Below are 116,424 nucleotides of genomic sequence, written 5' to 3' on the forward strand. Positions count from 1 at the left end.
CTTCGATGTTACTTGGGCTCTTCACTTGAGAAGTCTCTCCCTGCCCCTGATGCTGGGAAATACAGCTGCTTCCCTCCTCTGGAGAGTGTGGGGTAACTGGGTATTTCCAAAGTGCTTTGAGATCTTGTGCAAAGAAGTGTTGCTGCAGGAACCACAGGTGCTGCTGACAGATTTCCTGCTGTCAGCCCTGAAATCCTGGTGCTGTCCCTGGAGGCTGGGGAAGGTCTTTACATTGGAAGGATTACCCCATCCTCAGGGATGAAGGATCCTTACCCTGGAAGGATTGCCCCATCCCTGTGTGTGCTTGCCTGAGGTTCCCTCCAGACAAAGGAAGAAACAGAGTCCTCCTCTTCCTCCACACCAGTCTGCCCAGGTTTTACCTCAAGTGTTCCAGCTTCATGCATTAATTTTCTGGCTGGGGGGATGCACTAAGCAGTTGTAGGGAGTTAAGGGGGTTAAGCCCACCTGGCCAGCACCTCCCCATGCTGTGTGTGCCTTCCTTTGGAGATCATAAGGAATTCCCGCTACTCTCAGAGCTGTAGGTGGTCAAACTACTCTACCACATGTTGATTTTTCAGCTCTGGCTCACAGCACTGTCTCCATTTGCAAGCACTGCTGGAGGTGGCAGGAGCTGTGGGGTGAAATTTGGATCCAGCAGCTCCTGCAGCATCCAGGAATATCCTTGCCAGTGAGCAGCTCCTGTTGTATCACAGGCGCCACCACCTGTGAAGGGCTGCCAGGGGTGTGTTGGAAGTGAGTTTTGCCAAGTCAGGTTGTGATCAGGAAGAGTTTCAGGTTAAAGCTGCACAGAAAAGCCCAAGAGACAAATGTGAGGTTTGTGGGTGGGGATGGAACACTGAGATGTGCGGGGCAGGGATCTTTATTTCAGTCAAGGCTCTCTCTGCAGCCATAGCAGGTATTACTCACCTGTCTGCTCTCTGGAGTGAGTCAGTTCCAAGAGACTGGAACCAGTATTTCAGCCCCCTCCTTGCTCAAGGGCTGGCCCCGTGCCTCCGAGAGAGGCTCCAGTGGGACATGAAGTGCCCCACGTCACGGGGAGCAGGAGCAGGGACTCGGACCTGCCCGTGGTGGCTGCTGGATCTCACACTTCAGGGTACAAACGGACCAGGATCCCTCCCTGCTGGCTCCTCCCAGCCCACCTGCCATTTCCTACACAGCTCCTATGGTTTCTGGATGCTGGAACAAAAGGTACCAGCTTGGCTTCATTTATGAGCTCAGCAAATCCTGTCCTTCTAAACTTTTCCTTTCCCCTGCTCAAGTTGTGTCTCCTCCTCCTCCTTTTCCATGTCCTTTGCTCTGTGAGGGCTGGGCTCTGGCTGGGACACACTGGCTCTTCCCATGGCTGCAATAATATTCTGTGTTTTGGCATATCCCTCTGGAATGTGGAGGCAGTGGGAGGGGTTGTCCTGGGGCCTCCTTCCATCTCATCTAGCATGTATCTCCATGGAGCTTGGTGGGCTCCTCAGGGGCTTTGGCAAGTGTGTAGGGAGAATATGTGGTGGAAAATCCATGGGGAGAATGCTCTGTGCTGGAGCTGGTCAGTAATTTGGCATCTGTGCTCCAGAATAACCTGCTTAATGGGCACCACAGGGCATGGAAGTGCCTGGTTGTCAGCCCCAGGTTCTTCCACCCTCACAAGCATCCCCCTGCTCCCTCCTCAGCTCAGGTACATGCTATAGGTCCTGCTGCTCTCAACTCAGCCCCCAAACCAGCAAATAAGATGGCTTTGAAATCTGTGTCCCCCATTCTCTGTCCCTGCAGTGAGGGGATGATAAATCCAGTGTTTCAAATGACATTATCTCACTGGGAAAGGGAAGTACAACACAGCACATGACAGTGATGGTGAAAACATTTTAAAGCAGTCAAAAGGTGCTGTGAGGCAAATGAGGGACATCCAGGCCTACACATGAAGTTTGTGACTTCCTCACAGTCATCCTTGCATGTCCCTGCCATGGAGCTGGCAGCTCTTATGCCAAACCTCTGCTCCTGCACAGGGCTCCCAAGGGGAACAGAACTTTTTGACAACTACCCTGTCCTGTGTGGGTGGCTGGAAGTGCCCTTTGCTCTTCCCAGAGGGATGGAATTTGCCTTGACATCCTTCCAAGATGTCCCAAATGTGGTGGGAGACATTGTGTGTTCCCCACTTCCTTCCCAGGTGCAACCATCTTTTGTGAAGTGCCCCCAAAGTGCTCAGAAGAGCCTGGGGCAGGGATGGGAGGGTCAGGGGTCAGTAACTGGAGGGCCCCACAGGAAACACGGAGGGGGATGACTGACATCCCTCCTGGGTATGGAATCATTGGCCCCACAGCACCCAGCAGATCCAGGGGGACACCTCACCTGGGCAGCCCCAAAGAGGGGAAACAGGGATGTCTCTCATTCTGAAACCACCCTCGTATCCCCTGCCTGGTGCCTGCACTGTCCCCTTTGCCAATGCCTGGCAAGCACCGCTGGGTTTTGCAGAGTCATCAGACCCCGTGTTTAAAAGGAGAAGTGAGGGAGGGACATGTTGAAATCAGGTTTTTGACTATTTGCCCATTTCCATCCAAGAGATAAGAGTGAGGCCAGGCTGCGGCTTCAGGACCAAGACAAGAGGTAGGAGATAAACCACTGTTAGTGCTGGTGTAGGGTACCTTCCTAGCAGGTTTTCCTTTAAGGGGAAGATGATTCCCTATAAAGAAGGTGATGATGTTTTCTCTTTGGAGATCTGTTTTCTCAGCAGCACCTATAACTCCATTCACAAGTGAACTGTGGGCTTCATTTATACTGGGAACAGGTATAAAAGGTTTTCCTTTAGAATTACTTGTTTTTAAAATGAATGTAAGGCTTCATTCCATGTTGTGCATGTAAATGTTGGTTATTTTGGGAGAGAGACTGACAGCGTGGGAAGCAGGGGCTATTTTGGGGAATGCTAACCACTACCTTTGGAAAGTCCTGCCTTGGATGTCTGGGATGTTTTGCTAGTTGTCTGCCAGTGTAGGGAACAGAGTTTATTAGGATTGTGTCTACTAACCAGAAATCCTTGCTCATTCTGGAGCTGCTTTTAGGGCTTCTCTTACTGTTTCCTGCACAAGGAGTAATTAGAGTTGCAAATACTGAAGGTCAGTGATTTTTATCACTGGTATTTTGTGGAACAGGTGGCTGCTGGTAAAACCCAGGATAAAAAAGGATATTTGCTGCTTTTGAGACCTGATCAATAAACAGCTCTCCCATGGCACACACAGAGGCTCAAATCCATGTGATCCCCGCACAAAGTCCTTCCCAAGGACCTTGCTGGCCTCTGATGGGAGCTGTGTGCTCCCACCCTGCTGGGCTGAGCCTGAGCATTTCCAGTGAGCATTTCCAAACCAGTGCAGTGGCCAGCTGGGGAACTGCTGGGGAAACTGCTTTTAAACAGACATTTCCATGCTGCAGCTGAACTTGTGCTTTCTAAAGCCTGCACAGCCCCAGGCCAGCCACCAGCTCCTGGCTGGAGGGTCACTGCCTGATATTTAGCAATTAGTTATGATTGGATTTTATTTCTTCAGTGTTACAAGGAGGAGAGAAGTGGATTTGAGGATTGACTAAAGGCTTTCAGCTGTTCTCTCTGTGCTGCTTGAGGTAAGAGACATCCTGACTGCTGCTATTTTTTGTTGGCAAGGAGTAGTGAAAAGTGTGAGCAGCTCAAGGATCCTGAGTCCGTGTCCTGCCTTTACCTCTGGGGTTGCTCTTTGCTGGGCCAGATTTTGCTTTTGCAATCAAAGCTAACAGCAAAGATGACAGCAATGGTTTCCAAAGGCCATTATGCACTTTTCTCTAGTTCCTACTGACAGTATTTTGCAAGGGAGCACAGAGCTACATCCCAGATCAATAAACTCCCTTTGTGCTTGTCATGGGACAGGAACTGACTTCTCCACCACATCCCCCTCCATCAGCGAGGGAGGAGATGCTTTTAAGCTGCTTGCCCAAGGTGAGCCAGTGGAAAAAGGCTGGATAAAGCCAAGGCTGAGGCTGGCAGGGCTGGGTAAGCACCTCTGAGCATCTCTGACAGCAAAGGGAATGGGCCTCCTCACCAAGTTTGGCTCCAGTGCCAAACTGGGGCGTGCACAAGAAGGGGTTCTGAAGCCTCGGGGCACCCAATTCCTGGAGTTGCCAGAGCCCTACTGACAGGGGAGAGAGCAGAAATGTAACAAGCAGCTTTTTTCAGACCTCGGGGGACAAGGCTGAAAAATCTCAGGAGTGCATTTCAGTTTTTTGGTGTCTAACTGTATCTCTGGATTTTTGTTCTGTAGATTGTCTTGGCATCCCCCTACTCCTGGAAATTCAGGAGTAAAAACTGCACAGTTTTTATGCTGTGCAGCCCCTCTTGGCCCCAGTCCTATGCTGGATAAAGAAAATCTGCCCTGACATCAACACCCTGCCTCTGCTCTCAGCCCTTTTTCTATCTCCTGGTCCCACAACTTCAAGGAACCCCTTTTGCCCTTATAATCTGCTCTTACAGGGTTCCAGGGCAAAGGGAGGATGTGTCTCTTGAAGCAATTAAAACAGTGCAACCTGCCTCAATTAAAGGACTGGATGAGTGCAAGGCTGGAAGGGACTGGCTGCCTGCCCTCCCTCTCTCACAGGGATGCTGCTGCCAGTGCTGGATGAGTTGCCATCCTCCTGCAGCCCTGCTTGGAGCCAGCATGCTGTGGGGCTCTGTGCTGATGACTCTGATTCCTTCACTGGTACTAGGGAGACAAATTTTCCAGTGCAGTTTCCATGGTCATGGTTTCCTGTTTGGGTTCAGCACAAATCCCAGAGTGCCTGCCCAGTACCACTGATCCCAGTGTGGAGCCACTGCCACCCGTGTTATATCTGAAGCATCTTTTTTTTTTTTTTTTTATGGTTTCTGGACCATCCAGGGGCCAGAAAGGTGTGGGGAGGACAAAACCTCCCCTTGGGAAGTCACTGCCCTGCTGCACAGGGCCTGTGGCTCCTGAGCAGCCCCAGCAGTGACACCAAACCCCAGCAGTGGCACTGAGCACGGGCTGGTGTCCTTGTCCTTCCCCGGGTCTGGCCGCTGAGCAGCAAATGCTTGTGCAGCTCAACAGCTCCTCCAAAGCCCAGGCTGCTCTCAGCTGTGCCTGTAGACACAACAGACACCCAGGAGCAGACTGCCTCTTTCCCCGGCCAGCTCCTCATGCCCAGCCAAGCCTTCCCCCACCCAGTTTATCAGTGAGAGCATCCTGATAGGGATCTGCCAGGGGAGGGGAAACTGCCTGACAAGCTGCAGTCGGATAAAGTGTTTACAAGAATGAAAGCTGACGGTAAAGAACGAGTTTTCAAAGTCATTTCTTTCTGCTTTTTTTCTCAGTAACCAGCTCTTTCTGGACAGCCCGTTTGGGGGAAAGGTCACAGGCCCTTTCTCAGTGCTGTTCTTGGCTCTTTACTGCATCTGTTCTCAGCCCAACCTTGTGCAACTCTCCTGGGTGTTGCAAGAGCTTCTCATCCTGCAGCTTTTGCGTGGGGTTTCAAATCCCCTCCATCCCCCAGGGCTGAAGACCCTGCTTTCTGCGAGGTCCCTGCCCCTGCTCTCAGAGCAGGATGGATCCTGAAGACACATCAGAGCCCAGATCCTTAGTGTTTCATCCACTAATCCTCTCCATCACCCCCTTCCCCTGCTGGGCTTTGCCTTCTCAGGACTATTTCTCTCCACTTGCTCCCAATTCCTTGCTCGTAAGTGACAGCAGGGACCGGCCGTGACACCCTCCTTTTGCCCCCATGCCCTGTGTGCCCCGCAGTCCCCAGGGCTGAGGGGATGCTGGGGAGCAGGTTTGGGGTGCCTGCGTGCCCGGGGTGCTCTGGAGGGAGCCCTGAGCGCGTTTCCGCTTTGCTAAAATGGCCACGCTCCGATAAGGGCTGTGGTTTCCTCCTCTGAGCAAGCCAGGCAGTGGGGGAGGCTGCACTTGCAGGCACAGCTGCAGCCCTGCCCCACACTCAGCTCCCCCTGAGATGGATCCTGCTGCTGAGAGCCCCCCGGGGACCCTCCCCGGGGAGGAGAGCCCCGAGGTAGGTGGCTTTGGGCTCAGGGGGGCTGGGGACGGTGTTTGGGGTGTGATGGCACCAGGCAGGGGCAGGGTGGCTGTGCCCAGAGGACCCTGGGGCAGTGCTGGGGGCTGAGGCTGTAAAAGGGGAATGACAGAAAAGGGACCAAGGCCTGGGTGTGACTGAGAGATGGGGGGACCGTGCCCATGTAAATGGGCACCCCGGGGTGAGTACGGGGTCAGCTGCAGCTCTGTGCCCCCACTGAAGGTCCCCTCTGAGCTTGGCTACAGCTTCCCAGCACCTCCCAGCCCCTCTGGGCTCTCTGCTGCTGGCAGCTCCCCCAGAACCCTGCTCTAGGCCATCCCAGTCTGACTGACTTCCTCTGGGTCCCTGTGTCTGTCCCCGTGAGATGGGACCCACAGCTCTGCCCAGTGCTGCTGGGAGCACCAGGGCACAATGCCAGGTGCTGGACTCCTGGGATGGTCTGTCCTGGACTCCTGGGATGGTCTGTCCTGGTGGTGTCCCCTGCTCAGGGACTTGTCCTCCCTCCCAAGTGCCCCTGTCCCCCCTGCCTCCCTGCTGCTGCAGCTGCTGGGGTGGGCTGATGCTGGTGGCTGTATCCAGACCTGGATTTAAGCAACACTCCTGGGTTTGAGCTGGGCTCTTGGCACGAGGATTAGCAGCAGTAAACACATCCTGGTGGCTCAGCTCAGCTTTAGCTTAACCAGTCCCGTGTGCACATGGGAGAACGGATCAGATCCTGCAGCTGCCGTGTCCGGGGCAGAACGGAACAGCAGGGAACTGTCCCCAAAACCAGCGGGGATTCCTCCCCCTGCTCTCCTGTGCTACCCCACTGTTGGGCAAGGAACAGATGCTTGTGTCTTGCTGATAAATAACAGCAGCAGAAAAATAAAGTCCTTTCTCTTTCCCCTTTGGGCTTGTGACCTTGCAATGGGTCACAATTGCTGACTGTGGGATGCTGAAAGATTTGGGATGGGGCCATGCCCCCCGTGCCTTGGCATGGGCAGGACAGTGCCAGCAGCAGCAGAAGGTGCATGGAACCTGGGTAAGGGCAGGCTGGGACCCTCCTCAGTGCAACAAGTCCCCTTTTCACAGAGGGCTATCGAGCCACCAGAGCCCCCAGCAGCCACCAGTGGGTACAAGAAGGGATGTGGAGGCAGGTGGGAGAGAAGCAGCACAAGAGTTAAACTTGCTGGGGCTGGAAGGGTTGAATTCAGTCCAGATGGCCAAGGGATTATGCCAGCCCTAGATTTGCCATAAGCAAATGTTAATGTTCAAGCTCAGGGTTGGTTTATTTTTTTTCTGTTAGGGGTTCCTAAGGTCACTTTGGGGCCTGGGCTGACCCACGGGTAGGATTTGTTAGTCGGTCCATCCATCCATCCATCCATCCATCCATCCATCCATCCATCCATCCATCCATCCATCCCCACCAGTCCTGAATAGGCAGGTGCTGGGGACCATGCTCTGCAAATGCCCCTCAGCCCAGAAAATCCCAAACTCATTTTAAAAACTTCTTTTGCATTTTTGGGTGTCACCCCCTTGTACTCCCAGGGGCTCCAGTGCCAGGACCAGTAACAGATGGCACAGGGACCCTGGTCCCCTTCCTCTGGTGGTGTCACTGCTTGGATTTCATTCTTGTTTGGGAAGTCAGTGCTGCTGCTGCTGGTCATCCTTCAAGAGATGAATGAGCAGTGCACCCTTGCAGCTTTTCAGAGATTTATAGCAGTGCACCAAATCCTGGTGGCTTTTGGCATCTCCTTGTCCAGCTTGGAGCTCCTCACGGAGCTCTGGTCCCCCTGCCCTGTCCCTCAGGTGCTTTGCTCTCCAGTCTGGTGCTGCTGGACTGAGTGGCTCTGGGGGTGAAAGGTGGGTGGTTGCTTTTAAAAGGGTCACCCCAAGCTGCTGTTCCACCCTCGCAGCCCCCTTCTCAATTAATGGGGCTTGAGGGTGAAGCCCCCCGTGCTGCCCTGCTGGTGGGTGATGTGGGACATGGTCCCTCGGGCGTGTGGCGTCTGTGGGGTGTCACAGCATTCTTTGGGACGTGCCACCCTCATGTGCTGTGGGTGATGCCACCCCATCCTGGCTGCCCTGCCCTGTCCGGCCACGATTTCCTCCTCTTGATGGGAAACCTCTCTGCTTCTCTTCTCTCCCCAGATGGATCTGTCCCACCGGTTCTCCAAGGAAGAGGTACGAGTGTGGCCCCACTGTGCTCTCCCTTGGTGGCACTGGAGGGGGTGGCAGTGCTGCAGGGGCTTGGGGACGTGGCTCAGTGCCTGGAGATGCTGCCCAGGGACAGCGGGTGGGGCAGGCAGGGCTGGGTGCAGGGGGTGGCAGGGCCTGGCACGGAGCTTGGGGAGCTGTGAGGAGGAAATCCTGCTGATCCTGGGGGATGCATGGAGCAGGTCCCTGCTGCTGTCCCCCATGAGGTGTCAGCACTGTCCCCCCACAGCTGGCCCTGCTCTATGAGGAGGTTCTCTACACCATCCTGCACCGCCTGGGCAAGCCCGAGCAGCAGCACGTCGGGGATTCCCAGGAGCTCTACTCCTACGTGCAGAAGGTGTGTCCCTCCTTGACAGGGTCCCCAAAACCTGTCCCCTGATATGTCCATCCTCCCAGCTACAGGGGATGCGAGGGGTCTCTTATGCCCCAGGCTCACTCAGACGGTTTCTAAAGAGGCTTTGATTTACTGTGGTGATTCACGGGAGACCACAAAATTCTCAGGAGGCTGAATAACAAACTTTCACTTGTAAACTTGAGAATATTAATGTTGAATAAGGTTAGGCTTTCCATGTGCCAGAGGCTTGGACTGGACCAGAGGCTCCAGGGGCCAGGATGTGGAAGTGCCCCATCCCACCTATGCAGAACTTGCCCTGACCCCCACCACAGACAATTTCTCTCTGGTTGTTTGGAGCCAATAATCATTCCTCTGGCCCCCTACAGGGTCAGTCAGAGGGAGCTTTCCACAAGCACCATGAAAGATGTAGCAGCAGCATCCAGCTGGAGGGCTGGGAGCATCCTGTGCTGGGAAATATTAGCCCTGGAGAGGAGTGTTTATCTTAGGCTGGGGATGGTGGGAAGAAGGCTCTCCTTCAAGAGCTTTCAGCTGGTTCCCAGCCTTCCTGCTGGACTCTACCACTCTCCTCTCCCTTTGGGCTACTCCCAGGGAGCAGAAGGAAGCCCCTGGCTGCTCTCCAGCCCTTGTTAACAGAGCAGCATCCATCACCAACCCCAATATCCACACAGGCTTTTGGCATGGATGCAGAGGAGCACAGTGTCATCATGCAGCAGGTCATGGAGCTGGAGGTACAGTGTCCCCAGTGTGCAGCTGGGGTGGAGCTGGGGGTTGCAGTGCCTCTGAGCCCCTGGGATTGGGATTTGGGGTGCCCTGGGGTTGTCACTGCTTGGGTGGGAGCTGATGGTAGGGTCCTGTGCCAGCCTCATCCTTCCTTGCAGGGTCGATCTTTCCTCACAGGGTTGGTGACCCCGCACATTAACAGCTGTTTTTTCATTTTTCCAGAGCCCCATTTACTGCCTGAAAGCCACTGTGAAGGAAGCCAAGGGAATTTTGGGTAAAGATGTCAGTGGTAAGTGGAGACGGGTGGGTGTCCCTTGGGAAGAGGGGCAGCTGCTGCTCCCGAGTGGAATTCCCACACCTCCACCCTGGCAGGGCTCAGTGACCCATACTGCCTGCTGGGCATCGAGGCCAGGAGCCAGGAACCAGCCCACCCTGACCACAGGAAGAGGATGAAGGCTGTGGTCAAAGACCTCATCCCTGAAGACCAAATCCATCGCACCCAAGTCATGAACCAGACCCTCAGCCCAGTGTGGAACGAGACGTTCATCCTGTAATGCACCCCCAGCCCTTGGCTCTGCTCTCTGGGGGGATGCAGGGTGTGAGCAGGGCTCTTGGCTGTGGATGGGGGCTCACTGCAAGTATGTTATGAGTAACAATGTCCCCTGGTGCCTTGCAGGGAGTTTAAGGATGTGGAGACAGCCAGCTTCCACCTGGACATGTGGTGAGTGACAGCATCCCAGTGACCCCAGGACCCTCCTCCAGGGGGTCCTGCCTCCTCGGATTCAATCTGCAACTTTTTTAAAGGCCCAGAAGCAATTTGGGAACCCTTTTGCCCATCAGTTTCTGTGGAGCACTGCTCAATGCAGGATGTGACCTGTCCCAGCAGAGAGAGCCCAGGCTGGCTGTGCCCAGGGCTGTGCAGGGCTGGTCCTAAACCTGGTTTAATTCATGGAGCTAAACCACGTGCTCACAGATTTGGGCTAGGTTTGGGGTTGACCTCAGTCCTGACACTTCCCTGGTCCTGTACTTTCCCTCTCCACCGTCATTACAACTCCCTGCTGGGTTTTCCCATCACCTGGATTTCCCCCTTTCCCGTTTTGCCTCACAGGGACTCGGACGTGGTGGAGTCGATGCGGCACAAGCTGGGGGAGCTGACAGACCTGCACGGCCTCAAAAGGTTGGTGCTAATGTGGCCCCAAGACTGCTGAGGAAAGAGGGGCTGGAAAATCCTTATTAGCCCCCTGGATTTTAAAAATCTCCAGTGGACAGAGGGAGGAAGGGCAGCAGGTCTGTGTCACCCTTCTCCACCCCGAGTCACAGCTGCAGGACACCTTCCCACCCCCTCTGTTGTTTGTGCCTTTCAGGATCTTTAAAGATGCTCGCAAAGACAAAGGGCAGGACGATTTCCTGGGGAACGTGGTCGTTCGCCTGAAGGTGAGCGGTGCCTCCCCTCCTCCGAGGGACTCCTCAAAATCCCAGCCCTGGGTAGCACCTGGCACACCCAGGATCCCCTCTCAGAGCCACAGACTGATGTCAGGTCCCTCATTGTTCCACAGTGATTTCAACACACTCAGTCAATGCACATCCTGCATTTTTAATCCAACACAAGAATCTTCCTGCCGCGTGAAGGCAGTGGGATGGAGATCCCCCGGTCTCTGAATGAGATCCTTCTCCTGGGAAGGGTGCCCAGGGCTTCCCTCTTGTCCCTCTGTGCCTGCAGGACCTGCATTGCTGGAATGACCAGTGGTACCAGCTGGAGCCGCGGACAGAGACGTATCCTGAGCGGGGGCACTGTCACCTGCAGTTCCTACTGACTCACAAGAAGGTGGGATGAGATGTGCAAGGGGTCCTGTCCCGTTGCCTTGGCAGGATGGGACAGCTGCGTGTCCCTTGGAGCTTGGCTGGGGGTCACAGGTGCCTGCCCCAGGAGCAGAGGTGTCAGCACCAAGGGCTGCAGGTGTTGGACCCTCCCCTGAGCTCTGAGCCGGCACCAGGACCCTGCTCCTGGTGCACCTGCAGCCCTTGGCTCTCCAGCCCCTCTTTTTGGGTCCTGTGTCCTCACTGTGACAGCATCCCTTTATGTCCAGGCAGGTGATGGTTCTCTCTGCCTTGTCTCTTTCCAGAGGGCCACCACGAGCAGCCGGACACAGCCGAGCTACACCATCCATCGCCACCTCCTGCAGCAGCTGGTGTCCCACGAGATTCTCCAGCACCAGGTACCACCAGTGCTGCTGGCAGCACCAGGAGCAGCCCTCCAGCAGGTGGGCTGGGGGAGGTTCCTCTGCAGCCCACACCCCAACACAGTGTGTGATGGGAATGAAGGTCAGGGTGATGCCTGGCATCCTTCTGGGGCTCCCACTCCTGCAGATTCCCCATGGTGCCTGTCCCCCTCCTGGCTCATCCTGTCTTGCTCCAGGATTCCATTCCCTTCCCTTTCCCTCCTGACAGGCTGGCAGCACCTCGTGGGACGGGGAGCTGAGTAGCCACGCCAGCACCGTGCTGTACCTGCACGCCACACAGAAGGACCTGTCTGACTTCCACCAGGACATGGCGTGAGTACCCCACACCCAGGGTGTCCCAGTGCAGCACTTGGGGCCCTTCTGGAACCCTCTCACCACAGCTGGTGTGTCCCATGAGCTCAGGTGTTGCCCCCCTGTGACCCCAGCTGTGACTGTGGCTGGCTCCGGGGTGTCCCCCAGCCCCTGGGGGCTCAGCCCAGCCCTCCCTCCTCCCCAGGCAGTGGCTGGCCTACAGCAAACTCTACCAGAGCCTGGAGTTCAACAGCAGCTGCCTCCTCCACCAGATCACCAGCATCGAGTACCGCTGGGTGCAGGAGCGCCTGAAGCCAGAGCAGGTGAGGGGGCTCCAGCTCACCAGGGCAGCCATCAGGGAAGGTGCCCCAGGCACCCTGAGCCTCTCCTCCCAGGTGCCCTAGGGCTGTTTCACTCCCTGTGTTCCAGGAAGGGCAGGAGATTGTGGGGTACAGGGGTGCCCCACATGGAGGCCATTTCCCAGTGGTTTGTTCCCCCTCTCTGTGGAGAACCCCTTACCCTTTACACTGACATCCCCCTCCCCCATCCCTGCCACCAGGTCAATCACAACCCTGTGCAAAACTTAAATATGACCCAATTTCTGCTTCTCCCAGCCTGTTTTCCCAGAGCATCCCTGCACCCTGCTGAGACACTGAATTTTCCATGCATAGCAATGAGGTTTAAGCACAAAGCTCAGTTCGGTCCCTGCAGGGAGAAGCTACCAGAGACATCAGGGGTTTTTTCCCAGCCCTGGAGCAGGCTGGAAAGGAATGGGAGCACCAGCTCCCTCCATTGTGGTGCCATTGTCCTGCCAGCATCTGCCTGTCACTGAGGAGGACAGTGCATGTTTCCTTTCTTCTCCCCAGAAAGCAGAGCTGGCCGAGTCCTTCCAGTCCTTGCTGACCTACGGGGTCTCCCTCATCCGTAGGTTCCGCATCATTTTCCCCCTCTCTGTCCCAAGGTCCACGGACAGGCTCCAGTCCCTGCTCCGGTGAGTTGGACACTGGTGCCAGCTGCAGGTGGGGTCCTGGGGCTGTGATGGATGGACAAGCCTGGGGCTGTGATGGACAAGCCCCTGAGCTTGAGCAGAACTCCACGTGAGCCCTTTCTGCCCCATCTAGGCTGCTGTGATGCTTGTCCTGTCCCATCCCTCATCCTGGGTTCCCTGTGGGGATTGTTGCTGGGAGGGGAAGGCTGTTTGGGCAGGGTCTCTGAGGGGAGAGGTGTTTGTTTCTGATGGCAGCTGCTGGGTTTCACTAGAGGTTCTCACTTTGCAGGGTCCTTGTCCAGATGTGCAAAACAAAAGCTTTCCATGAGCTGTGCACACCCAACCCTGACCTCCCCCAGATGGTCTCCACAGCTCTGAAGGTACTGGGGGTCTCATCCACCCCAACCCCTGCAGGGTGGGACCCTGTGGGTCTCCCGTCCATCCCCTGCCCAATGTCCACACCTCAGCAAATGCACATGGATCACCATGGCATGGGAAATGCCCACACCTTCAACCTGGTGGCCCCAGCCTGTGGTTCCCACCACAGGTTCTCACCTCACCCAGGGGACAGGGAGAGTGAAGGGGGTGACAAAGCTGGCTTTGCTCCTCCTGTTTCCCTGCCATCCCACCAGGACTCCTCTCTTGCAGTCAGGCACAACAGAGTGGTTTCACATGCAAAAGCAGCACCTCAAGCCCATGGTGAAGGTCAGTTCCCATCTCTGTCCCTCTGACATGATAAAGTCACCTCAAGATGTCTCAGTATCCAAAACCAGCTGTTCTTTCCTTTGCAGAGCATAGAGGAGAATAGCAAAGCCTTGTTCAAGCTCCTCCTGGAGGTGATAGAAGATCTAAAGCAGTGCCAAAAGATCTGGAATAAACTGTTCACCACGTAGGTTTCAATACTTGATCTCACCCCCATCCACCTTCCCCGGGATCAAGAGTGACAGGGCACTTTGATGCCCCATTCCTTGACCCTTGAGCTCCACAGGTGGGATTTTTGGTCCCATCTCTGCCCCTGAGAGCTGTACTGTCCTCAGGACATGGCCTGGCAGGGTGTGCCAGGCTGGCTTTGCTGGGCTGAGGTTGGCAGGCTCCTGACTCCACATTTCTCTCCTGCAGCAACCTGAAGTTGAATATCTTCTCCATTGCCTACCTGGAGCTGGAGAGCCTGGTGAGCAAGCCTGGACCCCTCTGCCCTCAGAGGACTAAGGTCTAAAGCCAGGCTGAGGTTTTTGGCCACCCTTCAGGTGACAACTGCTTGTTGCAAGCATGGAAGTGAAGCAAGAGGAACTCCCCTTCTCTCTGTGTGTGCCCAGAGAGTGACCATGGGGACTATTTGACCCAACAAATCTCCTGAAATGCCACCCAAAAGGAAGAGCAGTCCCCTGAGCTGACCTCACTCCAGAAGGAGCCTTCCTGGCTGGACCTCACTGTGTCCCCCCTGCCCTTGCTCCCATCCAGGTTGCAGAACATGTCCAGGAGCAGCTGCACAAGGTTGACAGCAGCATGTCCAGACCCACGGCTGAGAGCCTCTTTGATCTCTACAGGAAGCTGCAGGAGCTCTATCAGATGAAGGACTCCCTCCCAAGCAGGTATCCAACCCCGAGAGAGGAGAGGTGCCAAAGGGAGGGGTCGAGCAGTTAACTGAGAGGATCTCCAGATCCTACCCACTCACCTACATCACTAATTGCACATCAGACAGAAGAGGCTCGTGGTGTCTGGTGTGAATGGGAGCATCACAAAAGGGGTTTGGACTGATGTCTGGGTGGGGTTGGTGTGAGAGCAGGAGGGTTGAGGGTCCTGTGCTGCTGCTGTGCAGTTGGAAAAGTCAGTGCCTTCATTCCTAGGGATGGACCTCTGGCTCTGAGCAATTTCCACCAATGGTTTGAGGAAGCGTTGCCCCTGTGGCTACAGAAGGCCTACACCACCACCCTGGAGAGAGCTCAGAGAGCCATCCAGATGGACCAGGTAACGTGGGGAGCAGAAATCTCCCTCCTCCCTTTGGGGACACTCCAGCTGTCCTCCATGCCTTGCTGCTGTGCCTGGCTCACAGAGCTGAGACCACCACATCAGTGCATCTGGCAGCCCAGGAGCAGCCTGGTTCCTCTCCCAAATGCATAACAAAGTATGTGGTCCCCTTGGCCAGTTGATCCCACCCCCCCTGGCCCCACACAATGTCCCTGTGTCCCTGCCCTCACTGCTCACTGGCAGCCCATGTGATCTGAGGACCCTGCATTTGGGCCATGATGTGAGAATCTCCTTTGCTTCCAACCTCTCTGAAGAGGGAAGGCAGCCACAGGCTGCTCTTCAGTGGGGTCCAGCCACACTGGGTGGGTGTATGGAGGGAAGCAGGGAGCTCGTGCTGCTCCATCCATCCTCATCTCCACTCTCCAAAGTGGTTGTGTGATGACATTGGGACATATGGAGCTGATGATGGGCCAGAGAACCCCAAAGTGAAGGAGCAGCTCTGCTCTCTGGGTTGGCATCTCTCTAAAAGTTGTGTTTGCCTCCTCTGCCCCTCAGCTGAAGCCTTACGGGTATCACAAGCACAGCACATCCACTGTTGACCTGTCCACCTGCTATGCCCAGATCATGACAACCTGGCAGCAGCTCAACTGGCCAGACCCTGAGAAAGCCTTCATGATCATGGTCAATCTCCTGGAGGTTTGTACACCTGGGTAGCAGCACCTGGATTTTCCTCCTCCTGCTCTTGGGGACGTGTCTCCATGGAGGAGCCGGTACCCCCCCAGTGATGTGGTCCTTGTGTTGCCTGGTTCAGTCCCACTGGTTTCCTCTCTGTCCTGCAGGACATGTGCAAGATCTCCCTGATGTACTGCAAGCTCATCAAGGAGAGGGCTGAGGCTCTGTCACTGAGTGAGCAGAACGAGGGCGAGGCGGCCAACAAGGTTGGTATTGGAAGCTGTCCTGGCTGTTCCAGGAAGGGCAGGATTCAACACTGGTTTCTGGACAAAGGGGGAGCTGAGCTGCTGAGAACTGAGCTGACATCCCCAGTTTGGGTTCTACAGGGACCAGTTGGCCTTCAAAAGCCATAATCCTGGAAAATCAGGAGAGAAATGATGTGAGCAGGGGAAGCAGGATGGGGATGGGGACACAGGTGAGGATGAAAATGAGAATGGAGATGGTGATGGAGATGGGACTAGGGATGAGGAAGGGCATGGAGATGTGAATGGGGATAATGATGGAGATTGCATTGGGGATGGAGAAGAGAACATGGGATGCTCCAGGGGGTGTGGACCCTGAAGCTGACCCACCTCCCCCAGCTCTGCATCGTGGTGAACAACATCGAGCAGCTCCGGCTGCTGATGCTGAAGCTGCCATTGCAGCTGGACTGGGCCCAGCTGGAGCAGCGCATGAAGGGCATCATCGACCCACAGCAGATCCAGAATGCTCTGCACAACCAGCTGGACAGCACCGTGGCCTGCCTGGACCACGAGGTCCAGGATGTGGTGCAAGCCCTGGCTACCAAGGTGACCACCTGCCACTGATGCCCCCTTGGCCCTCACCTGGCCCAGAGCAGTTTCCCCCAAAGTGTCCTGAAGCCCATAATGCTCCTGAGATGGAGCCAAGGTAGAGCTGGGCATGGGGAGGTTGGTGCAGAGGGCAAAGTCCAAGTCCCTTCCTGCGTTTCTCCCTGGCAGCTGGAAAAGGGCATCGCCAGACACATCCAGGAGCTCTCATCTACCAGTGACACCCAGAAGCCTGAGGATGTAAGTATCTGCTCCAGGCCCTCCTGGACCATCCTTTTTGGGCAGCCATGGATAGCCTTTGCTTGCTTGGTGGGTGCCTCTGTCACCCTCCATCACTGCTCCCTGCCCACACCTGGGGCACACGACACATTAGTGATGGGGCCCAGACCTCCACAGGCTTCACTTGATGCCCATGTCAGCAGCAGGATCACACCAGGCACAGCCTGCCCATGGGAAGGGGGCTCTGGGATCCTCCCTGGCCTACTGGATACACCCCCCTGCCCTCCCCAATGCCACTCTCCTCTCGCTGCAGTCCATCATCCCACTCATGAAGTTCCTGGAGTCAGAGCTGCAGTACCTCAACGAGCATCTGGTCCAGGAGAACTTCAAAAGGTGACCAAGGCACTTGGGATGCACTGTGGCAGAGGCCAGCAGCATCACCATCCCTGGGGCAGGAGCATCCCCTCAGCTCCATGGGGCTTGGGGCCATCCCTCTTCGGGGCTGGATGAGGCACTTCCTCCTGGGGCTTTGCAAAGCCCTTCAGCTGAAGACCATCCCTCCAGCCCAGTCCCTGGATCCTGCTCACAGCCTCCCATTCCCCTGCAGCCTCCTCACTCTCCTGTGGCACCACACCCTGTCCGTGCTCTCAGCAGCCCGGGGCCCACACGTGCCCTCTGTCCAGCACTGCCAGAGGCTGTTCTGTGCCCTGAAGGTACCAAGGGGAATCAGGGTGTCCCTGGCAAGCACAGGGGTTTGTTTAGTGGTTGACAGCATCCTTGTCCCCAGAGCCTGGAGCTGTGCTTCCATGCTGAGGGCTGTGGGCTGCCACTGGAGACCCTCCACAGTGCAGCCTTCCAGGTATGGAGATGGGGATGGGGAATCCCTGTGGGTTCCTTTGGGAGGAAGGGATGCCAGGGAGGACATCCCTGGGCTGTGGACCTGTCCATGTGCTTGACCATCACCTCTCACCCTCCCCACAGGCACTGGAGACTCACCTGGCTCTTTGCTCCGCCACCAGCCGCAAACTCATCCAGAAATACTTCAGGAACAGGATCCAGCAGCAGGTAGGTGGTTCTCCCAGCCCCATCCCACATCCCACCCTTGCTCACAGGCCCTGCCTGCGGAAATGTGGAATTTCCCCACCACCCTCCCAGTCCTGGGGCTGTTGGGGCAGGTTTTGCCACAGCGTTGAGCAGGAGAGGACTCAATGCATCCCAGAGGATTCCAGCACATCCTGGTACCCCAAAACTCCTTCTGAGCCTCTGCCAGGCCCTGTGCATCCCCTCCATGATGGGGATAAGGGCAGCATCCTTATCCTTGTACCCCACTGCCCAGCTGGACACCAGCTCAGAGAAGTACGGGGCCGTGACCGTCAAAGCTCTGTACCGGCCTTCGGAGCAGAAACTCCGTGTGGAAGTGCTCAACGCCACCAACCTCATCCCTCTGGACTCCAACGGTGGGTGTGGGTGGCCAGGGGAGCCACACTGCCCCAAGGTTCCCTGTCCTTGGTCTCCAGTATGCCCCAGTCAGGAGAGATGCTGGCAGTGCTTGGGCTCTCTCTTGATCTGTGTTTTTATGCAAGGAGGTGGATTTGGGGAAAAAGGGGAGTTATTGCACTGGTTCTGGGTGGTTCAGTGGGATGTGGCAGGCAGGACCATGCAGGACACAGTGCCCACATCCCACTGTTTGTGACACAAGCCAGCAGCTAGGACAGGCGGCTGTTCTTCATCATGCCAAGCAGTCGCAGATAAAATAATACTCTGGAGTGAGCAGCGACCTTCTCCCGGTGCGGCTGTCATTTGGAGAGCTCTCCAGGAGAGGTCACTCCTCCTGCAGCCACCCCTGCTCTGCGGGCAGGGTTAGGGATGCTCCCGCACCCTGCAGGAGCCCGGGCTGGGCTGGGGGCTGTGGTGAGGCTGCCCTGACCCCTCCTGCAGCCACCCCAGTGGATCCGAGCCGCGGTGGGGTTCATCCCGGGGCAGAGGGGCCGGGGAAGGGGGCTGATGTCTGCACCCCACCAGGCTCCAGCGACCCCTTCGTGCAGCTCACCCTGGAGCCCCGGCACGAGTTCCCCGAGGTGGTGGCCCGGACCACCCAGTGCAAGAAGAACGAGCTGCACCCCCTCTTCGACGAAGCCTTCGACTTGTACGTAGGGGCTGGCGCCCACCGGGTCCCCCCAGTCCCCGCAGCCCCCTCAGGCTTCAGCAGAGCCTCTGCCATGGGGCTGCTGCTCCAGGAACTGGCCGTGTCCAGGGATGTCACCCCCTGCACCCCAGTGGGGTCCCCCAAACACCTGGGAGGGCGCGGGGCTGTGCTGGGGCGCTGAGCTTTGAGGGGTTTGGGTCAGCGTGGGGCTGTGGTTCCCCGTGGAGCACGGAAGGCTGTGACTGAGGGACCAAGGGGTGCGATGTGATGATCCCCTGCCTCCCGTGCCCCCGCAGCTTGATCCCCCCCGAGAAGTGCCGGCAGGAGGGGGCCTGTCTGCTGCTGACCGTGTTTGACTACGACGTTCTGGGATCCAACGACCTGGAGGGCGAAGCCTTCTTCCCCCTGTGCCACCTGCCCGGCCTCGACGCCGAGGAGGACGAGGCTGACATGGGACGGGTGCCCCAGACCCGGCTCCCCCTCACCCACCCCAAACCCACGGGTACGTGGGGCCACAGCCGGGCTGCAGAGTGCACAGGGGGCTCTGGGGAGCATCTCCTGCCACCGCTGCCCTCTTCTCTCTGGCAGATGAGATTCTGCAGCTGCTGGAGTCCAGGAAAAAGGATAAAGAAGCTCAGGCCTTCGTTAAGCTCCGCAAGCAACGAGCCAAGCAATCCAAGGAGACAGAGTGAGGGAGGGCCAGGGAGATGGCCCTGAAAGGAGGGGTCCAGCCAGCAGGACTCCGGGACTTGGTGGTGTTGGTGTCAGAACCATCTGCAGGGAGTGTGGGGACTGAGGGGTCCCTGTGCCTGCAGCTCCTGGCACCAGCTCATCCCCATCTTTGGGCATCGACGCTCCCGTGAGCCAGGAAGGGTGGCCGGGTGGATTCAAGGGGATTTCTTTGCTTGCCTGGACTAGTAACACTACACGAGGGATGTGAAAGTGTGGCTGTCCCTGTCCATCCCCCTGGAGTTTGTCCCTCACTGCCAGTGCCACATCTCCTGGCCATGTACCCTCCTGTCTGCAACGTGACTGATTCAGGCTGGGGGCAGCCATGAGCAAACCTGCCTTCTTCTTCTTTTTTTTTTTTTTTTTTTTTTTTTTTTTAGATTTTGAAGTTTCTTTCCCCCCTCATTTTCTTGTGGATAAGCCTCTTATTTTAAATGAAAAGCCACAAAGCTGATGCGTGGGCTGTGTGCTTTGGGGCAGTGGCCCTGTGCTGGGAGCAGCAGCACAGTGGGGTGGGACAAGGCATTTCAGGTTTGGTGGGAGTTGAATTTCTCCTTTTTAAAAATGTGCATAGCTCTTGTGTCTGTTTGGATTTTTTTACTCTATTTTTTTTGTTTTACCACCAATTTTGCCGACCTCCTGGAAGCCTGGGATCTTGCTGGAGCCTGGGCACCAATAAAGATCATCACAACCCTGGAAGCCAAACCAGGAGGCATTTTAGGCAGGTGACAGCCCAGGCATGGGGTGCAGGTCCCTGGCATCACTCCCAGCCTGTGCCAGGGATCTGGGTCCCTCTGGAAGTGGTGGGAAGCTCTGCAGGGTGCATCCATGTGGGATGAAACCCAGTATGACAGCAAAAATGCTGTCATAAAAACCAAGGCAGGTGGTGGTAACAATTTGTTGGTTTTTTTTCCGAGCTTGTTTTCCCTCCAATTTGCAATTTTAAGTACTAATTATACACCTGGAGCTCCCTCTACCTCCACCCTGCACGGGGGTGGCCGTGTTTGAGCTGCAGGTCCCTGGGAGCTGCCAGGGACCAGGGAATTAGAAGCATCCCCCTCCCGGGTGCCTGAGCACCAGCTGCTCCCTCGGTGGGCAGAGCAGCCACTGGGTCAGCTCAGGTCAAATCCTGGATGCGGGGGTGGGAAAAGAAAAAAAGCTCCTTTGGTATCTGTGTGACAGAGCCCACAGCGGGAGGGATTAAGGCTTTGCAGGCTCTCAAGGAAGCCATTTGCTGGCTTAGGCTTCAGTGCAGATAAATAATATTCCAGAGCTGGGCCTGGGATTGTGGGGCTGCTCTCCCAGGGTGTCATTTCAGCCAGGTCCAGCACCCTGTGCCTGCACCCTGCAGCTCATCTGGAGCTGGACCCAGCTGGCAGCCACCTCATGCTTTATTACGAGGTTTGCTACACGAGGCTGGAAGTTTGGGTATGGTCTCAGCTCATTTTTAGTCGTTTTCTTAAAATCACTGTGTTCCACCTTGCCCTGGGCTGCCACCAGCCAGGCATATCCCAGGGAGCAGGTGGAACAGGCTGACCTCTCTTTTGAGGTTGTTTGCACTGGATTATTCAAGGTGTTAAAGATTAATTTTTGCTCAGCTCCAGGCAGCTGTGTGGGTCTTCTCCCACCCTAAAAGAAATCCTGACTTTTACAGAGAAAGACAAATGAACCTTAATCAGTCAGAGCACAACTAACCACACGGAGCAGGAGAACAGCCCAAACATTAAAAAAAAAAAAAGGCTTGAAGCACACAAAAACATCTTCTAGCAATGCAAGAATGCCAAAGAGGAAGAAATCTCCATCATCATCCTCCTAATCCTGGTGAAGAACCCAACACAGGCGGATGGCCAGAACACAAGAGGGAAGGGGCTGGCACTTAGATCTACTGATTTTATTGTGTTATCAATAATCTGCAATACAAATGGGCCCATTCAGATTATTTTTGTGATTGGACTAATGGGAAGTGGTTGATGCATCTTTGAAGCATTAATTAGACCAAAATTAACAGGTAATTCTTGGAACCACATGCTAGGTGTGTTCTTTTGGGTGCCAACACACAAAACACAGTTTGCATCCACTGTGCAGGCACAGCTCACCTCTGCCCAGCCTGGCTCTTCCAGGACGTTAATCTATGTCCAGACAAAGAATCTGGTTGAGAAATTTTTGGATTTGTCACTTCCAAAGGGGTTTCTGCCCCACCTTAACCACACTGCATTGATGTTTCCCCTCCTTCACCACACCTCCATTAGGAAAGTAAATTGCAACACCCCGAAAAAGGGAGGGGAGCTCAGAAATTATTCTTGGTTGTGTGAAAATTGGCCACAGATCTATTGTTTTGAGGGCTCCAAAGCCTAGATTTCTCCACCCTCCCAAGGCCCAGAGCAGAGCCAGGGCTGCACATCCACCTGGGCATGCACACACACACACACACACCGCTTCAGTTTGTATTTTTTTTTCTTAGCAAAAAAATAAAAATTTATTGTCCTCTAAAAAAAAAAAAAATCCATTCTGCCCTTGGAAACTGTGACACAGATTGAGTTCTTTCCAGCCCCACATGCAAATTTCACTCTGCCAAGAAAAGAGTCTAAACCAGGTTTCCGACAGCCAAAACACATATTTACAGAGTACGAGAGAACGACAGCTGAAATCACAGATCTATACATGGAATCAACAACACGTTTTACACCACTGATCACCATTCTGCCAACTTCTACACGGACTAGGGGCACCTCTGCCCAGTGCCCTTCCTCCTGGAGAAAGCAGGGAAGGGACTGGGCAAGAATTGCCACCAGAAATACTGCAGTGTGTATTATTATTATTTTTTTAAAACGTATACTGTATTTTGTTTTAACATTGGAAGCTACGGAGTGGGGAAGCCCCAGAAATCTCTCCAATGCAGTCACTACTTTGCAGGAATACTTCACCTTTAAAATACTAGGTTTTACATCAGTAACATCTATTTTGCTGTTGGCCATCACTCCAAGGATTATAGTAACTCTGGAGGAAAACACTGGTAATATTATTCCTTCTCAGATAGGGGAAAAGGAGGAAGAGAGGAGGTTTGGAGGCTGGTGGAACAGCAAGGGATGACTGAGTCCATTCAGGGTAAGGAATTCTCTTCATTGTTTCAGCTGCACAAGCCTTGCCAGTGGCTCAGGTTCAGCTTCAGAGATGTACAAAAGTGTAAAACCATTCTGCAGGGGATCAGCTGCAGGGACCCCCCCCCCCCCCGGGGTGGGATCTGCTTCAGGAAATGTGCTCCAGCTCCGAGACCTTTCCTGGATCCCTCCCATGCCCCAGCAGGCACATGGCTACAGCACCTAAGGCTGGAGAAGAGCTCAAGGTGGTCCTGTTAGCCCAAAATGCTAAAATCCTTTAGCTCCCAGCTCTCACCTACAGCTCTGACCCTGCTTGGTGCTCTGGATCTACCCAGGCTACTGTTGTCCCACAAGCCACCTACTTCTAGGTTGGTTTCCCATAACAATGTAAAGGTTTATTGACCTTCAGGATGCTGTGGTTTCACAACACAACCACAACTCCCTTCCCCCAGCTCTCAACTCAGAAGTGTCTGACCTGCCCGATTTGTCACCCAGGTCAGCTCTTCTGAAGTTCCCAAAAAATTGGGGAGGAAAATGTCATTATCCACTAAGGAGTCTGTGTGAGGAGGCAGGACCCAGCTATGGTTGGGGCTGTTCAGCTGGGCTGCTCCCCAAGGAACCCTGTGGACCCCACTTTTGTTTTGAAGCCCCTTCAGCTCTGCTGTGTTACTGTTGTCCTGTAAAGGGAGTTCCTGCTTCAGAAGGAAGCCTGACAGTACATGACAGGGGCTGCACTTATTAGCACCAGATTTATTTCAGCTCTTTTTACCATACAAAAGCTGATCGCTGACTCTTAAGCCTCAACTGCAGTGCTGTGATTATGGTTTGTCCTTCCTGCGGGGAGCAAGCAGCAACAACTGCTGGAGTGGGTCAGAAATGCTGCTCCTTTCCCCTGCTCCCACCTCATTTGGTTCAGAAATCGTCATTAAATGGCCCACCAGAACATTCACAAAATATGCAAAGATGAAGCTCTCTTTTCCATCTGATGCTGAAGAAAATAAATTCACATTTCAGTATTTCTCTCCTTTTTTTTTAAAGCAGCAAACAAATTGATAGAAACCTAAATTTAGGAAGTGTTTCTTCAAGAACCAGAGGAAAGTGAGAAAATCTATGTACTTGTGCAAAAGAGAGTGCTGAGAGAAGTTGGGGTGGGGGCAAGGGAAGGGTCTAGTGCTAATTCCTTCAGGCTGCTCTGCCATGAGTGCAGTGTGGCAATGGAAAGTTAACATTTAAGGGCCACAAACAGGTGAAATTCTGAATTCTTTGGTCCTTCAGTGTTAAGTTTGAAAACAGAGAAACTGTTTTACTCAAAAGGGAAAAGCACATTTTCTCTGGCCTGGAATTTTTTCTTGTACCCCAGGGAAACTGGGGACAAACAGCTCTTTCCCCTTAACACCCCCAAGTCCTGCATCACCCCATGACTGGAAGTCCCACCGAGACAGCCCAGGCTGCCCTCAGGGGATGAATTCCATGTGGAGGGATTCCATGTTGGAATCACAGAGCTGGTGCTGGACAGAATCTGGAAAAAGAGGGTTGGCAAAAGGCAGCATCACCCCTGCGCAGCCCCTGGGGAGGCAGAGGAGCAGAGAAACCCCCACGCTCATAAAAAGTGTTACAAACCATAGCCAAAAATGGGCTGATCAGCTCTGCTGCTTATAAATATTAAAGATCTGATTCAAGAGTTTATTTCCTATGATTTAAGTTAGTTACAAAAAAAAATTTAGTAAATTTCTTAATTGGGCTTTTTCCTCCTCCTCCCCTCACCACTTTTTAATTTTTTTTAAATTTTTTATTTTTCCTAAAAAAAGGAGAAATGTTCACGTATTTTAATAAAAGGTCTTTCTTTAAGATCAGACCAAGGCAGATGTGCTGCCCCATGGCACAGACATTCAAAGGCTATAACCAAACAACATAGCCACAATAGTCACTCAACAGTGTCTCTCCATTAAAAAAATTAAAAAACCTGATGCTAGTTACAATAAAATACACATGGAAAAAAAGCATTTTTACCAAAAAACCCAAAAACAAGTTAATGGGAAAACATAAAAAAGAACTACACAGAGCTGCACTTAAGAGATCATCTGGGAATGCATATTAACCCCTTCCAAGGAGAGGAATGGTGGAATTATGGAAACAAACCTAATTATGTGTTTGTATTAAATATGAAGCTTTCTGAGAGGCTCTGGTAAAAATTCAGTTTTCCTACAACAGTGGGCTGCTGGAGGTTCCAGTGCTTTTCCAGGTCACAGAGGGGCAGCACAGGAGCATCCCTGTGCAAAATAAAAATGTTTAATCAACTGAGTGGCCTTCTGGTTGAGATCCCAGCAGGTTACTGCAATCCACCTGATGTAAAAATCCAATGGATACACTGGTAAGGAAAGTCACAGGAAAACTCAGCTGCTGGACAGGTCTGAGCTGGTGGCATTTCTCTGTCCTGCTGGATTATTTCTGTCACCACATATTCTCCAGCATAAGGGTTTCTGGAGCCAGCAATCCACAAACCACCCCTGAGCTGCTGACACAGGCAACAAAAATGTCCTCAGCCTACCTGGAATTGGTTCATGCACTTCAGCAGGACTACAAATCAGCTTCCTGCAGCTAAAACAAAACTAACCTGGTCTGAAACAGTAAAAAGTCTCTAGACATCCACCAGACAAAGGGGTGCCTGGAGAGAACTAACCTCTGCATCCAAATTTCTTTCATAAAGGGCATTGGCTCACCCAAGGGCAATACTTCTAAGGCTGCTCAGACCTGGAATATGTTGGCTGCATCAGCAGTGAACATTGGTCACTGAATTTTGGGGCACGGCTTGCTCTAGATCCAATATAAATTTTTTTTTTCCCTCTTTTCTTCTTTTCATACAAATATACAAAGAGTGTAAAAAAATTTAAAAAGTGAACTTTGCTGATTAAATGACAGACAAAGTTCCTGCACATTCAGAGATGGGCAGTGTGAGGCTCTCCAGGCAGGAGCCTGGCAGAGCTCCCATCAGGGAGGACAGCTTTAACCAAGCTGGGTCAGTGAAAGAGCAGGGGGACCAAAGGCATGAGCAAGTTATTTCATCCACCTCGATCCTCCCCGTGATCTCAACTCTTCCTCTGGAAAGCACGTGGAAGCCCCTCTTGCCCACTCTAAGTCCTTCTGGAAATAGTCAAAAATTTGTTATCACCTAGATAGAAAAGAGGAGAAACACAGACTCTTTGCAAATGGCCCTTTGATCTGTATTAAAAACAGCTCTCAAAGTTCATCAAGAGTTAGAATTAGTGGGGCACGGGTGAGGGGCAGTTTAGATACGGGATGTAAAATATTAAAAAGTGCTCTGCAACTAATTTCTGTTTTCATGTGTGCGTGTGCGTGTGTGTGCACGTCCCTACACGTGCACAGCCACGCCCATCCACACACATATATACATATATATATATACACATACATATATATGTACGTATGTATAAAGTTAAAAAGTTCTATAGGATATGATCAGAACGAGTGTCCTCGGGAGGTCACGACTGCAGAGAGTGGGGCCTGTTGGGGTGGCAGATGGGGCACTCGCCCTCCTCAGCACACGTCTCACACAGCACCGCGTGTTGGCACGGCAGCACCACCCGGTTCTCCTCCTGACACTTAAGGCATTTCACTGACTGCATCTGAAATACTGCCTGCAAGAGAGGGGGACAGGGCACAGCGTCAGCATCACACGCACAGCAAAGGGCTCGGGGGATTGGGGAAGGGCAGGGAGGACTTGCAGCTGTCTACCCTGTTCATCTCCCGAAGTAAAAGTAAAGCAGCACAGTGTGGTGGGTTTCAGGAGCTTTAGGATCAACAGAGCAGCTTTGATTGATTTAAACTGTATTTTAGGCACAGAGAAGATGGAGTTATCTTCCTGTGAGCCAGCTAAAGCTGGCTTTGATTACATCTATGATAGGCTTCTGATTTCTGGGTCTATTAAAGAAAAGGGAAAAAGCTGTGACCTGTAGGAGCAGAGAGGGCAGAGCCCTGCCCTGCCAGGCCCTGGCACTCACCTTGTCCACCTTCTCCAGGTTTGCCCGCAGCTGTTTCTGCAGGGTGTAGAGCGACGAGAGCGAGAGCGTCTCCAGGTCAGAGAAGGAGCGCAGGAACTGCGGGTCCTGGCCGGTGTGGATCCTCTCCAGCTCCTCCTGCAGTTTCTTCACTTGCAGCTCCAAGGCTTCCCTCTGCTCCCGGGCCAGTTCACATTCCATGTTAGCTGTGTTGGCGCGATCATTTGCTTCCTCTGCCTCCTTTTTCCAAGCATCACAAGCCTGCAAGTTCCAACAAAAGAGAGTAAAAGAAGCGGCCTGAAAACTTGGTCTGTCTCCAAAGAGAAATCCGGGCAAAACTTTCCATTTCCATACGCTTCTCACACCAGTTCTGACCAACCTGCCCTGTTCCCAAATTCTGAAACGCATTCGGAGCCTGACTTCAAGGCAATGCTCATTTCACATATCCCATCTGCTTGGGCTGTGGTTCTACTCATCTGGCTCACAGTGTTCGGGGATGAACTTTGCATACTGACAAATTATCATGGATCAAAGCTCTGAGAGACTGTCAAACACTTCAGGGCATCTGTTGTGACATCTGGCCTTACACTTCCAGCATCTGAACACACCAGGCCCAGTGATCTGGTGATTTCCAAGGGAAAGGAAAGAATGCTGAGAACCTGTAAATCCTACAGCTGTCCATCACCTCCATGTCCAGAGTCCTGTGGAAAGGCTGACACCCAATACTCCTCTATACTCTCTAATCCCAGGATTTGACCAAGTACCTGCTTGGCTTGTTTCCAAGACTCTTCCCACTGCTTTATTGTGCCGTTGGCTTCATCCAGTTCTTGTCGCAGCCGTGCCATCTCCGCAGCACCTGGACCTGACAGAAATGCAGGTGAGGTACTGGGCGAAAAACTCCCCGAAGCAAAGTGTTCCCATATGCTGCTGTTCATCCCATTTAAACCTGTTTCACAGGGAAATAGAGAGGGTTATGTCACAGGTGCTGGCAATTTCCCCATTTCCTCCCTAACCCTGTGAAATCCAGGATTCTAAAATGTGTAAATAGGATAAAAAGTTCATCTTAGGAATAAGTTTTGTCCCCATGCCCCCACAGTCCATCATAGAGGGACTTTATAGGGAAATTTCACACCATTAGGCCTCATCTTTAGTGATGCAGGGAGGAACCATGACACTAAGTAGAGGCAACTCTTGAATCAGGCTGTTTTTAGAAGCATCACTTCTACAGAAGAGCTGACTGTCAGCTTGAATCTCCCTTCTTTCAGGAGAACCCCTGACCTGCTTCTACTTTCCCACTTTTCAGTGCAGCACAGCTACCAGAGTTGGTTCACAGACCCCAGGTGGTGCTTCCTCCCACCCTACACCCTGAAAAAATTCTGCTTTTGTCTCCTCAGTGTGGGGCTTAGAAAAGGAGTGTCACTTCCAAACAGTGACACAAAAACGCTCCAAGTCATTACTGGTTCCATACACAAGAAATAGAACTGGAAAATCCTGTTTATAAACAAGTAGAGACAATAGTATCTCTATCTGCTTCATCCTCTGCAGAGTTCTAGCACTGAGGTAGTGAGCAACATCAAAGAAAACTAATCAACCATTTCCCTATTTTAGCTGGTTCAAATAAACTCTCTCTTCAGAAAGAAATTCAAGGCTCAGGAGACAAAGGAGTAGAGTATCAGCTGGAGACAAAACTGACTATTTTTCCAGAGTCCACTGCCTGTGCTCTTTCAACAATTTTCACTTACAACAGGTACCCACACTTTGCATTCAGGGGAAAACTAGCAGTAAAAGGCAATACTGAAACAGAGTGTGGACTCTTACCCACACAGTTTGCTCCAGTTTGATGTGGGAAATTTCATGCAGTGGTGCTCACCACTGGCTGGGAACATTCCTAAATCGAGCTGCAATCAGTAATTCTGATCTCACAGCAGCTAAACTGTGCCTGCAAGTGAACACTGGAGTCAAGAGCCTCTCACTGAGGTCTAGCCCAGCAGCACTGACTTCCCAGCCAAGACACAAACAATTACAAAATACACAGCTGAAAAATAGTAACTTGTCTTCACCAAGGGCTTAGGCACATTAACTCATTCAGCAGAGCAGCAAGGATCTTTGCAGGCTCAGGCCACTTCCCACAGATCCATTTCATCTGCTCTCAAGGGTGCTCAGTTGAAAGCAAGAAGTTTTAATGGAATCCCAACTCACATTTTGTTTTTTAAACCTCAGTTTTCTTGAATGGGAATCTAGCACTAAGCAGGATGCTGGAAAGCCACAAATTCTGCCACAGTGGTGACCAAGCTCATCTTGTAATTTGTTTTAACTCCCTCTTTCCATCTGCTGTTCTCATTTCATATATCAAGCTCCTATGGGCAGGAAAGCCTTTTCTGCACATTTTGCACCTAGCACAGTGGAAACCAGCCCAGAAGCAGGTATTTTTAACTCAATTTCAGTACAAATAACTGGTAACTACACACTTGACATGTTATGTGCATTCACTAAATTAAATGGAACAGATGATTGCCAACTGCTAAGAAACTACTTAAATATCTTCTCAAAACCCCAGCAAAGGCTTTGTTGTGCTTAAGGAAAAATAAATAAATTATTTAAATGCATTTGTGAATTTCCTGCATTTTTTGGCTTTTTATTTGTATAAATACACAGTCAAGATAAACATAACTCGTTTCTTCTGAAACAGCAATTTTTCCTTTCCTTACAAAAACTGGGACCAACAGCCAACCTCAACCTAATTAAGAGCAGAGATGGTCTCTGATGTCTTTTATTACATTAATTGTAAAAGCTGTTAAAACTAAACAAGCAGCAATAGCAAGCATGGAAGCATGGGCTTGGGCTGTGCAAACAAGGGATGCAGTTACAGATAAGTGCATGCAGAAATAGCTTACACAAGCATGTAATCATTTTATTAGGTTAAGCTGAATATTAAAGATTAAAGTGCATCTCAGATTTTAAGAGGCATTTATGTCCAGCATCAATAGAGAGAATTAATATGTTACGAACAGAAATTAGCAGAACTGGTGTCCCTGTAGCCTGGAGGCCAAACAGTTTTAATTTCTCAAGGTAATCTTGTGTCTTGATAATAAAACAGATTTGTCTGCAAAATTCCCTGTTCTTCCTGATACTGCTGAAGCTCAGAAATAATTTCTCTTCTGTCAGTCCCTCATACAGGAGAAAGACCCTCGAGGAGGAGAAGGAGCAAAGGGGACTGAACTGGAACACTGATTTTTTGGAAAGTTCACACTGCAGAACTGGTGCAGAGTATCAAACAGGAGAAAAAGTTCCAGTGGCCCAGGCCTGCTCAATAGCTCCCAGAAGCCAATCTGACCCACAAGCATTCCCAAGGGCAAACTGCAATCCCTACCTAAACTAAGCCAAGATGAGGACCCAGCTCTGAATTTTATATGAAGTCGCAGCAAAGCACGGCTGGCTGGAAAAGGCAGAACTCTTTACCCTGAAATGCATCATCACATCTGCCCCTTTTTCCCAGCCTAGAAACAAGAAAAGTAGAGGGAATTGCTTCCTTGTTCATGAGGTATTAGCTGACTTTTGGTAAAACAGTCCCATTGCTGTTCTCATGGGAAGAAGAGATACATGGCAGCAGTGAAATAACACATTGAAATTAAAGCCAACCGAAAAGAAAATACTTACATGGCACAGACAGGCATGTACATGGGACACACACTGTGCATTTACCTAATGATCCATGAGAAGCTGATGTCCCCAGGAACGTGTTTTCTGACTGGCTTAAGTGTCCCTGGGGCTGATGGAGGAAATGCGATGAGAGGCTGACCGGTGGAGAAGGAGAGGCGGAGTGAAAGGAGGCAGAGCTTCCAAGGGACCCGGGGATATTTACAGGAGCAGAACTTTGCAGCAAACTCCCACCTGGACAAAGAACACACAGAGAGGATGGCTATGTATGACCATGAGGTGTGGGCACAGGCAGGAGTTCAGAGCAGGAGGTGTCGGGTTCCCTTTCTTCTCCCTGAGCCCCTCGGGATTCCCTCCACTTCTCCTGAGGTTTCATTCCCCTCTCAGCCTTTAAGAGGAGCACTGAAGCTGCCATCCCATCACCCACATAGGTTAAGACCCTCCACAATGCAATGGATGGCTCTTTCAGTGGCCAAAGGAACAAAAGGTTTTCTGAGCAGAGCTCGGTCCCTGTTAGTCTGGAGAAGATAAATTTGGTATCTGGTGAAATACTTCGTCATAAAAAATTCACTTCTAAAACATGTGCCTCTGCCTTTAATACTTCCAAACAACCTGTAGTGAGAACACCACCATGCTGGGTGAGCTCATGATCTCAACCACTAAAAAACAGTGAGTAGCTGTAGTTACACATACCTGGATCTATCAGTAATAAAACCCCCAAATAAACAAAAGCCTAACCACAAAAGACATCAACTTCCCTTATGCCAGAGGTTGTTCTGCCTGCCACTCACAGACTTAGGGAGACCTCAGCCTTGCTCTCCCCTCATCCATGTCCCTCCTTAGAAGGTCACCAGGTAACACCCAGGTCTGACGTGAAGAGAGGGAGAAGGGGAGGATCCCTAAGGCAGTGCAGGACTGGAAGCAGACAGGGACAGTAAACCTCTAACAGGCTCTAATCTTTGGCAGAAAAGTAGAAGTTATATTCCTTCCACAGGTCCTTTCCTACCTCAATACATCTCCAGGCAGTGCAGTTCCCTTGGAAACCTTCAGACAACCAGAGTTAGCTCCTGTTCTAACACCTGCTTTACACAGCAAGGATAACCAGAAACTGCAACCATTTCCAACAGTATTAATGAGACATTTCTTTTTACCCATCAGAGACAGGTAGAAGAGGCCTTAGCCCACCTCCATGTATCTAAATGAGACAGACATTACAGAAACCAAATCAGCAGACCATGATGACACTCTGACAGATGGATGGCATTACCAGGTCAGTGAGTTTCCTGTCACAGCTAGGGAGAGTTTTCTGCTTAAGATGCAAATTGTTATATTTTGGCCTGATTTGAAATGCATCAGATGCTTCTAGAGTCCACTTACACACTCAAAAAAAAAAAAAAAAAAAAAAAAAAAAAAAAAAAAAAAAGGAAAAAAATAAGAAAAAAAGAAGGGAAAAAAGGATAAAAAAAAAGGGGGGAAAAAAGCAGGCAAGTCCCATTCAGTCTCAAGAAACATCCCCAAGACACCTGGGCCCAATGGCAACAACTCAGCTCTGCTAGTCAGTAAGGGCAAACTCTCACTTCAGAGATGCTCGGGGTTGCCAGAGTTTTGTTTTGTAGTTGGTGTAATTGCTGTTTTAACCAATGTCATTTTGGGACTGGTTTTAGAGCTTGGTTGGGCTGGCTCCACTGAGGTGACTGGGCAACACTGCTTGGCAGAAGATAAAGAAAGCTCTGTTGCTTTCATGTACCTATCATGATGCCACTCGTGTGGGGCACTGTGCTGCTGTCAAATGTCTTCTCCAGGGCAGCCACTCCGAATTCATTCAGGTCCAGGTCATCCAAGGCAGACTCTGCCAGACACAGAGGTACCAATTATGTTATAAAGGACCAACAACTTCAAGAGATAGGATGGCCCAAAGAGCCTACATGCAGAGGAGCCTGTGCTTGCTACCTCTCAGGACCCTACTCTCCATCCTGTTCTCAGATGGTTTGGCAGAAGTGTCATGGGCAGCTTTTCAGTTCAGGTTCTTTAACCTGACCTGTTTCTTTTTGTCTTAAAGAACTCCCAAATGGTATATGAAAACAAAAATCTGATGAATTAGCAGCAGATCCCATAGGTCTTCCCCAAACTGCTCTTTTAAAGTCTGTTCCTTATACACAGGAACACTGGCTTATAGCATGTCTGGGTCTGGTTTGTGCTTTGTCCCTGCTTTCCTGAAAAGCCACTTGGAAAAGAAATACCAGGAGAAGGGAACACTTGAAAAACATCTCTGAGGTTCACATATTGGGTAAAATAAAGCTTATTAATGCCTGAAACTGTTACATCTATTTGAACATGCCTCATCACTAATGATGATCAATATAATTCCATCCCACACATGCCCACTCATTTCTATTATTATTTTTAACAAATTAATGAGATCACCTCAGAAATGTTATATTTAATTAAAAAAAGGGAAAAAAAGAAAAAAAGGAAGAAGAAAAACAGGTGACCAAAAAGCCTGTGCCTATCTTAGAGTGATGACACTTTCTGGACTCTTCCTGTTTTCCTTTCCCTTACAGCCTCTGTCCTGCACTCTACAAAGGGCAAAGTCCTTACAATCTACCTGGTGGCAGCTCTGGCTATAAAATTGTCATTTAGAACTGAGGGATTGTAACTGTGGAAAACGCCCCTGTGATTTCCTGCCTAGTCCAAGACCTCTTTGTCACTTTGACAAAGCTAAAACTAAGGCCCTTTTACACCATGTGACATTCTGAGTGGCCTTCAGTTGGTCCCGTGGGTGAATTTCATCCAAAAATGACCTGCAGGAAACATCAGATGTGTCACAGTCACAGAACAAGCTTCAGGAATCTGCCAGCACTGACAGACACGGAAAACTGGAGGTCACTGGAACACCCAGGTTATTCCAAGTCTCATACCTGGCAATCCATGGCTGAGGAAACCCTATTTTCATAAGTGAAAAAGGCAAAGTTACCTATGACAGACTCAACGGTGTCACTGGTTGGATAGAAGGGAAGGGCATTGGCATTCATGCCTGGAATGCTGCTGGTGCCGGCGGGGCTTGGGGGGGTTGCAGCCAGACTGGAGGTGATACTAGAGGAGATGCTGGATGTCAGCGGGCTCCCCACTGGGAGAATGCCCAGGATGTCCTGAAACAAGAGTGTGAAAAGCAAAAAGAGGTAGGAAATAAAACATCTTGATAGAACAACCCCTTCAGAAACGTGCAGGAATGAGACAAATGCCAGCAGCAAACCTGTTTCCTGCCTGCTTCCAACCTGACAGATGGCTACTGCTACCACTGGGCTGGGGGTGGGGAGAGATTAACAGCTTTTCTTTAATTTCTGTCGACTGTTCTCCATTCCATGACCCCCATCCCCCTCCCCAGTATTCTAAACATCTTTCAGGCTGCCCCAGAATTAACTCCTGTGACCCACAGGTTGCATGCAATCACAGCCATGGGCCACACAATCACTCACTCAGCCTTAGTTCAGCACATGACTTAGAACCTGATATTAAATTCCCTTTGCCAAATCCTTGAACTTAGATGACTCCAGAGATCCATTCCAGCTCAATTTTCTGTAATTTGAAGACTCTCTCCTGCACAGTCCAGCCCTATGAATCTACCCTGAATTCACTCAGGTCTAACAACTCACAAATAACACCTCCAGCAAATCATCCCATCTTCATAAAGTAATCCTTCCAGCTGAGCATCCCTAATGGCGTCTGGACTGTTATTTACTCACTGTAGAGCTGTCTGGATTCACAGATTTCTGTGGTGCTGGAAGCCCTGAGCTGGGTTCAGAGCCCTGTCAGCAGTTCCATACCTGTTTGGGCTGTAACAAAGGTTGCTCCTGGCTCCTGTGTTCCAGGGAGTGGGACTTCATCTTTGCTTGCTGCAGTAAAGAAACAAAACAAAAGATAAGCAGAGGGATTATTTAGCAAAATTTAAAACGGCTGGCTGTTGGCTTTGGAGAGACCATGGAAAACACAGTCCACTCTTCTTTTGGGCTGCTCAAGGCACTGGAGAATTTGCAGAGAGGAAAAGCACAGCAAACTGAAAACATTCCAAGTAATTTGCTTTCTGTATACCAAGACATCACCCCTAGAGTTATGCAGAGACTTGTCACAGTGACATTTGCCTTTCATGCTGCTGTAAGACCCCTGCTAGCACAAAGCACATCCTAAGAACCTAGATCAAAACCAAATTATTTTGCCTTGCTATAACCAACTCATCAGCACTACTAACATCTAACACCCAGAAAGGGCCAGAAATGGTGGGAGGCACACTGCATTGTTAAATTATGCAAATATTTTTCAGTTTGGGGAAAATAAAAGTATGGTAGATTATGTTTTCCCTCAAGCTTCTCCAGCTCCCAGCTAGGATTGCAAAGTAAAACACAGTGATAACCAACCAATTTTCAAAGAAACATCATCAAACTAACTTTATTTTAAAATCCTCCCCTCATCCATTAATGTAAGAGCTCAAAGGTAGAAAGCATAAGGCTGTTTGGAATTGCAAAACTGCATGAATGCCAATGCACATTTAGAATCCCACTATGCAGGCTAAAAATTCAGCTTAAGGTCCTTCCAGCATTATATCCTTAATGGGTATCAACTGTCTTGCCTTGCAACATCAGTCAGTTCTGCTGGGATCCAGTGGGGAAGTGGCCTCAGGAGCCTGTCAGTGTGTAACAGTCTGTCTGCAGGCCTTGCCCCTTCCCTCCTGTGCTGTGACATGGCACAGGGAGATCAATCTCACCCTCTGGGCACAAAAGGCAGCAAAAAAGTGCTGGGAGTCAGCCCTGCTTTTTTACTCACTCTCCAACCCCCTCAGTGTGAAACACAGACATATTCCAGCCATAAAGCAAGCTTGATTTTTATCCCAGATCCAGGCAGGCACCATCTCTGAAGGAAACAGAGGCACGACGTGCAAAAGCAGCACATGAGGCACCACCCTGAGCTGAAATGATACCCCTTGACTTTTTGGCCTGAACAGTCTCAGGACAAAGATAAAGGAATGCTGGAGAGGGGTGATGTAACCAGACAGGCAAAAGAGCAGCAGAAGAATTCCTCCCCTGGTTTTACTTCATTAAATCATTTTCTCTGCTCAGCTCTATGCCCATGGGCAGACAGAGAGGTCAAAGCTTGGCAGACAGCTGGGAGATGGACACAAAGATCTTTCTGCAGTGGGGACCATTGTCTCACACTTCCTGGAACGTGTTCACAACACAGGAGCCCACGATGGGCTCGCTCTCTGTGCTCTGTGAGTGCCTCTGTGTGTGTCTGATAACACTCCTGCTGCATTATCCAGCACACCCTGCCCCATCTGACACTCATCTGAACACAGAATGTGCTATCTCAGACGTCAGCAGCTGAGGGGAGGGCACACACTCAGCCGTGCCCCCACTGAGAGGCTTCCTGCCAACGTGGGGAGCTGGCTCTGCTGCAGTTCAGTCTTACAGAAAGCACTTTTTTTTCTTTAAGGAGGAGAAAAGTGAACATATTTCCAAGTTAGCCCCAGTTCCCACTGCCTGGAATTCACAGAACACAAGGGAAAAATAGAACAAACAAAATGTCACCACTAAACCGGTCTCCTTTAGCTCTGAATAACATTAGAAAAGGCACACATCGAGACAGACATTGAAAGGACAGGCTGAAATTCTCCAGCTCCCTCTGTTGCAGTCAGGGAAGAGAACAAGGGAAATAAATTATGAGTGAGATTAAATGCTTTCTGACCAGCATGGAACAAACCTGCTGTGTTGTGTATCAAGACTTAGGAACACCTCCTGGTCATGGTATTCAAATCCTTCCAGTGCAGCCAGCATTTTCCAGCTTGCTAAATCTTTTGGGACTTGGGAAAAGTATTTTTAGCTTTAACTGCTGGCTCAGCCTTGCCATAAACTTAAGACAGAAGGTGCATTTTTTGTTCTAATAAGTTAGGAAATATTTGTACTAATTCTACAGGGGAAAAATGACAAGGCCATTGCAGAACTGAGCCAGAGTGTCTCCTATGATGCTATCATGCAGGAGCTGACAAAGTTAAATGACTCATTATTGGTCTAATTTACAGGGTATTTGAGAATCTCTGGTGCCCACTGCAGCCAAAGGGAATTACAGGAGAATTTAAAAATTAAGTAATCATAGATTAAAGTAAAATTAAATCAGGACACTTATGAGACACCTAATTTTGTCTGTAGAAGCCTAGCATAAGACAACTTTGATTACTTCTGTCTATACCTTAATAGCTATTTATTCCTATTTAACACAGGTTTTGCTTAATTAAAGCCACATAATTAAGCAGTTCTGTGAATACTGTATCTTTGTAGCACAGATCTGACTTCAGATACAAATGCCCATCATCTGGCCCTCCTTTTTAGAAGTCCTATTCATGCTCCATCCCCTTTCTCCTTGGCTTAGGCCTGCTGCCCATTTTCTCCAAAGCAGGGCCTCCTTGGCACCCTGCCTCTGCTGGCAGCAGACAGGGGTTCTCTCAGTCCTCCAGCTCTGGGTTCAATCCTCCTTTGCAGCAGAGGCCATAGAGAACGAGGACATGTTTTTCCTTTTGTTTCTAAACAACTGCTACAAGCTGCTGTGCCTGCAGGAAGTGCCAGGATCACAGCATGCTCTGCTCTTTACCCCCAAAGATGTGCTGCCTCAATTCACAGTTTCCTAAGGCACATCCCCCTCAAGCCAGACAAAGGGAGCATTGATAAGAGAGCACACATGCATATAGCTTAATCTGGATTTGTCACTGCATCATTTTAATTAGACTAAACAGTGCTCAAGACTGGCCCTACTGCAAAGCTTGGCCATATTTCCCCAAAGCCATAAAAATAAATAAAACCCACAGAGACTGCTTCTAAATTCAACTGCTTTATGCAAGACCTTGTCTGGACAGGATATTTCCACAGTTTTCTCACAGCAGTACAGGCTCATTAAGACTGACTTCTTCAATGTCACAGACCAAAGTTAAAACATGGTCAGCCTGAAAGCAGCACTTCTTGTCCTCTCTGTTCTCAGGCAATACAGACCTGCTATTCTTATCCCTTTTTACACTCTTGTCCCAAAAGAACTTGTAGGAGATACTTTTGCAGGCATCTCCTCATACAAGTAGCTATTCCCCTCCCCTAAATCAAGATAAAATTACAAACCCAGTGAGAAATTAAAATTTAAATAAAAACCCAAGCTCTGGGCTGGGGTCAGCTTGGAAGGGGTGGTGCAGAGAAACTATTAATTGTAACATCAAGAAAGAAAATTCACAGCAAGAAGCTGACTGTGGAAAAGTTCATGTGTAGCAAAACAGCTGGAAGAGACTGTTCCAGGCCTAGGGAGCAGCATGAATAAGGCATGACACCAGGAAGAAGACTGGGGAAGCAGCAAGGCAAGACTGCGATATCCAAAAGCAGTAAGAGGGAATGTCATTAAGAAATGTGGGTTGGGTAATATCCAGAGGGTTCTTCAAATAAGAATGAGGAATTCTAATTTAATACAGAAGCCACAGAAGAGAATCAAGGATCAGAATGATACAGCCACAGAAGCCAGAGACAACTAAGAGACATCTTGAATACACCAGAAAAATGGTGAACAGAGGACAGACCAAGTCATGGAGATCAAGGTAAGAGTTTGGAGTGGGAAGATAGAAGGAAAGATGAGCTTCCATGAGACAATACAGCAAAAGACACAGCAACTCTTGGCAAGGATCTAAACATGGAAAAAGAAAGAGCAAGAAGTGATGTGGGAAGCTACCCAGGGTCAACACAAGACAGAAGTTGAGAGGGGTTAGGAAAACAAGCAGCAGCTTGACTTCTACAAACTGGGTGTGTGATGGTAGTTAAGGGAGACAAGGCCAGATGTGAGATGAAAGAGACTGGAAGGGAGGCTGAAAGCAAGAGCAAAGATCCAGAAACTGCTCGTAATGAGAACAGTGCTTTCCCACTTTTGTTCCATCAGAAACAAAACCCCATTCAAGCTAGACTGGGCAATTTCTCATTCTTTCTCATCCCCCCCCCCAACTCTTCCAGCCAATATTCCCCACTAACCTGGCATTTGAAACTCTTCAAATACTCGGCCCCCACCTGATCTTCTCGCTCAAACCCCGGTGCTTTCTTGTAGCTGCTGGCTGCTGTGACTGAGTCTGGAGGAAAACCAATGGTCTCCAAGCTGTGGGGCTTCCCAATGGCACCAGGAGGAGACCCACATATATTAGATGGGCTTCCAAGACTGCTGTTCCTACAAAGAATCTAACAGAGGGAACAAGTGTCAGGAAAGTACAGCCAGACAGCAGGAACTGCTCAAAGAGAGGCATCCATGGAAGTGCTCAATCACGTCACTGTTTGTAGATGGATTACACTGACAGCCAACACAACTATACAAGCTTCCAGTAAACACCCATCAAAAAAAAAAAAACCAGGAAAAAGCTCCACTGAATTTACATTGTCCCACAAATATGGTTTTATTGTTGTTACTTTGGAGTGAAGTCTTGTAAAAATCTAAGCTACAGCTCTAGTGACATTTATTCTTTCTGAGGCCTCAGAGGTGACTGATCAGGTTCCCAACATGACCAAAACACTCTTCTCTTTCCTTAGGCTACAGAGGGTCCTGAATGACTCTGGGTAGTGGTGTGGAACCTGGAAAGGTGCTGTGGCAGTCACAACAATCAGGCATATCTGAGCTATATGTAATACTGTATTATTTGCTTTCCAGTTGGAAATCTCAAAGTTTTAATATAGACATAAGTCAGGTATCAACGGCTGCACTTTAAAATCCCCAATGATTTCCAACATTTCCATTCTTTGGACTAATACCAGGGATCACAATCACATGCAACAAGGCTAGTTTTGCACTGTAGATGAAGACATAGACAGCAGCAAAGAAAGTTGAGTTTTAGAGAATGTGTCCACTTGGATGAACACAAATATCCCACTTCTCTGGGACAAAAAATTATTTGCCTCTACTGGCAAGTACAACTGTGCTTCAGACATCACAGATCCAAATGTGGCACAGTCTGGGCTGGCATTAGAAAAAAAAAAAAGGAGCAGCCTACAATGTTTTTATTTTATTTTTATACAGACATTCTGCTGTCCACGCTTCCCTACAGTCGCAAAGATAACTACTCACTGTGGTGGAGGTGGGGCTAGTTGGCAGAGTTCCTGATTTATTCCACACCTACAGTACAAATACAAAACAGAACAGGCCACGTGAGGCTGGCTGCTACAGGGACCTTTTTCTCTGATTAATTCATCATGTAAAATGATCACCACCAAAGCCATATTTGTTTGCAAGCTACACACAGATGCCCTGTGGAGTGATGAAGTCATAGACAGACATGTGTTGCCATTTGGCACATAACCAAGGATTAGGAAAGACTGTTTGAAAGACTAAGAGCTTGAGATAGACAAGACCTAAACAGCCTAAAAGTAGGAGATATCTTCAACTGCCCTGCAGTTTTCAGAGAATTTAAACTATACCTTCATAAGATGGAGGGGTTTTGGTTTTTATTGTTTTCCAGTGTTATTTAGCAAGAGACAATATTATGTCCAGATTTTTCAAGATCTGTCTGGAATTCTACCTGAAATCCAATTCAGGACAACTATGAACTGCTAGGTTGGCTCAAACACAGCTTCTCTTTCCAAAGAGAGGGAATAAAATAAAGCAGAGGTCCTAGATGAGTTCACCACAGCCTGACCAGTTTCAAATGAGTTAAATTCAGGTCATTGTACCTTCTCAAAATCTCAGCCAACCATTTGAAAAGGTTACACACCTTATCAAGTGCAGTACAAACAGGAAAGACTTAACAAAAAAAAAATAACAACAAACCCTAAGTAAAAATGTAGTCTAGCATTCCATGGGTTTCTAATCTGACTATCTGTTCAGCACTTAGACATCTCCTTTCTTGTACAGACAACTAACTACCAACAATCTGGGGCATTACTGAAACATATCCCAGAGTTCAGCTATCTCCAGAAGTACAAGAGGGAGGGAACTAAGGATATCCTATAATGCAACACACAATATGCACAGGCTAAGGCTCTGAGATTACATATGTAAACAAACTCAATTGTAGTTATGTACTTTAGAGGCTGTTGGCTCACAGCCTTTAATTATAGGTCTTGGAAGCTAAGCCCAATCTGTACCTCCAGACAGGAAGGAGTTGGACTTCATGTGCGGATGTATTCCACTTTCCTGAAAGTACATCAACAAACCCTGCACAGAAAGGAAGGCCTGGAATTTTTGTAGGTGAGAGGACAATGCTAAAGCCACTGAATGTATGTTCCAAAATAAGAGATCCCCCTAAAAAGCATGGAGCTGAGAACTAAAGGGAAAAATCTCATATCCTCTGGGCTTTTGGATACTTTTCTTGGGAGAAAAAGCAGTGACTCAGAGAAACACAGATTTGCACAATATGGACAAGGCTTCTTCACAGGGCTACATACATTGCTAAGGTCTGGGGCATGTGGACTGGAAGGGCTGACTGGAACAGAGTCTCCAGCTGCTGAGGGCATGTACATCACTGGTGCTGTCTGGGTGGGACTGGACACAGCTGAGGATTGCTGTAAATCTTCACTGAGCACTGGCTCTGCAAGAGACAAAGCACAGGACACCACTCACAGCTGGGCTTTGAATTCCATGGAGCACAAGACGTTTAGGAAAAAGAATACCCAGATATTCCTGAGAGAAAAAACACCCACAAGCACCTACTTATAAATATAGAAGTAAAGAGAAACCTTATTTGGCTTATTTGCTTATCTAATATTCCTCACATTTTTACTGTCATCACATACACACTATGCTGCTCTTTAGCTCATTAATGCTGCTCCAAAATTATCTTCCCTGGATGAATTGCATGTTATTCATCCAGCTCTCTTGAACTAAGCAGAGTTTCCTTCTTTGCTTGGCACAAAGTTGATGGGTGCATCATAATTAGCTGAGGGAGTTAAAGTTTCCATCTGTGCTCAGTACAAATCATTACAAAAAAACCCCACGTGGCACTGGTTTGGAAGGCAGAGATGCTGTAGATTTACAACTAACACTCAGCATCTTCACAAAAACTACAGAACTGATACTACATCTATATTTCAACATCCTCAAAATGGTTTCTTGCCATTAACCAGTAAAACTCAGGTTTAAGAGTAGATATAATAAATGAACTCCTGCTATTTTAATTGCATTAGGCCTGTCCTTGTTGACCTTGTAGGAAGGACTAAAAGATACACATCCATAAGACAGTGCAAGGAATAACCAAGTTGGAATGACCTAAATGCCACAAAATGTTACTCTAAGTAATATAATATCAAGTGCAATAATCTCATTAGGAACAAGACATCCCTAAACAAAAATATTATGTTATAACCAAATGCTAAACACTGTTCCTTTACCAAGATTCATTTCCTAAAGCTTCCTGGATCCCACTGTGTAGCTGCACTGTTGTGTTTTGGGCTATTACAGCCCACAGCTCCAGCTATAATTACTGCTTGTCAACAAGCCCTCCTATAAAAGGAACTGTATAACCTGTAGGGAATTTACTCTCCCCATTCCATGTCAAAGGCAGCAATTACTAATTCCCTCATTTACAAAGGATAATCAAATAACAAAGAGATTTTCTCAATGCCTTGTAGTGAGTCAGTATTAGAACAAATCTAGTGAGTAACCTGCTCTAATTGTTGCAAATTCAGCAGTGGGATTGCAGAGCAGCATCTGAGGAGGAGCCCTAGAACAGGAACTAACCATTAGTTATGAATGTTAGAACCACCTGCAGGTAGAACTTCCACAAGAAAAACTGCATCACCAGTTTATAGTTGATTAAAGTGAGGATTGAAATAATGCCCTGTAAATCAGGGAGCTATTGAAAAAAGAGGATTTGAGATAAAGCAGTAAAAAAAAAAAAAAAGCTGCATATTTCTCTTCTGCAACCTGACTTAAAGACTTCAACTCTAAGTAAAACTTCAAAAGAGTAAAGTAGCTTTTTTTAATGGATCCATAAATTATCTACAATCAGCAATTTTATCTTTAGCTTTTAAAGATATGACACTTGGCAGTTAGGCCAGGTACAGTTCACCCATGTACAGAAGAGAAGCTTTCTCCACTTCCATCCTCCTGAACTGACAGCCAGAGAACTGAGCAGGAGAGAGGGAACAGAGGGAGATCCTTCAAGAGACAGTGCAGTGAGAGCTAAAGGCTGAGTCCTACAGACCACCTACTGCCTCCAGCTCTGCCAACACCTCCCACACCAGCACAATTTTATAGAAATCAAGGTTTAACTCTTCACAGAAACTCTAGTTTTGCAGCTCTACTTTTAAATTCTCATGGTCTGAAACTTTTCACAGCTCAAACATCCAGGAAAGATGAGAGAAGTAGTGCACGTACGTTCTACGTGTGCAAAGGCACAGAAGGGTCCTCGGGGACAGCTGCCAGACTGCTGCATATCATTGCATTTGGTGGATTTGTAGATCTAAGGATGGAAAAAAAACAAAACAAAACAAAAACACCAAACAAATGAACAGAATAACAGTGACCACCAGGTACAGAAGTATTATGAAGGAATTCGACAGCAAGGTAGGGATACAGAAAAGAGGTGCAAAGGCCAGCAGAGCTCAGGGTGACCATTTCAGTGCTTTGCTTCAATGAAAGGAAAACCCACTACAGTTCTGGAAACACCAAAATATGCCCATGAGAGCTAGAGTTCACCCGGAGACCAACCCACCACACACCAGCTCACCCAGAGGTCACCATCTGCCATCTCAGACTCACTGGAAGCTCCATGGACATTACAAATGGCAAAAGGTAGGAAACAGCTGACAGATGACAGCACAGAAAGTTGCAGCCACATGTTTGCAAGGAAAATAACAAACCATTGACAAGGACTGTAGCAAATGGATTATTCCCTTTCCCCCCAGTTTGACAGGCGGTGACAATGGCTACTGTGCAGATACAGCTTTTCAACACTGTAACATGAAGCAGACTACCAAAAGGTCTTAATTACACTTTCTGTAAGGATATTGGAATGCTCTGGGCATGCTCACAGCTAAGAGCTTGGTGGTGTTTAGTGCTGTCAACATGAACCACAAACTCTTAGTCAAGGAAACAGATGCTGTTTGTTCACATGCAGACCCACATTGTGCTTTCCAAAGGACCCCCATACCCAGGACTGCTGCTACACTTGAGTTCTCCCCCACTTTTCTTACCTCCTCCCATACAGTCTATTCTGTTAAGCAGCTGAATTGCAGCTTACTCCCAACATGCAGCTCCTCTGTATCCCAGGACCACACTACAAGCAGCCCACATCCTCTCCCACCTGGCACAGTAATTTACTTTGTAAGACTGGAATGCTTTTGCTTTTCTAAGTGGAGTGAGGATGTACCTCTGGATGGAACTGCTGTTCTGTGCGAGTGTGGCAGTACTGGCAGGAGTCTCCATTTTCACACTTACTGGGATCTCCCCACTCGTCCCCGTGTTTCACACTGGGACACGGCGAAGATCTGTGGAAATAAGGGAGCAGGAGAAGGCATCAGACTCACAGACATGCCCTGAGCTTTGATCAGTTTGGGCAGATGGAGGGAGGTAATTCTCCCCCTCTGATCCACTCCTGGAGGACTGCATCCAGCTCTGGGTTCCCCAACATCAGAAGGGTGTGGACCTGATGGAGCAAGTCCAGAGAGAGCCATAAAAGGTGCTGTGAGGGTCCCTCTGCCCTGGAGCCAGGCTGGGAGTGCTGGGGGTGTCCAGCCTGGAGAAGAGAAGGCTCCAGGGAGACCTCAGAGGCCCTTCCAGTGCCTAAAGAGGCTCCAGGAGAGCTGGAGAGGAGCTTTGGACAAGAGCCTGGAGTGCCAGGACAAGGGAAAATGGCTTTAAATAGAAAGAGAATAGGTTTAGATTAAATGCAAGGGAGAAATTCACTTCCCCATGAAGGTGGGGAAGACCTGGCACAGAGTGCCCAGAGAAGTTGTGACTGCCCCTGGATCCCTGGAAATGTCCAAGGCAGGCTGGAAGAGGCTTGGAGCAACCTGGGATAGTGGAAGGTGTCCCTGCACATGGCAGGGAGTGGAAAAAGATGAGCTTTAAGGTCCCTTCCAACCCAAACCATTCTGTGATGCTACAATTCCCCAGTTGGGGGCAGGTTTGGCTGCCCCCCCCCAGCTGTACAATCTGCTTGGCTGCTGCTTCCCCACCCCCACCCAGCTGCTGTTGCATCTTCTCCCCCTTCTTCCAATTTCCCAATGAAAAAAAAAAACAAAACACGGCTTAATTCTCTATTTGAAACGAAATACAAGTTGAACCAGCATAAAAATATTAGCAGCTGATGTGATTAGTGTCAGAGACGCTGGGTCTGGTTTCTGTTTTGGAACTGCACCTTCATAGAAAGCTAAGAAGTTAATTGGCTAATCCTAAAACACATAATACCCTTACAGCAGTATGTTTCCAGGTTTATAGTGTGGCCATGTACAAAAAAGGCTGAGTCAGGTCACTGGGGAAAAGGCAAGTCCATTTTCTTTCTCCCAGCCAGGAACAGTTCCTTTTCCCAGATCTGAATTTTTGCTGTGACCTACTTCCCCTGCTCCTTATGCTCTTAACCATTCCCTCAAACAACGGCAGAGGGAAGCAGATAGCAGCACCAACACAGCCACATCAGCTGGGGTAGGGAAAACACAGGAGTGAATGCAGAGAAGCTTTCACCTCTTCCCTTCCCAAAGGGCCCAGAGAGGGGCAAAAAGCACATAGCTGCTGCCTGAAGACTGCCCTAATGGTTCTGTTTTTCCTTAAAGTGTTGAGATTAACATTCATTTGATTGCTGCCTGTTGAATTTTTTTAAATATGGAATTTCAGTGCCAATTCTAAAATTGCTGTGAATGTTGGGGGTAGGGAAGAGAAGCGAGAACATCCCTGATACTTTCTCTTCTGGCCTTCTGGTCTGCTCCTGTGTTTTCCAAAAAGGAACTAAGGAAAAGCCCCACTGAGACCACAACAAAAGCTCTGTTGTGTTGGAGGAAATGAGGGCCTATAATTTGGATGAAATGCATTCAAGGAGACACAGCACGCTGAAAAATCCAGTGACAGCTGAGTGACAGAACACCCTGGTGACTCAAAAGCAGAGCCTTTAGCAGCTGGTTAGGAATGCATGTCCAGCTACAGTCCCTCCTCATGACCTCCATCACCAGGCATACACAACAAGCAGCCTGATGATTCTGAATCCTTTACCATGAACACATTGTTGTGTGAGATTGTTTCTAGATGGGATTAAAACTTTCTTTTGCTTTCTCTTCCCTGCACTGCTTTCTAAAGCAGAGTTTATGTGGTAAGGGAAAGCCAAACACAGAGTCTCTTTGCTATAAAATAAGAGTTGTAACATGATTGAATAATTCATTTATTAGAGTACTGGTCACTATATACAGGAAATCTTGTTTAGTTTGTCATCTTTCTGCTAGGAAGCAATAACGGTTCGTCATAGCTCTCAGCACATGGCTTGGAGATACACTAAAAACAAGTATCTAGTGGTCAAAATCCTGCCTCCTGCACCAGTCAGCTGGGAAGTACAATATCCAAGATCACAGTACCTGTATTTGTGTTTTCTTGGACTTCGTCTTCTGTCTTTGCTATTGTGGTAGTAGGGACATGCATAACCCTGGCGACAGAGCCGGGGCGGTTTCTTACACTGCTCTGTCTTGTAATTTCCCAACACATACGTTGTATCTGCAAAAAAGAACCCCATGAGTCAACAGAGATGACCACAGTTCATATTTACTACAGAAAAGTTTTGGGCAGGAGCAGTGACTTCACAGACACCAAGCTTTCCCAGACCCTCAGTGACACTCACCTTGCCACCTTGGCTCCTCACTGAGTATTTTCTCTATCATGGCATGGCTGGCAGCGACCGCAGACTGACCCTCGATGCCTCCTTCAGATGTTGTCTGACCATTCTGTAAAGCTTCCATTGCCTGAAGCTCTCTTCAGGGACAGAGTTAAATGAACAAACAGACTGAGCAGAGGAAGAGTCAGATAAATGTGTATAAAAACTGACATACTGGAGCATTTGCTAAGTGGGTGCATTTCAGCAATGCATGTTTTGTCAGAACATCTTTAGCTGAACAGCAACTGCAATAAAAATAAGTCTTCATTCCCTGGGAATTCCAGATGCACTGTTTTGACCCCCTCCATCAGATTCCAAAGTGTCTCCCTTCCCCCATTTTGACAATCTTCCCTGGAGGTTTTTACATTTACCTTATTAGGAAAGGATATCTCACCATCACTTCATTTCAGGCTGAAACAGTACTACCCTTCAATCACCTCACTTTTCACTAGGGTACAGAAATTACCTTTTCCATCATCTCCTTTTTCATCTGGGTACAGAAATTACCCTTTTGCCAGGAGCCCCAAGCTCTACTGACCTGATGTCATACACGGGTGAGCGCAGGTCATGGGGCCCATGAGCAAAGGCGCAGTGGACGCCGTTCTTGGTGCAGTTTCCCTTGGAGTCTGTCTCATGGATGCAGATTCCAGTTTTGTAGTAGCGCAAGTGATACCTCCTCTCCGTGTCTCCAGTAGTTCTATGCAAGAAGGGACACCTGAGGAAGGAAGGAGGGAAGGAACAGACAAGGTTTAGTCACTCAGGTGAGGGATTCAGCTACCAGAAGACACTTTGCTGGGAGAAGATGCTGCAGATGCTGACACCATCTTTGCTACCTCTGCCCCTTCTCTCATGCTGTGCTTTCCAACACTTCAAAGAACCCCCAAACCTGTCACTACAAAGGATGTAAGAGTTTCCCTCCCTAAAAGAAAACTGGATTATTAATCCAGCAGCACCTTATTATTTGGGACAAGTGGCTGCCAGGGATCTGGAAAAGAGCAAGGATGTGGGACAAGGAAGGGCAATTATAAAACTACCATTTTAACTAGCTTTGTTTCCCCTTTTAACAATTGAGAAATAAAACAGAAATATAGTAAGATGGAATGAGAAAAGTTCAGATATTACAGCATCAAGGTAAAAATATAAATAAGCAAAGGTTCCTAGATGACAACAGCTTTCATTCACTGAGTTTGAGCCATGTATCAACCAGTGATCTAGAAGCCAAAGCCCACAAACATCTCATTTCCAGTTCCTTCCAGATCTCTTCTAGCAAGGAAGAAAGTATTGAAACTGAAGTCTCAGGCCTGAGGGACTTTTCCATTCTGTTGTAGTCACAAAAAACTTTACTTAATCGAGTTGAAAAATAAAATTTTGCCAATAAATAGCAGTTTTGTATGTTTACACTGGCACCACAAAAGGGAACTGAAATTCCATCTTTTTACAGCATCTCTCTATAAAACTCTCCCAATTTGACCACAATTTGGCTACGCTATTTATCCCATATCTGTCACACGGCTAAAGTTATATTAGAGGCTTAACCCCTTAATTGCTGGGGTCTGCCACACACACAGTAGAAATATTTGTGGTTTATTCCCCATTAAACCTATTGCAGTCAGGGGGGAGAACACCCAAAAAACCCAAACTCTTCCTCATGTTGCCGATTCGGGGTATCTCTTGGTTCTCTACTGGCTTCTTAAAAGTTCAGAAAGACAAAATAAACTGATATGAGTTAAAAAGCTGTGACAGATAACTCAGGGGGCAGACTGGAGGACAAAGGTCCTCCTCTTCCTTCAATCTGTGAAAAACTAAGTCACCCTGCTAATGAGCAAGAGCTGAGAGTCAGGGACTTAGAGAACAGAGCGTTTCCAAACTCATTTGTCTCACTGAGCTGCTTTTCCCACTTCAGCTTTGCTGAAGATGCCGAAGCTCGTGAGCACAATGAGTTCCCAAGAACCGAATTCCCATCTCAGCCACCCTCAGTATTGTGTGCGCAGCAGGCCTGGAGCACACGGGCTGCTATTCCAGATTTTACATCTGGTCTCATGTTACGTATGTGACAAAGCTGCTTTACTGCTGACTCGCCTCATCTCTGCAAGAACCGGCTGGAACCGTAACCTGGCCTGATCCCAGAAGCCTAATGCCTGAAAAGCAGGGTGCAGCCTTTACTCACTCATCTCCTTCGGGGCAGATTCCCGTGGTCTCGTCGTACTTGGTGCAGTAGATGTCAGGGCTGTAGTTGAAGGTGCCGTCGCGGCGGCGGATGGACCTGCGCCGGCGCTGGTTCACAAAGTGCCAGTGGAAGCAGGTGTAGGGCCGGTGCTGAGTGCACTTGTGCTGCACGAAGAGCGGGCACTGCTCCGTGCGGAACTCCTTCAGGTACCTGCGGGAAGCGCCGTGCGATCGGGGATGTGATCCCGCCGGCAGGGCTGAGATCCAGCCACCCGCAGAGCCCCGCGGCCATCGCAGAGATGTCTGCTGTCCTTCCCACACCTCACTGCTTCCCCTCCCAGGATGGAGGCTGGGAGCTGCCAGTGTTTGTAATGGCAAGATATCCATTACACACAGGAATGGAACAAGAGCTGAAATCACTTTCTGTTGGGATCGTTTTGAAGAGGCTTTTCATGAACTTAGGAAATAGTTTGTGAGAAAACAGAACTCTTACGTACCTTTCTACCCCTTTCTAAATCTGTGACCTACCTGAGCAAAAAGGGTTTTCTTTCCTACATGTTCAGTTTAAAAACAAAACAAAACAAAAACAAAAAAAAAAAAAAAAAAAAAAAAAACCAGAAAAAAATCCAAATAGAACACTTCTTCGAGCCACATTTAAAGCTTCAAGATACTGAGAAAGATTTTTAGAAGACTCTTTCATGACTTGTCCTCCTGGTTTAGCTCTGCTTTGTCAGTACATGGTCAATTATGAAATAAAAATTAACAGATTTCTCTCAATCATATGAATTCAGGGCTCAGTCTTGAAAAGTGGGATAACTATCTGCAAATTTCCACGTGTTTATGTTGCTTTAATTTTAATATGGAATTCCCTGAAAGTACATGGCTTCCTTTATCCCGAGAACTAAAGAAGCCACAAGCTTTTATTTGTGACACTAATAACAGTCTCTAAACCCAGATTGTAGAGGATTACAAAATGGTTTGGATCAACATAATGATCTGACTGTGATCTATGTGTAGGTGCTTACAAAATCCACACTGCTGAAACCCACGGGCTGCCCTGTATTTACAGGGAACATCCAAACAACTCCAGGAGCTTGGACCTGAATCCCACCAGGTTCAATCTCAGAGACACATCCAGGAACAAGGCAGAAAATCCAGAGCATTCTGGTCTCTTATGTTTAGAGGTCAGTGTAAACAGCAAGGACCAAAATTTGTAGGTCAAAAAAAAAAAAAAATACAAGTATTCTGCTGGAAGCAACAGGGTGATATAACAGCAGTTTTGTACCCATTTTAAACCGCGTATGTACTCAAAAGCAACAAAAAGGAATGTAGGAATTCATTCCCATGTCAGGCAGTCTTTATCTCCTGTTTCTAAATAAATGAAAAGATGTCTGATGCCCAAAGACGTATTTATAGATAATATCACAACGCTACGCTCATTCTGAAAACAACATCTGTAAATAAAGCCTCCTTTCCTCTTTACCCCAGCTGAGGAGAAAGCCTCAGGAAAATGCACAGATTCAACCAAAGTGGTTTTATTTGTTTGCTATGAAGAGACAGTATCAGTGGCAAGAGCTTTCCTACATTGGATTTAGCAAGCATGAAAGGATAAAAGCTCTTCCTCTTCTTCAGCCTCTAAATACATGAGATTTGCAGGTTCCACTGCCTGGGATCTGTGAGCACCCAGGGCTGGAAGCCTCCACAGCCTGCTGTAAGCCCTTCTCTACTTGAGCCCCTCTGTCCCCTGCAGTGCAGAGTGGCTGGAACAGTATCTGCACTGAGGGCCAAAGCTTAACAGCCAAAAAACCAGGGGCAGCTGCAGAACCATGTCTGCTTGGTGTAGGTGAGGGCTAACAACATCACTCTGCTCCTTTTCCCGTTTAAAAATCTGGCTCTGTTCAAACCGAGATCCCTACCTCAGCCACACCAATAATTCATCTGGAAACTGCAAGCTGTGGTAAATTCATCTGTTCTCTAAAAGCTTTCCAAGTTGTTGGACCAAGTAGTTGTAGAAGGTGGAATTTCACAGATTATTTCATCAGCACACTAGGAACCAAAGCAACTGTAACAACATTTTGGTTAGACAGTGAATTAAGTAACCTTAAGCAGAATAATGCTGTCCACAGATGATACAATCACCAACCAGTCCTTTCCACTTGCACATCTCCACCTACACCTTAGAAACACAAGATTTGTGTTACTCCCATTTTACACATGGACAAACAGCAACACAGGTGGCTATGAGCCCCAGCTGGTATCACACAGCAACTGGAATCCCAGACAGAAACCAAGAGCATTTTAACTCCTCCATCCTCACCCAGTGCTGGGCTTAAGTCCAAGAACAGCATCCTGAACCTCCTCAGTGTTCTGGAAACTAAGGGGAGATATCAGGATTACACAACCTGGGTATCAAGCCCAGCACTCCACACCTGTGATAGGCCCAAATGAAATACTTAAAAATCTGAGAGTTTAACAACTCCACAATCAGCTGAGCTGAAGCTGTTTCCCTTCAGCAGGGAAGTTTAAGAACCTACACAATGACTAGGGATTTCAGTCTCTAGTATTTCAATTGTTGCTGAAGAGTATTTGAAAATTAATTGCATTTCATGATTGGCTAAAGTCCCTGGAGAAACATTTATTGTAATGCTAACGAGAGATAATTATATAAGTAAATGGTTCACCTGAAAAGTGTTTAACACCTAACTTGCTTCATCAGAAAGTTATTCTTTAATGGTCTCTATTAAATAAATGATGTCTCACTCTTAATTTCAAAGCAAGTCCTGCAAACAGGTACCACTGAGCTCCACAGACAATAACTGTGCACAATCACCTCTGCAACAGACCCAACTGAGGAAAGGAGAGTTGTCACATTAACTTGGGCATTTCAAGCCTTTCAATCACTGCTTTGGGTTTTCCTTTTTTCCAAGTCACTACAACGTTTTAAATCACCCTCCTCCACAATAGCCTGAATGGTAAATTGCCTTACAGCCCTTTATTTTCTTGAGGCATGAAGTGAGTTTTGGCTCCTCTGGGAGAACACGGACCACTCAACCAGCCACTTTGTATTAAAATATATAAAAGGCCTCTAAACCACGTGTGTTTTGGGAACACAGAGAGGATACAGAGCCTGCACCACCGCAGTGTGATGTCTCACAAAGCAGAAAGCCATTAATATTTCAGGAGCCTCTTTGCAAAGGCTCTAAACAAAATGCAGAGAACAATGTCATGACAGATCCTTCTGGTGTCAAATGTCTCTGCATTTTTTTTTCCAGAACAGCTGAAAAAAGGAATTTCGGAAGACCCTCGAATCTGAAAACACGCTGATGACTGGTAAACATTTCACAGCATGTCAGCCAAATGCTGTGTCTGTACAGGAAGAGGAAATCCAGCAACGATAACTTGCATTTGTCAACTCCTCTCAGGAAACTCTACAGCCCTCACTTGAGAGGCAGAAGAATTATTGTTTCTATGTTATAGTGGAGCTACCTCCATATTTCTTTTGTTAAAAAAAATAAATCTAAGTATATGTTGTATTTTCATACCTATGTAATTATTAAAAATTGGAAAGCACATAGCACTGTCTTCTGCTACAACATTAACATCAACAGCAACATCCAGAATCCTGGAGGAAATGTTATCATTTATGAGCCCTAGTAAACAAAGATGAATGCAATTCTAAACAAATAGGACAAGACTGGCCAGAACAATGCAGATCAAATTCCCCAGGCTGAGCTGAACTTGCTGTCAAACAGGATGGATGCTGCTGGAAATTAAAGTTTTTTTTTCCTTGGAAAACAAGAGGAGAAGTTCTTGGAGTAGTTTTAGGAACTCCCACAGATCAACAGGAGCAGCACAGCATCAGAAAAACTTAAATGCTACTTTGCTGAAATTCTACTTCCTCTGGGATGAGAGAAGGGGCAGTGATTATTCTGCAATTATTTACACTAGTGGGGAGCTGCTCACAGTGTTTAATTGCCAGCAGCAACTCGAGTCTCCAGGGCAGGGTAGGAAGTGTTTACCTCTGCAGCTTGGAATTACAGGAGTTCCCCCTCTGCCCTGGATGAATGGAGCAGGAACCTGCTCTGGGAGCTTCAGGGAAAAAGACAAGTACAGTAGGGAAAGAAGAAAAAAATTCAAACCTAGAAAGAAGAAGGAAAAAAAAAAGCGAGAACCCAAGAAGAATTTTTAACCTAGAAGGTTCATTTTTATCCTCCACAGTTGCAGTTGTGTCCTGGTCCCCTCCTTGCCTCCTAGTGCAGAGATCTCGTTTTTCTGCAGCTTTGCTGGTTCACACTGGTGTGCTCAAGAGGATTCCTGCATCCAGGGCTGCACCTCCTGTCAAACTTGACCCAAGTCATACATGCAATGGCGTGAGCTCAATTCAGGAAAATGTGCTGGTAATGCACAGCTGAGCTCTAAATTCCTCATAAAAGCCTTAACCCAAAGCTCCCAGAAGTCACTGGAAGATGCACACTGATGCCAAGACAGTATCTGCTTTGTAACGGAGGAATCAGAAGGATAGAGGAAAGAAACAACACCAAGGAGCAAGGAAATGAAAAGATTAAAAACAACTCCTCAAAATACTTGTGGCTACTGTGATACAAAGCTTTACTTCCAACACCCCTTGCACTGTTTGAGATCTTTATGTAGGTCCCAAGACAAGCTCCTCTCCTTTGCAGCCCTTCTTGCTCTACCAGGTCAACCCCATTTCTGCCAAAATTCCTCTCAGTCCCAACGAGAGGCTCACAAACAGGACCTGAACCTTCTGCAGCAGAATGACACCCAAGAGAAAACCATTAGATAACATAACCATTACAGTCTGGCTGATCCAGACTAGGACACGTGTGCAAATGGTGTGCAAATGTAGGGCAGTAGTGAGATCTAACACCACCATCATCCACGTTCCACACAGGCTGGGGGTGTGTTTACACCCCTGAAACTGTGCTGTGGCACCTCTCAGCCTGTGCTGAGAGCCTGTAGCTGCACTGCTTGTCTGGTGTCACAGCAGTGTAAGCTACAAGCAGCTTTTACACCAGATCCTCACTCAGGGTATGGTCACTGTCACTGGGGCTCCCTCCCTGCAGCTGCTCCTGGGTCAAAAAACCAACTCAGAGAAGGCAGCTCAGGCTTGGCTTGTTCCTGTAAAGTCCAGCCTGGTGTGGGCACTTCACTTTGTTATTAGCATTAATATTACAGATTACTAGTTCATGGCTGCATAGAGATTCTCAGCCACTGTCCAGAAGAGCCTCTAGAGGCAAATCTAACAAGAAATCTACAAATTAAAATTTAGGCTGAGTGTTTTGTCTTGGCTTTTGGGATTTTTTTTTTCTGTTTCATTCTGTTTTTTTCTTCAAACCTAGTCTTACATTCTTTATAAGATTTCTTATAAGATATCAGGGAGAAAATGCTTTTCTGCCATTACCATTTATTTCAGTCATGTGTGCCTTCTCTCAAAGTATTACACTGACAAAAATGCCATTTCACTGGCACAAAAGTACATGGGAATGCTGGGGACATTTGTTGGCACTTTTATATCAGTCATGTCCTGCTGTTTCTGACAGGACTGCATGAGGCCATGGACCTCTCTGTAAAGTCTCAGGTGGTCCCAGTTCACATCCTTCCTGAAAAATGCAGTCTGACTGAGAAGTCACTGCTCTCAGCTGCACATCAGCTTTCCTCCTCTGGAAGCTCTGAGTGGCACTGACCTGTCCAGACAGCAAAAGTTTTCCTAGTTCAGGTTAGGAAAAGTTTTTTTTTAAAAAAAAACAAAAATAAAAAACCAAAAACCCCATATATAAAAATACATATATATATATATATATACATATATATATAAAACCCACCAGCTTAATTTAAAATTTTAAATTAGTGGTTTGAGCTAACACAGAAAAAATTATCTGAAGCAAACCAGTGTGTGCTTATCCAACAGACTGCCTGCTCAGCAGACAGCATTGCAAAACCCAGAAGAAAATATCTAACTATAGATATTGATATTTCTAATTCAATAATGCTTATCTTTTGGGAATATTTTCAGAACTGCTATTTTCTTCTTAAGCTCAGAGAGCCACCCCAACACAAGAGGAAAAGAGCTGTCCATATTAAATCAGCTCTCTAAATTCATTTCACCCTCATAAAATTTTATTGCAAAAGATGGTATCAGACACACTTTAAGTAAAAAACCCATGACTCAATTATTTTCTTTTACTCAACTGTGGTATTCCAATTGAAATGAGTCAGTGGAGCATGACAGAATCTACTTATTCCAACAGGATACTCAATAAAAATCCTACTAATGCACCTTTCGTTTAACATATTACTGATAGAGAAAGCCCATGATATGCAGCTCTGACATTGCTCAGGAGAATTTGCTCTTGGGGCAAGGGAGATGTTTCAGAATAAGTGAGATAAGAATACAGAATTAAAGAATAGGATTGTTCTAAAATAATTTGGAGTTTGATACCAGCACTCACACAATGACTTAGGAAATGCTGGCAATTTCAATGCAAAGCTTCCTGAGAGGGAACAGAACCTTCAACTCTCAAGATTCTTGCAACTTGGGAGGAAAGAAGTGAAACAATCTGACTTCATGGGAGTTGGGAGTTCCTTGTTCCTTGGGGTGGCACGAATCAAGCAAATCCCTGAACCAGCAGCTGCAGACCACCAGCAGCCTGGTTGACATCTCTGTGATGTTTAGTGTCCTTCTAGTAAGAGCAGAAGTTAAGATAAGTCTGTTTCAATAAATATATTTTTTGACTGGCAGATGCAATTTAATACTGAAACAGATCCTCACATTAATCACTGCTGAATATGAAACAATAACAAAAAATTCTAGCAGCAATCTTCAAAGTTTTAATCATAATTTCAGGGAAAATTCTCATCAAGTTCTACCAGAAATCTGTGCCAAGGCATGGTTTGGGTTGAAAGGGAACTTAAAGATCATTTGTTTCCAACCTCTTGCCATGGGCAGGGATGCTCACACACTAGATGAGGTCTATCAGCTACTGTGGCTCACAATATTGGATATTTCCCCTTTTACCACATTGAGCAGTATTTAGAAAAATAACCTCATAGACCTGACCAAGCCCTCACACTTAACATACACCAAGCTTTTTCCATACACCATGCACCACTTGGCACAAAAGGCAAACATCTCTCAGGACATCTCCACAATCATCAGTCCATCTGCCCTTCCACAACTTCAGCAGCCAGGTGCAAGTTCTGCAAACCTTGAAAGGATTAAAAAGCATTTAAATCTCAAAGAAAAATGCATGGATCACTTTATAAAAACAAAAGGCTGTCTGTGAATGTGGGGAAGGAGAAAAGGATGAGGAGAAAGTTTCAGTGAACTCAGATCTGTCAAGAAGATAGACTTCACATGCCTCAGTGTTTTCTTTATCACCTAAATAAATTGAACCATCAACTGGAAAAAGGGCACACAGAAGACAGTAGTGTGTGATTTTAAAGCTGTTAGATTTCCCCTCCTCCATTAGAGCTTGACAACAATGTCAGTCTGAGGGCAAATAAAGAAAGTGACAGTTGGAGAGATTTATTACAGGTACATGGAGCTGGCTTTGTTTGGTTGTGGAGGTTTTTTGTTATAGGACTTCATATAACTCATTGTGTACCTCAGTGGTCAAAATGACAACTGGTCACATCCATAACCCATTGCTCCCCCAGATTTTGTTGTAGAAATAGGTAGGCAGCACTTAACTCTTCCCTTTTGAATGACTTAGCAAGCAAAGCTGAGCTGGGTGCTTCCAAATAAATGGAAATGCAGAATGTAAAATCCAAACTGCCAGATTACAGGAAAGTGAGGATAACACACCAAAATGCACACAGTCATATTCAACAGTAACCTGATCCCTGCTGGAGCTCCATTTCTGGATTTCAAAGGAGATCCCCAGCTGGACAAGAACACAACAAATTCATTTTAGCTGCGACGGATGAATTCCGTACTACCAATACTTCATAGATAACTGAGTGACTGCAAAAGTTCAGGCTAAAAATAACACGTGTTGGCAACTACCAGAAACCATCAGGACGTTTTTCAATTAGAAGAAAAAAGTCAGACAAACAGTTGTGCCTTGTCTACACTGAAAAATTAAGGGAAAACAGAGAAGCACTACTGTGTGGTGCTGGCCCATCATGGGAAGACAGATTTGCACCAGCTTCAGGCAAAACATTGTTCAGCTTCCAGTTATAGCAAAAATGGCTTTGTTTGGAGAGATATGCCACGTGGCAGCTAAGAAGTTCACCAACACTCTGTCCTGATGAGGAACAAAAATCAAGGCTTTCAACACAGAGTTCACTCGATAAAATGCACATTTATCACATTTGTGAGCAGCCAAGACAGGAGCTCCACGAGTCACAACTGTGTTCCTGTCCGTGGGTGCTGGGGAAGAGATGCTTGCTCAGACTTCCTGGGAGCTGTGCATCCCTTTGCTTGGCACTCCTCGAGTTGTGTCACTCAAAACCTGACAAATAAAGCAATTTGAATCATTTCTTGGTGTGCTGTCTTTAAAAAGCAGGCACTTGTTGCATCAGCAGACCATGAAATGTATATAACCAAGTCATAGCAATAAAATCCATTTCAAACACAAGTGTTTGTTTACACAGAGCTTTCACCTTTTTAATTAAAACAACCCAAGCACTGGCAAAGGCAAACACTTAATGGCACTACATTTCAGAGGCATTTCCTTAAAAGCCACTCACCAAGATCCAGAATTCTGCATAAAGCCTTGAACTTACATTTACATTTCCTTGAGTTAGTTATCCTTTTTTTTTTTTCCAAAATTACTTGGCAATGAATATGTATTAGACATGACCTCAAAATTAACTCAGTATTTAGGCAGTTCATGCAATGTTTTAAACACACAGCCCATTTTTCCAAGTTTAAAGGACATATTTGCCATTTGACACCATTAGTTTATGTAAACTGTGCCTAAAGCACATTTTCCTGTTTCAAAACATGGATCACCCTGACTGAGACAACCCTCATCCCTTTCTAGGCCGGTTTTTGCTCCACAAAATATTTAGTTGTCATGTGTCCTTCCCTACAGCACCTGTGTAAGTGCTGAGTCTATGAAAACACAATCATATGGAAATAATTATTTTTCAGTAACGTGGGTTGAGCCTGTTGCAGGGAAAACACTGGAGCTCACTGCATCCAGACAGCTGCACACTGCTGAAGGTCTGTACCTGCTTCAGCTGTCAGCACAATACATCAACATGTGCTTAAATACAAGCAGGTAAATATTTTACTACTAATTACTTCACAAAAAACATCCATCCCCATTCATTTATTCAGCTTATAGCCAGGTAATGTTTCTCTCTTATATTAACTTATCTCATCTCTTATGGAGGGGATAGATGATGCCTCTTTATCCCAGTGTTAGTGTTCATGGCCTCAGAAAGGTAAGAGCCCATGTACAGTTAACACACACCAGGTTTGGTACAACAAATTAAAGCCTGAATAACACCCTGATATCATGTGCTCTAAAAATTAAAGTTCCAGTTTCCAGCAAAGGTTTTTTTCCACACTGTACTTCTCTCATCACTGATTCAAGCACTAACAAAGCCTACCCAGGGCTTACAACTGTAGAAACACCAAGGAAGGCTGGGAACAGGGCTGGGCTGTTTGAAAACTTGTGTTACTCACTCTGCTAGTTCCCTAAAACAAAACAACCCACATGCAAGAATTCATAATGGCCAATTCAGAAAAATATTATTTCCATACAAGCCATTCCACAGCTCAGGCTTTCAGCTGCACATTGTTATGAGCATTTTCAGCCAGCTAAGCCTCAACATCTTGTCTCACAAGAGGTGCTTTGGAAACAGAGCACAGTAGCCTTCCCTCTCCTGGCCATGCCAAGACCCTCATGATTTAACAGGCAGCTCATAGATCAGCTGCAGCCCCACACTCACAACAGTTTAAAGACAGAACATGAGCTGTTTGAAGGGCTGTATTTACACAGAACCAAAACCAGACAACCAAAGCCCCACATGACATAACAGCTCTATAATGCTCTCACCCAGCCCAATCTACATTGGAAATGAAACAGCATCTGCTTCTTCTCAGGTTAAACACCAACCAGATTTGCAGCAGCCTTTTTGGAAAGGCTTTCATTTGTGAACACACATTTTCTGCTGTGAGTTTGAAACAAAACACGGTGATTATCTAGCAAGCATGAACCTGCATCATAACACATGTGCCAGCACAAAGATAAAAGGCAACCCTTAGTGGCTGATTTTGAAGAATCCATGTCAACCATTCAATCGATTTTCTTCTCTGCTCAGCACTCAAATCAGACTTCATCTGTGTCTGCTGTGGCCCAGTGGATTCTTTCAACACTCCACAGGGCAGGGACACCTCTGAATGAAAGTCCTGCATGTTCTGGTGTCCAAAGCAGCTCCACTGCACATTGACACCAGCTCTCCTCCAAGAGGAAGGCAGGCAAACCCCAGGCTACAGCACAGCTTCTCACTTCCCACTTTGACTAATCAATGCACTGATAAACCTGATGGCACTCTCATGATATTTTAAGTGTTCAAACAATTTTTTTTTTGTTGCTGTAAAGTTGCACAGTTATCCTCAGGCATCTGCTGTTTGTATTTCTGCTATGACAGTAACAGACAAGTGCCATCAATGAAAACTCAGTCTATTGAAAACTTTAGAGAAAAAAAAAAATCACTTCTGAGAACACTGGGTGTGGACTGACAACTTCTTTTTGAACTGGGGAGACATGCTGAATACAAAGGATAACAAATAATACTGACTTTAATTCATTTATTTGCAGATATTTGTAGAATCATAGAATGGCCTGAGTTGGAAAAGACCTTAGAGATCATCCAGTTCCAAGCCCCAAGTTCTGGTTCCAAATTCATCCAGAATAGTTTTAAGTAACTTACTGCCTTTTCATATTGCCATGACTGCATATTAATCAAATCAAATTTTAGGAATACAATGATAAAAAGCCATCCCACCTTAATTTCTTAGCTGCACTGAGCAGTGCTATCAGTCTTAGGAAGGCAGTATATGCTCTGCTGAAATGGATTTGCCATTTTGACCAACAGACAGTTAGAGATGGTATGAGATTTTTCTTGTTTGACCACAAATTCAGTGCAAGTTTCTTCTCTACCACTGTTCTGACAATTTCATTCAATTAAATGTCTCTGACTCCTAACAGGAGGTAAGAATCAGGCCAGTATTGAGCATTTCAGTGATCTGGGTATTTTATTGCCATCACTGCACTTCAGTGCATAAAACTGTTAAAAATATTTATTTCAAATAAAACCTAGAACTTTCCCTGTTGTAACAATCACCTCCTAAACCTGAATGAACACTACAGCAGGGTGAGGGTCTGTGAGTCAAAAGCCAGCCTGCACCAGAGCTAAGGAGAGTAGGAATTGTTGGTATTCATTTCAAGGGAACATTCATTCCAACTGATATTTCGAATGTCAAGTTGGTATTAACTGCATCAAGCGCTGATCAAAACACACAAGAGATTGCTGAGAAAATCATCACAAACATCTAAATTAACTGTCATCACTAGGAGGAGTTTGGGAAGGTACAAACCTTTAGCATCTCCCTATGCACCCTTCTGCTGAGGCTCCATATTTTTGATGCCCTGATATAAAAGACAAACTCTTTCTTAATAAATTAGAGGGGGAAAAGGTAGCTAAGAAATAGCACTTGCTCCACAGCCTGCTGGCATGTGAACACCCATCAATTTAGGAGGAATTGCTGGCTGGCTCTGTGCACACACAGCTTTCAGCAACAGCTCTGTACCGGATTTGAAAGTGATGTGCTGAACGTTACAGAAAGTTTATAGCATACATAAATTCTTTATGAGATAGAAACTGCTGTGTTTTACTCCCTCTTATAATTCACAATTTCACCAAAATCCGTTTAAAGTGGAAACTGATACAATATTAAAAATCAATGACAATTATACCCAAAAAAATCTTCGCTAAAGTGATGTAGGTGACTCTTGGACAAAGGGACCAGGTAACTTCTCAGCATCTCTTTCAGCCTATTTCTGCTGCTTTCAAAAAGATTTATGAAGTTTTTAAAAGTAGAAAGTTCATGTAAGGAATAAAACCTCTCCTCAGCATCCTCTGAAAGTGAACATGGCTCTTCATGTCCTGACAAGCAGGTTCTCACGAGCCTCAACACAGCAATTAAAGATGTTATTGGCTCTTTATTTTGCTTCTCTCTCGGAAATTACAGCTCCTTTAACAGGGACCACAGAAGGGCTGTGTCCCTGCCGAGGCTCAGCCGGGTGCATTAACACAGTCCCCAGTGACAGCTCATGCTAATATGCCTCACAATAAGTGTGATTAACTGATGTCCTGACACATTCCCTCCTGCCATGCTGTCACAGGGGCAGGGACATGCAGCAAGCAGCCAGGCAGGGATGCTGGAACACACTGCAGGAAGATTTTCCTCAGGACACTGGTCAGACCCCTTGGAACAAGAAGGATGAGTGTTTCAGCTGCTCCTAGAAGACAGCAAAACATTCTTCTGGAAGAAGAATAGGCCTAAAGACAATTAAATGTTTACTTTCCTTAAAATAAAGCCACACAATGTAAAAAAATACTAGACAATACATAAACTTACAAAATGAGAAAAATTGTTATCATGGGAAACTCTAAGCTCTGAGGTTCTTAGGATCATAGAATAAATGGAATTGGGAGGGACCCACAGAATCACCAAGTCCTAGATTTTCTAGAACAATTATTAACTTTAATACTGCCTCCCATGCCACAAAAAACCTGTAAGCAACATACATGTAAGCAACATACAACCATCAACATAATATTTTTTTATTAAATTAAAAATTAAAGAGCCATCTTCCACATTGAAAAAAATCTGCACCATTGAACCCCTCTTTCACAGAGTTCTGGATTTTTGAAACAGCAAACCTTGCCAGATCAAAGCTCATTCTGAAAACGTCACAGCACTACACAAAGTTTTTGCTCTGCAAAATATTGATATCACACCTCTAGAGCAGTTATCCGTATGTGAATTCCCTGTCAGACTGATATCCAGAAGCACTCAAGAAGTGGGAATGCAGCAAGCAAACCACAGGTCCAGGCACACTTCAACACAAGGGAAAAACTCCTTTTTGCCCCAACACATTTGGGGTACAGATCAGGCCCAAGTGCCCCTTGCCAGCCCCTCTCACAAGCTGGAGCCTTTCAACACTCAGCCTTTGAAGAACCATAAAATCGAAAATGTTACTTTCAGCACATGTGTTCGGTGGTGAGAGCATATTGTGAAGGCAGCTCTTCCTGTTCACACTCCAGCACTTTATATTTCCAACTTCCTGTAACTATTCACACTTCCTAATAACAGCTGGCAGTGGATGTGCATTCAGTGAAGTTCACACAGACTCAAAAAATACCAATAATAATAATAACCAGCTTACACTCTCCTGGTAAGATGACATTTACAGGTAATGATGTAGTAGACCACTGGCAAGTCACAGGTTTAGAAATATTGACTCATTGTGCTTTCCTAAGGGTATTACCAAACATTGCATATAATACAATAATAACATAATCTATGATACATCTTCTTTGCTTTCTCCAAAGGCATTACCAAATCTGAAACCTAAAAACACATGGGTTTCTTTTTGTTGTTTTTGTTTGCTGGGTTATTTGGGCTTTTTTTAAAATTTGTTTCGTTTTGTGCTCTGTTTTGTTGAGGTTTTTTTTTTTTTTTAGGGCTAGTTTCTAAAACTTGTATAAGTCTGTATCATCTTATTGATCTAAGGGCTATCACCAGCAAAACCAAAGCAGAATTAGGGCAGCAGTTTGTTATTTTAAGAGTCCTGGTGGTTTAAAAAGAGCACAAAAGGTTTCTAAAAACAATTTCCAAAGCCTCAACTCAGGCAGTAGGGTGTAAAGACCACCCAACTCAAACACATCAAATGTATGATCTAACAGACCATGCAGGCAAATGTTATAGGCCCCGGAAGAGCGAACAACAACCCTGAAAAATTGTTAGCTACACATCTGGTTTTTTGGTTTTCTTCTGACAGACACTCAGTCTGCACCTTGGAGATCAGACATGGCCTGTTTGCTCTGTCAGTAGTAAGACACCATCCACTGATAAGGAGATAAGGATTACTCTCTGCTACTACAGATGCTCCGAGGTGTGTTTCTGAGAGCTGTCGATTTTTGAGTAAGAATTCACATGTACAATTTTGAGGTAAATAAGACTTTAAATAAGCACACCTATGGTCTCGGTCTTTTTACTTTTTCTTCACCCATATTTCCATTGCTGTCATAATCTGAGTTCCTATTTAAGGTCAAGAAACCACCAGATAAGGCACAATGCAGAGAGAAGAATGTCTCCAATTTCAGTTACAGCCAAAGTATTGCACCAGCTCCATTTTCATCTCCCCTTACAATGTCCTTTATTCAAGTCCTCTGATCCTTCCTTGCCTAAACGGCACCAGAATGGTTGCAAGACAAAGTTTGGGTGAGCACAAGCCAGGAGTCACTACATGACAGCCCAAGCAGACATGTGGATGGCAGCTCCAGCACGACTTACAGGGTACTAATCCTTCAGGAACTTCCCACAGCTCCTCTCCTTGTGCAAAAGGAAAGACAAGATTTTTGCCTTTTATGCTGCAAAGCCATAATCATAAAGCTTATCTTGATGCACTGCAAAAGAGGACAGGATGTGCTCCCAGGTATCTTACCCACATCTCAAGTGAGGGTACAGCCAGCCAGGACACGGAATCCTAAAGGCCACTTCCAAGGGTGCTGTTCGTATTTAAGATGGGCACACTCAAGAGAAATGTCTTGAGCAGCAATGACTTGGGATATGCACAACAAATCTGTGTCCCAAAGAGTTTACCACCTAAATCAGAGTATTTTCAATGCCACTTGTGAACTGTGTGCGCTCTGAACGCACCTGACTAAAGGGACTCTCTGACTTTTATTAAATGTGTTCATTTATCTCCACCTGAACGTTTGCTTTCTTGTAGAGTTACTAAACTGACTTTCAGGTGAATGCACAGTGAACAAAAGGCTGCTCCACTTTCACTTATCTAAATTCTGCCAGATCAATAAACACCCAAGCAGTGGAAACAATCTTTACAATTCACAATTAAGGCATCAAGTCTGACTGAAACCAACCATGCTGCCAGCAGCCGAAAGGAGGAACCTTACCGAAACAAAACTAGCCCAGAGCACTCCATACCTACAGCTCCAGTGACTGAGCACTTGCTTTCAGTTTCTTCCAACTCAAGCTCTGCCCACATGTGTAGATACACATTAAAGACAGAGGTACCTGCAGAAATAACATGCTAAGCAGAGCCCAGAAACGCTGCAAAACCAATCCTCAGCTGAGGTTTGACAGAGCCCACCCAAACAAAACCCACTTCCCATCCAGGCCCTGCAGAGCACATCACCCCAAGCTGATCCCAGCCTCCAGGAACCTCAGGAATGAGGCCGTCTCACCCCTTTGTTCCTGGGAATATGCTGGTCTCATCTTGCTACGGGATCAGAAAGCAGCCACATGCAGAACATCTAATCCAGCAACCCGGGGAGAACACAACAGCAGCCACAGAGTATTTTGTTACTCACTCGGGTTCTACAAATGGAATAGCAGATCCCCAGACAAGGAGAACGACATCCATAATTAAACAGAAAACTTTGGCATCTACCAGCAACTTGTCTCCAGGAATATCCAGCTGTACTGCTACCAAAGGACACAAATCATGGAAGTTTGGCCTCTTCTGCTAACAAACAGTGAAAAAGGTGTGAGAGAGCATCACCAGCTCTATTTTTCCCGCATTTTCTTTTGCTGCACATCTAAAGTAAACATAAAGGCTTCCTGACAGAAAAACAGAGGTCTGAAGTATCTAAAAAATTTCATGCAAGTAACACCAAGAGTTTAGAAATTCACACTAATACAGAAATTGGAACATTTCCTTACAAATACAACCAAAACTTTCCGAGAAATCCCCAGCACCAGATTGCCTGTCCCCAGGGAACAGCAAAGTATGCAGATAATTAAGCCTACTTGAGTTTACAATTTGTAACCTTCGTGTCATTTTATGGAAACAAACTGTATTTAAGGGGAAAATAAAAAAAAGGAAGAAAATATTTACATTTTGACAACATACAACTTGTTCACATGAGCGACCACCAAGTAAGCTCCCATATGTTATCAGGAGGAGGTTTACAGTCTCATGTGACCCAGTGTACACATCCTAGACTTCCAAAGGATGGCTCACATCCCACTGTCAGCACTCAGCAGCCCCCAAACCTGTCTTTCACTTATGGTTATTCAGCTCCTCTGCAACTGTTTTCACTGAAGTATTTTTGACATCCATCTTCAAAACATAGGTTTTGCCCTCTGGAAAGAAGTCTACTGCACCACCAGCTTTGTTCCATGCTGTCCCATTTCCATCCTCTTTCCCAATCTCCTCCCGTTTCTTGAAGTCTTCCTTACTCTGTTTTTCCTAACACCTGACATTCTTATTTCCACAGTCATGCTTAGCCAAGTTATCACCTCCACCTTCCTCTATCCAATATCCTCACTTTCTCAACCTCATCTCCTTGTTTCCCTTCTCACTTTTGACCAATTCTTTCTCCATCACTGGTGTCATTCCATCTCTATAGGCAGCTCCTGTTCCCTCTTTTTCCCGACAGCAACATTCCCACCAGAATGCTTCCTTCCATGCCCATTTCCCCAATAAAGCTGTCAAACTTGTAGACCACACCAGAAACTACACAACCTACGAGACTACAGCTTGCCAGTTCCCTAAAGATCATGGCAGGGTCTTCACGATGACAATAAAACCTGGAAGGCCTCACTTTGCCATACTATTTCAAACAGCCTGAAGGAAAGGGGTGGCAGGTAACCTGTGTTAATGCAGGGAAGACCACCACCAACCTTTCAAAAACAAAAATTAAAAGCACACAGAGCACATGTCCCACTTTGGGTGGGGGCATCAATACAAGCCAGAGATATGAGTATTTGTAGGGTATTTGTAGGACAACACCCTAAAATGATAAGGGCAAACGGCTCAACGCATATATTTTGTTCACAAAGAATACTTACAAAGTTTTCTCTTTTAAGGACAGGGAACACATGACCTATTTCCAGCCATACCCATCCATCACCCAGCCCACTTCACAAATATAATGCTCACTCCCACTCTGCTATCCCTATTGCACAAGAGGATAGAAATATCATCACCACAACCTCCAACTCCAACAACAGCTCACAGGTCAACTTCACACAGTTCCTACAGGTTGTGTTTCCTTGGGACAACACAGTGAAGCAGTGTGTTTTGGTTAGAAAAGACACATCCCAGCAACAAGCGTTCCCTAAGGGAGTATCTCCAGTGATGATGGAAATACACCAACAGTGTGCCCTGCACAGCCAGATCACACCCGAGCAGTGTCAACAATATAAATGTTCATCCAGGTTTCAGTGTAAGCCTTCCAAGGGGGATATGTCACCTATGTCATTCCCAAAGACACCTGCCCTAAGAGGGACCCACTCGAACCATCCTTCACCAACCACGGAGAATGCAACCCTGGAGAGCTCTTGTCACCTCACACCTGCCTCCACAGGTGCCAAGGAACCCCCGGGACCCCGCAGGGGATGGAGGAGTGACAGCTCACCAAATCCTCAACCCCCCAAACAGCTGGGGACCCAGGGGTGCCCTCACATCCCGTGGGACAGCCGCCCAGCCTCGGGCAGGAGTGCCACGGGAGGGCCCGGCGCTCCACCAGCGCCACGGAGGAGGGACCCGGGGTGTCACTCGCGGCTCCCCTCACCCGCCGCCGAACGGATCGGGGGTGCCCTCACATTCCGGGGACGGACCCCCACCCCAGGCGGAGGTGTCACCCTAGAGGGAGGGACCAGGAGGTGAGGGGCCGGCGATGTCACCCGAGGGTCCGGGGGTCCCCTCAGCCCCGGGGGAGGCGCGGCGGGCCCGGTGCATCACGGGGGTTGCGGGGGGGGGGGGGGGTTGCTCATCCCCCGCCCCTCCCTCTCCCCCCGCCGCCCCCGGCCCGCGCCGGCCGAGGCCGGTTCCAGCCGGTGCCCGCGCGTCCCCCCGCGCGCCCCCGCGCGCGCCGCACGCTGACGTCAGGCGCGTGTTGGCGCGCGGGCGGCGGCGGGGAAGCTCCCGGCTCTACGTACGTGTAGTGCTGCGGCTTCTCGGGCTGCGCCTGCAGCGCGCTGGCGGCGCTCGCCGGCCCGGCCGCGGCGGGGCCGCCCGCCACCGGGCCCTTGGACATGCCTCCCGCCTTCCGCCGCCGCCGCCGCCGAGGAGACCTTTATTATTCACTCTGCGCGGTCCGCACGGAGGGCGCCGCGCGCAGGCGCCGCCGCCGCCATTGCCGTCCCGGTGGCGCGCGGGGCGGGGTGGGACTTGTAGTCCCGTCGCGCGCGCGCCGCCCGCCAGCGCGGGACGCGGCGGGCGGTGGCTTCCGGCCGACGGGACTACAACTCCCAGAGGCGCCCCGCGGCGGCGTGGCTTCCGCGCTTCCTGTCGCGCGGGGCGCGACGGGAGGTGTAGTGCGCGGGGCGATGAGGGCGGCGCGCCGGGGCGCCCCCCGGTGGTAGGGCAGGATTGCGGTCGGGGCAGTCCCGAGCCCAAGGACGACACCGACCCCCGGTGGGAATCGCGCCCCTGAGGGGACACGGAGACCCGTGGGGACACCAAACCCCTGAGGGTGAGGAGCGAGCCGCAGGGTGGCCCCAAATCCCTGGGGGAACACCGAGCCCTGACGGGACACCGGTCCCGGGGGCGGCATAGCCCTCTCGGCCCAGTCCCTCCAGGGAGCGGGGGAGGCCGGTCCGGGAGAGGCTGGTGAGGGGCCGGGCGTTATTTGTGTCAGGCGGCCTCACTTCCTTCCTCCCCCCTCTTCCTCTGCCTCAGGGGCTGAGCGTGGACGCGGGAGCGCGGCCAGAGGGTTATTTTAGTGCTGGCATCGCTCATCGCTCCACGGCCCTCCCCACCCACGGGACAACGCCGTGCAGGAAGTGCCCGGGAATAGCACTGCGGCCCGAGGAGGAGGAGGGGGAGGAAGGCCCAGCAAGCGCATGGAGAACCTACCTCGGAGCAGCTGACACCAATGGCACCTGGCTGCTGGGACATCGGAGCACCCCGTCCTCCCCTGGGAGAAACCCCCCCCCACCGAAGCAGCCGTGACCAAGGAATCGGCCGAATTCCCATGTGGAGCGCTTCCTCTGCCAATTAACTTCTCTCCCGGGGGAGGAAATGATACTAGTTTCTTTTAATAGGACTTTGATCTCTTGGGCTCCACACAGAAACGCTCCTGGCGCTGTGATCTCCAGCGGTGTGGGAAAGGGCAGGCAGCATTTATCGGGCAAACGCCTTTTTTACCTCTGCCAGCCCCGCATGGGGTGAGCAGTGTTAATAATAAATTTTAGGCCTGGTCTCTGTAGCTGGTTTGGGGAGGCAAATCACTTTTAAAATTCCTATTTATACTAATTCAGTATCTACTGCAGGCAGGCTTGTCCTGAGGTGATTTAGTAGCTTATTCCCAGGCATTTGCAGGAGTAAGTCACAGGATATCCATACCTTCTTATTCATCTAATCACCCTCCATGGGAAGCTGGAGCACTGGAATCATGCAGCTCCTGGTTACACAGAGCTTTTCTTCAGTCAACACGTGTGCAGGTGTTTCAGTGAGTGTCTCCACACACACACCTGTACACCCAACCCAGAGCCACTATCAGCCATGAACCTGCTGGAAAACCCACTCAACCATTGAGGGATCACACTGAAAACACCACCAACCTGCACTTTGTCCGAAGGGATTTGGGTGTCACAAGCTCCAGTCCCTTGTGGCTGATGTTTACAACCTGGTGCTGATGCTGTTTCCTCTTTCAGCTGTTACACACCTGGCCACGTGCCTTGCCAAGCACTGGGGAAACACTGAGGACACTCTGGGTGATGTGCCCAGGGTGCATTTATTCCCACCTTTGCTAAGGTGTGCTGGTTTGCCCTCCTCAGCTTGTGTGTTTACACCCATCCCTTACCCTGCTCCACCCCAGGGGACACCTGTCTTTTCTCCAGGAGAGCAAAAAATCTAAAGTATCCCAAAAATGAGAAGTCCAAGTAGGCATTGGTCTGAAAACTGGAGAAAGAAATTATTTAGGAGACTCTGAACTCCTGGTATCAAAGTTTCACCCGGCCTCCTAGCATTAGTGACAGTGCAATGAGCTCTCAAAAGCAACAAATTAAATGTATTAACGCTGTTACCCCCAGAACAGGCTCCTAAATTTATTTTCCCTAATCTGAACAACTCAGACGGAAGGGGATTTCTTCCCTTTCCCCCTTCCAAAACAACACTGTGAGTGTTCACCTCCCAAGCCACTGCATGAATACACAGCTTTTTGCCTCTGATAAATAATTAACATTTTCCTCTAGAAGAGAGAAAATGAGCCTGAAAATGAGGACCAGAGGCAGGGGAGATGACATCCCTCAGGCAGCAATGGCCTAGGCATATGTGACAGCCCTGTCACACCACAGTGCCACGTTTGCTTGAGTGGACAGTGGAGCAGGACATGGTCCCAACACGTTCTCGACGTGCCAAGCTCCATCCTGGCTCTTCCCACCAGGCCAGTGCTGAACCCAGAGGCCAAGGATGCAGAGCCTCATGCAGAGAGTGGCTGATTCCAGCTGCGCTCCACTTTGGGAAGCTCACGGACGCCTTTAGGAACGTCTGTTTGTGTTCCCTGCATATCCTACATGCTACAGCTCCAGGGCATTTGGGACCTGTTGTTCTTGATCCTGGGAGCCTTCCCATGGGTGCAGGGACCTGCCTCTACAGCCAGTGCAAATACAGTAAAATAGCAATATAAATCAAGGTATGACTTAAGGCAGCAGTTTTCCCCAAAAGACAATATTTTTAATTGAATTATTATTTATGTTGGGAAGATAAATGCTAAGATGGCACCGATAGGCAGCGTGGATTCATGATTTCTACTTGTAATGAAACTTTGGGATTTGCTTTGGGGATGAAGGTGACCCACTTACACCCACAGTGTAAGTGTGATTTGGGGGATGGCAGCATAGAGGGGCTGAGCCCCAACTCCTGAATGCTCCCTTCTCAGGGCCAAAGGTCAGGCCCTGACTTGGGGCAGTCACACCCCAGCCCCGCTGCCCACTGCCAATCCAAGTCCCGTGACAACCCTTCCTTGGCATCTGGAATGACAAGCCCGGGCAATAAGCGCCGGGGGCACTGCTAGACCCCCTTGCCTTGCGAGGGCCTCGGCTCTCCCCCACGGACACCCCCGAGCGCGGGTGTCGAGCGGCCGCACACCGGCGGCTCCCGGGGAAGAGGGGGCGGAGGCGGGGGGGACCCCGCGGCCCGGCCTTCGCCGCTCGCAGCCCCTGCCGGGCTCCTCCGCTCCGCAGGCCGGGGCCGGCGCTCTACGGCGGGGCCGGCCGGGGGTGCCCGGGGGATCCCGCGGCGCCGCCGCCGCTCGCCCCGCTCCTATTGACTTCCCATTGTGGAGCTTCGCAACAAAGGGTAGGATCCAAACCCTGCCCCGTTTCGTCCAATCAGCGCGCAGAGCGCCCGCCCGCAACCGATTGGACGCTTCTCCTCCCTCAACACCCAATCGGACGCGTACTTTAACAACCAATCAGCGCCCGGCCGCGCGCCCAATCAGCGCCGGGGAACCGGAGCACGGCCTTTGTGTCTGGTGACGCGACGGCGCCGGCGGAGGTCCCAACCAATAGCGCGGCGCGTTGCTTACAGGCATTGTGACGTAACCGCGCCGCGCGGGCGCCCCCACTATAAAATGCGTGTCCCCGCGGCGGGGAGGGCGCAGTGAGCGGCGCGGCGGCTGAGGAGCGGTTCGCGGTAGCACTACAGCGTAGAGGATTCGGCGCGCAGCGCTACCGGCACCGGCGCTTGCTTTTCTTCCTACCGGTAAGTACCGGATAGCGGACGCGTTCCCATGCGGGCGGTGGTGCTCCGTGGCTGTTCGCGGCCTTGGATCCTCCCGGTGCGCGGCGGACAGGCCGGGCCTTGCCTACGTGCCCTGAGTCACGGCCGGTTCCCCTCCCCCCCTCCCCGCCCCGAGCGGCCTGGGAGGAAGGCGGAGGTGGCGTGACTCAGTCCGCTTTCCCCGGGGAGGGGAGCGGCTGGGCCGCGAGGCGGGGGCGGTGGGGTAACCGCTACTCCTCCTCCCCGTCCCGGGGGAGATCGCTGGCCGCCTGCCCGCGGCGGGGGAGGGGGACATTTGGAATTTGAGGGGGATTTGGCCTCTGCGTCTTCGCAGAGGGGAGAACCGGGCCCCCGCGTCACGCGTGCCTGTCTCTGTAGGTAAGTGAGGAAAAATGGCCCGTACAAAGCAGACCGCCCGCAAGTCCACTGGGGGGAAGGCGCCGCGCAAGCAGCTGGCCACGAAGGCGGCCCGGAAAAGCGCCCCCTCTACCGGCGGCGTCAAGAAGCCTCACCGCTACAGGTAAGGCCCTCGGCTCGGCCCCGGCTGCCGCAGCCCCTGCCCCGCCTCACCGCCCCTTCCTTCCTCTTTCCATCCAGGCCAGGAACCGTCGCGCTCCGTGAGATTCGTCGTTACCAGAAATCCACGGAGCTGCTGATCCGCAAGCTGCCCTTCCAGCGGCTGGTCAGGGAAATCGCCCAAGATTTCAAAACAGATTTGAGGTTCCAGAGTGCGGCCATCGGTGCGCTGCAGGTACTGCTGAGGGCCGGCTGGGCCGCGCCGCTGGGGGAGCTGCGCCGAGGGCTTTTTAACATTTCTTCTTGTGCTCTTGAAACAGGAGGCCAGCGAGGCATACCTGGTGGGTCTGTTTGAAGACACAAACCTGTGTGCTATCCATGCCAAGAGAGTCACCATCATGCCCAAAGATATCCAGTTGGCTCGCAGGATACGGGGAGAGAGGGCTTAAGTGAAGGCTGTTTTTATGGTGTTTTGTAGTTAATTCTGTAAAATACTTTGGTTTTAATTTGTGACTTTTTTGTAAGAAATTGTTTATAATATGTTGCATTTGTACTTAAGTCATTCCATCTTTCACTCAGGATGAATGCTAAAAGTGACTGTTCACATAAACCTCAGTGATGTTGAGCCTCAGGCTCAGGAGTGACAAGTTGCTAATATGCAGAAGGGATGGGTGTTCTTTCTTGCTTCTCATGCATGTTTCTGTATGTTAATGACTTGTTGGGTAGATAAACTTGTAAGGTACTAGAATTGATATAAATGTGTACAGGGTCCTTTTGCAATAAAACTGGTTATGACTTGATCCAAGTGTTTAACAATTGGGGCTGTTAGTCTGACCATGCATCACTGTGATCAAATGTGGACTTCCTTCAGAGGGTGAAACTACAAGTCTTAACCACAGTGTAACTTACAGTTTCCTAAAAACGTAAACCTGGCAGCTATAGAATACACTATGTGCATTTATAATAGCTATTTTATATATTGTAGTGTCAACATTTTTAAATTAAATGTTTTACATTCACATCTGAGGAGTCTCTGTCATTTGGTTTGAATGGGCTTGAAGAACCTCCTGCCTCCTACAGCTTGCTGTAATGCTGGACTGCTGCTGTGGCAACTTAAACTTGGCTGGCAACAGCATGGAGAACTTTTGGAGTGTTTTGGGATTTTATGTGGCCGATGTGAGTGGAATGCTGCAGCTCTGTAGGAGGACTGGTTGAGGCTACAGTGGCTTTTTTTTGGGGGGGGGGGGTTCTCAAATCAGGGCACAAATTCAGCTCTTAAGTTCTTCTCTCCCCTGGGTGCAGGGATGGTTTATTTTGTAGTTATGATAGGTCTTGCTGAAGCAGGAGCACCTGGCTCTTCCCATGCCGTGCTGATGCCAAGGTGTGGGGAGAGCATTCCCATGGGATTGGGCTGTGCTGCTCCTGGATCTGCCCGGGGGCAGCATGTGCAAGGGGAGCAGCTGATTCTACACCCTGGGAGCAGATGGGCTGCTGAGCACACGGGTGGGTGCTCCGTGGGATTCTCATTTCCCATCCTCACTCCTCTTGGATGGAGTGGGTTTATACCCAAACCTTAGCTTCAGGTTTGGCTAAGGCAGGTCTGGATTCCTCATCTGCTAGACCCTGCTGGGCTGTGGTGGAGGAAAGTGCTCAGACTGTATCTGAGCCACGGGTAATTAGCAATTATTTGGAGGGCTAGGCTGTTCAGCCCTGCCCAACAGGCTGTACGAGTAAGGCTGGAGTTGTCACACAAAGCAGCACAGGGACGTGGTTGAGCCAGCCCGGCTTGATTTATTCCAGTGGAAGTGCTGTGGTGTTCTGGGGGAGGAGTAGCAGCAGTTCCAAGGAGACTTGGGTAGGTTGGTGCTGGCTCTCCATGCTCTCTCCCACCATGAAAACCAGCCCAACTTGCTCTGGGAGTTGGGGCCTGCATCCCTCAGCTGCTGCTGGGACAGTGGTGCCTCACTGTGTGCTTCTCCCTCAGACAAACCATTCTGTGTGCTTAAATCCTGCAGCTGGAGGAACAGACACCCCTCACCCACCTTCTTACACAAGCCAGCGTGGCAGCATCCTGCCGAAATCCTGTTCTGAAATCATAGGTTTTAAACAAGTATTTTCCTTTTCTCCTTGCTAAAACTGTAGGGGAAAAAGATTCCTTTGATACAAAGTAATTAAGTTCACAATTTAGACACAAAGTTAAGGGCCAGCTCAAACTTTGGGTGAGACTCGGTGATCTCTGGTTAATCACCTGGGCAGCTCTCTCTAGGGACAGTGCCTGTCTGGAATGTCCCCATGGGAAATCTGAGGATCCTCAGTAGCCCATGTAATTCAGGAAGAACCACACAGCTTGCATTTAGGCCAATTGAAAATGAAAAATGCCAAGTCATGGGATTTGTTTGTGAATGCTTGGTTTGGTGCTGAGCTGCAGTAGCAGCCTCAGCTCCCGCAAGAAAAGTATGTTTAAAATAACGTCCCTTGGAAATGGTATTTCCTCCAAGTCCTTACTGTAAACAATGAAGCATCTGGGTATGCCTAGAAGCTGTTTCTTAAAATAAAATCATTGTCTAGCGGTCCTGAAGAAAAACCCCACACCAGAAAAAATATCGAAGTATCTCTTCATCTTAGTAACCTCAACAAAAGGAATGAAGTCAGATCATGCATGTGGTGGACCAGAACAGAATTCCTGGTATTCCACAGTGTGACTGATGGTAGCTGAAGCCCTAAAACCTTGCCTTACCGATTCTCCCGACGATTTCCTCGCATTCTTGTTCAGAACTGGATGCAAACACCAGGCAGTCGAACGTGCTCCCATCAGGGCTCTCGGGGGAAGAGCTAAAAATGGAAACACGTCCATTATCCAGCAGAGCTCCGAGCCCAGCCCTGCCTTCAGCCGCACCAGGGACCCTGCGGCTGCTCTGGACCTCGCTCGCCGATTTTTCCAGACCCAGATCCCTCTGTCCCCGCTCCCAGGCCCCACAGCAGCGCTCACACCACACAGAAGGCAAAGATCCTGGGGCTCCACGTGCAGCGTCCCACGCAGGAGATGGAGGGGTAGGGATGGCGGCGCAGGAGCTGTGCAGGGGACAGGAAGGGGCCGGTGTTTGGGGCTGTGGTCAGTCCTTGGTGGCCCCGTTCCTGGTTTTTTCCTGTTCCTCGCCAGCTGGGCTCCCCATGCCATGAAATTCCCAGATGTCTCTCACTCACCTTGGAAGAAGCCTTCTCCTGCACAAGGACTTCTGCCTCCTTCACATCAAATAAAACCTCCTGCAGGGGAGATGAGGGGGAAGAAGCCCTGATCAGCACAGCCCTGAGTTCTGTTTTTAATCAGACACTCCCCAGAGATTATCTAAATGCAGAGGTGATGAAGCACAGTCAACCTCAGCTTTTTCAAGTTTCCTCTGTGCTGCCCTTTCCCCCCACCCCCTTCCACACTTCAATCTTTTCACGAGCAGCCCCCAGAGGCTCAAACAACAGTGACCTAAGCCCTAAAGCACCCCCAAAATCAGGCGTAGCCTTCCCGGAGTTTTCCAAGTATTTTCCTGCATGTGGTTGTATTTTTTTCCTTCATGCCCTTTCCTATTCTGGCTGCCAAGATGCTTCTGACCTGAACAAAATCCACAGGGTTGATGCAAATATTCAGCCAAGCCAAGTGAACCTGGAGTTGGCAGGAAAAAATATCCATGGCAGAGACCCTTTTTCCCTGCATTTTCTCACAAAGCCCTTCCCAGGATGCCCCCAGCCCTGTCACTCACCTGTGCTGCCGAGTCCTTCTCCAGCACAGCAGGGATGGCCCCCTCTAGCACCTCTTTGCCACCACACTGAAATGGAATGGGAAGGAGGGGATAACCCTTGGACACATGAACTCCAGAAGAGATGATTCACCCCATTGTAGGTGTCTGCCCCACAGCCTCACCTCCCCAACGCTGGTCTGGCCCAGGTACTGCAGGTTGTAGAGCAGTCTGGGGAGAAAAGGACTCAGGGCATCAGAGGAAGGACCCCACACATCCCTCCTGCTGCTCCTTGCAGGGAAAAATGCCCCCAGCCCCCTCCTGACCTCCAGGCCAAGGGGGCAGCCTTGGCTCCACAGCCTTGAGCAGAGGTGAGGGACAGTGTGGGCACGGGGCTACCCCAGTGCCAGGACCCTCAGCCCAGCCTGGGGGCTGCCCATGGCACAGACCCACCTGCCACCCTGCAGCTGCTGGGGCTCCCCCTCGTTCCTGTGTTGGGGGCTGTGCTGCAGCTGGAAGTGGGGCTCCTTCTCCTTCAGGGCCTTCAGGTAGGGCAGCAGTGGCTCAAAGACCGTCCCGTCGTGCCACCGCCACCGGAGCAGGTGGAAGGTGAGTGGCTGTCCCTTCAATCTCTGCAGCATGGCCCCAGCCTGGAGGGACAGGGGAGCAGAGGGAAGCAGGAGGCACAAGAGGGGGTCTTCCCAGCCCTCTGTCCCCACCCACCTGCCCGGGGGAGGCGTATCTCAGTGAGCAGCCATTGATCTCATCGAGGATGTCACCGGCCAGCACCACCTCGTCCACCTCTGCCTGGCTCTCAGGGAGCACCTTGGTGACAAAGACTCGGCCATCCACGTACCTGGGGGTGCAGCCAAGCCTTGACTCAGCTGCAGAGACCGTGCCAGGCTCCCCACTTTTAACATCCGTGACGTTTCACCCATACACAGAATGCAGGGAAAAGCCACCTCATGGACAGCAAATACTGGCAAGTCTGAGCTGATGGGGAGAAAAGCACCTGAGACAGCCCCAATGCTCTCAGCAGGGTATTTATTTCCTTGTTTTGGGGCACTTTCAGTGCTGTGTTGATCAGATTTCTCTGGAGAGTGGAGAGGAGGATTCAAGAGTTCCTACCTGAGCACCATCCCCAGTGCTCGGCACGGGACAGTCTCGTAAGTACTGCACACCTGAAAGAGAGTGGATGGTGACAGTGGCCTTGGCAAATGGCCATTGGACATCCAAGGGACCCCGTGCCCTGGATAATTTCTGGCACTGATGCCAACCCAAGGCTTTGGGAGCCCAGGGAGAGACAAGTCCCAGTGCCCCAGGCTGAGCTGGGACCATCAGTGGCTGCTTGTCTTTGTCCTCTCTCAGGAATCAGCTGTCCCCATACCCTGAAGGGACAAAGCTACTATGTGGATGGGATGGCAGAGCACCAGCAAACCTTTAACTCATTGAAGAGCCCTCCTGTCTCACCCCACATGTCCCCACACAGTCAGGGGATGCAGCTGCCCCTCCCCAAAGCCACTGCTGTTTGCAGCAGCACTTACTGTCACATCACATTAGCTGGGGACCCGAGACACGGCCAGCTCGGCCAGGGGCACCGGCTGTCAGAAATGCCCCAAAGCCAGTGGGATCCCAGGCTCTGCAGCAGCACCATGGCTCAGTGCATGCCTTGACCAGTCCCAAAACTGCCTTGAGCTTTTTGGGGATTCTTTTGGGTTTTAAAGGTGGTGGAGGGATGCTCTTCATTGTTAAAAGACATGAAGGCATCCCTGCTGTTCTCAATAACACACTGATGTTTCACTGAGCAAACCAAGAGTGAAACCAACTGATGCGTAATCTGTGTCAGCCCAGGGAAATGGGGATGTTTTTGGCAAGAAACCAGGGAAGGAAACATGGGAAAACTTCACGTATATCAGTGATTTAGGCCTAGGTCCTCCTCTTGCTTGGTTTTACTCCCAGGAATGCTGGGATCTGCTCCAGGTGACAGTGCAGGTGCCTGGCAGAATCCAACCTCGAGGGCAGAGGCAGCTCTGCTCATCCTGGTGAACCTGAGCCAGTTCACCCCGGGATGCATGGCAATCCCTCCCCACTAAACCGTTCCCTATCCTCCTGATTTGACTTTTCAGAGAGGGCCAGGTGGCAGAAGGACGGCTCCCAGGAGCTGTGGACTCTTACCGGCAGCAGCCAGCTCTCGTCCAAGAAGCTGCAATTCTGCAAACAAAGGAGTGTCATCACCATCGGTCCTGGCAAGGAAGGGCCCCGTGTTGGCAGCCCTGTGCTGGTCACCACCCCACTGATTCACCACTGCACCTGCAGGTCCAGGGAGAAATCTATCTCTGTCAGCACCAGCAGCAGCGAGAGGAAAGGTTCTGCAGAGGGATGAGGATGGAGAGGCAGTGTCACCACCAGGTTCCTGGCAGCCACAGCCTCACAGGGGCACGGCAGAGGACAGAATAAAACCATTTGCAGTGTAGCTAATGAGTCCTGGGAGTGATGCCTTGAGAGCACCCCGGCACCATGCACCCAGGCTGCTGCTGGAGGCTCATCCCAGGCTCCCACTTTTAGTACCTTTTGTACCAAAATTCAAATGAAGGCTTGCAGTGAGTGCTACTGTTTCTCCCCTTAGAAGCACAAGCCTTACAATCACACTGCCGGGTCTGCAATCTGCTCGTGCATCAGCAGCACGGGTGATTTATAAACCATTGACGTACAGGTTTAACATGGGGTTATTCATCATAATCAAAAGATTAAAGGCTTCCACCCTGTTCTGGCCCCCCAAGGAGCCTGGCTGTGGATGGATGGAGTGCTGCAGCCTGTCAGGGCAATGCAACCATTTAACCCTCTGTGCCACACCTCAGCCCAGTCCCATCTGACCCAGCCTCCCCTCAAAGCCAGACTGGGTCTGCTTAAGCTAGAATCCTTGGTACAAAGGAATAACATGGAAGATACTTCAGAAGCAATTTCCTTATCCCATGTCACTAAAGCCAACCTTAGATGGATTCAAATAATGCTTAAACATTTGCACGGGTTTTTTTTCCCATTACTGCAGCAATGTATTTAGATTCCAACGCTAAGTTTGGATTAGAAAAATCACAGTGGACTCTTCCCCCTCCCCTGCAGCAGTGCAGAGCCATAACACACACTGCATCCTGCCTCGGTGAGCCACCATCTTACCCCGGAGATCTTCACTGCCGAGGATGGAGCTCCCTGGATCATAAAACTGAAACCCAGGGAAATAGCACAGATTACGCTCCCGTTTCGCCGCCCGTCGCCCTTGGGTAGCAGCTTCCCCCCACGTCCCGCACCTCCAGGAGTCGTGGGGTCTGTGCCAGCTGCCTCACGGCCACCGCCAGCACCTTGCCTTGCAGAGCCAAGCGCACAAAGTACCGACCCCGGCCCTGCGCCGTCCGCGTTCGCTCGCAGCCCCCGGCGCTCCGGATGCCGATGGACAGAGGGGTCGGCCTGTTTGGGGAGAGGGGAAGCAGCTTTGGCAGCACACGGGAGGTCCTCCCTGCACCTGAGGTCTTTGGGATGAGAACGTGGCGACAGACGCCACTACAAAGTCAGATTTTCACCCCAGCCCAGCTCGGGGACGCTCACCGGCCGCTGGTCTCTGCGGGAAGCTGCTCCAGCCAGTGCCAGTAATCCCGTCTGCGGAAGCTCCAAGCGGGTTCTGCGGGAGAAAGGGAGTGCGGAGCCCTCACCGCGGGCCCGGGGACGCTGCCACCGCCCTCCCGGGCACGAAGGGTCACTCACGTCGGAGTCCCTTGCGCAGGATGCTCTCCAGCAGCTGGCAGAGCGATACGAGGTGCGGCGAGGTGTCCGTGCAGGGGCCCCCGTCCTCCCGCAGCCGCAGCACCACTCCTGCGGGGAGGACAGAGAGCGGCGGCACCTGTGGGTGCTCGGCCGGGGAAAGGGCAGGGGGCACCCCGGGGACAGCTCTGCACGGCCCCGCCGCGGGGTCCGACACCTCGGCACGGCCCGACCCTTCCCGGCTGCCGCCGCTGCACTGGCCAGGAGCTCGGGAAAACTTCCTCGAAGCCAAGGTCTGGGGCTGGGGAGCCCCAGCGCGGCCCCGCCGTGGCCGGTCAGACCGGTACGGGTGCGCGGCCAAGCGCTACTGGGAGAAGCTCGCACAGGTGCCGGGGGAGGGGGTACGCTCACCTTTAAGAGCGCTCAGCAGCGGCTCTTTCCTGGCCATGGGCTCGTTGTTCCCCAGGGCCAGGTGGTCCCGCGACCGCCGCTGGACGGAAACCGAGAACCGGGAGTGAGCCCCGCCCCAGGAGCGGAGGGAACCTCACACACACACACACACACACACACACACACACACACAGGTGTACGTGTACCCGAACTGAAAGCACAGACACCGATGTACATGGGTGTAACACAGCGACGCGTGTACCTGTTGATCGGTACAGATGTATAAATTCCATACATTGTATCGGCAGAACCCCCATACATGAGACACAAAATGTGCAAAACAGATGCAAACGTATTTATCTCTACGTGCATTAAAACAGGCTTTGGCATACAGATGTATGTGTTACACAGCTTCGGTGCCGGCCCCGCCGCAGGTACACGCGGGGTGTGCGTGGCGGAGCCCTGCCCGAAGGGATGTCCGTGCACGAACAGCAATTCCGAGGACAGGGAGCGGGGGCGGTGCGGGGCCCATCGGGGGCGGTGCGGGGCCCATCGGGGGCGGTGCGGGGCTCCCGGGGCGGCGCAGCTCGGCCATGGCGGAGCCGGTGGATCTCTGTTCATCCCCGCTGCTGGCGGCCGCTCGCCGAGCGCACGAAGCGGCTTTCGGGGGTGCGGCGGTGCTGGCGGCGTGGGCCCCCGGCCGGGTGAACCTCATCGGAGAGCACACCGACTACAACGGCGGCTTCGTGCTGCCCATGGTAAGGGCCGTGCTCCGCCGCCCCGGCCCCGGGCTCTCGCCGTGTCACCCTTCCGGGTCCTCTTGGCATCCGCCGGGAGTCCTCGGCCACCGCCTTGCCACTCCCGTGCCAGGATGTCCCCTCCAGGATACCCCACCCAGCACCCTGGGGGATCCTCCGGGATCCCCTGCCCGGGGCCGTGGGGTTCGGAGCCATCCCTGCTGCAGCCCCCCCTGCAGACCAGCCCTTCACTCGCTTCACGGGGGATGTGAATTCTCTTCCCAACCACCTCTCCGAGAGGCTGAAGCCTTTTTTTCTGCAACCCCGTCAAACAACTCCCCGTTCTCAGAGAGCGATGTTTTTGGTGGCAGAGATGATTCAGAACAGCACGAGCTTCCTTTTCCTTCAGAGCGCCCTTGGCTCAGCGGGGAAGTCCCCACTCAGTCCTAAATCGAACCTACACCTAATTACTGTGAGGCCGAGGAGCGTGGGAGCAGGTCAGCTGAATTCCCTGGCAGGCAAGAAAACTTTCCGAAGCCTCTCCCATTCCTGACGTGGTTACCACTCCTCCGGAGCCCAACAAGCAGCACCCTAAACCAAACTGTGGGGTTGGTTCACAGCATTCAGTGGGAAAACTGACCCTGTGTGTCAATAAAAAGGCAGGAAGTTGAATTCTGTGCCAAGCAGGAGTGTGCAGTGGGGGCTCTGGGGTGTTACAGAGAACACTTGGACGCTCCAGCTGTGGGCTGAAGCAGCCACAGCTGTCCCCTGCCACCCGTGGGGATGCTTCAAGGGGCGCTGCAGGGTCTGAGCTCACCTTCCCCACCCCCAGGCCCTGCAGCTGGGGACGGTGCTGGTGGGATCCCCCACGCAGGACGGGACCATCTCCATCCTCACCACCTCGGCAGAGGCAGACGAGCCCCACAGGGTGCAGTTCCCGGCTCCCCGTCCCGGCAGCTCCCTGAGCCCAGGGCTGCCTCGCTGGGCCAACTACGTCAAGGGCGTCATCCAGCACTACCGGGGTAAGGCCTGGGCAGAGGGGTGGGTCAGAGCCCCCCTTGCAGGGGACTGGTGCTCAGATCCAGTTTTGGGACTGCTCCAAGGGCTCTTCTAGTGTCTGTTTAATCCCACAGCTGTACCAGGACCAGGCTCCAGCAAACTCAATCTCAGCTCCAAAGGTCCCCCCGTGCTTGGGGGGCTGCTGGGTCACACTCTACTGCGGGTCACCCTGTGTTGTGAAATGTTGCACAGGGGTTCCTTGTGTCATTCCCTGTGAGCTCTGGGGCACACTCAGCTCTGCAGGGGCTCATGCCCCCTCCTCCCTTCTCTTTCTGCAGGTGGTCCCTTGCCAGGCTTCAGTGCTGTCATGGCCAGTGACATTCCCCTGGGCGGGGGCCTCTCCAGCTCGGCTGCTCTGGAGGTGGCTACGTACACCTTCCTCCAGCAGCTCTGCCCTGGTAAGGCACAGCTGGTCCTGGGCCCCAGCATCTGTTTCCAGGTGGGAGCTGGGATAAGGGGAGGTGGGGGGGTGCCCTTAGCTAGATCCCACAGGCCTTGGGAAAATGCTTCTGTGAGCTGGTAACAACTCCTCAGCTAGCACTGTCCTGCCTGTGCAGCTCCTCTGGCTCATCCAGCCTGACCTGCCCAGACCTCTAAAATCCATGGACCACTCCTGGGGCCGGCCAGGGGGATGAGAGGAAGTTTCCTTGAGAGCATTCTCTCCCCACCCTAATGCCCCAAAAAATCAAGATACCTGAAACACTAGTGTCAATTTTCACATCCAGCTGGATATGGGGGCCCAGACTGGCATAGATGCCAGGTAGTGATGCAGGAGCAAGTACCTGCAGCTGCAAAACCCCATTCTGTAGGAAAACAACCCTCTACCTCCATGTTTGCTTTCCCTGCTGCCAGGCAAGGGACAAAGTTGCAAGAGCTGCTAACCTGTGTGTCTCTGCTGTGGCACAGATGACGGGGATTTAGTAGCCAAGGCACTGGCATGCCAGAAAGCAGAGCACACGTTTGCTGGGATGCCCTGTGGGATCATGGACCAGTTCATATCTGTGATGGGCAAGGAAGGCCACGCACTGCTCATCGACTGCAGGTCAGGGTCGAGCACTGAGCTCACTGTGCTGTGCCCACCTCTTTGGGCAGCTGGGGATGAGCTGGCCCCTATGGCCATGAACTAAGGGCAGGAGTGCAGGGAGAACTTAACCCTTGAACCCAGCCCAAAACCTCATGGCAGAGCAGCCTACGCTTTAATTCCTCCTTGTCTTGATTCCTCCTCCTGCAACTTTTCTGATACTTGCCTGGGCTGTTTTTCCCACGGTCGTTAGGGTCTATCAATCAACAATAATTGGGAGGGAGTGAAATGCTTGAGTGAAATCCTAAACCATCTGGACTTTGCCTCTGTAGCTCAGGATCTGCCTGCCACGTGGCCCCACTCAGGTGTGTGAGAGCCTGGGCGGGCACAGGGGGGCGGGCACAGGGCTGAGCTGTCCTTGCAGGTCTCTGGAGACCGTCCTTGTCCCTCTGACCGATGCCAGCCTGGCCGTGCTCATCACCAACTCCAACGTGCGGCACACGCTGTCGGGCAGCGAGTACCCCACGCGCCGGCGGCACTGCGAGGAGGCAGCAGCGGCTCTCGGCAAGGCCAGCCTGAGGGATGCCACCCTGGCCGAGCTGGAAGGTGGGGACGGTCCCCCCACCTTCATCTTCGGCCACTCTTTGGGATATCGAGAGCTTGGTGCCCCATGGGCTGAGACCTGGGGCAGGCGCTCATGCAGTGATGGGAGCGTGCTGCAGCCAGAGAAGCTTTGGCACAGGATGGTTGCAGGATGCACCCTTGCAGCATCCTGCAGGCTGTGAGGCTTTGCTGCAGGGACACAAATGTCTCTGCAGAGGCCAGGAGCAGGCTGGGGGATGAGGTGTTCCGGCGGGCCAGGCACGTCATCGGTGAGATAGCCCGGACAGCACAGGCAGCACAGGCACTGCAGCACAGGGACTACAGGACGTTCGGGAGGCTGATGGTGGAGAGCCACAACTCCCTCAGGTGAGGATGACTGAGGATGCTGACAGCCCCTCTAGGCAGAGCTGGGCCAGGATCTGCAGCACCCAGCATCATTGCCATGGCAGTGGCTGCACCAGGACACAAGCTGGAGCTGTTGCTGGTGCAGTGGTTGTCCCTGGGGTGCAGGACAGGGCAGAGCACGGCTCTCCTCTCTCCAGGGATGACTATGAAGTGAGTTGCCCGGAGCTGGATGAGCTGGTTGCAGCAGCCCTGGAAGTCGACGGGGTTTATGGCAGCAGGATGACTGGGGGAGGTTTTGGAGGCTGCACGGTGACACTGCTGGAAGCTGGGGCTGCAGAGAGAGCCCAGCAGCACATCCAGGTATGTGACAGAAAAGCCCCAGGACACTGACTGAAATAGCCCAAGGGAGCACTCAGGAGCACAGCACAGGGACACTGTTGAATTGTCACTCCTGAGCCATTTGGGGTTGGTGGAGCCCATCCAGGGCAATGCAGAGGTAGCCATGAGTGTGTTGATGTCACTAAGCTCTTGCAGGAGTTCAGCACTGTGCCAGTCACAGAGCCCCTGCCCCAGGACCTCACTACAACAAGAAGAGGAATGAAAAGGTCCTGGGGGAGCTTCAGGAAGGCCAAATCCATCTACAGAAAAGTGATCTGAGCTGAGCTTGTTAGTTATAGCCTGGGAAAGATCTCAGTGCCATCACCAGCGTTCCCTAACTCAGCACCTTGGTGTACACAGGAAGCTGGAAATGCCAGCAGAATGGGGGTGTTAGGACATGGGGCCTGTGAACAAGGTACAGCATAATTCTGCTGCTCTGTGAGATCATGGTGCACCTTGTAAAATAGCTGGAGGAGGGAGAAAGAAGGGGCAGAATGGGGGGTCTGAAATGGGGAGAGAACAAAAGAGCTTTGGCCTCTGGCAAAGGTGGGAGAGAGGAAACATGACCAGGAGTTACAGTCCAGTGAAGAATAGAGTGAGGGCCAGCAGGGCTTCTCCCTCCAGCTCTGGCATCCCCCATCCCCAGAACCCCAGCCTTGACTGCTCCTCTTGTTTTTTAGGAGAAATACAGTGGCACAGCCACCTTCTACCTCACCAAGCCCTCGGGAGGAGCAAAGGCTCTGGCCCTGTAGAGGAGTGACCACCACACCTGGGACCCTTGGGCTGGCATTGCCTCCCTCCCCAAGGCTTTCCCAAGGGGACCAGTTTGTTCATCTGCATTGTTTGCCTAATAAAAGCAAAATATTTGCACAGTTGTCCTGTGTCCCTGTAAGCCAAAAGCACTCAGGACTGTTCCTCAGAGGATACTGGTTTAACTCCAGTTTGCACTGGTGTAAGGAGCCAGGAGCAGAGCTGCAGTCACAGGAGGGGATGGCAGTGGAGGAACAGCAGGCACTAACACCTGGTAGAAGCTCCTACTTGGGAATCTGCCTCTGGCCCCTGCCCTGCATCTGCTGCTGATGGAGAACAGTGATGGGGAGGGAGGGATTTTTTTTTTTTTGTTTACTTAAAAAAATCCAACAACAATAAAGAGCAGAATATAGAGAAAATATTTATTGAGTGCAAGAGGAAGCCATCTGATCAAAGACCTGCTCTGGATCCAGCTTGGAAAGGCTGAAACAGCACCAGCTCCAACAATCAGATGAAATAAAAAAAGACAGACCTAGGTTAGTGCATGAGGAAGGCCTGATTCCCTGGAGAGCAGCTGACAGGCCATGCTCTGCTCTTGGAGAACAGGATCATCTTTGGTTAAAATGCTTGGGAAACCCCTTGGTACAGGAGGAGAGAAAATCCCAACCCCACGCAAGAAGGGAACAAGGAGGGAGGCAGCCTCGTGCCACTGGCACTTGCTCAGGAGAAATAAGTGCTTCTTGAAGGCAGAGCAAAACCTCAGGAGCCAAGTTCAAAACTGACCCAGCTCCATCTGCAGTCATGGAGAATCCTGTGGACTTGATTCACCCACCTCCATCTTTGGCTGAAAGAGCTACAACCCTCCCCCCAGTGAAAAAAAAAAGCCTGAAGAGGAGAGGGAAAGGTTAGTGGTGAGCTCTTCTTCAGAGTCCAAAAGAAAAAAGAAAATCTAAAAAAAGAAAACCACAAAAAAAGGCAAAGTTCATTGTGAGATGAAAGCAGGCTGGTGATGCTGCCAGGGGCCCAGGCAGCTGCTGCTTTGGTTGGAAGCTCTGAGCCAGAGCAGAGGCAGCTGCTGCTCCAGGCAGGCTCCTCACCTGCTCCCATGCAGGTGGAACATGCCAGGGAATCCTTGCACTGCTCTGCAAGACAGGGAATCTGTCTGTTCTTCATGTCAGAGGGCAGGGAGCCTCCAGGGATCCAGCACTGGGACATGAAGCCCAGCAGGGTCTCAGCTCAGCCCAGTGCTTTGTGAGGGGAGCTGAAGCTGAAGGAGTCTCAGATTTGTTCAGGATGGTGGGAGTGCCTGTAGTTCCCAGGCTTGCTCTTTCTTTGTGTTTACTGAAGGATCACAGGTCCCTTTATGGATGTTGCTGCTGGGCAAAAAAATCTTTTAAAAGATATCCAAGATCCTCTGCCCTGAAATTTCACTCTGTTCACATCAGCTGTGTAAGGAGTCCCAGCACAGTTCCCGTCCTGGCTGCTGGGGCCATCCCCATCCCTCACCTCCTTCCATGTCCAAGTGCTCCAGCTGGGGGATGCTCTGCAGTGAGTGGATCTGGCCCCTTGCAGCCTTCTGCAGGAGTCTCTGGTGCTGAAGGATACAAGGTCCAAGGCAGAGCCCACCAGGCTCCTCACAGGGTTCAAGTGGCCCTTGGCTCAAGCCCTTAACTCATTTCTTCCAGTTATTCATGTTTCCCAGTAGTCACAATCCCAGTGTAGCCACATTCAGCATAGATCTCATTCATCTCCATTTTTTTTATAAAATAATAAAATACTTTTTTATATACTTATATACATACTATGAAAACTGTACAATATTGTATGCAAAAAAACCCAAAAGCATCAGAGGCCATCAAGTAACGCAACACAAATGGGAAGTTATTCTTTGCTATCGTGGTACCAAATGTCAGCAACAAAGGACAGACACAAAGAGGTGCAGTAAGAAAGCACAGGTTACCCAAAACCCCTACCTTGCAGCTCTCATAAAAAACCCCATACTGAACAAAAGAACCATCTCCAGTGGACAGGTGAGTTGCCAGAGAGCCTGGAGCAAAGTTGGAAATGGTGACCCTCTATAAATTATGATTTTGACATCTGAGATTCTCTCAAAACTGATGACCTGACAATAAAATAATTCCATTCCATTTACATGGAGAGGCTGAAGCCACGGAGACACCCCAATTTCTGCCTTGAAGGATGAGCTTACACACTGAGCTGTGCCAGAGCTCTGAGTGTGCTGGGCTCCAAAGGAGAAGTCCAGGGCCTGGAGGGGCACAGAGGGTCTGTGCCCACAGGAAGAGCTGCCCAGGCACCCCTGGATGAAGAACCCTTGGGTTGTTCCATAAAATCCTGGCACCTGATCCCAAAAGTCCTGCTGGTGCTTGGCCTGTCCTAGCTCAGGCCTCATAGAACTGCCTCTCCACGTGCTGGGTGAGGGTCCCACTGGTCATCACAGTGTGGCTCACAAACTCCTGGGTCAGGGTGCTGCTGGAGTTCTCCACACACTGGGTGCTCACCAGCATCCCGTCTGCAAGGGGAACACATCAAGTATGGGGTCACAGGGAGCAGGGGTCTGCTCTGCCTCACGACTCCAGGCAGTTTGTTTTCCATCACCGAAAGTAGTATTTAAGCACCTCTCCACACCCAGGGGCTTTGCTGTGTCAGTCAAGAGGATGGATCTCCTAACAGCTCCCAAACTCTCAGTGCTGCAGCATGAACTCAAGTGGGACAACACAGAATAACTGCATTGATGTGAATAAGGATATGTGTCCCACTGCTTTGCTTTTTTTCTGCCCTGAAGAGTGTGAATCTTGCAGGAAGAGCTATGAATTGGTCCCTAGTGATAATGCTGGAGAACTCTGGAATACAGCATTCCCTCCAGGACTGGGCAGCACGTGTGGAAATGACTGCAGCTCTCCCTGGGGCAAAGCAGGGACACAGCGTAGGAAAAAGGCTGACCCTCTTCAATCCCACCTGAGGGACCCTCCTCCCCTGCCCTTGGCACTTGAGGTAAAAGCAGCCTCAACCTTTGGACAAGCAGAATTACCCTTTGTTTGCTGAGGGCTGGAAGGCAACAATGAGCTCCTACCTGTGAAGTAGGGATCCAGAGAGGAATGGCTGATACTGGTTTTGGTGGTGTATTCAGTGGGGAATTTGTAAACTTCTCTCATGTATTGCTGTCCTCCAAACTGGGAGAAAGCACCTGGGGAGAAGGAAAAGGAACAAGTCAGTCAAGAAATAACAAAGATCTTCCAACTCCTCAACCCTGCACAGTGAGCACCAGCAAGCTCAGGAATCTTCCCCTGCTGATATCAGAGCAGGTTTAGGAGGAACTGGGAGGACTGGGAAGGTCTCACACCTGGGCAAGAAGCTGCCTCCAGGTATTTGAACAGACAGGCAGAAGTTTCACCGCAAGTTACACATTTCCAGGTATTGCCTCGTTCAGTGCACCAGGACTGGGACAGTGCTCACCATGCACAGCACTGCCTTCATGGCAAACTGTCTCCACATCTTTCATGGAGCATGGAGTCACCACCAGAGCTGGAAAGTGACTGCAGGAGTTGTGTTCCCTGCTCTGAGAGGTTTCTCTTTGCACCACCACACGGTCCTGTACCTCTGTCCTGAGATTCAATGGTGATGAGGCCTTCTCTCTCTGGCCCAAAGCCTTGGGTGGTGTTGGCTTGCACTTTGAACTTGTATGGGACATTCTCACTCAGGTGGGGCACAGTCAGCGTGGTTTCCAGGTTGTCTCCTTCAACATAGATGGTCCTGGGCTCCCCTAATCCATAGAGACACAGAGTGGTGAGGACAGACCAGAGTGATGGTCTCCCCAAACACACTTCCCCCCCAGATCTGCTGCCTTGGCTTTCCCTGAGCTTTATACAACCCACGGGCTGCAGGATTGCACCCCCTTCTACTAAGAGTTAAAAAAACCCATTTCACTACAGTGGGGAACCTCAACAACCAGCCTCCATGGGGTTCTGGCTGCAATAATCAAAAGGTTCTTCTTCTTTCCACCACATTTGTTAGACCAGATCACGCAATGGCACAAAGTGTCAGGAGTCACCAGCTCCCAGGTCTGGAATCAGCCTCACGTGTCCACTTTGTCTGCACTGATGTAAGCAAACAAACCTTTTACTGGTCCCAGCCAAAATACAGCAGATTGCTGCCTTAGCTGGAGGTATCTTGTGCTCTACACAAGGGACCTGTGCTGCCTCAGCCTGACACTGTACCTCCTCCATGCAGCATCTCACAGGTGATCCTGTAGCCCAGGATGGGCCCATTGGGCTCACGGGGTCTCTCCCAGCTGAGGTGCAGAGAATCCGGGCCAAGGGCAGTGAAAACCAGTGGTCCAGGGGCACAGGGGGTGCTCAGGGTGAAGGGGGTACCTGCAAGGGCACAGGGGCACATCAGAATCACAGCAAAGGGAGCCTGGGAGGGATCTGCACAGAGCATTTATGGAATGAGCTGGAAGGGCTCAGCTCTCTGGACAACGAGTGTGAAGTGAGTGTGTGGGGAAGAAGGTCCTGTTCCAAAATGAGAGGAAGGAAAGGAGAGCTGAGGATGTGGCAAGGGGAGAGAAAACAGCCAGGCCAGCACTGTAGCCAGCAGCACAGACATCAGTGCCACCCTTCTGTCCCCAGGCACCTCACCTGGCACGGGACTGAGCGGGCTCTGCGGGTCCACCTGGGACTCGATGGTGATGACTCCCTCCCTCTCGGGGCCCCAGCCCTCCTCGCTCTGTGCCTTCACCTTGAAGATGTAGGAGTGGTTGGGCAGCAGGTCCTCCACCACCACCGAGTTCTGGCTGGGGCTGGGGATGGTGATCCTGTGCACCTCTCCTAGGATACACAGGGAAGAAGACATCAACACCATGTTACAGGCACAAAGAGCCACAACTTTCACCTGAACTCTGCCTCAATCAAACTGCCTGCAAAAAGCCATCCCCAGCCACCTGCATCACACCTTGCACCAACAATGGGTAGCACAGGACGAGATGTCTTTCCAAAAAAAAAAGGCTTGGGACAAACAACAGCTTCTTGAAAATTCAGTAAGTTTCTGACAAAAGAATTCTATTTTCACTAATACTGCCCTGAGATTCATGTAAGTATAAGATATTTTCATTTCAATCCTTCTTCCAAGTCCCATGTGTTGAAAAAAAATTCGCGTAAGATATTTGGGCAGATGGAAGAATCAGTCAAAGGGGGGTGTTTTTTTGGAGGAGAGATAATTCTACAAGCAACTCCAGGAATTGCTCTCACTCTAGGAGAAACAGGGAATTAAAGCTGTGAGGTAGCTGCAACATTTCCTGCACAAAAACAAGGCTACGCAAGAAGCAAATTTAGGACCCAGAACCCCAGAATGGCTGAGGCTGGAAGGCACCTCTGGAGATCATCTGGTCCAATCCCCCTTGCTCAGAGCCAGAAGACCCAGAGTAGACTCTCCACCACCCAAAACTCCCAGACCCCCTCCAGTGCCTGTTCACTGACCTCCGCTGAGGAGCTGGTACTGCATGCTGTAGCCCTGCACCTCCTTCTCACAGCGTGGCTCCTGCCAGCTCACCTTCAGGGACGTGGGGCCCAGGGCAGAGAACACCAGGCGGGTGGGGGTGTCAGGGATGCCCAGTGGCTTCCTGGAGTCTGAGGCAGAAAGGGAACATCAGGCTGGAGATTTTGGGGATGGTGGCTAAGGGGGCTGGGGGAGAAGAGGGGCTGGAACACGCAAACATGGGATGGTCCTGATGGTTTGGGGAGGATGTGGTGAGGTGTCATCTCTGCAAGCTGACCTGTCATGAGGGGGGACTGGCTGGCTCTGCACAGCTCCAGGGATGTCCCACGGCCTCAGGATGCCAAGTTTGGGTGGGACAACTTAATGTAAGCTTCATGCCCCTGTGGCACAGAGCACACAGAAGGGCCCTGCTGCTGGCTGTGACCTTCCTCACCCCTAAGCACTCTGGCCAGTCTGCCAGAAGCTTCATAGACTTCATCGGGTGTAGGTCAATTAAGACTGGCCCTAATCTACAGCTAAATCAGCCCCACGGGCCCTGTTCATGTGGTCTGGGGCCACATGCGGGTTGTCCTCAGCTCATCCCACTGGGACACAAGGCTCACAGAGAGCATAGAAGCCTCCCAAGTGACTCTCAGGGACTGAAGCCCTTCACTGACAAGGAACTTGCAGAGGAACATCTCATGAGGAGCACACATTCTCCCCAGGAGCTCTCCAAAGGCCTGTGGAGTAAGATTGAGAACAAGAAGCTTGTTAGGAATGAAGAGAATGGGGACGATGGGTTGATCAGAGCACCGTGGCAGCAGTGGTGGTGAATGTTAATCAGTCCAGGTGGGTTGAAACCTGCAATTCACCTGCAAATGGAAAGGTGATGTGATGTAGGTGTAGGCTACAGAAGGAAGATCAGCACAGCACACAGCAAGCCATGGAGAGGAGGTTTAGGGTGAGCAGTGGATGGCAGCAGCTCATGGATGGATGGTGGCTGGGCTGTTATGGGATGTGTGGCTGGGAGAAAACACTGGACAAGCTGTACCTATGTACTTGCACATCCCTGCAGACCCATCAGTCATGATTATAGAGTCCCGACAGCCAATGCTGGGGTAGTAACCCTTCACCTTTGCCCTGCTGCTGAAACCCACGTCCCGGGGCCAGAGGAGTGTCCTCCCAGCATCTTCATGGATGGGAGGGAGGAGTGTCCCTGGGTTATCTACACAAGCAGTGCAAGAAGAACAAGAAAAACACCATTGGAGATTTCAGAGCAGGTTCAGCCCAGGCTACTGCACAGGTGGCTTTTTAAGGCTCAGGTTTGAAGAATCTTTAAACCACCTTCTGTCAGCACCAGCTCATTGACACACATGGAGCTGAAAGGCAACCACACTGTGGAAGAGTGAGGAGGAGAGATGTGCTCTCCCTGGAGTGCTGTGTGGTGTGAGGAAAAGGATGGAGCTCCCTGCCTGTCGGGGGAGGGAATCCTTTCCAAACTGGTCTAAAAGCAGAAAGACCTTAGAGCACCAAGACATCAGTAGTGGGGACATGACCTTCTAGGCCCCCTTAGCTTTGAGCACAGTCCTCACCCCACAAGAACTTTAGGATACAGTCACAGGGATGGAAGGGAAGGAGTCCCATCCCTGTGGTACTCACCGTGCCCCATCAGCACTGTGGAGCAATCTCTTGTCAGCGAGGAACTGCCCATCACCCTGTGCTCCTGGTGCACGTGGGAGCTCAGCTGGTGGTAGCTGGTGTTGGCTGTCCTGGTCAGGGTGCCACTGCCACTGCCAGGGTACGAGAAGTCCACCCGGCCATTCAACAAGTGCTCTGTGGAAGAGGGCACACCATGAGGAATATGGCTGCGGACAAAGCTGCTGCTTCCACTTTGCATGGGGAGGAAGCAGGAGGCATCATGGTGCCTGCCCTGCCTCGGCTGAATCCCAGGTTCAGCCAGTCTGGAAGGTGATTCTGGAATGCTACATCTAGAACAAGCCACAACACCCAACATGAGACGCAGAAACAAAGAGGTAAACAAAGACTTCTCCCTGCACCAGACACACCCATGGTGCCCAAGGTAACTCCAGACCTCGGCCTTGCTGGGGCACTGCCTCGTGGTTCTCACCACATTCTCTCACATCTCCCCTTAGATGTAAGCACGGGTTTATAATTTCAGATTTTAAAAGAAGGTTGAAGAAGGAAAACAGCCTTTATGAAGAAGGTTTCTCCAGATTTCTTTCTGGGTCTCATCTCAGCTGGACCTGAAAAGCAAACTCCACTCCATTGTTCTGGTCCTTAACAAACAAATCCTCATCCCCTCCCAGCAGGTCAGGGAAGATCAGCCACCTACGAGAGAGTGATTTCTGTTTAACAGTCCAGCAGATCTGCCCCAGAAGCTCAGGGCACTTAATTAAGCTGAAGAGCTGCCCTTGGAGGTGGCACTTAGCAGGTATCATCTGAGTCTGCTCCTGCCTCGAAGGTCCAGCTTTGGTAGAAACAACTTGCTAGCAGGCTCCCAAGTCCGTGCCGAGACGGGGGTTACCTTGACACTCGTGTGAGCAGACACACCAGGACAAGGTTCTGAAGCAGATCACACCAACACGAGGGTGGGCACACAAGGGGAGGCAGGGGGCACAGAGCCCATCCGCCAGCCCCTCAGCTCAAAGCAGGATGACACAGGACACTCAGTGCCGTGACGGAGTCGTCCTTCACCTGCTTGGGGCCGGGGCGTCGCGCTCCTCCTCACGCTGCCAGGAGCCACAGCGCTGTCCTCCTCGTGGAGGAGCCCCTCCGTGTCCGAGGACAGGTGGCTGCTGCCAGAGAGGCGGGGAATGGTTTCGGGTGGGAGCCTCCAGGTGATGCGGCGAAGGTCCAGGTCTTCTCCCAGCAGTGGCACAAATTTCCACCTGGAGCCTTTTGGGACAAGGCAAGCACTGGTGTTGGCACGGCCTGCAAGGGTCAGGGTGGGCCACCCACCACCTCCGTGCTGCTTGCTGGGGACAGGAAGGGACAAGCACCAGTGGGGACGATGACCATTCACAGCCCGTGTTCCAAGTGTGAGCTGAGGAGTTCGGGTGGTGCAACCAGCTGGTAGATGGAGAATGGTGGGACTGGGGGCTCCTCAACCCCCAGACTGTTTTCCAGCCCCGTGTCCATCATGACAGAAGGTAAGAGTCAAAGTCCCACCATATGCCTGTCCCTGCATGAAGAGTCTGCAACAATTGTCCTCTGCTCAGGAGAGGTTTCATCACTCCTTGATGTGGACTCAGGCTGGTTGGACTCCTGATGTTCCCATCACCTTGCTCTCAGAAAAGACCAGGGACTCACTCTTGGGTCCCAGACCCTGGAGAACCCTCCAGAGAAGATCCTACAGACACACCTCATAATTTCACTTATGGCTCATGTCCCAGCACAAGACCAGGGGATCAGCCTCATTCAGACAGCGAAGGGATGGAGGAAGAGAGGCCAGTGCTTTCCCAGCACTGCTGAGTTCCCCTCCTGTTGGCTTGGCTAGACCCTGAGGGACTCGGAGGTCTGTGCCTTTGCTGCTGCTTGTTCGCTGATTTAACTCTTGTGGTCCAGCCAAATGGCAACACAAAGGGAGGATGAGCAGGGAGGGCCATGAAAAGCTCCTCTCCCATCCCACTGAGAGATTTCTCTTTGCCCCATGGCTATGACAAAGGGGCACTGGCCTTATTTGCACTGTGACCAGCCAAGTGTTTCCACAGATGAGCTTTGGAAAGTCTGATCTCCACCGTCTCAACAACCTGGATCTCCCCATCCCAGAGAGATGGAAAGGAGCAGTGAAGCTCATTGCTGAAAGCTGCTGTTAAGAAAAATGAATGTTAGAAATTATCTTTTCAAACTCGGAGACACAAACCTGAATCATCAGAAACACTGGGCCTCTTGCTGCCAGCTGGAGAACGGAGCACATCTGTGCTGTACATCAGGTAGCTGTCATAGTCCTCACCTCCCCCTGCATCGATGATGGGGACATCAGGAATAATGGGGACTGCAGAAGAGGTGGAAAGTCCCATTAGACAAGCAGCAAAAAAACCCCTACACAGTGCTCAGGCTGGCCCTCAGCTTTCCCAGGATGGCTGGAGCAGCAGAGCAAACAGGAGGTGGGGAAGCAGCTGGGGTGATGGGGAGCTCTCCCCAGCACTGCTCCCGTCCCTCTACCCCCTGCCCAGTCTGGCACTCACTGGACATGGGGCGCTTGGGCTGTGTGGCCAGGTTGATGGTGGCTTCTCTCTGGGGCCCCCAGCCCGCACCGTTCCTGGCCTTCACCATGTAGCGATAGGGCTGCGACTCCCGCAGGTTCTCGATCAGCACCATGCGCTTCTTGGGGTCTTCAACCAGCACCTTCTTCATGGGCCCAACGGGTACTGCAAGGCACGGGCACGCCTGTCACCCACCAGGCACAGAGGACCCCACGACACCCCGCACTTTGGTGTCAGGATACAGCCTGGCTCTGGGAAAAACTGCAGCAAGCTCTTTGGGCTGCTCACAACAGGCAGCATAATTTCAGGGTAATTCCCAAAACCACTGCTGAAGTCAATCTGCAGGAGAAGTCTTCTGCTGCTTGTGCGTCACATATAACACCTTTCTGGCACCCCACCCCTTTATCTAGACCTGTGAACTAAGTTTTTGAGACGAAAAACAACACAAAACACTATGGAAGTGAATGGGAAGAGGGTTTTCTGGCATTTGCAGGGTTAAATCCTGACTGGTAACTTTTCTATGCTCTTTCCATCAAAAAGTGACCTGTCCAAATCCCAGTTCTCAAAAGAAACATGCCTGGAGCTGTTCTGGCTCTGCTGCTCTGCTTGGGACTGGCCCAGCCTGCAGAAAGTGTCCTCCAGCCCCTCAGCCTGGCTGGACTGTCCCATCCAGAAATGTGCTCTTACCATTGTCCTCATTGACAAGCCCATAACTGACTTCATAGGCCGTGATCTCCCCATTGGTTTCTGCAGGCTCAGCCCAGCTCAGCTGGGTCACAGTGGAAGACACGACGTTGAAAGCCAAGCGCCCGGGCTCGCTGGGCACTGGGAAAGCAAAAGCAAAGGGTCCCCATCACTACAAGTGAGGACCCAGTGGATGCCCAGAGCTCCTGAGATCGCAGCTGGGTTGCGGTGGGAGACACTCAGTGCTTGACCCCGAGATCAGCAGAAGCTCAGGGCTGGAGCCCTGAGCCCGGTGCTGGGTGCAGAGGTACAAACTTGCTCCCACGTGGAGAGAAGGAAGGTGTGGGGTCACTCACCTTCCTCCAAAGTGCGGCAGTGGATGATGTCCGAGTAAGTCCCTTCTCCCATGGCATTATAGGCACAGACTTGCATCTCGTAGTCACAGAAGGGGTAAAGGTTTGTCAGCTCTGCTGATGGGGTTTTGACATCAATGAGATGGGCTTCTGACTCAGGGTCTCCCTGGATCCAGTATTTTACCTGGCAAAGCAAGTGCAAGCTGTGATTCCTTCAGACCCTCACATAATACATGACAAATTCCTTGTCTCTTACTAAATCAGCTCTGGGAATGGTATTGTGCCATTCCTCTAAAATGGAGGCCAGTTCAATCTGGGCACTTCATCATAAGTGATGGGAAGGGAGATGAACCCATCAGGAATCTTTCTTGCATATCCTTCGTTTACTAGTGATGGTCCCTCAAGGATGGAGTGGACCAGAAGGGGTGAACCTGCCCCATATTTTGGGTGTGTACTTGGACCCCTTCGGTACAAATATCTGCATGAAACACCTGCAGGAGGGGACCCGCACTCTTCCCTGGGATTCACTCACCCCTTACCTTATACCCCAGGGGTTTTCCCGGTGGAGGAGACCAGTTGAAGCTGATTTCCCTGGAGCTGAGGGCACGGGCATTGAGATTAAGTGGTGCACTCAGGCGGCCTTTGGGGGACTGCGGGAGCTGGGCCAGGACAGTCATCGAGGGGACACCATCCACCAGCTCTGCAGACAAGAAAGTTTACATCAGTGCCAGTCCTCCCCCTTGGATGAAAAAGAAGGAAGCGTGCCTCTCTCAGCACTGCCCTGCCATGCTGTGATAAATATATTATTTATGTTTTTGACCCACTTGATGACAGGTATTCTTGTCCAGCCGCAGGAACCACCATGCACCATTCATAGCAAGTCCTACCTTTCCCTTATTTTTATAGCTTCTCATTCAAATTCCCAAGGAACAGGAATTATATTTCCTTTAACCGAGGGAGACGATCCATCTTCTCCCCACCCCCTGGCTATTCCCACTCGTGCCTCTAGAGGGGGACCCAAATCTACCAGTGGGAGCTGGAGGAACCTCGCTGCGGCTGCTTCGAGAGGATGGAACTCCGAGCACCGCATCGTGGGCTGGTCCGGGCAGGAGCCCCCGCAGCCACTGTCACTGCCCCGTCGCCAGCCCCTACCTGGGTCAGCAATAGTCACCGTGGTCTGGGGGTAGCGGCCGATCTTGGCACCGTACTTGGGGTGGAGGAGGTCGACAGCGAATTGCTTGAGCTGGCAGTTGTTGAGGAGGGTGTCTATCTCTGTCAGCTCCAGCAAGGGCACCTGAACCTCCTTTCGGGTCTCCCCAGGCTGGAAGACGAGTTCACCCTCCGTGAAGATGTAGTCCTGGAAGAGAAAGGAGAGATGTGTTCAGGATGGGGCTCTGAGCAACCTGGTCTTGTGGAAGGTGTCCATGGCAGGGGGCTGGTGCGAGATGATCTGCAAGGTCCCTTCCAACCCAAACAGTTCTGTGATTCCATGATTACAGCCTGCAGTATCCATGAGGAGACTCCCAAAGAGCTTCCCCTCATCTCCCAGGCAATCCTCATTTGCCTCCCAGTGCCCACAACTCCAGAGGCAGCTGGTACCCTCTGCCTCAGGCACAGGCATCCTCTCAGGTCCTCCCTCCCTGAGGGAGCAAGGGATGGAGAAGAACGTTTACCCTTGTGCTGACTTCAAGCCTTGGGTCCCACTCTGTCCCAGCCACATCCTGATGACCCCTCTTCTGCAACTCCAGGGCTGGCCTTTTCCCAGCTCTACATTCCTACTCCTTCCTGCCTGCCAAGGCCAGGAGCAGTACCCTTACCCTGCCATTCTTGGCAGTGAGATCCCGGGTCCTGTAGGTGACTTGGGACTTCCCGTTGTCTATGATCTCCCGGAGGACAGGGATCTTGGCCAGCTTATCGAAGCGGCTGTGGGAATAGGCTGGCTGCAGGAAGGTGATGACACTACTGGCTGGAAGGGGCAGGAGAGAAGGAATGCGTAGAGCAAATACACAAAGAATCACATCCCAAACAGGTGTCCTCCCTAAACAGAGTTCTGGTCACCCACGGGTGTGAACTGTGCATGAAGTATCATTGCATAGACTGGAGAGGTCCCCACTTGCCATTTGTGCTCCCTGCTCATGACAGCCAGGTGGGAAGCAGAGGAAAGGTGCTGGGGACATTAGCACAATAACATCAAAGAAGTTCTGCTTTGCTCCACCACTCAATGAAGTGGAGCAGCACAGAAATGGGCTCAGCCCTTAATCTGTCATGGAACTGGCAGCACCTAAACTTTTGATGGTCAAATGTTTCTGTCAGCAGGGAATATGACCCTCCTTTGGGTGCACTAAATGATGCTCCAGTTTAGAGCCAGGTGACTTCAGAAAGGAGTCACCAAACAAGTCTCTGCTCTGTGACCTGGGGGTGCTCAGATATGCAGACTGTGCCTGTGACAAACCACATCAGTCTGGACACAGGGCACTCAAACACCTTCCCACAGCTTTTCACCTTGCTCTTTGATGATGGTGATGTTGACAACCCTGCGCCCAATCTTTGCGATGCCGTTGGGGACCTCGAGGGCCTCCACCTGCAGCTGCTTCTCATCATCATCATCATCCCTGATAAAGAGCGGGACACGGACGTCCACCAGCTCCACAGCCTCTTGGAACTCCACCATTCCCTGAGCATCTGGGGGAAAAGACAAGGCTGAGAGGTGGGACATAACCCCCTGTACCCAGCCAGGAGCCAGCACTGGGCTCTGCTCCCTACCTTGGTCTGAGGTCACAGTGTAATAACCCGGTGCAACCTTCAGGTCATTAAAAGCCTCGTGGGAAACATGTTTTTCCACCACTTTGATGATGTCTGGCTTGGCTGAGTAAGGGGCAGTGAGCACTGTGTCAACAATGGTGTATTCCTGCCTGGGAGTGGGGAGGGAAAGGCAGGTGAGAGCTGAGACCAGGGTAACTCATCTCACACAGCAGCTGGGGAACCAGTGAGTGTGTGGGCACTCAGTCACCCCACACGTGTGTGTACAAGGAGGGAGAAGGTGCATCAGAGCTTCAAATTCCTCTTACCTTTTCCCAGAATTGGGCTGTAACCTGGGGGAATAAAAAACAAAACATAACAAAACAAAAAATAACCCAAATCAGAGTGACTAGCAGCTTTTGGAGAGACAACGTGCTGTGTGAATCACAGCCCTGTGCAGGTCTGAGCTGCAGCACTGCCCTGCGGGTGCCAACCCATCCCACAGAGCCCCAGCACATGTTCCCTCCTGCCCAGCTCCCTCCTACCCTGGGTTTCCCAATGCAGCAAGGAACATGCCCACAGGGGAGATCACATCTGCATCGGGCTGTCAGGAGAAGACACCACTCCCTACTCAGCACTGGCATCCCCAAATTCCTTCCAGCCTGCACCAGGCACTCCTAAGTTTGCATCAGGCTGAAACTTCTGAAGCCAGTGGGAATTCTCCCATTAAGCACCATGCGACCAGGATTTGTTCCTGCTGCTCCAAAGCCAAATTCAGCTGACACCTCCTCCACAGCTGAGTGGGCTGTGCAGCCCTGGGTGGGTGAAGCACCACACCAGATTTGTGTCACAGACCACGTTCCCTCCCAGCATCACAGATTTCACACCCCAGCCCTCTGGTCCACCCATCATCAGCAGTGCCCTGGGGGAACTCTGCCCTGCAGGAGTCTCTTCCCCCACTGACTCACCTGAACTTGGTCTGCTGGACCTTGTGGCAGCCAGGAATGTGCTTGAACACTTCATTCAGCTGCAAGGAGCAAGAGGGACTTTCACAGCATATCCCTCACTGAAAGGGATGCGCTCAGCGAGCAGATGCTGCTGCCAAGACACAGGAGCCCTCTGACCACCCCAGACCCTCCCACACCTGGTTTCTTCCCAGGACATGTCAAGAGGCTGCAAACTGAAACCAAACAGGAGCTTCAGATCATACACCCCAAATAAACCCCGCAATCTCAACGAGATGCTTTGCTAATTCTAAAAATGATGACCTTAAAAATTGTGATTTCTCACAAAAGAAGAAAAACTGCTCCTTCCTTTCAATAGCTGTGGGTTCCCAGGGAAGGGGCACTTCCCAGCCCCCTGTGTGGCTGTCCCCAAGGCCACCCCAAGCCCACCTTGTGCCCAGGTTCTTACATTCTCCTCCACTTCCTTGCGCAGCTGCTCGTACTCCCGGGTGTCCGTTTTCCCCAGATTCTGCGTGAAAATCCGGGCCAGCCTCAGAGACAGCCCGTAGGGAACTGGAAAGAGAAATTCCCAAGTCCGACTCCATCCTTCTTGGTCAGAGAAATACCAGCCTCTCCCGCAGAAGCTGGAAGCACGGGGACACTCACTGAGGTCCTTGGGGTTGGTGGCAGCGGGGGAGGTGATGCCCTCCTTGTGGACATTGTTGTGGATTTTCCAGCGGACCGTGTCCCGACCCTTGAGGGAGCCACTGCGCACTAGGGGCGTGTCCAGGTGGTCGGAGGACATGAGGCTGTGCCGGAGCATGTAGTGGTCCTCCTTGAAGCCAACGGTACGGCCTGCAGAGCCAGGAACAGGGACAGAGCCCGGGCACACCGGGACAACGCCAGCCATCAGCCTCCCAACACCAGAGATTCTGTTCTGGGGGATGTTTAGGGTTTCCACCATGCTAAGGGTGTTGGGATGGCTAAGGGTGTTGGGTGGAGGAAGCAAGGGGTGTTCATGAGTGGGGAGAACACATCCCACCAGTCAAGGTCAGGGAGAGCCAGCAGTGGGATTCCCAGCAGGGCATCCCAGGGTGTGGGACAGGGAAGAAGGGTGGATCAGCAGCTCCAGAACTCCTTGGCTCAGGCTCTCTGCTAGAAACCTCGTCCCTGATCCACATCACCAGCTCAGAGAGGAGAGATGCTCATCCCAGCACACCCCCAAACGCAGGAAGGCAGTGCACCCCACAGAGCCCTTCCCCCAGGAGCAAGGGCTGGTACCTCGTGCGCAGCAGGGAAGCAGGGCCAGGCAAGCCTAGAAAACAAACAGCCAGAGACACCATCACTTTGTGGCCAAGGACAAAACCCCTCCGATTCTCCATCAGGGAGGATCCACATCAGCAAGGATGCATGGGCACTGGGGTGGATGGGGCTTCTCAGGCTGATTTTAGCTAGATGGGGGAAATCTGGCTAGAACTTCACCAGCAGCTTTTATCAGAAACACCAGAGGGTTGGATATCACAGGGACATCCCTGCCAATCTGGTCATGCTGGAGACTGGGTGGATTCTGGAAATTTGTCATGTTTCTGTCCATATCTGGTTCTCTCCCTGGGCAGGGAAAACCAACTGAGACACTCACCTTGCAGCAGGCACAGAATTTCCAGCAGAGCAGGAGCAGCAGCCCCAGGAGCAGGATGAGGAAGATGAGCAGTGGGATGAGCCAGAGGAAGCTCCCAGGTGGGCACTCTGCAAGTGACAGCAACGTCACTCCCAGGCATCAGCCCTGTGTGGGGTGAGCAGGGAGGCAGGGACAGAGGGGAAAGGCTGGACCACAGCTCTCTGAGGGATGGAGAAGCCCCAGTTAACCTTGGCAATGCCTCACAATGAGAAATGCTGTTCAGGGAAGGCTATACAGCTCTGCTCACACCCAGCCATACCAAAGGGCTGAGCAGGACCTTGCAGCAATCCCTGCCCATGGTAGTGAGGGAAAGGATCTCTAAAGGTGCCACACTCCACCCCTTGTATTTCGTGTGACAGATAGTGTCACCCACCCGTGTCACACAGCAAGGTGGGAAGGGAGGTGCTGCCTGCAGCTGAGCCTGCCCAGGGGCACAGCAAAGGGACAAAGCAGGGATTGGAAGCACCATGGAACTCTGATCCAGATCCCAGGTTGGACAACCCCTGCTCCTCCCAGGTCCCTACTCACCTTTATTCTTCTGCACACGGACGGTGGTGTTGGGAAGGACACTGGGGTCTCCCTCCAGGTTGTAGTGGTAGGTGCAGTCATCATCCTCATCCTGGAAGGAGCAGTACTCACCACCCTCCTCTGTGGGGAGAGGGGAGACAGCTGTGAAGTCACCAGGGCCAGGGAAGACTTGGGGAACAGCCCTATGTGCACAAACACACACGCAGAGCAGGGCACACAGGAGACACCACACGAATCTGCACCCAGCTCTGCTGCTCACGTTACCTTTCTCCAGCTCCTCCACCATCTGGATCTGGAGCTGGCACGAGCTGCAGTTCCCTTTCAGGTTGCCTGTCCCCCAGGTCTGGCAGCGGACACAGTCCCGGATGCTCTCACACACAGCCTGGAAGCCCTGGGAGAGGTGGGGTGGGATGGTCAGGAGTGAGGGAGGACACAGCCCTGAAAGGCAGAGCTGGAGAGGCAGCTCCCCATCCCAGAGTCAGGGCAAGGTCCAGGTTAAAAAAAGAAGTCGCTGAGAACAAGCAGCTAATGAAGCATTTATAAGCCCAGCTGACTCCAAAATCTCTTAATACCAACAGCCTGCATTTGGGCAGCAATTAGGTCTTCTCCAAGGGTTTCAGTGGCCTTTCCAAAACATGATCAAGCCAGATTTCTCCATCCCCACTGTGGGATTAGCCCACATTTGTCCATGGGGAAATCAAATTTGTTCAAGATCAGGTTGGGTGGGGCCTTGAGGGACCTGATCTAGTGGAAAGTGTCCCTGCCCATGGCAGGGGAGCTGGAATGAGGTAATTTTTCAAGTCCCTTCCAATCCAAACCAGTCCGATTCTAGGAAATTAGCTTTTTTTCCCAGTCTAGAGCAAATCAGAACAAACCACAAGCTGAGCCTCAAACCTCTGCCCATCACCAGGGTGCAGATAAATACAGACAGTCACTCAACAGCTGCTGTGGGTGAACAGGAGGGCAAAGAAAGCCTGTGGCTGCAAAGCAGCTCCCGTGCCAGCCCCTGACCACAGGACACGTGAGACAAACCCTTGCTCAGAATTTTGTTCCTGACTGAGTTATGCCTTCATCTCTGCTTTGCCTTTCTTCCCTGGAGGCTCCGCGTGGGAATAAGTGATAAACCCGGGGGGACTCACCAGGGAGTAGCTGATTTCACAGGTGGAGCTGGTGTACAGCGAGGACATGTCACAGATGCATCTGCCACATTGACACTTCCCGTGGTTATTGCAAATTCCCTGGGAGAGAAGAGGTGAGAGCAGCACTGGGAGTCAGCAAGGCACCTCAGTGACCCAGAGATCCCAACTCTGGGGCAACTCGCTGCAGCCCTGCCTGGAGCAGCGGTCCCTGAGGAGGGTGGGGCAGGACCTACCCCCCGGCTGTCGATGCAGGTGTCATTGCTCGTGGGGCAGTCACAGCTCTGGCCCTCCCAGCCGCTCTCACACACGCAGGCACCCCTGGAGCAGCGGCCACGATCTGGGGTGAGAGCAGGGATTACCTGGGCTCCGTTGCTGTGCCATTCCCCCAACTCTATCTGTGGCTCCCCAGCTTTCTTCGGGGTGCGCACAGATCGCACAGCGTCCTCCCTGCGGCCCATCACTGACCCCTGCGTGCCAGTGCCATCAGTCCAGGTCACCTGTCTGTGCCACCGGCCCCAGCTGGGGGCTCTGGGGGTGCTCTCACCGTTGCAGAGGAAGCCAGAGATGCGTGGGCACTGCAGGACATCGAACTCGCAGAAGGCGCCATCGAAACGCACGGTCTGGTCCTCGGAGTAGCACTGGCACTTGCCACACAGGCACTCGCCCCTCCCCGAGCACGGCTCCACATCACCGGGGCGGATGCAAGCTTCGTTGTCGGGGGATGACGCCGGGGAGCAGTCACACGTGTCCCCTCGCCTGGGGACAGAGATGGTGCTGAGAGAGGCAGGAGCAGGGCACAGCACAGTAGGGTCCTGGGCAGGATGCTCAGGGCATGAACGTGTGTCACTGTGCATCCCCAGATACAGCAGGGTCCTGGTAGGGGCATGGATTTGGACACTGTCCTTACCAGCCAGGGTGGCAGATGCACTGTCCGCAGACAAAGTTCCCATGGAAACTGCACTTGGGTGAGTCCAACTCTTGTTGCTGGAAGCGAAGAGAGAAGAGGCATTGCTGAATCCCCCAAGACCATTTCAGAAATCAGAAGGACAGATCCAAAGGAGAAGTTTTGCCCTGAAGACCAAGCTCTGCCATGGGACATCCCACCCAGCTTGGAACAGGCAGTGTGATGGAGATCTTGGCCAGGCTGAGCATCACTGAGGGGTCGAGCAGGACCCACATGCATCTGCCAACACATTCCCACTCCAGGCTGGCCAAGAGAAGGACACCCCTCTGCATGACCCCACCTGCTCGCAGGGACACACGTCACAGATGACAGCGGTTGACACGGTGAGGCTGTCGCTCAGGGATGTGGGTTTCACGTGGATGACTCCGCGCCGCTCCTTTTCGGGGAGGCTGCAGACGTGCTGCCCACCAATGTACTCCAGAGCCTTGACGTGCATGTGGAACTTGCTCTGCAGGAAGGGACACGCTGCAGGGATCAGCCAGCTCTGCTGGACCTCATCCCAGCTGGACACGAAAGGCTCAGCCCCTCACACATGCCTTCCCTCCGCTGCCATCTGAGTTCTTACCACTTTTCCACGGGTGATGTGGAAAGAGCCAGATTCTGTCTTTTCAAATACTGGTGAGGTGAACTCTGTCTTCAGGGCTTTGGGAGTGAAGTCAGCCCTGATGTCCATCTTGGAGCGGATGCGCTGGGTGGAGGAGGATAAACACGTTGATCTTCAGCAGTACCCTGTGACCACCCCATGGACCGCTCCAGAGGGGCCACATCCTGCCTTGTGCCTCCTCTCCTGCCCATGAGGTACCCACCCTCTGCCCTCTCTGGGAGCCAGGGTGAAGCTCCAGAGAGCACCGTTACCTCAAAGGCTGTGCGGAGCAGCTCCACAATGTTGGAAGAGTCTTCCTGGAGCACCCCGATCTCAGAGATGGGGAAATACTTGTGCAGCTTCTGCAGAGAGAGAGGAGCTCCCTGAGCCAAGGCCTTGAGAACCCTCCTCTGTCATGGAAGTGGGCTCTACTTTGAACAGGACTTGGATCAAAGATCTCCAAATGTCCCTTCCAACCTAAATTACTCTCCAGCTCTGTACCACCACTGCTTTACAAGAAGCAGAAACACAGGGAGGCCTCTAGGATCCCAGATTCCTGCACCCAGTAATACACCTTGAGACCTCCCACAACCTAGAGCAGCCTCCCAACACAGTGTGGCACCCTCCCAAATACCAAGGTGTTGGCTTAACACTTGGAGACAACTGATGGGAGAACACTTTCCCCTCACAGCTGAGCTGAGGCAGAGGTCCTGGAGGAAAGGCAGTCCCCACGTGATATCACTGCCATGCTCTTCTCACCTCGTAGTAACTGTAGGAGTGGTTGGTGACAGCAAAGATGGGGATGATGTTGTGCTGGCCCAAGAGGCGCACGAGGGTGGGCACTGAAGGATAATCCTGCTTGGTGTCATACACGTAGGTGCCGTGGCTGTCCAGGTGACACTGCTCATCGTTCCTCGCCAGGATCCCTGCCAGGACGTTGGTACCATCAGCTTCATAGTGAAAGGCAGACTCAGTGGAGAACACGAGCAGGTGAGTGCTGTCCTTTCTCCAGCCAATCTTATCCTGCAGCCGGGGAGGGGGAGAAGGAACCTTTATGTCTGTGCCTCCCAAACCCCTGTACAGCACTTGCATCCCTTTGCAAGCCAGCGCTGACAGGAGCTGGAATACCCAAGGGACAAGGCACCACCTGCACCTGGCAGCAAACACAACCAGTCACGTGTCCCCAGGAATCCCAGCACTCATCTGCACCCCCAAAGCACAGGGAGTCTCCCACCCAGCAGCTCAGTGCCAGGCACATGTGTGTACAGGGGGCAAGCCCACGCTTCCCTGGACGTGTCTGGAGCTGTGCTCAACTCTCAGCCAAGCCCAGGTGGGTTCTTTTCCAGGGAGCAGAATTTCATCACCGCAGGTGTGGAGGGGGACAGAGCAAAGAGCACACACAGGGTGCCCAGCAAGCAGCTCCTGTGCTGGGCATCAAACATCAGGACACATATTCTGAACCTTAGGGAAAACTGGAAATGCAAAACAGCTTGGCACTGGGAGTGTGTGGCTGGGAGAGCAAGAACCAGCTGTAGCTGAACTGGGGCTCACTGACTGCCCTGTCAGCTGTCCAGTGTGTGCCTCTTCTGCTTGTCAGTGCCCATTAGGAAGATCCACTCGTTACAAACACAGCCCTGGCCCCCTCACCTTGCAAACAGCTGTCTGCAGGATGGCATCAAAGCCGCCCTCGGGGGCATCCAGGTTGCCGGAGATGCGTTCCTTGCGGAGTTTCCTGCTGAAGTCGCTGATGTTGCTGGTCAGGCGGATGACGTTCTTGAAGGAGAACGGGGAGTCGGCGTTGTGCCAGGGCTCACGCAGCCTAGGAGAGATGGAACCAGGGATCTCGTGTGGGGCAGGAGCCAAGGGGTGCTGGGGTTCAAGGAGAGGAAACGTGGGGAGAGTCTCTTGAGGGAAGTCATGGAGGTGAGCAGATCAGCCACCAGCAGTGAGAGGGAGAAGGGATGAGAGCACAGATAGAGGAGGAGACAACACGTGCAGTCTGCTGTGGCAGAGCAAGGAGGGTCTGAAAGCAGAAGATTACACTGCTGACATTGTCACAGTGCTACAGCAAGCTCTGAGGGATGGGGAGATCGGGGAAGACACTAGCAGTGAAGGTAGAGAGGTGGATGGAGGCTCTTGCATCACTGACACAGAAAGCCATGGAGAAACAGAAGGCACTTTCCACTCCCTGTACTCCCACTTCAGGGACCCATGGGGTTTACTCACTTTTCAGGTCTCATGTCTGTCTGAGGGGACGAGACTTTGTCCACAAACTTGCCAAATCCGATGGTGTAATTGGAAGTCAGGGCTTGCAGGAAGTCCGCTGGGAGGAGAGGAAAGGAAGGGGGAGACACATAAATAGAGATGCCTGTGAGCTCCCTGCTCCAGGGAAAAAAGTCCTTTTGTGGGCATTATCTCTGCTGGTCAGTTCGTAGATAAGATTCCCAAACTGTCATCTTTTAAGATCTTTGGGCTTTTATAGGGCAGACATCTGCAGCTCCAAAACTGGAGCTCCTGCAATAGCACCCAGCAGGTTTCAAGATGTCAAAGGCCCTGCACAGACCAGCTCTGAGGGGCACCAGCTGGGCTGGAAGAGCATGTGAGGATCCCTGCAGGACCAGAGAGACATCCCCATACAGGGCTGCACAGAGCAGTGATAATGAGAAGCTCTAATTAAAACAGACACCTCTCAGCCCATTGCCAGCTGCATCCTTCTCCCTGGTGCTGTCAGAGGACTCGTAGCCACAGGCAGGAGCAAGCTGCCTGCCTTCATCAGCACAGGAGCAGGCTCCCCTATTCTCCCAGCTCTGCCCTCACCTAGGTTGTGCCCCATGCTTTTGAGGTTGTCCAGATCATCAGACATGGAGTAGGAGAAGTCCATGAGAATGTAGAGATCCACAGGGCTCTCCTTGGGCTGGAAGACATCCATGTCGAAGCTCATCTCCTCCCCAGCCCGCAGCCGCATGAACATGGCCTGGGGGGACACCTGGGTCCTCTGCAGGGATGTGTTGATACTGGAATTCTGTGAAGGAGAGTGACGTGAAGGGGATGGAGTCCACCTGCAGTGTGGGTGCAATGAGGAGCAGGCAAGGAGCAGGGAGATGTGTGGGAAGTGCAAAGGCAGGGATGAGCACACTCCCCTCCCTCAGGTACTGTCAAACAGCGTCCCCCACACCCACTCGTGTCCAGCCAGGCACCTCCTCCAGAGGGATGTGAGCATTTTGCTGACATCAGCTTTGCCTGCAAAGTCACCCCAGCCTGGATCAGGACCAGTGGCCCACAGGTCCCCCAGATAGCAAAGGCATTGCTTTTGAGCAGACCCTACATAGGTAGCAACCCGGGCTTTGTATTTTTCCTGATGAGGAGCCCAGAGAAGGATGAAGGACCCTCAGGAGAGACTGAGCACGGGCCGTGTCCCCACCACACACCTTCAGTGTCCTCATCTCCCCCTGGGTGTACACGATGCTGGCCTCGCCGCAGCCGGAGCGCAGCAGGTTCTCCCGCAGGTCACAGCGCGGCTCTTCAAAGCTCTGCCAGGGAGCAAGAACAGCATCAGAGCCACAGAAAGCACCAGATCCACTGAGAAAGGGGGAAGTACACGGGCCAAGAAGCAGGGTCCCGTGCCTAGAGCTATGAGCCTTTGGGAACAGGAGGGGGGCAGAGAGATGGGGACAAGTCTCGCACAGAACCACCAGCTGAATTGTGACCAGCAGAGTTACTGCATTGTGTGGGATAAAACTCTTGCTCCATCCTTTGCACACACCGTTTCTGGCGCGCTGACATTTCCTGAGAAAACCCTGTATTGCTGCAATTCTGCCCTGACTCCCTTCCCTCCCCATTTTCCACGCCAAAAGGAAATCCACATTGCAACCTTTCCCATCCAGAAGAGAAGCTGGATCCAGAAGATCCCTGCTCTTGTGTCCCTCCCCCACTGAGGGTGGTGGGATCCCTGGAGCAGCAGGGTGGGAAGTGCAGCCCCGTGCTGCCCTGTGAGGTCTCACCTCGTCGGTGCAGAAGGAGCAGTCCTTATCCACCCGGATGCACTCCGTGCAGCTCTTTGCCCGGGACAGCACACAGCGGTTGTCTGCCAGGAAAGATCAGGGATGGGGAAAACAAAGTGAGCTGTGGAAGGGCGTGAGAAATGCCGACCCCGCGGAGAGATGGAGGTTTTGCCTGGTTAGTGGAAACTGCCTGCAAAATAGGATCGGGTAGCAAGGGAGGTCTCCAAAAGCTGGGGAGATGGAAAACAGCAGGAAAAGCACGCAGCAGGTGTTCTATGCACGAGGACTGGTGTTTCTGGAGACCAGCACAGGTACACACAGACCCCAAGGGGAGGTGGCAGACAGAGCTACCACAGCTCCACTCACTTTTGCTCCATTGGCAGAGGCTGGTGGCAAAGAACAGGCACAGGAGGAGCAGCCTGGCACACACCCGTGGCAGCACATTCATCCTCTTCCTCCTGAAATGAAGGGATTGCTACATTGCAGAGAGCCAAGAGATGGAAATGGACCTGGATATGTCCAGGACAGCTCCCACAGAGCCCCTTCCCACCATGCTGGGCTGGGACAGCCCTCACATCCTGGAGGAAGCCAAGGCTGGAAGCAATTGTTGAGCTCTGCACAAAAGCAAAGCCAAGGATGGCTTATCCTCTGCTCAGGCTTCTGCAAAAGGCTCAAAATTCCTGGCAATGCCACCCCTGTGCCTGGAAGTTGGGGTGCCCAGCTCGACATCAGGGTTGGTGCAGGCAGCTGGAGCACAGGAGGCTCCCAGCCAGAGCCCAGCACCATCCATACATGTGAGCAGTGGCCAGGCCAAGAAGTTGCTTTTTCTGGCAGGGTAAGGGAAAAAAAAAGGAGGAAAACAAAGTGACTGTCAACATCTCTCCCCAAAAGCAACACTGACCCCTCCCTTCAGCTATTTCCCATCACACTAAGAGTTTCCAGGATGGTCAAGCCAACAATAAAGCGAGGGCGAGGCCTTGGGAAATGCCAGGCTTGGAGGTTTGGAGTTGTTGAATGAATCCGTGGTTGTGAGAGCATGGCAGCTCCCCTTTGTCCTGTCCAGAGCAGCAGGACCTCTTGATGGACACAGAGATCAAATCCTAAACAGAGGGAAGCATTCTCCCTGCATCACACATGACTGAGAAAATTTGGTGCCATCCAGAAGTCAGTATTTGGATGTGGTAAACAAAAGGCACAAAGCTGGAATTTGAGTTTTGCAGCTGCTGTGCCAGAGGTTCATCCTTGCAGCCAGCAGGGCAGGTGAGAGCAGTCAAGGAGAAAACAGCAGTGTAAAGATATCATTAAGGCATCTCTTTCCTGATAGATGTAATTGTGAAATATAAAATGTGAATGAATTGTCTTAAAGCTTCTTGTTGTGTCAGCCCTGACTCTAAAACGAAAAGAATGTGAAAACCAGTTAAAACAGGGAAAGGAAACAGGAAAAGTTTTTGTGTGCAGTAACAAGTCCAAGTTCCCTTAGGGACATCCAGCACACAGAGTTGGAGACTCAGGCACTCACAGCCTGGCCTGGGCTGCAGGGAAACCCCTGGAAAAACCCAGCCTGGTCTCAAAAGTACCAGATCACACTTGGCCTCTGCAGCCAGTGGAAGACATAGAACGCAGCAATTGTTGTCACACAGGGCTCAACCAACCCAGCACTGACACCACAGGACATCTCCCTTGGTGGCTGCGCTTGGCTCCATGTGAGAGCCACTGGGTGCACAGGCAGCAACTGACAGGACATTGGGATCTGGTTCATCCTGTCAGCTGTGCCCAGAGGGATTGATCACAGCCATTAATGCCCAGTGGCTCAAACACGAGCAACACAGGAGCCTCAGGGCAGCCTCTCTGCAGGGAAACCCCGGGAAGGTTTGCTGTTCCTCGGGACCTGTAGCCAATGTGCCATTTTGCCAATCAGCTGCTTTTCTTATGGGTAAAATGTACCAGGTAAATGGGAACCCAAGGGAACTCCTCTGCTTCCCTCCCTGCCACACTGACTGTCCCCAGTCAGGCCCTTTGCAGGTTTGGCTTCGGGTGGTCCCTGTCCCCCCAAATCCAGTTGCAGCACTGGCTCTGAGGCCAAAATTCCTCATCCTGGACATGCCTGTGACCTCCCTCAGGGTCAGTCCTCACACTTCACTCTCTGACAAATACTGTGTCCCTTGCTACCCACACAGGTGGATGTTGAAGCCAGGAAAATCCCTTTTTCCCTTGCTCTGCCCCAGCCCAGGACAATGCTGTGAAGATGTGGGGAGGTGCCAGTTAGAGGTGGGATGAAAAGGTAGGGAAGAAATCTTCAGAGCCTGTGGAAGGAAAACACAGTTAAAAACAGCACCTGAACACTCAGCAAATCCCATCTCCCACCATGGCATGGATCACAACGAAAGGATTGAGTATGGGGTGAGACTGCTTAGTTCACCAGGACCTAACACTTCTTCCTTTAATCACCAGTTAGGAAAAAGTAACCAAGGAACAGACAGACACACCCTGTCCTCGGGCACATAAATTGCCATCATGTCTTTTCAAGTGCTGAGATAAAAGGCTATAAAATCCTGCTCAATATTTAAGTCCTGTTGCCCTGTGAGCTACCGACCTTCAAGGATTTTGCTGGACAGATGCCAGCAGGCAGGGTGCTGGTGGCACAGAGCACGGCCACTGCAGGAATGCAGCCTACAATATTTGTGAAAAAATACGGGAGTGGCCACCCCTTACTTTGAGAATTATCCTCTGGAAGGGAAAACGCCACTTTCACTTCAGGAAAGCTGCAGGATTTGGTCGGGTTTTCATGACAACAACAACAAAAAAATCTGTTCAGTTCTGCAAAGACAAGGAGAAAGGCAGAGCAGCTCCTGGCTGCACATAAACTTCCTACCACTTCCCAGACCTGCTCCAGCATTTCCCCCTGGTCTCCTCTTGCTCCCCCAGCCTTTGCCCTGCCCCTCAGCACAGCCAACAAACCCGGTTCAGGAATGTGCCAAGAACCCCTGAGTTTGGCTAGCTCATCCCCAAAAAGCCAGGCAATGCTCCGAACAAACCACTGGTACAATGGAACAGAGGTGGAATGGCAGCTGGGGGAGAGGGAGCACGGAGCAGGTTGTGATGACCCACAAAGCAACAGCAGGAGCCTGGTCCCACCTGCCACATGGGGAACACCTGGCAGGTTGGGACACAGGAGCAGGAAAAGTGAGGGAGATGCTCAAGCAATGAGTTCCCAAGAACAGCCTTTCCTCTCCTGGGTGGGAATTGCTCTTTCCATGTCTGCAGCCATGGGGGCTGTGTAGGGGATGGACCCTGGTCCACGGCATCAAGGACCATCCATGTATCCATGTGTGCTGAGGATAGCCAGTGCAGCCACAGCCCAGGGCATCAGGGACACAGCTCACATTCTCTCCCAGTGGCATAGAGCTGCTGCATGGGATCATGCTACAAAATTTGGAAATTATCGAGCCAGACTGCCCCAAATCACCAAAAACTCGAGCCACAGATCAAATCATCACTTACACACAAAATCGTTCTAGTCTTGTTTTGTTTGCCTTCCCCATTCATTTCCCCTTCTTCCCCAGGTGTGCTCCTGCAGCTGGGAGACTCCATGTGAGTGTCTCCATTTGTTCTTTTAGCTCCCAGGTTAAGCTCCAGACCCCAGACACGGCCCCCAGCACCCTCCAGCCAGGGACAAAACACAGCAGGAGCCAGCCTGGGCACCCAGCTGGAGCTGCTTTGTGGCCAACACCGCCGTGCAGTAAGGGCTGGTGGCTGTGGTGCCATCTCCTCCCTCTGCCCCAGGGCTCGGGCAGGGGGGAACCCCAAGGAGCAGAGGCAGGAAGGGCAGGACCCTGCCTGGGGACTGCCCAAATGCCAGCACAGCCCGGAACCCTCCCGTTCCCTGCAATGTTTTCCCCCACCTAACCCATGCCTGTCAGCCTCCTCACACCAATCCTCCTTTCCCATTCCCCGTTCATTTCAGATCCACCAATTTACAAACACCCCAACACCTACAGCTCAACGAAACCCCCCCGCTCTCTCCTGGCCTTTTCCTGCGGGATCCCCCCTTCTCTCGTTCCCCCTTGCAGGGGCACCCACCAGCTCTGGAGAGCAGCCCCGGTGAGCCCCGCGGGCCGGAGGCACCCCCAGCCCGGCTGACTTCGCACACTTCCACCCGTGGAAGCTTTCCCTGGCTGCCAGCTCCGAGGCACAACAGCTTTTCCCCCAGGGACCGGGCTGAGGGACAGGACAACCCCTGAAGCCTCCAAGAAACCGTCCCCAAAGGGTTCTGCTGTGCCGTGCCACCCACGGCAGCCCCGCACCGCTCCCCGACCCCCTCCCAAACTCTGCGGACACAAACCCGGACCCCTGCAGCCCCCAAAGCCCTGCCCGGACACGAGCGTTGCCTTTCCCAGCCAGCCCAGAGGCACCGGCCGGTGTCCGGCAGCCAAAATTGAGGGGAAATTAGAGTGAACAGGCGGGCAGGGGCTGAGCCCCCCGCTCCGTGCTCTGCCCACCTGCCCGAGCATTAATTCACTGCCCGGTTCATCGATGCAGCAAAGTCTAAGCGAGCTGGACGCTGCAGAGCGCGGATGAATTAATTTCACAAACCTCATTAGCGCTGGGTCTGACTCCGAGTCCAAGTCCTGTGCCGCAGCCCGGATAACAGGCACCCACACAGCAAGCCAAGAAATTCTTCCGAAGGCAGAGGGGGAACGCGCAATTTGATTTCCAGCTTTGGGATTCTCTTTCTTTTTCTTTCCCCCCCCCCCTCCTCTCTACTTTGTGTCCCTTTTCTCTTCCCGGTTAAACGTCAAGACCCGGTCCGGCGGGGAGCGCAGCCAGCCCGCGATCCCACATAACTCCCTGCGGATCCCTGCACCTTCCAGTCAAATATCCACTTTGTTCTCGCTCCCCCTCCCGAGGGGCTGGCAGGGAGGAAAGGTGGGAGCCGCGATAAATGAGATTGGATCTCAGGTGTGGAGAAGTTTTATCGCAGCTGGGAGGGAGGAGGGGATGCCCGTGACGCAGGGCTGGCATTCATTGCTCCCTCGCACACCTGGGCAGGTACAGCCCTCTGGACCCTCCCTCCGTGCAAGCACATCCCACGGGAAAAGGGAGCCTGGAGGGGCTGCTTGGTTTCACCTACCTGCTCAGGGCAGAGCCGAGGGAGCTCCCCGACCTCCCCTGGCAGCGGATTCTCCTCCGAATTTCCCCCTGGCACGACTGGGAGGTGTCACCCTCGGAGCCTTGCTGAGCTATCAGGGCAATTCCTGCCCGGACAACCCGCAGATGCAGAGCCCAGCCTCGATGTTTTGCGTGCAGGGAGGATGGATCTGCATCCTGCTTCATGCAGGGCATGGGCAAGCAGAGCACTCCTCACCTGCAGTAAATCTGCCTCCAGAGCCAATGCAACCCCTTGTAGCACCATGAACGAGACCCATCCGTACCTGCATCCCACCATGGTCCAGGGCTGCAACAGGCAGCAATCCCACAGCTAATTCCAGTCCTTCTGCTGAGCTGGATCAAAAAATCCTTTCTCCAGGCCAAGGAACAGCAGAGAATGGTTTGGAGTCCAGGTGAGGTTGTTTTTCTGTCCACAACACCCTTTTGCTTTAGAGCCTGGGGTTGGTCATAGCTCAGAAGAACTCACACTTTCTACAGAGTAGAGCACACATGTCCTGGAGCAGATGCAATAGCAAAGGCTGCATTTCAGCTCCCTGATAGATCCTCACAAGGAAAACTGCATCCCCCGAGCTTCAACACAAACAATAGCGACAGCCAGATGAAAAAATGGCACATTTCCTGCCTGATTTGGAGATTAAAATTATGAGCTGGGCAATTTTGCCCTCCTCACTCTCAATGTAGCATTAGAGGTTGCTGCTCACCAGAAATAATTGAAAAGTGAGGAGCAGGATTCCTTTCACTACAAGAAACTAAGAAGCTCAAGTTAATATATGCAAACTGCCTTAGCCCCAGGATAAAGGAGGATGTGCTTGTGCCATTAAAAAGTGCAGCAAATGGGAAATAGGCAGGGATACAGGGGAAGATGGCCCAGGCACTTTAAATCTGGCATTTCCGAATTTCCCAACACATGACTTGGCAACCCCAGCCCTTTTGGAGATGTGATTTCCTAGAGTTAAACAAAAGTTCTGAAAATAAAGGAGGTTTGCTGTTGTTTCTTAAAAAACACATCAAGACAGCAATAACAACATGAGAGGTGGGACATGAGACAAAAAAAAAAAAAAAAAAAAAGAGCAGAGCAGGACCAGGCTGTGAGTGCCAGGTGCTGATGAAGAGCAGATAATTCCCATGGAGGGACTGAAGGCAGAGGGTTCTGCTTTGCCTCAGGAGCCACAGCTGCAGCAGATGTTGAACACTGCAGATGAATTAAAACTGGGCTTCAGTTCCTAAAAATGGGGAGCTTGTGCTGGTGCTCACAGACATGTCTTGTCACCTCACCTGGCCCTGGCCACCAGCAGCACCCAGCCCCACCCCACTTCCCACTGCTGAAATTTTCCTCTTCGAGGTAGGCAATGCTGCCATTGCAGTTGAAAAAGCCAATTTAGGCTGCAAGCAAGAAGCACAGCAGTAAAATACCCAATTATTTTACTGATAGATCCCTAACAGGAATCCTGAAGCCAACCTCAAAAGCTCATGAGCACCCACCTTCTACCACAATACTCAGTGTCCCGATTTTCTGTGTGCCCTCCTTTCTCCACCTGAGATGGAGAATGTTTATGTTGCATCCTGTAAAGGAGCTCTGGTCTCACCTGCAGACCCTGACAGCCCCAGGGCTTCTTGACACCTTCTGCCTCCCCTTCATCCCTGCAGCAGCAAGGAAGAACCAGCTCCCTTCAGTGTTTCCAGCTGTGAGGAAAAGCCCAGTTGCACCCTGTGGGTGCTGCCAGAAGAGCTCAATACCAATTATGCACCTTTCTTTGAAACACATCCCCCTCAGCACCTAAGAGATCCCAAGCCCATGGAACATGAGTTTTCCCAGAGCTGTAACTGGGCTGCTTTTACATTTGCAGGGCTGATAAAGGCACTCTTCCAATATAAAGGAAACTTCACCACCAAATTTTTAGAGAGAAAAAGCAGAGAGAAATTAGAAATTTTCTGTAAATACTCACGATAAAAGGTTTTAACTTCATCTTGTCTTTTTTTTTTTTTTTTTTTTTTTTTTTTTTAAAAAAAAAGTTTGTTTTATGAGTTGTCTTTCAGGCAACTTCTCCAAATTACTTCCACCAGGGAAGAACACCTGGTGAACTCAAGTTCTTGCTTTGGTTCCATACCTTCCTCTCCCTGCCTGCTGGATCAGACTTTTGCCACACAAATTTGCTGGTTTTAAGAACACAGGACAGGGACTTTAGAGGCAGGGTCAGCAGATTTCAGTGCAGATGTCTACACCACAGCTCACAGCCACATTTGTGGTGAATCTCACATTTATAAATCAGTGATTTTCTGTGGTAGCAACGTGGCCTAGAAATTTTTGCCCTAGGAAGGAAAACAAGTAATTTTATAGCTCACACAAAATTGCTCTCTCTGCTGAGACTACCAGTCCGAGTGCCAATTACTGATAATTACAAGTGATTTCAGAGTTAATTATTTTCTTTTTTTTTAATGCCACGCCAGCTTGCAACAGGGCCTTTCTTCTTTCTGTCCTGCCACCACAGCATGCCTGGAGACAGCTTTGGGGTTTTTTCTAGGTCTTTATTGAGCAGTTACAGCCAAAATCCTGCTGCTAGAGCACATTCATCCCCTTTTAAAATTCTGTAACAACACACATTACTAAAAGAAAAATAAACACTTAATCCCATCACTGCACTGTACACTGTAGTGACAATATTCTGCTATGTGGTTTAAATAAAAGGAGTGTGTAATAATGTATTATTAAAGTACGTTAACATGCATATAATTTATTGCACTAAATTATCCACGTGCAATTAAAAGTGCCAGATGAAATCCTGCCATATTCTCTCCCTCAGCCTTTTCCCCAAGGCAGCATTAACTACATGTGCTCCTTGTTTTCCAGTGGATGTTCCTTGTCATGAACATGTTCCTAAAGGAAAATCTCTCTGATGAACATCCCTGATGAACATTTGCCTCTGGGATAGACCAGCAGCAAGGGAGAAGTGGGACACAGAAAGAAAACATCAGTAAAGGATCCAGGATGCAACTTCATCCTGGGACAATCCTATCACCCATTCAGGGACAGCAGGGATACATCAGCACCTCACCCTCCTGAGCACACACTGATGTATTCTATGCAGAAAGGCAAAACCTTTCCATATGGAACCCCAGAGCTCTGCTGTTTACTGGCAACACAGAGCATGAGCCCGGCCCCAGCCAAAGACAAGCTCCAAATAAACAAGGACCAACTATGGGAAGTCATTGGTGTCCATGGTTCTCGCTTAGAACAAAAGGAAGGAAGTGGAATATAAACAGTCAGAGGAACAGCGGTGCAAGGAAGGCTCAGAGGTGGAAAGCTGCACTGTAAAGGCCATGCAGGAATGTGCTGAGGTAAGCGTTCCCCCCAAAGGGAAGAGGAGACTTCGATGGAACTTTGTTGTCCTTTCAGGGGGTCTTGAGCCTCCAGGGCAATTTATTTATCTCAGCGTTTCACATTAGACAGTCCTGGGGAGCCCTGCTGAGATAATCTGCATTTCTCACTCCCTGTCTGGAGATATTCCAGAGCCGTCTGGACACAACCCTGTGCCAAGTGCTCCAGGAAAAACCCTGCTTGAGCAGGGAGGGTGGGCCCTTTCCAGCCTCACCCATCCTGTGATTCCCTGCAGGTACCAACTCTGCCCTTTCCCGGGCTCACACCATTTCCCAGGAATGAGCAGCTCATACCCTTTGATGACTCTCTGGGCACGTTACAAAGCCCACCTGTCTGAGGGGTTTCTCGGGAGCTAACTTCTCCCCTGCAATGGAGAAGAGCTGGAAAGGAGCTTGTGCAGGTGTTGGCTGCAGCCATCACCCCCCCCCTCACTGCTGGAGCTGTCATCAGCAAAGCCTTGGCATGGCCCAGAGCCTTGGCAAGGAAGATTCTTTCATTTTTTGTTCATCTCAGTGCATAACTCCTCTAAACCAGACAGTGCAGCAGCAATCCAACTAAAACATAGCTTCAGGTGCTCCCATTCCACGGTTTGAGGTGGGGCTGGCAAGGGCTGCCCTCCCCACCTGCTCCCTCAGCCCAGCAGCACCCAGTGAGACAAAAAAATAAGAGAGTCCTGAACACACAAAATCCCTTCCCACTGCAGCATCAAAGGAGGGAAGATCTCTAAAGCACAATAAGCAAATAGGAGAGAAAATCAACACCTCGGGGCATGGAGGTGGAAGAAAAGACTTCAGAAGGGAGAGGGAGAACAGAACCAGCTCTGCCAAGGATGACTTCACTACTGCAGCTCTCCTGCCTCTGCTGAGGCAGAGACACACAGATGAACGTGGAGTTTCAGCTGAGACAAAGCTCCTGGAGCTACGAGACACCACTGCTTAGGCAGGAGCCAGGCAGAGAAGCCCTGTGGTGTTCAAGGAGCAGAGATTGTAATTCTTGGACTAAGGAGTGATGAAAATGGGACTGGCTTTACTCTCCTGGCTATGGTTAGCATTGCTTTGGAAGGAGAGGTAAGAATGAGTATCTACAGCC

General features: G+C 50.7%; 5 protein-coding genes across 18 annotated transcripts; 3 read left to right on the plus strand and 2 right to left on the minus strand.

Moving 5' to 3' along the window:
* The first annotated feature begins 2,587 nt into the window (after nt 1-2,587).
* Nucleotides 2,588-20,021, plus strand: UNC13D (unc-13 homolog D). 10 transcript variants are annotated; one of them, XM_062506531.1, is made up of 32 exons: nt 5,908-6,048; nt 8,200-8,232; nt 8,495-8,602; nt 9,289-9,348; nt 9,563-9,629; nt 9,713-9,890; nt 10,017-10,061; nt 10,449-10,517; nt 10,705-10,774; nt 11,061-11,165; nt 11,464-11,556; nt 11,789-11,892; nt 12,077-12,194; nt 12,738-12,862; nt 13,149-13,239; nt 13,508-13,564; nt 13,651-13,748; nt 13,979-14,030; nt 14,321-14,451; nt 14,707-14,827; nt 15,383-15,523; nt 15,667-15,765; nt 16,141-16,347; nt 16,519-16,587; nt 16,880-16,959; nt 17,174-17,279; nt 17,354-17,425; nt 17,548-17,631; nt 17,903-18,023; nt 18,589-18,712; nt 19,009-19,223; nt 19,301-20,021. In XM_062506531.1, the coding sequence occupies exons 1-32, from the start codon at nt 5,992-5,994 to the stop codon at nt 19,402-19,404; spliced, it is 3,204 nt and encodes a 1,067-aa protein (XP_062362515.1). In that variant the 5' UTR covers nt 5,908-5,991; the 3' UTR covers nt 19,405-20,021. The 10 variants fall into 10 exon arrangements, 8 of the variants coding, with proteins under 8 accessions (XP_062362517.1, XP_062362515.1, XP_062362514.1 ...); XM_062506530.1 differs by having other exon boundaries at nt 19,009-19,214; XM_062506529.1 differs by lacking the exon at nt 5,908-6,048 and adding an exon at nt 6,985-7,090 and having other exon boundaries at nt 19,009-19,214.
* Nucleotides 20,022-21,877: 1,856 nt separating this feature from the next.
* UNK (unk zinc finger) lies at nt 21,878-66,519 on the minus strand. 5 transcript variants are annotated; one of them, XM_062506538.1, is made up of 16 exons: nt 66,395-66,519; nt 48,221-48,430; nt 46,592-46,768; nt 46,021-46,151; nt 45,761-45,896; nt 43,570-43,687; nt 42,576-42,660; nt 40,646-40,788; nt 38,252-38,452; nt 34,037-34,105; nt 33,187-33,361; nt 31,960-32,061; nt 30,258-30,446; nt 27,320-27,501; nt 26,559-26,816; nt 21,878-26,195 (listed from the first exon to the last, which is right to left on the minus strand). In XM_062506538.1, exons 1-16 carry the CDS (start codon nt 66,490-66,492, stop codon nt 26,040-26,042), a joined length of 2,430 nt encoding a protein of 809 aa, XP_062362522.1. In that variant the 5' UTR covers nt 66,493-66,519; the 3' UTR covers nt 21,878-26,039. The 5 variants fall into 5 exon arrangements, with proteins under 5 accessions (XP_062362522.1, XP_062362523.1, XP_062362521.1 ...); XM_062506539.1 differs by lacking the exon at nt 66,395-66,519 and having other exon boundaries at nt 27,320-27,417; nt 48,221-49,776; XM_062506537.1 differs by lacking the exon at nt 66,395-66,519 and having other exon boundaries at nt 48,221-49,776.
* A 3,508-nt stretch (nt 66,520-70,027) lies between these two features.
* Nucleotides 70,028-71,497, plus strand: LOC134052202 (histone H3.3A). The gene is made up of 4 exons (XM_062506542.1): nt 70,028-70,163; nt 70,560-70,701; nt 70,779-70,932; nt 71,018-71,497. Exons 2-4 carry the CDS (start codon nt 70,574-70,576, stop codon nt 71,144-71,146), a joined length of 411 nt encoding a protein of 136 aa, XP_062362526.1. The 5' UTR covers nt 70,028-70,163; nt 70,560-70,573; the 3' UTR covers nt 71,147-71,497.
* Nucleotides 71,498-79,161: 7,664 nt separating this feature from the next.
* Nucleotides 79,162-83,541, plus strand: GALK1 (galactokinase 1). Its single transcript, XM_062506251.1, has 8 exons — nt 79,162-79,326; nt 80,138-80,327; nt 80,643-80,762; nt 81,271-81,406; nt 81,810-81,991; nt 82,204-82,354; nt 82,531-82,693; nt 83,392-83,541. The coding sequence occupies exons 1-8, from the start codon at nt 79,162-79,164 to the stop codon at nt 83,461-83,463; spliced, it is 1,179 nt and encodes a 392-aa protein (XP_062362235.1). The 3' UTR covers nt 83,464-83,541.
* Nucleotides 83,542-85,679: 2,138 nt separating this feature from the next.
* Nucleotides 85,680-112,236, minus strand: ITGB4 (integrin subunit beta 4). The gene is made up of 41 exons (XM_062506162.1): nt 112,223-112,236; nt 107,157-107,248; nt 106,791-106,873; nt 106,218-106,319; nt 105,607-105,811; nt 105,016-105,112; nt 104,437-104,608; nt 103,549-103,812; nt 103,062-103,151; nt 102,772-102,894; nt 102,487-102,654; nt 102,150-102,226; nt 101,787-101,998; nt 101,476-101,579; nt 101,243-101,341; nt 100,368-100,494; nt 100,104-100,223; nt 99,537-99,643; nt 99,179-99,212; nt 98,564-98,752; nt 98,367-98,470; nt 97,922-97,980; nt 97,283-97,306; nt 96,978-97,126; nt 96,717-96,896; nt 96,032-96,180; nt 95,367-95,571; nt 94,754-94,914; nt 94,218-94,398; nt 93,865-94,002; nt 93,160-93,342; nt 92,835-92,966; nt 91,667-91,867; nt 90,611-90,784; nt 90,003-90,176; nt 88,954-89,103; nt 88,117-88,305; nt 87,697-87,852; nt 87,078-87,242; nt 86,553-86,666; nt 85,680-85,991 (listed from the first exon to the last, which is right to left on the minus strand). Exons 1-41 carry the CDS (start codon nt 112,234-112,236, stop codon nt 85,861-85,863), a joined length of 5,598 nt encoding a protein of 1,865 aa, XP_062362146.1. The 3' UTR covers nt 85,680-85,860.
* Nucleotides 112,237-116,424: the final 4,188 nt, after the last annotated feature.

The sequence above is a fragment of the Cinclus cinclus genome, chromosome 20, assembly GCF_963662255.1.
Source record: "Cinclus cinclus chromosome 20, bCinCin1.1, whole genome shotgun sequence".
In the NCBI taxonomy this organism is placed as follows: domain Eukaryota; kingdom Metazoa; phylum Chordata; class Aves; order Passeriformes; family Cinclidae; genus Cinclus; species Cinclus cinclus.

Coding starts and splice junctions, on each gene's coding strand:
- ITGB4 (XM_062506162.1), bottom strand. Junction 99,644..100,103: donor CCGTGTGCAGAAGAATAAAG/GTGAGTAGGGAC, acceptor TGTCACTTGCAG/AGTGCCCACCTGGGAGCTTC. Junction 90,177..90,610: donor CACAGTGCTGATGGGGCACG/GTGAGTACCACA, acceptor CTGCTTGTGTAG/ATAACCCAGGGACACTCCTC.
- UNK (XM_062506537.1), bottom strand. CDS start 48,606: ATGGATATCTTGCCATTACAAACACTGGCAGCTCCCAGCCTCCATCCT. Junction 46,152..46,591: donor TCACCCGTGTATGACATCAG/GTCAGTAGAGCT, acceptor CTGTCCCTGAAG/AGAGCTTCAGGCAATGGAAG. Junction 34,106..38,251: donor TGAAGAGTTTCAAATGCCAG/GTTAGTGGGGAA, acceptor TCTTTACTGCAG/CAAGCAAAGATGAAGTCCCA.
- UNC13D (XM_062506528.1), top strand. CDS start 7,001: ATGCTGAAAGATTTGGGATGGGGCCATGCCCCCCGTGCCTTGGCATGG. Junction 9,630..9,712: donor TTTGGGTAAAGATGTCAGTG/GTAAGTGGAGAC, acceptor CCACCCTGGCAG/GGCTCAGTGACCCATACTGC. Junction 16,588..16,879: donor ACACCCAGAAGCCTGAGGAT/GTAAGTATCTGC, acceptor CTCTCGCTGCAG/TCCATCATCCCACTCATGAA.
- LOC134052202 (XM_062506542.1), top strand. CDS start 70,574: ATGGCCCGTACAAAGCAGACCGCCCGCAAGTCCACTGGGGGGAAGGCG. Junction 70,702..70,778: donor AAGAAGCCTCACCGCTACAG/GTAAGGCCCTCG, acceptor CTTTCCATCCAG/GCCAGGAACCGTCGCGCTCC. Junction 70,933..71,017: donor CGGCCATCGGTGCGCTGCAG/GTACTGCTGAGG, acceptor CTCTTGAAACAG/GAGGCCAGCGAGGCATACCT.
- GALK1 (XM_062506251.1), top strand. CDS start 79,162: ATGGCGGAGCCGGTGGATCTCTGTTCATCCCCGCTGCTGGCGGCCGCT. Junction 79,327..80,137: donor GCGGCTTCGTGCTGCCCATG/GTAAGGGCCGTG, acceptor CCCCACCCCCAG/GCCCTGCAGCTGGGGACGGT. Junction 81,407..81,809: donor GCACTGCTCATCGACTGCAG/GTCAGGGTCGAG, acceptor CTGTCCTTGCAG/GTCTCTGGAGACCGTCCTTG.